Source organism: Peromyscus leucopus, chromosome 2, assembly GCF_004664715.2.
Source record: "Peromyscus leucopus breed LL Stock chromosome 2, UCI_PerLeu_2.1, whole genome shotgun sequence".
Taxonomy (NCBI): domain Eukaryota; kingdom Metazoa; phylum Chordata; class Mammalia; order Rodentia; family Cricetidae; genus Peromyscus; species Peromyscus leucopus.
The window spans coordinates 99,410,238-99,554,416 of NC_051064.1; the positions used below are offsets into that span (position 1 = coordinate 99,410,238).

Consider the following 144,179-nt stretch of genomic DNA (forward strand, 5'->3'; position numbering starts at 1 on the left):
TCAGATTTTACATAAGCAGGGCACAAACTGCTGTTGATCTTTCAAAGATACCAACAGCCTAACCCTTAAAATGGTTAACTGACAAACCTGTATGTGTGTAACAATGGCCTTTGACATCATAAAATTTATAGGCCCTGGACCAGCTTGTGGAAAAGCAGCTAAATGATGAACATATTGAAGAATGGAGCAGTCCTTGGAATTCCCCTCTATTTGTCATTGAAAGTTAATTGAAAATGGAAAATGTTAACAGATTTAAGGTAATTCAGCCAATGGGATTTTACAGCCTGTAATTCCCTTGCCTTCTTTATTACCTAAAGGATGGTCTATTATAATGATTGATTTAAAAGGCAGCTTTTTTTTACTATACCTTTACAAAAACAGGACAGAGAAAAATTTATCTTCACAGTGCCTTCTTATGACATTTCCAAGCCTGTTAAAAGGTATTAGTGGAAAGTTCATCCACAATGAATGTTAATCAAGGCCCACCTTGTGTCAGTATTTGTACAACAGCCATTTGCAATAATTCATAAACAATTTCTTCAATCTATAATTTACCATTATATGAATGATATCTTACTAGCAGATTCAGATGCAGATATATTATCAAAAGTGTTTGATGAAGGAAGAAGAATTTTGCCGTGTTGGAGATTACAAATTGCTTCTGAAAAAATACAAAGATTCCATTAATTACCTAGCATATAATATAGGTTTACAGAAAATTCAGCCACACAAAGTACAAATCAGGAGAGATCAATCATTAACTCTTAATGATTTTAAAAAATTGCTGGGAGCTATTAACTGGCTATGGCCCATTATCAGATTAACAACTCAAAAACTAAATAATTTATTTCAAACCTTACAAGGAGATAAAGATTTAGACAGTCCAAGAAAATGATCAGCTGAGGCTGAGAGAGAAATTTGGTAGAATTTGGCTTTGGTAGAATAAAAATGAGAGGATACACATGTGGATTGCTTGGATCCATAGATTGATTATATTCTGGTTATTTTGCCTTCTACTCATTCTCTTAGAGAAATTCTTATGCAGAGAAGATGTAATATTTTAAAATGGATATGTTACCACAGAAACAGAGTAAAAAATTAAAGACTTATGTAGACAAGGTTTCTGAAATGATTCTGAAAGGAAAATTAAGACTTTGTCAATCAGCAGAAATATACCCAGCAGAAATTTTGAAGGCTGAAATTTCCACTCTATGAGCAGAAAATGCACATTGGAAAAAGAGTTTTCAGTAATTTTTGGGAGAGATTAGCTGCCACAGACCATGGAGGCCAGCTTCCAGATCTGCTCCAGGGCAAATAAAAAGAATGCCTCAGAATTAGCAAGGGCTTAAGAAACTTTTTTATTTGAGGTTATTTTGAAATAAGTTTCTATCTATCTGACTGACAAAATAAGGAAACACACATGCTTTCTGGTGGTAACTTTCTCTTTTACTTCACCTTAAAAATGGTCTGTCTTTTTCTGTCTCCACACAGCTACATATCTTCACACTGTTATATTGTATACATATAGCTGCATATCTTTCTTTACATGCATATGGCCATACATCTCCATATACAGTTACATCCATTTTCACTCATTCTCTCATTCATTAATTCTTTCACCCTCTCTTATTGCTTCTTCTTCATCTCTCACTAGGCATGCATACAATTCACTTACATTATGCATAGCTTGATCTTCTACATTGCTGTTGCCCCTCTCACAGTCAAAGTATGCACAATTATAAGGTACATTTTCAGGGTCCAATCCATGATCATAACACATAATAAGTCACACAGTTTTTCTCAGGCTAGTTAGGTCACAAAGACCAGCCAGTGAGTAAATGCTTGGACTTGCACGTAACCATTTCCCAGGAAGAGATTGATAGTGAAATATAGGACTTAACCATAACAGTAGCAGGATGAACCTTGAGTGATAGGAGTAAATGCAGAAAAAGAATTATTGTAGGGAGTTATGTCTACCAAAGTTGATTCGGTTCTGACCTTGAATTATCAACAAACAACACCTGCAATCTTGTCATTGTGTATTTTTTTTTTAACAGGGGCAGCTTAATCTGTCTTGAATTTTTTCTGAAGTCTAAAATTAGCTGTCTTTGTGACTGAGAATACCATTATTTCCTGTGTCAGTAAAGAAAAATATCCTGGTATTATTTCTATACATCAGAATTATACAGCTTAAGCAGAAATCATTTTCCTGGCCATCTACAGTTAAATGTGTGCCCAAAGATGTAAAACACATTACCAATGGGCTGTGGAAGGAACCCTACAGCTGTTCTTTTAAGGGAGGTATAGTGGTAACATATGAGAAAGTTACAGACAAAAAACAACTGGTTTCCACAGCCAGTGATATCACGGCTTTGCCAGGTGGGGCTCCCCATCAGGGAGTTATACATCTGGTGGGTCAATCGTCAAATATTAGTTGTTTTCCGCTGTAAACTAGCAGGTCCCTCAGCAATTTTTGACAAATATCTCAAAATCAAGAGATTTAAACTTATAAAATGAACTAATTGGATCCTCTCTGACATGGTATGAAGAACATCAATTTCTCGAGCCCCTATATATTATACTGATGGAAATAACTCAGGAAAGGCAGGCTATAAGTCAGGAAAAATAAGTAAAGTGGCTTAAATCCCTGATGATTCAGTACAAAAGTAATAATTATATGCTATTCTCATGGTATTATTAGATTTCCCAGGACCTATTAATATAGTTACTGACTCTCAATATGCAGAATAATTGTTGTACATATTGAAATTACTGAATTTATTCTAGATGTTTCAGAATTAACTATGTTATTTATTGAACTATAACAAGTAAGCATAAATAGAAATAATCCATTGTATATAATATATATCAGATCCCTTAACAGTCTATCAGGTCCTTTAGCACAATGTAATGATGAAATTAATCATAAATTAATAGAAAATGTGCTAAATTATTCAGAATTTCATAAGAAATACTAAGTTCATTGCAAAGGTTTGAAGCAGCAAGCCAAGTAAATGTCTTACTTGTTCTCTATATAACCAAACTCTAGTAAATGCAGGAAATAATTCAAAAATTACTCAAAGAAATGTAATTTGGAAAATGGATGTTTTTCAACTCGCAGAGTTTGGAAAATTAAAGTATGAGTACCATTCCATAGATACATATTCAGTATTTCAATGAGCAACTACTTTAAATTTTGAAAAGGATGATTCTGCAATTATAGGTTTTTAGAAGCTATAGCCATTATGTGAATACTTGTACAAATTAATACTGGCAATGCTCCAGCACATGTCTCTAATAAAATGAAATATTTTTTACATATTACAACATAAAGCATATTAGAGGTATACCACACAATCTTACAGAACAAGCATCTATAGAAAAATATAATCATGGTTTAAAAGATACACTTAATAAGCAGAAAGGAGTAATAAAGACACCCAGAGATAGATTACACAATGATATATTAACATTAAAAATTTTAATGCTAATGAGAAAGGAACGACAGCTGCAGAGAGAATTTGGATAGTAGGGAAAAAAACTGTTGAACTAAATCAGCCTGTATACTTTTAAGACATATTCACCTCAGAATGGAGACCAGGGTATGTGTTATATTGGGGAAGAGGTTTAGCTTTTGTTTCCATAGGAGAAGAAAAGCTATGGATACCATCAAGATTGATAAAAATTAGATTTGAACTGGAGAGACCGCTTGGTTAGGAAAAGCAATAGTTCATCAAACCACATAGCCATTCAATCTAAATTTAATTGTAATACTAATAAATGCCTTTCATTTGAGCAAATATAACCTCCAAAAAAGGGAATTCCACAAAGTTAAGATTGGGGCAGGTTTTTCGTTTTTGTAATTGCAGGAAAATAAAAGTATCCAACCAAGGAATCTGAAGACCACTGGACAAATGAGACATCAGAAGAAGAAGAAGGATGAATCATCCAGAGAAAATGTCCCAACAAAAACCATAATGGTATAGCACACTTCTAACAGCATAGAATTTCATAAATCTTTCCAAATGTTTGTTTCTGCTGTACTCCACAGATATACAAGGCAAATGGTTTTTTTGTAGTCTCAACACAATTGAAAACTAAAGCTGGCTTTGGAGTTGGAGCATGGCTCTCTCCTTATCTAAACTCAAGCATACTTGTTAAAGGAAAAGTCAGAATCTAAGTCTCATGTTAGAAGAGCCACATGGTATGGGACAGGGGAAAGTCACAATTAAGGGGAATATTCATCTGTCACTAATTTTATAATCCTTTGGTTTTACTATGACTCTTTAAAATTTTTCTTAAGGTATAAATATTACCTCAAAATATACAAGATTATATATATATATATATATATATAAACTTTGTCTTGATATTAATGGTCATAAAGAGAAATAACTCATTCTAAAAATAAGCTTTATCTAACTTTCTGTATGTGATTTTGGCCTTGTGTCTGAAGCAGGTAACTAGGAACTAAGTTTGTGTATCTGAGACGTATTTAACAGATTGTGATTCTGTAACCTGTCTGAGATCTACTGCATATGACATTTAAAAATGTTTAAGTTTTTTGCATTGAATCTCTCTCCCTTCCTCTCTCTCTGTCTCTCTTTCTCTGTCTCTCTCTGTCTCTGTCTCTCTCTGTCTGTCTGTGTGTGTGTGTGTTTGTGTGATTCTCTTAAGCTCTCTGGAACTTTCTGTCTCTCTGTGTCTGTCACTCTCTTTCTGCCTCTCTTCCTGCTGAACAGGATATAAAATTCTCAGATACTGCTGTAGTGCCATGCCTGTTTGCATCCTTCCATAATGATCATGGAATACTCAGCTAAACTGTAACAGAGCCCCCAATTAAATACTTTCTTTTATGAGTTACCTTGCTCTTGGTGTGTCTTCATAGCAATAGAACAGTGACTAAGACAGTTACCATTTTGACTGAGAGATACCTAGAAAATCAGGGTCTGTGAGGTTATTTCAGAGATGACTGATGAGGATCAATGAAGCGTAAAGAAGACCTGTCCTGAGCATGGCTGATAGTATCCAGTTGGCCTGCACTTGCCACATGGTAATCCTGACTCTTCCTGAACCCCAGTATCTGTGTTGCTGCATCTGCTCATGACAGTCACATTCCAGCTCTTTCCAACTCTGAAGACTTTAGGGGTTCAGACATAGGCTGTATCATAGGTCTTTCTTATCTCAAGGCTTTAAGGTTTTTTGGAAGAGTAAGCCTCATGTTATACATTTCTCTTTCCAACTTGCTAAAGGCCATTTTTATCATCATACACATATGAATGTGAAATAAACTAGTAATATTAAAACAAAGTATTGGAAGAATATTTATATGTTGGTGTCAGGGCTCATGATAGAGAATAAGAATTCTATTATGAATTTTCTTTTTGTACCCTCTCATTTTCATTATTTCTTTCTAATAAAGACCCAGTATACTGTGGGAAGTTCCACCATTGAACACATGGTCCTGGATGACATAGGAAAGCTGGCTGAGTAATCTATGAGAACAACTTAATAAGCCTAGACATTCCATGGTCTGTGCTTCAGTTTCTGTCTCCAGGTTCCTTGAGTTTCTACTGTCATGAAGTGCAAGATAAATTGCAGTGGGATGGTCTGTATGTCAAATTGCTCTAATTGGTCAATAAATAAAACACTGATTGGCCAGTGGCCAGGCAGGAAGTATAGGCAGGACTAACAGAGAGGAGAATTGAGAGAATTCTGGAAGTGCAAGGTTGAGGAGGGAGACATTGCCAGCTGCCACCATGACAAGCAGCATGTGAAGATGCTGGTAAGCCACAAGCCAAGTGGCAAGGTATAGATTTATAGAAATGGATTAATTTAAGATGTAAGAACTAGATAGCTAGAAGCCTGACCCATTAGGCCAAACAATTTAAATAATATAAGCATCTGTGTGTTTATTTTATAAGTGGGCTGTCACACTGCTAGGGCTTGGTGGGACCCAGAGAGAAAATTCTCCAGCTACACTAAATAAACCCTTTCCTTTCCTCTGTATGTTATTTTTGGTCATGGTTTTTATTACATCATTGGACAGCAAACTAAGAAAGGGAATTTAAATGACTGAGGAAGTGCAGAATTTTGGAATATTTGGGAAGGGAAAACCTATTTCTTTGTAGTTACCATCCTCCACCCAGGGGAGTGCATCAGATGTAGATCTCACTAACATGTCTCTCATAGTATCAGCGAGGGTACATCTCTTCAACAAAGCACTGTTAGTGCACATATCTGGTCTTTCTCTAGAGATGGCAGTCACTCAACTGGGAAACTTGAATGATATGTCAGTATTCAACTTGGCTGTGTTGCTTGAATATATGTAGTTTAGTTTTGTTCATTGTTGCCAAGGACAACACCTACAGGCTTGGTTGCCAACTGTGGCACTATAGGGAAGTGGTGGACTATTAAGTAGGTGTGGTACCTAAGATAGGTCATTTGACCTGTGCCCCTGATGGGATATCTATATTCTGGAAGCATCCTTTTCTTGCTTCCTGGTCCTATGAGGTAGCCACATTCTTCAGCCACACGCTTCCAACAAATGCTCTATCTTTCTTTAGGCACAGCTTACTTGATCACAGACTGAGACCTCTGAAACCACGAGCCAAACAAAACTTCCTCCTGAATTGTTCATCTCAGATATTGTTTCAGTGAGGGAAAGCTGACAGGCAGTCTGGGATAAAAGCTGCTTGGACCCATTCCCTTTCACCAAAAGACCGAGAAAAATGATCTATTGAGTGAAATAATAGGGTTGACTTAGGCTATTGCCAATGGTCTTCACTAATCCTGCCCTTATGTTCTATGATATCACTAGTAAATTAAAAAAGAAAACAGAACTCTAATATAATATTACTTATATCAGTATAATTATATTAATTAGGATTAATTGTATTAATGAAGTGGAAGCTATCAATTAATTTGTTGACTCTAACACAGGAGAGCTTAAACCAGAACAAGGAAATGTATGTTTTAGATTTCTGTCTTCTGAGATAATATACAACTAATTGTTCAACTAGTTTTCCTTCACAAAAGAAGAGAAGTTATCTAAGATAACAGCTCTGGGAATGCTGTCTTTAGAAATTTCTAGAAATGCTGAAGGAAAGCAGCTACATGCCAAAGACAGGGCTGTGGTAGAAAATCCAGACTGCTGCCTTGTCAACCCGGGGGGGGGTGGTGTTCAGGTTTACCTCTTCTTGTCCTCATTGTGCATCTCTAGGTAACTGAATTTCATGCACATCTACCAGAAAGAAATTCTGAAAGCAGAACATCGGACTGCCTCTTGCCTTGGTTTCATTTTATTTTTACTGGGATTTCACAACTATTCAAAAGACTGTAGGATTTTCCTCTGATGGAGCTGCAACTGGTCTAGTGGTTTTCATGTCACCAGAAGTCACGGGGTGATAGTTCCCAGCCTGGATCTAATCAGGTTCAGGTGCTTCTGCTCTGTTTCTTGGGATCTTAAGCAACACCATATGAAAGCCCAGGATAACATCTATGGCAGGTTAACCAAGATTATCTAAGCCACTAATGTGACCTGGAAACCTCTGAGGATAATATACTCTTTGGAAGTAATACAGTTTTGCATAGTTGTTACACAGAAAGATTCTAACTAATACATAGGCCATGGACTCAGGGAACCTTAAAATGGAAGGGTGTATAACTGGGGAGGTCAGTTGCCATGCATATATAATAGAGAAAGAGCTGAAATAGGACTGAAAACTTAAGCCTGATCTGCTCTGCCAGTTCCTTGTGCTCATGGTTTTGAATAAGAAAAAGATCTCCTCTTTTTACTTTTTTTTTATAATTTAATTTAATTTTACGTATCAGCCACAGATTCCCCGTCCCCCCCCCCCCCCGCCTTCCCGTACCTCATCCCCTATTCCCATCTCCTCCAGGGCAAAGACTCCCATGGGGATTCAGCTCAACCTTGTAGATTCAGTCCAGGCAGGTCCAGTCCCCTCCTCCCAGGCTGAGCCAAGTATCCCTGCATAAGACCCAGGTTATCAACAGCCAGCTCATGCACTAAGGACAGGTCCTGGTCCCACTGCCTGGGTGCCTCCCAAACAGTTCAAGCTAATCAACTGTCTCACTTATCCAGAGGGCCTGATCCAGTTGGGGGCTCCTCAGCTATTGGTTCATGGTTCATGTGTTTCCATTAGTTTGGCTATTTGTCCCTGTGCTTTTTCTAATCTTGGTCTCGATGATTCTTGCTCATACAAACCCTCCTATTTCTCGCCAACTGGACCCCTGGAGCTTCATCTGGGGCCTGGCCATGGATCTTTGCATCCAGTTCCCTCAATCATTGGATGAGATTTCTAGCACGACAGTTAGGGTGTTTGGCCATCCTATCACCAGAGTAGGTCAATTCAGGCTTTCTCTCGACCATTGCCAGTAGTCTATTGTGGAGGTATCTTTGTGGATTTCTGGGGACCTCTCTAGCACTTTGCTTCTTCCTGATCTCATGTGGTCTTCATTTATCATGGTCTCTTATTCCTTGTTCTCCCTCTCTGTTCTTGATCCAGCTGGGATCTCCTGCTCCCCTAAGCTCTTTTTCCCTTGAATGTTGCCCTGCATTATTCCCACTCACGTCAGGTTGTTCATGTAGATCTCATCCATTTCTCTGTCAATGGGCGATACCTGTGTCTTTCTTAGGGTCCTGTTTTCTAGGTAGCCTCCCTGGAGTTGTGAGTTGCAGTCTGGCTATCCTTTGTTTTACATCTAGTATCCTCCTATGAGTGAGTACATAGCATATTTGTCTTTCTGAGTCTGGGTTACCTCACTCAGGATGATTTTTTCTAGATCCATCCATTTGCCTGCAAACCTCATGATGTCATTGTTTTTCTCTGCTGAGTAGTATTCCATTGTGTATATGTGCTACATTTTATTTATCCATTCTTCAGTTGAAGGGCATCTAGGTTGTTTCCAGGTTCTGGCTATTACAAACAATGCTGATATGAACATAGCTGAGCAAGTTCCCTTGTGGTATGATTGAGCATTCCTTGGGTATATGCCCAAGAGTAGTATAGCTGGATCTTGGGGGAGATTGATTTCCAATTTTCTAAGAAAGTGCCATATTGATTTCCCAAGTGGCTGTACAAGCTTGCATTCCCACCAGCAATGGGGAGAGTTCCCTTGCTCCACATCCTCTCTACCATAAGGTGTCTTCAGTGTTTTTGATCTTAGCCAAAAGATCTCCTCTTAATAGGAGTTTGTTGATCTGACTAAATAGACACTAAGTCCCCTTTCCTTCCCTTGGGGTGAATTGGTACAGTAGTGGTACATGGATATACTGAAATTTTATCAGGAAAACCAGGCCCAAAAATTATTAGACAAATGAGACCAAGGGAGAGGTATAAGGTCCCTGTTAGGATTAATAACATCTTCATTGCCTTTGTGATTGTCTGAGATAATTTGTCTCCTAATGAACCTCTAATTAAGAAGGAATAAAATAATTCTCAGTAGCAAATTATCAGTGAGACTCTGTGTGTTGCTGTTTTTGTTTTATAGCTTGTATGGATAGGAAAACCTTTTAGTCTGGATGGTACATGAAGCCTCCATGGGGAAAGATTTTGTAATATGAAGAGATGCATGTATGCATCCCTCACTTGGCCTAGAGGATCAACTTCCTATGGAATTCATTGGATATCTATTAACATTCCTTTCACAGCAGTCCTAGGAAACAACACATAAAGCACTTATAAAATAGCCATATTTCCAGATTTTCAGAATCTGATTCAGTAACTAAGAATAAATAGAATATATGAAACACATAGCTGAGACTTTGAGCTATAAATCAGATCATTGTAAGTCTGTGAACAGAAAGATAGGACAGATGTCCTATCTATTTTGTCAGCTTTCCTATTAAAGTGAATTGTGAAAGATCAACAAAGGTGACCCAGAAGCACAGGGAAAGGTACAGTGAACAGAACTAGTTCCAGCAAGACACCATCAGTTAAGCCCAGAATTCCACAGTGTGGCTTCTGGGCATCATTTAGTCACCTTCTCCAGACAGTGTTAGGAAACACAAGCTTCATTGTGAGAAAATCTGATGGACATTGAGCTCTATCTGCTGTGGCTTTTTTGGAGTAGGTGTGGCCTTGTTGGAGGAAGTATGCCACCATGGGGGTAGACATTGTGGTCTCCTATGCTCAAACTATGTGCATGTCACATTACCTGTTGCCTGTGGATCAAGATGTAGAACTCTCAGCTCTTTCTCCAGCACCATATCTATCTGCATGTGGCCATGTCCTGCCTTGATGATAATAACTAAATCTCTGAAACTGTAAGATAGCCCAATTAAATATTTTTTATGAGAATTGCTGTGATTATGGTGTCTCTTCACAGCAATAGAAACCCAACTAAGATGTGTGTGTGTGTGTGTGTGTGTGTGTGTGTGTGTGTGTGTGTGTATTTAATTTCTGTTGGTAGACTAATGGGATCACAGGCAGTAAGTCTTTCATATACGTGTGTGTGTGTGTGTGTGTGTGTGTGTGTGTGTGTGTTCTATCACTTCCATTTCTCTAGAGAACACTAAATAATACAAAACACATCTGATTCATGATAAAATATGTGAAATTAAATAGGAATATAGCAAATACTAAACAAATGATTTTGTTCACCACAGAAAGGATAAAGTGAAATTTCCATGTTCAGTGGTTGTGCTATTCCCCCATTAACCTTTCATTGTGAAAACCTCTCAGGTCCTATCAGCAGTTCTTTAGAATGCAATAGTGCATTTACCAACCTTCTATAGAAGCATTAATTTGTTAATATTTGTCTTATTGTTGATGGTCTCACACTTGAACCTTATATGATAAATAGTTGGTCTCCTCCTATAAACATAAAAAGTTTCTTCTATTGATATCATGCCAGGAGATCAATAAGTGAGAAGATAGAAAGGCATGTATCATTTTACACTTGGTCAGAGGAAGAACTTGGAATACAGTGAGTCAAATATTCTATGACAAATGCAGTGATGTGGATTACCCAGAGGCCTACTGAGATTATAGCAGTATAATTAGTGTTGTGACATGAATATAAATCATCCCCTATAGGGTCACATTTTGAATGCTTGGTTCCGAGTTACTGTGACTAATTTAGAGGTTCAGGAGGATTAGGAGGTAGGGTCCATCATGGGGTGATGGACTTAGTGTTATACCAAGGTGAAGGATATAGCTACCTTTCCTAGAATTTGACAACTAACCTAAAATTTTCTTTCAGGATAAAGATAATTTCACCCATACCCAGCAGGAGCAATTTTAAGAATACAATGCCCACATTCCCAAAGAGGTGGTCTTTTGGTCTTTTTAATGGGTTTTGGGTCTGGGATAATTTTCATTGTTTAGGGGGGTTGGTTACAAGTTGTTGTCAAGGGTTAGGAAAAAGGCTAAGCAAAGGAGATTAGATTTAAGGTTCTTGTTTTAAAAAAAGAAAAGAAAGAAAAGAAAAAGAAAAAGACAATTACTTTACAAATACTTTACATTAGATTGGATTGTTTTATATTGTATACAAATTTGAAATTGATATTATTAGAAAACGCTATATTTATATTTCTAATTGTATTTATACCATTCATTTAACAATGTAATGCAATTTTCTGATCTTTGAACATTATTATTACCAACTATTAGGATATAAAGAAATGAAAGTTAGTAGTTAGACATTACAATAGAACTTGTAGTCATATTAGATATGTTTTAAAAATTGAGCAGATATATTTTAGACAGGTCATCTTCAAACCCTTCAGAGATCTACAGAATATGGCATTTAAAATGTTTTAATAATTTAGAAATTTTTCTTTTTTGAGACATGTTGGCTCCTGGCAGTACCAATCTACTTCAGAGAAAATATGAAGAAACTGCATATGGAGTTAACTTTCATTGTGGCAAAAGTTAGCCACTGGACAACAAAGTATCCTCGGATCAACAGGACAAAATGGACAGACAGAACATGAGACAAAGAACTACTGATTCTGGCCAAAACAAGTGTGGTTATGGCTTTATCAAAAGACATATTCTGAGGCCAGGACAATATGGCGCCATCCCTGAAGTGGCCTTCACAATCTGAAAAAGGTACAGTGCCCTTTTCTTCAAAGGCAGCTGAACAGGCGGTGGGCCTATGGCTTCTGTTGTGCAATGGAATACCAGCTGAAAGCTCACGCCTCTCAATAGTAGACTGGCATTTAGTAGAGGGATGTGGAGAAGAAGGAGATGCTGAGATGAAGCCATATATACATAGCCAAGAAGAATGGACAGCTGAATTAAAAACCATCAACAATTTCCAGAATTTAAAATCCTGAATCATGACATGACACTAGTGGAATTCAGTTGTTTCTGGTACATGGACTGCTCTCACCCAATGTGAGGTTGAACTGCTGACCTTGTGTACAACCTACTTCACAAATGAGTCTGTCAGATACGCTAAGCCTATAGGCTGAAGATGATGTGTAGCTAGAGTTTTTCTGCTTTGCCCACAGTCAGGACAAATCTTTGTCACCCGCCAGTCCCACAGTCGCTCAGACCCAACCAAGTAAACACAGAGACTTACATTGCTTACAAACTGTATGGCCATGGCAGGCTTCTTGTTAACTGTTCTTATATCTTAAATTAACCCATTTCTATAAATTTATACCTTGCCACGTGGCTGGTGGTTTACCGGCGTCTTTACATGCTGCTTATCCTGGTGGTGGCTGCAGTGTCTCTCCTCCTTCTTCCTATTTCCTCAAGTCTCCTCTCTCTTTGTCCCACCTATACTTCCTGTCTGGTCACTGGCCATCAGTGTTTTATTTATATAGAGTAATAGTCACAACAATGATGCCCCAACACTGCGGAGAAACCTCAGGTGACTGTCCAGGCAGCTGACTGTTTCTGTCAACTCACAAATTTTTTGGAAGTTGCTTACATGCACTTTCTGTTTTTATTTTTGTTAGCTAATATTATTTCCTTCTTGTGTCTCTGAGGGAGTTGAAGATTAGTTAGTTATAGTTGAAGATTGGTTAGTTATAGTTGAAGATTAATTAGGATAGAAAGTGAATTAGATACATTTTGCACTTACCAAAATAGAATAGATAAGGGAATTATTTTCTCTGATTTGTCAAATACAAATGGACTAGACATTGTTTAGGTATTTTATTACTTGTATATATTGTATATAGTTATTGTACTTTTGTATATAGTTTTTCTTTTGTTAGTATAACCTTTTGCTTTTTTTCTTTTTATTAAAATAGAAAAGGGGAAATATGGAGGTATTCTATTTGTACTGAAATGTGATTTTAATTGTATGTTAATAAATAAAGTTGCCTGGGGGTCAGAGCTATTAGAACCATAGAAAGAGTGTGGTGGTGGTGGTGCATGCCTTTAATCCTACAGATCTCTGTGTGTTCAGGGATACAGCCAGCATTGGAGACATACGCCTTTAAGACCTGGAGGGCTGTACTTACAGGCAGTGATGAGGCAGTCATGTGTTTGGGTTTACAACCAATGAGAAGGCAGAACAGAAAGACTATTTAAAGACATACACACAGGAAGTAGGTCTCTTTCGGGGAGCTAGGAGCACCGCAGGAGGAAGGGTAAGATTTTAACTCTGAGCTCTGACCTCTCGGCTTTCTCTTTTACATTGGCTCTATGTTTCTTATTTAATAAGACAGTTGGTTACATCTACACCAAGGCACTAGACTCTGCCCATGGTTCTTCCAAGTGCTTTGTAGCATTTCTGAATTGCCAAGATTTAGGGGTGAATAGAGAATTAAAGCTGCATGATGGAAGAAGTCTGTGAAAGTCTGGGAGTAGTGACTGCAGTACTATTTCCAAAAGATACTGTACTGTTTTTGATTGTGGGACAACGATGTGAGATTCTTTGAGCATGCCATAATAAGATATTTCATCTTTCTCTTTTTGTCCTCAGTTCATAAGTTTTCCCTTCAGCCTTAAATTAACTCAAGGGTACAAAGCCTGGCTACCAGGAAAAGACCTCTGGAGCACCTTTCCCCAACTCCCCAGCTTCTCCTCTCAGGAAGCCATCTTTGTTTCAGCACTACCAGGCCAGCTTTGCCTCAAGCCTGTCATTTCCTAGACTTCTGCCTTATATAAGCAATCTATCCATGTCTAGTCAGACACATTGTCTTCTATATGCTAAGTTATTCAAGGTCTTGCCTTATTTTAATAGTTCCTGCAGCATGGTTGGTCTAAATCACTTTCTATGAGTGTGGTGGTGAGCAGATTCACTTTCAGACATCTTTTTACACTAGGGATAAGGTAGAAGACCAGAGAAGTACTCTAGTGTCCAAAAAGAAGTGAGGAATGATGGTTATATATTACATTCACAAACTGTTCATTTATTTTTTGAATGAGAAAGAGACTTATTCCTTATAGTATATCCAGTGAACTTAGAAAAGAAGGAGACATGTTTTATGGGTGGAAATTTTCATTTGTAATCACAGTGAATGTATTCCCAAAGGTTCAAGTTCATTCCAGTTACACGATACTCGGTCCTAGACCTACTGCTTTCTGGCATCAGGCTAAGGGCCCAACCTTTTTATATTTATTGTATTTAGCATGTTGTGATTAGTTTGTGTTCTGATCATGCTCTATACCTTGTAAAATAACGGTTTTGTTGTTGTTATTCTTATTGTTGTTGCCTAGAAGGACTTCATTTCACAAGCAAATTTTGACTCTATTTTGAAGATGGAGGATGACTGTGGATTTGGGAGGATACATGAATAGTACCATTTGCCTGTCACGACCTATACAGCACAGACTGAGGAGTGATTTACTATTTGAAGAAAGAATGCCACCCTGTTAATTTATTGGGGGTGAATTGGTACAGTAGTGGTCATTGGATATACTGAAATCTTATCAGGAAAACCAGGCCCCAAAATTATTAGACAAATGAGACCAAGGGAGAGAGAGGTATAATGTCATTGTGTGGATACCATATCAAGATAGACACCATCAATGTGATGGTGGTACCCCTTGACCTGTCATTTAACTTCCTAGTATTTCACTGTGAATAAAAACTACTGAAAATAAGCTGTGTTGGCAAAGACTGATTGACTGGTTAGAAGTTTAGTATTTTTGAGAGAGGTTGGAATGTTACACAGGTCCAAGGATAATTACCTTATCTTGGCCAGCTTAAACCTCCAGGAATATCCAGTCATTTCATCCTAACTTCTGTGTGGATCTTCACATCCTGGATGAATAGATAAAAATGTTTGGCATTTATGGACTCTTCAGACCCACTGTCTTCCACCAAATTAAAAGCAAAGAATGTCATCAGGACTCATCGAAAGCCTATAGAGAAACCTCCCCAATCTTGTAGTAATCATTTCTCTGATGTACCACTAAAGTATTTTAGACTTGCCTTGATATGTGATATTTTTGTTTTGTAAAGCCATAAAACCTGATGCAACTGCTTCTTAGATAGGGCATGGAATTTGTGGTAATCTAAACCTGTGTTCCTGGGCCATGGTCTGTAGCTAGAGTTTTCCTGCCTTGCCCACAGTCAGGACAAATCTCTGTCACGCGCCAGTCCCACAACTGCTCAGACCCAACCAAGTAAACACAGAGACTTATATTGCTTACAAACTGTATGGCCATGGCAGGCTTCTTGCTAACTGTTCTTATAGCTTAAATTAATCTGTTTCCATAAATCTATACCTTGCCACGTGGCTCATGGCTTACCGGCATCTTCACATGCTGCTTGTCATGGCAGCAGCTGGCAGTCTCTCCCTCCGCCTTCCTGTTCTCTCAATTCTCCTCTCTGTTAGTCCCACCTATACTTCCTGCCTGGCCACTGGCCAATCAGTGTTTTATTTATTGACCAATCAGAACAATTTGACATACAGACCATCCCACAGCAATGGTCCCCCAAAATGGATCCAGAATAAATTATTTCTTATTCCCTTTGAGATGAGAACCATGATTTTTTGCACCCAGATCAACAACATCAAGGACCAACAGACAGGAACTCCTAACAATCCCAAGGGTCTTGGATTGGCTCATGTATCTGAACAGAAAATCTTTACCATTCTCTCCCCAAGCTTGCTTCTAAGGTTTGTTTATTGGTAACTAAGTGTTCCCTGGCCCTGGGTCAGAGGGTAAGATCCAGCTATAATATATAAATCACAGAAACTGTTTCAATGATATTTTCTTAGTCTGTTTGAGATGAGTGAATCATCCCTTTCCACCTGACTTCCAGGATGACCACTCAGAGGTAGAATAAGTTCAGGCAACTACAGGCCTTCTAAACAAGACAGTCTTCAAGTCCTGTTTCTGTGGGTGCCCCAGAAGCCCACTTCTAACTCTTATGGTCTCTTGGTGCCATTTCCAAATGAACCCTTTCCAAAGTCCAGATATAAATCCATGTCTACAACAGGAGGCAGGGAGAGACTCTAAGGTCCATCCTTGTGATTTGAATTATGACTTAGATTGCATTTTAATACATCATATCATTTTACATATACTTAAAAAATGGAAATAGACATTATTCTTTCAGCAACTTCTATAAGCTCATAAGTCCTATAACCAGTATCAACTTGGATAGCCATGGATGTTGATCCTCAAGTGCCACACCCATCAATGTATTTATATAGGGTCCTATGTGCCTCAGAACTTGCCATGTAGGTCTGAGTCCCAAAAGACCCTTCATCTCAAGTGCTAGTATTATAAGCACATGCCACCATGCTCCAAGTTTTATTTGAGTTCTGGGGATCAAATTATAATCTTTGTATCTAAGGCAAGCACTTTGTCAAGTGAGCTGTCTCCTCTGCCACTGGCGCTTTCTTTCTTCTAAACTAATGCACTTTAGAGTGAAAAGAAGTTTTTTAAAAAGACAGGAAAAAGAAATCTATAAAGACCTTAACAAAGATGCTTGGATCAGCATTCAGGTAAAACTATTATTAATATTTGGACATATTTTCCACTAGATATAGAAGATGGTTATTTGGTTCAAACCTTTTGGGGGTCATCCAGACATGGGGATCAGGATCCATCCCTGGTACATGAGCAGCCTTTTGGGAGCCCAGTGCCTGTGGTGTGACACCTTGCACAGCCTTGGTACAGTAGGGAGTGACTTAGATCTGCCTAGGGTCAGTGTGCTGGGCTCTGCTGACTCCCCATGGGAGACCTTGATTTGGGGGATGTGGGGATATGGGGTGGCTTGGGGGGAAGTCTGGAGGGTGCGAGGAAGGAGGAGATGGGATTTGTGGGTAGTATGTAGAGTGATTAGAAAACTTCTTAATAAAAAAAAGATATGCAACATTAGCACTCAGGGTTAATAACCTAAACTGTCTGCAATCCCATTTGTAACTGTGACTAAACCACTCCTTGTCATGAAGCTAAGCTTTCCTCCTTTGGCAGTCATGTGAAACAGTCTCTTCCCTCTCTCTGAGCATGGCTGAGCAGGTGGTGGTGTTTTGTTTTCAGCTAAGCAGGCTGAATTAGTTGTTCAGCATGGAGCATGTGATTTAAAGCTTGGCCTGTGGGATGGGTAATCTTGATTACTGTGGTGGTTGGACTGAGAGTGTCATCCATAAGTGCATATATTTGAATGCTTAGTCATCAGGGAGTGAAACTCTTTTGAGAAGAATTAGGAGGTATGGACTTGATGGAGGAGATGTGTTACTAGAAGTAGCTCTTGAGGTTTCAAAAATCATACCAGCCCAATCACTCTCACTCTGTCTATCAGTCTCAGTCTCTTTATGCCTGCTCTCAGATACTGCTCTAATGCCATGCCTCTCTGCTTCTTGCCATAATGATCATGGACTAATCCTCTGAAACTGTAAGCAGGATCCCAATTTAATGCTTTCTTTTATAAGAGTTGCCCTGCTCATGAGGAATTTTTCACAATATTGGAACAGTAACCAAGTCAGTGACCATCTTGACTGTGATGCCTAGAAAATCAAGGTCTATTTGTGATTCATTTCAGAGATGATTGGCATGTGGGTCATTGAGAAGAAAGACCTGTCCTGATCAAGGCTGATAGTGTCCAAAAGGCTGGAACTTGCCACTTGGCAGGCCTGACTCTTCCTGAACCCCTGCAACTGTGTTGCTGTGTCTGCTCATGACCATCACATTCCAGCTCTCTTCAACTCTGTAGGAGACTTTTCGGTACTCAGGCAGAGACTGCATCATAGGTCCTTCATATCTTGAAGCTTTCAGGTTTTTTGAACTGGGAAGCCACTAGTTACCCACTTTTCTTCTTTTCTAACTTGCCAAAAGCCAGTTTGTTATCATGTACCTTTGACTGTGTACATAAAACTAGTAATATTAATACATACTATTGTCAGAGTCTTTCCATGTTGGTGTCAGAGCTCATGACAGAAGAAAAAAGTCTTCTTCCATTTTTCCTTTTTCCACCCTCTCTCATTCCTTACTTATCTCTATTAGGGACCCTGTTAATTGTTGGAAGTTCCATCCTTGAGCACATGGTCCTGGGTGGCATAAGAGAGCAGGCTGAGTAAGCATGGGAACAACCTAATAAGCCTAACCCATCCATGGCCTGTGCTTCAGTTTCTGTTTCCAGGTTTTTTTTGAGTTCATATTGTGGTTTCCTTCAGTGATGGACTGTGATTATGAAGTGCAAGCTAAATACATCCTTTCCTTTCCTCCATAAGTTACTTTTGGTCATGGTTTTTATTACAGCAATAGACAGCAAACTAAGACAGGGAATTTTAATGACTGAGGAAGATTGGCATTTTGGAATAATTGGAAGGGAAAACCTATTCCTTTGTGGTTACCACCCTCCACCCAGGGGAGTGTATCAGGTGTAGCTCTCACTAACATGTCTCTCATAGTATCAGCGAAGGTACATATCTTCAAAGATGCACTGTCAGTGCTCATATCTAGTCCTTTCCTGGAGATGGCAGTCACTCAGCTGGGAAATGTGAATGATGTAATTATGTTCAACTTGGCCATGTAACTTGAATTAATGTAGTTTAGTTTTTGTTCAGTGTTGTCAAGTACTTCACCTACAGACTTGGTTGCCAACTGTGGCACTATTGGGAAGTGGTGGACTATTAAGTAGGTGTGCTACCTAAGGTAGGTCATTTGACCTGTGTCCCTGATGGGATATCTACATTCTGGAGCCATGCTTTTCTTGCTTCTTAGTCCCTATGAGGTAGCCACACACTTCCAACAAATGCCCTGTCTTACTTCAGGCACAGTTCACTTGATCACAGACTGAGACCTCTGAAAACATGAGCCAAACCAAGCTTCCTCCTGAGAAGTTGTTCAGCTCAGATATAGTTTCAGTGAGGGAAAGCTGACAGACACAGTCTGGGCTAAAGGCTGCTTGGACTCATTCCCCTTCACCAAAAAAAAAAAAAAAAAAAAAAAAAAAAAAAAAAAACAGAAAAATGACCTATTGAGTGAAATAGGAGGGTTGACCTAGGCTATAGTCAATGGTCTTCACTAATCCTGCCCTTATGTTCTATGATATCATTTGTAAATTAAAAAGAAAACAGAACTCTAATATAATACTACTTATATCAGTATAGTTATATTAATTAGGATTAATTCTATTAATGAATAGAAAAGTACCTATTAATTCACTGAAATGTATGGTTTAGATTTCTGTCTTCTGTGATGATATACAAATAATTGTTCAACTGGTTATCTTTTCCAAAAGAAGAGAAGTTGCCTAAGATAACAGCTCTGGGAATGGTGTCTTTAGAAATTTCTAGCAATGCTGAAGGAAAGCAGCTACATGCCAAAGACAGGGCTGTGGTAGAAAATCCAGACTGCTGCTTTTTCAACCAGGGGGTTCAGGTTTGCCTTTTCTGGTCCTCTTTGGGCATCATCCAGGTAACTGAATTTCATGCACCTCTACCAGAAAGAAATGCTGAAAGCAGAACATCTGACTGCCTCTTGCCTTGGTTTCTTTTTATTTTTACTGGGATTTCACAACAATTCCAAAGACTGTAGGATTTTCCTCTCATGGAGCTGCAACTGGTCTAGTGATTTTCATGTCACCAGAAGTCATGGGGTGACAGTTCCCAGCCTGGATCTAACCAGGTCCAGGTGCTTCTGCTCTGTTTCTTGGGATATTAAGCAACACCACATGAAAACCCAGGATAACATCTATGGCAGGTTAACCAAGATTAGCTAAGCCACTAATGTGACCTGGAAACCTCTGAGGATAATATACTCTTTGGAAATAATACAGTTTTGGATAGTTGTTATACAGCAAGATTCTAACTAATACATAGGCCATGGACTCATGGAATTCTAAAGCAGAAGGGCCTTGTATATGTAATAGAGAAAGAGCTAAAATAGGAATGAAAACTTAAGCCTGATTTGCTCTGCCAGTTCTTTGCAATGGTTTTGTATTAGGAAAATCTCTCCTCTTAAGGTGAGTTTGCTTACCTTACTAAATAGACACTAAGGTCCCTTCCCATTGGATTAATAACAACTTCATTGCTTTGGTGATTGTCTGAGATAATTTGTGTCCTAACGAACCTCTAATTAAGGAGGAATAAAATAATTCTCAGTAGCAAAGTGTCAGTGAGACTCTGTGTTGCTGTTTTTGTTTTATAGCTGGTATGTATAGGAGACCATTTTACATTGGATAATATGTAAAGCCTCCATGGGGAAAAGATTTTGCAATATGAATAGAATGCATATATGCATCCTTCACATGGCCTAGAGGATCAACTTCCTATGAAAGCCATGGGGATCTACCCTTTCACTGCAGTCCTAGGAAACAACACATAAAGTACTTGTAAAGAGTCACATTTCCAGACTTTTGGGATCTGATTCAGTAACTAGGAATAAATAGAATATATGAAACACATATCTGAGACTTTGAGCTATAAATCAGATCATTTTAATTTTTTATGAACAGGAAGACAGGACAGATGTCCTCTATTTTGTCAGCTTCCCTATTAAAGTGAATTGTAAAAGGTAAACAAAGGTGACCCAGAAGCACAGGGAAAGGTAAAGAGAACAGAACCAGTTCCACCCAGACACCATCAGTGAAGTCTAGAATTCTACAGTGTGGCTTCTGGGCATCATTTAGTCACCTTCTCCAGACAGTGTTAGGAAACACAAGCTTCATTGTGAGAAAATCTGATGGACATTGAGCTCTATCTGCTGTAGCTTTTTTGGAGTAGGTGTGGCCTTTTTGGAGGAAGTATGCCACTGCGGGGGTAGACATTGTGGTCTCCTATGCTCAAACTATGCCCCATGTCACAGTTCATTGCTTGTTCCCTGCAGATCAAGATATAGAACTCTCAGCTCTTTCTCCAGTACCTGTCTGCATGTGGCCATGTCCTGCCTTGATGATAATGACACACTTTCTGAAACAGTAGGGTAACCCAATTAAATATTTTCATTTATAAGAGTTTCTGTGGTCATGGTTTCTCTTCACAGCAATAGAAAACCAACTAAGACATATATACTTACATATTCATATGATATATATATATATAACTTATATATATATATAATATATAATTTCTGTTGGTAGAGTAGCTGTATCTCAGACAGTGAGTCTCTCATATCTATCTATCTATCTATCTGTCTGTCTGTCTCTCTGTCTGTCTATCTATCTATCTATCTATATACATATATAGATATGTACATATATATTATACATACATAATATATATGTGTGTGTATTCTATCAGTTCCATTTCTCTAGACAACCCTAAATAACACAAAACACATCCTCATGATGATAAAATATGTGAATTTAAATGGAAATATAGCAAATACTAAACAAATGTTTTTGCTCACCACAGAAAGGATAAAGTGAAATCTCTGTGTTCAGTGGTTGTGCTATTCCCCCATTAACCTTTCATTGTGAAAACCTCTCAGGTCCTATCATCAGTAGTTCCTTAGAATGTAATAATGCATTTACTAACCTTCTGCAGAAGCATTAATTTGTTAGTATTTGTCTTAATGTTGGCAAAGTCTATATGGTGGATAATTTTCCTCCTCGTCAATGGATAAAAAGTTGATTTATTGATATGCCAGGAAGATGAAATAAGAGAGAAGGTAGAAATGCATGTACCATTGTACACTTGGTTAGAGGAGGAACCTGGAATCCAGTGAGTCAAAATTCTATGACAGATTCAGTGATGCAGATTAGCTGGAGGCCTACTGAGATTATCACAGTATAATTAGCATTACGATCTGAATCTGAAACATCCCGTAGAGGCTCATGTTTTTAATGCTTGGTTCCTACTTCTTGGGACTAATGTGGGGGCTCAGGAGAATTAGGAGGTAGAGCCCTTTGGAGAGTCCATCTTTGGAAATATACTCAAAGTTATACCAAGACTCTGGATTCTGTCTTTGGTTCTGCTTCCTGGTATATAATGATGTGCAGGCTTCAGCAAAATCCTCTGATACCATGAGCTAAGCTATGCTGCCATTCCCTCCCTGTCATAATGAATTAAAAACTCCTGAAAGTTTGGCTGTGATGGCACATGTCTTTAATTCCAGCACTCGGGAGGCAGAGCCAGGCAGATCTCTTTGAGTTCAAGACCAGCCTGGACAGGCATCAAAACTACACTGAGAAACCCTGTCTTGGAAAAAAAAAAAAAAAAAAAAAAAAAAAAAAAAAAAAAAAAAAAAAAAACCTCCTTAATTTGTGAACTAGAATAAATATTCAATCTCTCAAATTGTTCCTGCAGAATATTGTCACAAAGATGTAGTGGTAACACCTACATGCAACAGTCTACTTTCTGGCCTTTTGTGTGGTTAGAGAGTCTTGATACAGATTTAGTGGAAGATAGCAACCCCACCCAGGCCTTGAAGTTAAAGTCTAGCATTCAGTCAAACTGCCTCTGCCCTGTGGTGGGAACTGAGATGGGGAGGGTGACTGGCTTCAGACTAACTCATCAAATACTAGAACTCTGAAACTTAATTGCTACATTTTCTTTGTGTATAGTTACTTCCCCTAAGGGTAAAGGTCAACAGGGAAACAAAGGGCCAATACATGCATTTGCAGGATCCCACACCAAATAGCAGTGATACCTAATGATATTCTTGTTGTACTACAACTATGCATTTCTATAATATTTTTATTTGTTTTTGCACTGTTTGTTAATCATCGATCTCCAAAAATGCAAAAGTTTTCTTTTTATAACCTGTATGTGTTCCTTGATAAGCTAAAATTGGCTTTGAAGATACGATTAATTTGAGAGAGGAATATTAGCCTAAATTATCCTTATTAGAGGAGACTTGAGCATAAGAGCCAGAGAGAGGAGATGTAAAGATGGAAACAGATGATGAGAGAGGAAAGATGCTACAAGCTTGATCCTGAAGATGGAGGAAGGGGTCATGACAAAGGATACCACTACTCTCTGAGAACTTGAAACATGGTGGTGATGAGATCTCATCCTCAGAAGAAGCTCACCTGACCAGTAAGAATAGGCATTCATCTAGTATTGAATAATTGCAACGTTATACCCTTAAACGTATGGCAATGTGATGCAGGATCAATGGGAACCTGCTAAACCACCACATTTTTTTCTAAAAAGTCCCAGGCAGCATCTTCCTCACCTTTGTCCTTTCTGTAAGGAAAGCATCAATGAAATGCTCAACAGGGTTTCAGTCTTTTCAGTGACAGTCCGTCATATGGGAAACAAATATTTTCAGTTTTTCCCTGTTTCTACAAACTGATTTGGTGCAGAAAGATATTTAAATTGTGAGGGAAAGACATTGCAGAGCTTATAAAGAAAAATAAGAAAATCTTGGAGACACAGTGGAATAACTTTTCCATGTTTCTAAATAATCTTGTCCTTCTATCTGTTACTTTTAGTGAAAATTTGGGGCCATTGTGGTTTCCTGTTTACCTCTCACCCATTGCATACACATGTGTTTCAACTGTGCCACACAAAATGTATGAAGCAACAGGCCTGTTCTCACCACTAGCCCAATTCCTTGCTTCCTGGTCTATACCATCATCTCTCCTATCTGAATGCTAGCATACTATTCAATCATTTTTTCTGATTCTGCTGTTCATACCCTCTCAGATAGTTTTGTAAATAGTTTATAGAGAAAATATTTACCAATGTGGTCACATGGCTTCAATCCTTGACTTACAATCCTCAAAAGCATCCACTATACTCAAAGTCAGATGTAGTGATTTCTACCTGTAAACCATACAGAGATGAAACCCCCAGATCTTCATAATTAACTATTTTTCCCTAAATTGTTCAATCATAGTGACCTCTATGATCATATCCTGGGCATTCTCCTTCAAGTCTATGCAGTGAAGGCAGAAATAAGACACATGTGACCTGGCAGGGGCAGAGGAATGTCTGTTCATGTTTTGTACAGCTTGCATGGACTTCTTAGAAAATCAAATGTCTGTTTATCCATAGGATAATGCCATCTACACAGCATCTGCTAGACATGAGATGTACATGTATAAACAATGAGACTAAAACTGAGTGGAGTCTATGCACTTGTGTGTGGAAAAGGTACCTTGGTGTAATAGGAATGTTTCCGTACTCTTTTCTTCATTTCCACTTCACCAAACTCCAATTCACTTTAGAGTTTGATATTTCTTCTTATATTTTCACTCATACATTCACCAGTAAGAACTGAGTGAGCATCAATGCTTCCCTAGACTAAATCATGAAGATATGTCTTTTACAGAAAGTGAGATATCTGATATGTGACCTCAAATGGGTTGCATCCCACAGATTGAGAGCCACTGTATTAGATATGGAGAATTTGATAAAGGGTGGAGGCTCTGAGTGGTTATATCTCTGAAGATCTGGAGTAATATAAACTTGTAGGTTCTATGGTTAACTAACTGTGGGCTCTTTTAAGCCTGAAACCCCCAGTTATGAAAGAGTAAAAAATTATTCTCCCTTCAAAGGATTCTGTGGGGAAGAATGAGAACTTCGTGGTGAGAAGCACTTTGTTTAGCTCCAGGCACCCAGCAACCCACTGTATCTCAGACAAATGAATTAACTCTGTGGTCAAAGGCTCAGGAATACAAATGCATGGTGAGCCAGGACAATAACCTACTGGTCCCAGACAGCCACACTCATTGAGTGAATGCTTAGTATGTGTCTTAGTTATAGTTTTATTGCTGTGAAGAGACACCATGACCATGACAACTCTTATAAAAGAAAACATTTAATTGGGACTGGCTTACTCTTCAGAGGTTTACTCCATTATCATCACAGCAGGAAGCATGGTGGCATGTAGGCAGACACTGAGCTAGAGAGGTAGGAGGGAGTTCTACATCTGGATCAACAGGCAGCAGGAAGTGATATGAGCACACTAAGCCTATTTGAGCTTCTGTGACCTCAAAGCCCACCCCTGATAACACATTTCCTCCAACAAAGCCACACCTACTCAAACAAGTTCACATTTCCTAATAGTGCCACTCCTAGGCACTAGTCCTGTGGACCCATGGAGGCCATTTCTATTCAAACCACCACAGTCTGCTTTGTGATTTACTTCATCCTTTATAACTGCTCTAATGTAGTTTCTTCTTCATTCTGAAAAGGTAATAAATTGTATGTGAAGTGATCTAGTCAAACAGACTTTCACCCACGGAGGAGAGAAGTTGCCAGGCATGGAAAGTTTGAAGACAAATACATCAATGTTGAGATGTACATAGGACATTGCAATTTATTAGAAGATAGAGTGCTGGGAGCAGTCATGAGGACAAGGAGGTAGTTTGGGAGAGAATGAGAGTGTTCATGAAACACACAATGTACACAACATGGTTTGGTTTGAATGACAGTTTGATCAACATCTAAGTTCCTTCCAGCTGTGTGCTCAAGAGTCAGAACTATGTAGACACGAGCCCTGACTTCTTTCTACCTGGGTCTTGTCTAACAAGTGGTATCTTGTTTAGCGTCTAGCAAGAGAGGTATCACACAGAAGCATTCAATTCCTTCAGATATCTTTGATTCTCACTGTACCCTGTACCCCACCACATGTACTGTCACCCTACCACTTTGAGACTTGAACCTATGGGAAGAGTGTCAAATCAGATGTCATGATTTGGTCTCATCTGAGAATCTCGTACCCACATTAAAGACAGAGCCTAGACTCAGTTTTCCCTTCATTCTTTCACCTTAGTCCTTAATAACTTCATTTAACATCAGCCAGTCTGTCCTGTCTTGGTGATATGCACAGAGCCAATAAGTGAATGCATTTTATTTTAAGAGATATCAGTAATGGATGCCTAAAAATCAAGTGAATTTCTAATTTCCTCTTGTGAATGCTCAATGAAGAAGCTCTGGAAGCAACTGAAAATCTGGTTTAAGCTAAATGACTCCTCACTGACAATGTGTACCACCCACATTTTGTGCTTGAACTTGAGAAGAATCCAGAGACCAAGTACCGAGGGGAGTGGCTTTTTCCATTTTTATCGTCTCTTTGCCTATATATACTTCTAGCTCATCAGAATTATACCAATACATTTTATATTGTTACCTATCATATAAAAAGATGAGCAGATTAATTGACCCCTGGACCTCTAGTCTAGGATTCTCAAATGTGTTGGTTTGCAATTGTTTGATGTAGATTAAATGACCCAGATGATGTTTCAGAATATGTCATGATACAAAGTATGTTTTTACCTGTGTATCATTAAGTCAATAAGAAAAATAATTTTAAAAGAGAATAAAAGGAAGACAGGCCATGGCTGCGGTGATGGTTCAATGATAAGGCAGCTCTTCCAGATGATCTGGTTCTATTTCCAGCAACCACACACCTGCTCACAACTGTCTGTAACTTCCATTCTAAGGATCCAACGCCTTCTTTTGCCATCTGTGGACACCAGAAATGTATGCAATGAACAGATATACATGCAGTCAAGATATTCATGTACATAAAATCATAAAAGAATTTTTTAAAAATATATGGTAGTTCAGAAGGCTAAAACAGACTTTAAAATGGAACCAATAATAGAAAAATGAAAAAACAATTGATTAAAATAAAAGACATAATGCTTAAGGAAAGCAATAGGACAGGACATTAATAGTAGGAATGAAATCTCCAAATGTAGTGTAATGAAAGAAGGATGAGCAGAGGAATGTTTAAAAGAAAGAGAAGTTTCATTTCAAGAGTTAGTGAGATAAGACACTGAGCAATGAAGAGCAACTTGAGAAAGAGTTCACTATGTCAAAGTTCCCAAACTTAAGAAGGAACAAAAGAACAAAACGGAGTCACCCAGAAAGAAAAAAGAAAAGAAATGTAGTATTTAAAGTTTCTATAAGGAGTAGGTAAGAAGGCTTATTAGCCCAAATTCTTAATATGCTGGCAGTGATATCTCTCTCTCCTCTCGCTTTGTGTGTGTGTTCTAATGGGCACAAGAAAGCCGTAATCTCTGTTGCTCAAAGTTTAATGTTTCTTTGCATCTTTGTGTATGTTCATTTGTGTCCATGTGTATGTGCATGAGTATGGAGATCCGAGTTCAACCCTAGGCATCTTTCTGAGGGGCCATACACTTGGGTTTTTGTTGTTGTTGTTGTTTTAATTTTTGAGTCAAGATCCCTCATTGGCTCAAGAAAGCTATGCTGGCTAGCTCATGATTCCCGGAGATTTACTGGTCTGATCATTCCTAGTCTCGAGATTACAAACCAGGTTACTACACTGGGCTTTTTTATGTAGATTCTGGGGACTGAACTCAGACCTTCCCATCTGTATGGTAAACATCACCCAGCCAAAGATTAATGCCAAGTATTTGAAAGTTCGGTAAGTTTAGCTTCAAGAAATTCACCATCCAATGCAGATCAACATTCAGTTCTTATTTTCCCGCATGTCTATCAATTACCCAACAAGGGAAAGTCAGCAAGCACCTGAGAGAACCAGGTGCAGGTCAGGCTCCAGGAAGAAGTAGCTGCTCATGAAAGTGAGGTGGGGAGCACCCTCTGGGTGAAGGGTCTTACTGCCTGCTGCAGTAGTGAACTTGCTTCGTTTCCAGCCATAAGTCTGAAGGAGTTTGAGTAGGCAAGTTAAACCAATGGGTGTCCAGTAATTTGAATGGAGAGACCTCTAGCCTGGCACTGTGTCCCCTACCCCTAGGTGCCAGGCACTGTGTTCCAAGAACTCACACCAAATGTGGTTTAAAAGGGCTGTCTAAATGTTTGGATCTGTTGACCTGCCACAGGAAACCATGTAGATGTGAGTGGCCTGTGCTGCACCTGAGGCCATGTTGAGATCCACTGCCATGTTACTAATGAAAGCTGTAGCTAGAGTTTTCCTGCTTGCCACAGTCAGGACAAATCTCTGTCACCCGCCAGTCCCACAGTTGCTCAGACCCAACCAAGTAAACGCAGAGACTTATATTGCTTACAAACTGTATGGCCATGGCAGGCTTCTTGCTAACGGTTCTTATAGCTTAAATTAATCCATTTCTATAAATCTATACCTTGCCATGTGGCTCGTGTCTTACCAGCATCTTCACATGCTGCTTGTCATGGTGGCTACTGGCAGTGACTCTTTCACTCAGCCTTCCACTTCCAGAATTCTCTTTTCCTTGTCCACCTACTTCCTGCCTGGCCACTGGCCAATCGGTGTTTTATTTATTGACCAATCAGAGCAATTTAACATACAGATCATCCCACAGCAGAAAGCCATGCAGACAACTGTAGTTTGTGCTCCTGCAGAAGGCCATGTTGACATCCTTGGGTCTGTCTGCCATCATGTTGGTACACGTGTTATCCCAGAGGCCATGCTGATGTCCATTGCTTGTGTAGCTGCTGAGGGCTATGATAGTGTTTGTGGTCCATGATGTGACCGAGGGTTGTGTTGATGTCTGTATTACCACAGGAGACCATGCTGAGGTCCCTGGCACATGCTGACCCTGGAGGCTCTGTGGATGTCTGTGGTCCATACTGTCATTAGAACCATGTGGATGTTCATGATCGATGCTCCTGCTGACAGTAAAATGCAAGGAATCTTCTTTTGAAGTGGTATCAATGACTGATGACAGCAGATTCACAGTTGAGAGAGAGACATAGAAAGCTTCTGTGACAAACTCCACCCTTACCCACCCACCTCCCAAAAGTAAGCCATAGAAGAAAACTCTTAATAATTGTGATAAAGATACTGAATTGTAGCTCCCCACCATGGAAGGTCTAGGTGTGGGGAAGGACTTACTTTTCTTTAAGAGGTTGATCCTGGGAGTTTGACCATGCTCCTGTGAGTATACAGGCAACACAAAATGGAATTTTTTTTTGGGTGTGTGTGTGTGTGTGTGTGTCTGTGTGAGGTGTTAATATTCTGACCCACCCCTTGAAATCCTGCCCTTGGGCCACCCTGCATCCTGATGTAAAGCCTTGTTTGCTCCCCTTCCTCTCTTCTTCTTCTTCTTCTTCTTCTTCTTCTTCTTCTTCTTCTTCTTCTTCTTCTTCTTCTTCTTCTTCTTCTCCTTCTTCTTCTCTTCTTCTCCTTCTCTCTCTCTCTTCTCTCTCTCTTCTCTCTCTCTTCTCTCTTTCTCTCTCTCTCTCTCTCTCCATTCCCATTGAGGTATGCATACCTCTGCTCTCTCTCCTTTCTCTTTCTTCTTTGTCTCCCTCTTTCCTATCTTTCTCTTCATCTCTCTGTTATAAAACTCTCCATGTGGATGCAGAGCCTTGATGTAAATGACTTTCCAAGCGCTGCCCCCACCCCCCACATTGCCCCAGCTGCATCTGTCAGCATATTTTTCCCTCAACAGTGGGATATTCTGGCAGCTGGGTGTTCCCTACTCCTGCAAATTTATAACAGGGTGAATATTACAAGGGTGGAGGGGTGGACCTGGGAGAACTGAGGAGCGAGTGTGGTTATGGTGCGTTATGTGAAATTCCAAATAATCAATAAAAATATTACATTGGAAGAAAAAAGTGGGGACTGGCTAAGAGTGGTTGCTCTTTCAGAAATTAGTTTCTCCTAAGCATTTGTATGGCTCTGGGAATTGTGATTTACATCCCAGCAGACTCCTGGTTTGTAACCAAGCTTTCCCCAGTGCTGGCAACCTTCTGATTATACCACAGAACTTCCTCCCTCCCTCCCTCTCTCTCACTCTCTCTTTTCTTCCTTCTTTCCCCTTTATAAATCATTTTTAAACATTTAAAATGCCTTTGTTTATTCTTTGAGATTCTAGACAATGAATTTTGATCATATGCTTTCCCTATCCCAACCCTTCAAGATCTTGCCCACCACCAACCTTCATGCTCTTTTTCTCTTAAAAAAAAATCCTAAAAAATTTAAAACAAAATTATTTGTGTGTGTGTGTGTGTGTGTGTGTGTGTGTGTGTGTGTGTGTGTGTGTTAAATGTTAGGGACCCAGAGGAAAGGTGGTAGGTTTGGGAGAGTGCCTGAGACTAACTGTTCTTCACGTGAGAGTTTTTATAAAACTATCAGTGCCACTGACAGCATGGCGAGTTTCTGAAGAGAGCAGCAGCCAGTACCAGCTAACAAAGTAAAGTCCATTCTCCCACCTTACGCCTGTCAGAATGGCTAAGATCAAAAACACTAAAGACACTTTATGCTGGAGAGGATGTGGAACTGGGGAACTCTCCTCCACTGCTGGTGGGAATGCAAGCTTGTACAAACCACTTTGGAAATCAATACGGCACTTTCTTAGAAAATTGGGAATCAATCTCCCCCAAGATTCAGCTATACACTCTTGGGCATATACCCAAGAAATGCTCAGTCATACCACAAGAGCACTTGCTCAGCTTTGTTCATATCAGCATTGTTTGTAATAGCCAAAACCTGGAAACAACCTAGATGCCTTCAACTGAAGAATGAATAAATAAATTGTGGCACATACACACAATGGAATACTACTTCAGCAGAGAAAAACAATGACATCATGAGGTTTGTGGGCAAATGGATGGATCTAGAAAAAATCATCCTGAGTGAGGTAACCCAGACTCAGAAAGACAAATATGGTATGTACTCACTCATAGGAGGATACTAGATGTGGAACAAGGATGACTAGACTGCTACTCACATCACCAGTGAGGCTACCTGGAAAACAGGACCCCAAGAAAGACAGGAGGATCGCTCAATGATGGCGAAATGGCTGAGATCTACATATACAACCTGGACATGAGTGAGAGCAATGAAGAGTGAGAGTCAAGGGAAAGAGAGCGGGAGATCCCAACTGGATCAAGAACAGAGAGGGAGAACAAGGAATAGGAGACCATGGTAAATGAAGACCACATGAGAAAAGGAAGAAACAAAGTGCTAAAGAGGCCACAGAAATCCACAAAGATACCCCCACAAAAGACTGCTGGCAATGGCCGAGAGACAGCCGGGACTGACCTACTCTGGTGATGGGATGACCAAACACCCTAATAGTTGGGCCAGAAACCCTATCCAAGGACTGAGGAATCTGGATGCAGAGATCCATGGCTAGGCCCCGGGTGGAGTGCCAGTGAGTCCAATTAGCGAGAAGAGGAGGGTTTATATGAGAGAAAAATTGTTGAAACCAAAGGTTGGATAAAGCACAGGGACAAATAGCCAAACAAATGGAAACACATGAACTATGAACCAAAGACTGAGGAGCTCCCAACTGGATCAGGCCCTCTGAATGGGTGAGACAGTTGATTGGCTTGATCTCTTTGGGAGGCATTTAGGCAGTAGTACCAGGTCCTGGGCTCATTGCATGAGTTAGCTGTTTTGAAACCTGGGACTTATGCAGGACGCTTGGTTCAATCTGGGAGGAGGGGACTGGACCTGCCTGGACTGAGTCTATCAGGTCGATCTCAGTCCTCAGGGGAGGCCTTGCTCTGGAGGAGGTGGGAATAGGGGGCTGCTGGGGGAGGGGGGGGGGGGCATGAAGGGGGAGAACAAGGGAATCTGTGGCTGTTATGTAGAACTGAATAGTATTGTAAAATAAAATAAAATAATAATAATAAAAATAACAAAGTAAAGTCCATTCTTAAAGGTTCTGAAGGGGTTGGAGGTCCAAAGTAGGAGGCAAAGTAATTTAAAAATGTGGCTATGTTACATGTCTCTGGTCACTGGCACCAGAGGAGGAGGGTTGATTAGGCCCTTTGTGAGAGCTGTGAGGTAGAAAGGCTGCAAGATCTCAGCAAGTGCCCTCACATTTTTATTTATTATTTTGAGACAGGGTCTCACTAAGTAGCTATGGTTGGCCTGGAATTATTATGTTGGCGAGGCTGTCCTGAAACTCAGAGATCCACCCGCCTCTGCCTCTTCAGCGCTGGGATTAAAGGTGTCCACCACACATCACCTTTTCAGAGGAGAGAGATTGTGTGTGTGGGGGTGGGGTGAGTGAATAAAAAAAAAGAAAGAAAAAGGAAAGGACATGACTGCTCCTAGGTATATGGTGGGAGAGAAAGTTTATTACAGATATGTGGGAGAGCATGGTCATATATCTGGGAGAGTTCAGAGTGGACATGATCAGACTGAGCTGGGCCATGTGGGGAGGGGGGGAGGGAGAGGGGGAAGAGGGGAACCAGGTGCAGCAGCCAGGTGGCTGAAGGTACAAAAAGTGGCAAGTAACCTAAATGTCTTTGTTATATAAGGAATAGCATCCAAGGGAGGGGCAGCCCAGCCCCTGGACTGGACATCTAGGTAGGGTGTGCCAACCATATCCTGTAACAGGTAGGGGCTAAGGGATGCTGGAAGTACCTGGAGGTCAGGTCTGCTTTGATATGCAAATAGGCACATCAGCCTTTTGTCTGGGCTTTGAACCTTAACAGTGGGGGTGGCCAGATTTATAAGGGTGCAGCACCTGTCACATAGCAGAGAGAAGTCACCACTGGGAAGTTTCTAAAATAATTCCCTTCCCTTGAAGTTTACTGTGCAGTTATGAAGGTGAGGAAAGGTGTTCACAGTTGTACATGTTTTTAAATTTTTGTTTTGGACATCTGTCCTCAAGTTGGGAACACTAAGGCCAATTTATTTGTGGGTTTATAATCGATTTTTTCCAATCCCATCAAGACTAGAATATATGCTCTGAAATGGTAAGGCCTGTAACTTCTCATATTCACCACTGACATCTGATATATGCTATTGATGAATTATAATAAATATTGAATATATTATCATGATTCTTGATTTCAAAGTTCAGTGGCATCTATTCTTACCAAGTAGAGGAAGTGATTTCTAGCATTTGGCTTCCACATTTAGAGAGACACTATGAGTGTATGTGGGTATTAGGAAAGCAATATAATTTTACCAAATAAGAAACCACCAGCTGCAGCCTACAGGATGGGAGTAGATTTTTACCAACTCCATGTCTGATAGAGGACTAATATCCAAAACATATAAAGAACTCTAGAAATGTGATGTCAAAAAAAATTTAAAAGTGGAGTACAGATCTAAATTTAAAAAAAAGTCTCAATAGAGGAAACTCAAATGGATGCTTTCCAGGATACTTGGAGACAGAGCTACATGTGAGGGACACATCTGTCATTTGCAAAAGTCTTCATGGCCTTTTCCTGTGGATGCAGCCAGAAACTCAGCTCTGATCCTTATTCTCTCTTTGCACCACTTTAAACAACATTTCAATGGGCCAGAAACAAACGCATGTCTAGGAAAGGAGGAAGAAGGCAAATTGAAGGCACACCTCTTGAGCTGCGAATCGTGATGCACTTAGCATTTTTAATTCAGAAATTCATTTTCAGTACATTCTCTTTATGAGAGGAATCATCATTCTCCTTGCAACTTTTAGATAAAAAGATATGCCATTGAGCTCATAAGTGATTTGCCCACCACCAAACTAGGGGTCAACAGTCCAGAAATTTAATTCAATTTTCTTAGTCCAATTTTTTCAATATTTTTTGAATCACCTTCATTCTTTGACATTGCTCTCCTCTCATGTGAGCAAGGTCCAGCAGCTTCAGGGCACACACCATCTCTCTCTGTACTCTTTTCTCTTTCCTTCACCAGCATCACAGTCTGGGGATAGCACAGAGGCGGTGACTGACTGGGGAAAGGGTCAGGCCCATTCTGAACTTCAGGCTCAGCTTCTCATTGATGGGCGGCTGGAAGGTAAACTTTTGTATGAGAGCAGTGAAGAATATGAACAGCTCAGACCTGGCCAATTGTTCTCCCAAGCAAACTCTCTTTCCTGCAGGACAAAAACAGAAGATGAGTCACTTTCTCAGCTGACTTTAGTGCATGGAGGGACTGGTGTCCCCAACTTCACACTGTAAATACTGAGCTGACCTTAGACTTTGTGTCTTGCTGGTTATGTCTAACTTCTTGCTGACCATTGAAACCCCATTCAAGGAGGCATTTCCTGACCTTGGCCCAATAATATGTCCCACACTTGTGTTTTCACTTTGCCAGCCCAGGAAATTGTCATTTTCCCAAGTTTCCTGGTTCATTGCATTGACTACTGATATGTGGAAGGTAAGACCTGGCAAGAGGCATTCTCACAACTGTGGAAGCCATTGCTGTAGGTCACCTCATGTCATACACACATGCACCTGGTGTTTATATCTAAGTGTGTGCATTGACATATGTATTTGTATCAATATTCATTTCTGTACCTATATGTTAGTCTCTCTATTGAATACCTGGGTTCACACCAGTGGTGTCTGATGGTCCAGGACAACCCTAGCATGCCACTGTTCTCTCCCTCAGTGGACATCCTCACCATGCATCCCAACAGCCCTGCAGAGTTTTGCATAGTCTCTCATCCATCTTTAAGCCCACATTTGTGTAGACATGTTTGTCCACAAATTTGTAGAAGTTAGTTGCCAGCTGTGGGTGTTTATCCTCAAGTGTCATCCACTTTATTTATTTATGTATGTATTTGTTTTTGAGACAGTGTCACTGCTAATCAGGCTACGCTGATGTGCCAGTGAGTCCCAGGGTCTTTTTGTCTCTGGTCAGTCAGCATCAGGATTGCAAGAATATGTTGACATACACAGCGTTCTGTCAGGTTCTAGGATCAAATCCGAAATAGTAATGCTCGTAAGACAACCAATTTACCAGCTGAGCTACCATGTCAGCTACCTTAAGTAACTTGCTACTAGCTTCCATTCTTTCTAAATATACATTTTTAGTGGAAAAAGAAAAGAATAAGAGACAGAGCATTTGTTGTAAGTGTGTGGTGAAAGAATGTCACTACCTCATAGGGACCAGAATCAAGGAAAATAACACCTCCAGGTTCCAGATATCCTATCAGGGGCATGCTTAAAGACCTGCCTTAGGTACATGTATTTAAGGATGGGGAGTAGATCTTGGGGAAAGAGGTGATGGAGAGGAGCTGGGAGGAATGGAGGGAGAGGAAACTGTGGTCAGGATGCATTGTATAAGAGAAAAATCTATTTTCAATAAAAAAAAAAAAAACAAAAAGAAAAGAATAAATAAGGAATAAACGAAGATAAGAGTCTATATTTATAGTTTTATTAAGTGTGTGACAGTAACAATGTAGATGGAAGTCAGACTGCGCAGACACAGCAGTCACGCTATGATTTAGTAATCAAGCTCTTCTTAGTTATAAGTGAGTGTATGTAACAACAGTAAACTAAAGGTCCCAGATGGAAATACCAAGAGTGAAGTCTATGAACTTGAGATCTGCCACCTGCAGAGACAACAACAAACCAGGGCATGCCAAGGGCACGCCCATCCCAAATGATACAAAGTCAACACATGGCTCTGAATTCACACAATAGCATACATGGCGTGGAAAATTGTATGACTTTTTATTTTAAAGCCATAGTTTATAACGTTAGAGACAAAACTAATAGAAAGGCACAAAAGACTTACCTATTCAAGGAGTTCCTGGATAAGACAGAACTCAATCCAGTCAAGTAAATGCTATTTACAATTATCATTTCATGTTTCCATTATTTTGAGTAGGCAACCATTCTCCCATTTCTCCTCATCATTGCATTTCAAATCAACTCCATTCCCCTGTGAGAGTGCATCCCTAGATAGTCTTATGAAGGTGGCACATATCCACCTTAGTGAAGAGGGGACAGAGTATAGGTCTCTATTCTTAGTGCTTGGAAAACAATGAAACAATCTGAAACACCCAGCTAAGGCAAGACAGGGTAAGAATTAGGGTGGGTCTGAAGCAGCACCAAGGCCAGAGAATGCAGGATTGCAACCAAAAGCAAATGGAGTCACATTGGGCCATCTGGAGATATTTTCATTAAACCAGAGGACTATGGGAAACGAGAGCAGGGAATGGCTACAGTGGAGCTCTGAACTCTCCTGCTTATTGCAACTCACCCATTGAGAATGGCAGAAAGGACTCTCTCTTCTTAAATTGCCCGTTCTCCAAAAAGTGCTCTGGATTGAAGGTTTCTGGGGTGGCCCACTCTTTGGGGTCCCTGTGTAGTGCAGTTAGGTTGGTTAGAAGCATGGTACCCTAGAAATGATAGCAAAGAGTCAAGGCTTGATATATGGAATAGGCCTGCAAGGTAAAGAGGTAGATAGTTCTTGAGCTCTCATGCATGACTCTCCCTACTCAGTACCTCTCCTTTATCTAGATAAATTTACAATAACTGTGAGTGCCTTCAGGGGATTTTCCAGTTCATTAAGTTGCTTTTTATGCTGAACACAAGTCTATAGGAAGAAGTCTGTACAGTTCTAGGAAGAGACATGTTAGTATCCAAGGAAGAATAATGAGGCCGGCAGAAATAAAGACCAACTCAGCCATTTCTTACAGTGAGGACCTTGGCAGGTCTATTAAAGGAAATGATGAGTCTTTCATCTCTGCTTTTCCATTCTTAGCCCTGAGTATGGAGGACTCTTGAACCAGTCTTCAGGGTTAGGGGCACATCAAGGAAGCAGAGTAAGCAAGTTCAGTCTATCATGCTCCGCTGACATGTACCTGGACTCCCCAGAGTGTCTCTTTACCTCACACTGGCTCATCCACTTTATCAGTGACGTTATCCACTCTTCCAATCTCTCTTGATTTTGTCATGTCCATTCCCAATTCCAAGAACCACCTTAGTGCAGGCTGCCCCCTTGCTATCTTAGACCCACATCTGCAGCTAACAACTAACAGTGGAGGTGTGCATGAACACGATTACACATCATTTTCATTACATACTCTGTAGTGTGTTTGCATCATCTCATGCTAGAATCTGTGAAAACATTTACAGAGATAATGAGCCAATGGTAGCCGATCTACCCTGACTATGGATAGCACCATCCTAGAGGCTGACAACCTGTATGAAACAAAAAAGGTGGAAGTGGGGGCAAAAACACCTCCTGTAGGCTGTCTCTCTGTTTCCTGGCCACCACCATTATGCGATCTGGTGTTTCTTTCACCTCTTCTTGCCATGCTGAACTGAAATCTTGGGTATTTTGTCACAGCCAAGAAAATTTTGACTTCTGATAATCCATGGTGAAAAGAAAAGCAGAAGGGATTGTAACCAATTTGGGGCATGGAGGGTGTAAGTATCAGGAAACCCTGTGTAGCCCCTTGGTCTTGAGAACTGCTTCCTCAAGCAACATCTAGCAGAGAACTGCTGATTGTTGTGAGCCCACATTAGCATAGGAAGATGCTAAGATGCCTTTAGCAAATAAAGGCTTTACCTACACACATTTGACCAGGAGTCTTCTTTCCCCATTATATCTGTAAATTTCTGTTAGATGTATGGGGGAAACCAGTATTTTAGCAGGTATACTCTCTGCACAATTTAAATGATCTCTTGAGACAGGAATATGTGTCAACCTATGTGTCAACCTTTAGTTTAGGTTTAGGATGATGTAAAAAATGGACTAAGCTATCTGAGGCTGGGAGGGCATAGTTACCTTTGGCAAGTGGAATCCATGCAAATTGGTGTCCATTGTCACTTCCCTGGGAACATTCAAGGGACAATGTTGCCCATCCTCTGCACCTCATGGAGGACGGCATTGGTATAGGGCATGGACTCTCGGTCGGCCAGGCTTGCCTGTCTCTTCTGGCCGATCACTCTGTCAATCTCAGCCTGCACTTTTTCTGAAAGAAAACAGGAAATCTCATTAATTTTCAAATTTAATTATTTCTTCTAACAATATAGAAGTTGTCTTTGAAATCTTACTTGCTTTTATTTCATTTTAGTGACCTAGCAGTAAAGAAGTTTCCTTACCCCTTCAAAGGATTGATTTAAAATAAAAATCACCAATTCTGTGATTTTCTGTGAACCTACAACATAATCCTAATTTTCTCGAACTGAATAGCTATGATCAGCATGGCTAATATCAGAGCAGTACCTAGTGTGGTACGAGTAAGTCCCTTTCACAAAGCAGATTATAAACAACTCACATTCATGTTTCATAGTCTTAGAGCCTGGGGATGCTAAAAGTAGGGCACCAAGACTTTTCTCATCTGCTATGAACAATTTTCCATCTCATAGATGAGAAAGTTTCACTAGTCCTCATGTCATAGGAAGAAAGCAGTCTCTCTAGTACTTCTTTTTAAAAAAAGATAATGCTTTTTAGAATAGTGTATTTCTGTCAGGTGAAGGTGTCTCATGGCAAGAGTGGAAATCAGAGGACAGCTGTGGGAGTTTTTTGTCTTCTTCTACTATGTAGGTTTTGAGAACTGTACTTATGACAAATGGCTAGGTGGCAATATTCTTTACCTTCTGAGCTGTCTCCCTGGCTTCTCTGCTACCTCTTTTTAAAGGCAATAATTCCCTTCATAGGACTAATCACCCCCAACACCATAGTGCAAGTAATTAAGTTGCAACAAGTGGATTCATAGAGAATTAAGTGAACATTTAGACCACAGCACATCTGTAGACTCCAATTTCTCAAGGAGATACATTAGCATGGCCAGTTGGTAGCAAGAAGTTGCTGCACAACATTGCTAATGAGATCCTTTATAATTAATTTTCATATCTGATTAATGGGAATAACTGTGCCTTATCTTAAGGATGTTTTGAAATATATATGAACAGATAGAATCATAAGAACAAATGAAAATGGTTGTTACCTGTCTTCCAATATGCTAATAGAGATTAAACAGTTATCCATCTAAAAATGATATTCCTGGATTCCTTTGCCAGTAAATGACCAAAATGACCATAACTAAATTCTGCCAGTAAAATACAAATAGACAGCCAGTCGTGGTGGCTCATGCCCTTATCTCCAGCACTAGGAAGGCAGAGTCAGGCAGATCTTTGAGTTCAAGGACATCTTGGTTTATGGAGGGAACCTGGGCTACACAGAGAAACCTTTTCTTGAAAAAACAACAACAACAACAACAAAAAATAAAAATTGCAAATAAACATGAGTTTTATCTTTGGAGAAAGGCCTGTTAAGACAGTGTCTGCTTCCTTCCTTTTCCTCTTCCCTTCCAGGGGAAGAGTCCTCAGGGTGCCCACTCATAGAGAGGTGAGCTTCCTTTAGTTTCAACTCAGCAACAAATTAAGGGGAATGTGTAACAGCAAGCCTATTACAAGGTCCTGCTGAGAGAGAGAGAGAGAGAGAGAGAGAGAGAGAGAGAGAGAGAGAGAGAGAGAGAGAGAGAGATGAATGAATGTGTATCACGTGCACTACTGTCTATATAAAAATTAATTGGAGGTAATATATATTTAACATAAAACTTGTCACAATAACAACTTCAGGGCTATGTTCTTTATATGTAGCCAAATAACCTCCAACTTGTGACAGTCCAGCTTCAGGCTCTCAAGTATTTTGACTAATGTTGGGTGCCACCAGCTAAAGCTCTTGTTAGCATTTTTAATTGTACAGTTCAATAATGTTAAGTGTGTTCTTATTGTTGTACAAGCAATGGCCAGAACTTTTTCCTTCTTTCAAAACTGAAACTCTGTGACATTAAACAATTTCTGGTTCCACCCCATTCCATTCAGTCATCTTTGTATAGAGATTTAACTATTCAACATAGCCCATTTGAGTTGGATAGAACCGTTCATGTGATTTTGTGACTGGTTATTTAACTTAGCACAGTGTTCTGATAGCTCATCCATTGCTCGGCACCATCAGAACTTCGTTCCCTCCAGCTGAAGAGCTTCTCTAGCTCATGCATCTATTTGTGAACAGTGAACAGTCTAGCCAGTCCTATCTCTTGACTATTATGCATATTGCAAAATAAATGTGTGTAATTCTTCATGTAAATCCATTGATATTTCGAAGCTATTATTCTACAGGTCAAGTCTGTATTCTAACTCAGTAGCTTTAAACTTAAAGATTATTCTTCAGGTACATATGTATTTCAATTGAAACTTAAGATGCATATACACAAATAGAGGTACATACATGCATTTTGATTAAGAAAGAAAATTATTTGGGCATGGAGGATAGCTCAGTCAGTAAAGGGATTGCCATGCAAGCTTGAGGACCAGAGTTGCATTCTTATACTTCATGTAAAAGAGCTGGGTGTAGTGCCATGTACTTCTAATCCCAGGGCACCATAGGAGGTGGTGCAGACAGATCCCTGGGATTAGTGGCTAGAGAGTGTAGTTCCAGGTGATGAGAGATGCTGTCTCAAAAAGTGGATGGTTCCTGAGGAATGATACTTGCAGCTGGCTATGCTTCCACACACACACACACACACACACACACACCACACACACACACACACACGGGTGATAGCTCTATAAACAAATTTTTCCTTACCACATGGGAAGCACACTGATTTTCTCTATTCAAATTTCATCTTAAGGCAAAAGCCTTGGCCTGTATCTACTAAATTGATTTTATACCTCATGTATAACTGTTACCCACAATTTGAAAACACAAAACAAACAGCAACAAAAACAATGTTCTATAATAGGAAATGTTCCTATCCTCAAATTGTTAAACTTTCCTAGAATCCAAAGGAATAAAAGCGATAGGATGCACTACTCTCCCTGATGAATGCCAGTCAGTGAAGACAGGAACAATGTGTCAAGGACAGTCATGGAGGAACATCTGATCACCACTGGAAGAAAATGACAGTAATTCTCCAGTCATAAAATTAATCGAGGAATTTGAGATGACTTAGGGAGTTAGGACCTGAAAGGATTCTTCTAGAATGGGCAGTGATAGAACACTCTTGATTTAATGGCTTGGAGGCAAGAATAAGAAGAATAAGGACAGGGCCAAGAGAGGACAAAGGGTATAGGAGGGGCACCATACAGGGTGGATGGGGTTCAGGCTAAAAAGGCAAAGAGGAAGGTGACATCACAGTGCATAGAATACCAGAATAAAGAGTTTGGACAGAATTCAGGGTAAAATGGGAGGACTTAGTGAAATGGAAGAAGGACAGGAACGGATGCACTTTGTAAATGTCGGCACCCTTGGGACCCATCTCAATCCTGACAGAACATGTAGAGTACATGCCAATTCCCCAGTGCTCATTGTTTCACAGCTGTCCCCCTTTTCCCACTCCACCATGCTATCTTCTGACCCTATCCAAGGCATAGCTCTCAGAAATCTGCTTTGCCCAGGTGCATTCACCACGTGCTCACCTTGGACTTCTGGGTAGAGGGCCATGTAGAGCAGAGCCCAGCGTAGGGTTGTGGATGTTGTCTCTGTTCCAGCAAAAAAGAGGTCCAGAGTGCTGCAGATGAGGTTTTCTTCATTGAAACTTGTAGTCTTGTCTGGATACTGGAAAAGACAACGTGTACTTGTTTAGTCAGATGGTTTGTGATTATCTCAACACAACAGGTTCTGACTCTGGGGAACAAATTTGGAAGCGGTCATTTAAAGTGATATTCCCCTTGACCTCCTCAGCCAGCAGCTTTATCATGAGCAATATCGTGCTCCTGGTGCAAAGATATTGACACATAAGATCTTCTTCACCCTGGGGAATGAGTTCAGAAGGACTCATTTGAAATGATATTACTTTGATCTCCTTAGGATTTTATACCTCATGTATATTATACCTCATATATTTTCATGCTCCACGTCCTGGAGGCTGAACTAAAACAGCTGGTACATGGGTGGATGAATATCAAGACAACAATTTCCTTGTGAGTATGTTTTTGGAAAAGCTTTAGCAAGATGGGAACAGAACAGGATAAACACACACACACACATATTTGGCTTCCAGTATCAGCCATATCGCTAAGTCTTATATGATATAAGAGGTTTACTTCATGTTTATTGCTTCAGTTTATATGAAGAGAACAACATACATATTTTAATATGTCATATCAACTGTAGAAGATACAACAGGCACATATCAAATACTCTACAAATGTTTTTGCTGATCCCAGAAGGAATCAAGTGAATTTTTTGTTTATTAATTCTTTGATCTCCCCATAAATCTTTCATAGGCAAAACCTTGCTGATTCCATCAACTGTTCTTTGGGATGTAATTCCATCTTCACTTACTTTCTCTATTAACATCATTGTTTATATTGCTCATAATGTTGATGGTCTCAAAACTGCACTCCATATAGTGAATAATTTGCCCCCTTTTTTTCTAGGGATAAAATGATGCTTCTATTGATACTATGCCAGGAAGATGAACTATGATAGTACAAAGGAAGAAATTTACTATTGTGCCCCTAGGCAGAAAGGGAATTCATAATCTAATGTGTCAAAGCTCACAGAAAGGATTCAGTGATGTGTATTTGCCAGGAGTCTGTTGAGGCCAGAGCATTAACAAGTGTTATAATTTGAATCTATACTGATCCCTACAGGCTCAAATTTTGAATATTTGATTCCTAGCTGCTGGGAATATTTTAGGACATTCTGGAACATTGGCAGGTGGGGGCCAAGTGGAGGAAGTCAGTCACCAGAAGTGGAATTCCTGTGGTTGCATCCAAGTCCTGGGTCCAGGCTAGCTTCAGCTTCCTGATCTACCATGACATAAACAGGCTCCACCACATCTTTTTCCCATTCATTCTCCTTCATGATGGACCAATACCCCTTGAAAATATGCAACAAAATAAACACTCAACATCTTAAATTGTTTCTGCTTGTTGTTGTCACAAGATGCAAAAGTATCAAATACATCCATTCAGCTGCTTTCGGTCTGCTTGTGTATGATTGGATGGTGTTTATAAGAAATCATGGGAAGGCAGATGCCCCAAGCAGACCTTGAAGTTAAACTCCAGCCATCAGTTGAACTTTGCCTGTGTCTTGCAGTTGGGGCTGAGAGCGAGTGAATAATTGGCCTTAGATCAACTCATCAGAAACAGAGCTCTGATGTTTAATTGCTACTTTTACTTTGTCTATAATTCCCTTCATAAATAAAGGGTAAAAGGCAAGGAGGGTATAAAAGGGAAGTATCTGTCATTTACAGGCAGGGAACCCTTTATTTCTAATGACACTCTTGAGTTAATATTACTACTAATTTTCACTCACATGGGTATGTGAAGCATTGATATATAAGGATGTCTATCTTCATTTTTGGAACCTTCATATGCTACTTGATAATCCAAAATATACTCTGCCATGAAAAGCATGCTGATTAATTTGAAAGGGGACAATTATCTTGAACTATCCTTATGAGAAGGTACTTGAGGATCACAACCAAATAGACAGAGGAAAAGAGATGCTACAGTTTGAGCATTGAAATAGAGGAAGAAACCAAAGCAAAAGATCAATCCCTGATAGCCAGGTATAGTGGTGCTCGTCTTTAATCCCAGAACTCACGAGGAAGAGGCAGGTGGATCTCTGTGAGTTCGAGGCAGCTGGTGTACAGAGCAAGTTCCAAGACAGCCAGGGCTACAAAAAGAAACCTTGTCTTGAAAAACAAACAAACAAGCAAACAAACAAACAAACAAAAAATGCTATTAGCTCTAGGACTTGGAAAGACAGGGTCATATAGTTTTCCATGGTCTTTAAAAGAACCCTGTGCGGCCACAGGAGGAAAAGATGCTGAAGCACTGCAAGAGAATAAACCTGTGTCATGTTTAAAGCACTAATGGTGTGGCAGCCTGCTGCATGAGCATTTGAAAATGACTAAGCCACTACATTGTCTTTAAGAAGAAGAGGCAATGACATCTTCCCCACCTTTGTCATTTCCTTGAGGAAAGCATCAATGAATCTCTCGGCTCATCTGGGTCCCAGTCTTTGCGGTGATTGTCAATAATATCAGAAACAAACAATTTCAGTTTTCCCCAGTTTCTGAAACTGTTTGGTGTGATCCAGGAAGATATTTCATTATCCATGGAAAAAATGTTGTAGAGCTGATTGGGAAAATAAGACAGTCATGGAGATGCCATGGTGCCACTTTTACAATGTTTCAAGATAGAGTCTTGTCTTTCCATTATTTCTTACTGTGAAATTGTGAGGCCAGCTTCTGTTTTTCCCTTTCATTTACCTGACAAACATTTCACCTAAAGTATACTGAGCTTTAGACCACTTCTTACTAGCTCAACTGCCTGTTACCTGCTACACAACATCATTTCTTTCTGGATGTTGGGATAGCATTCACATTTTTATTGATGACACTAATCAACGCCTTTACAACTTATTTTTGCATACAGTTTCCAGAAAGAATATTCATCAACGTGACCACATGTTTGACTCTGTGACTTTCAATATTCAAGGACTGTCCATAGACTCAGAGTCAGACATAGCGCTTTTTAAGTGTAAGTCCTACCGAGAGGAGAGGGAATCCCCAGATCTTCATCGTTGCCTCAGTTTCTCTAAACACTCCAACCACAGCGACCTTTGAGATCAAACTGAGGGGGTTTCTGGGTTAGGCCCTAGTAGGCGCCATTCATTTGTGCCTAAAAAGTGTTCCTGCAGTTGTTATAAACCTTGCCCTTCACTCTGTGAAGGCAGTGGTCAAGTCTCCTTGGAGATCCCTTGCCTGATTATTCTTAAATGACAGGCATCTTTTCACCTTTCAAGTTCTCTGTCATGACTTACTTTCCCTCAGGGAAATTACCAATAACATGTATTGTGCAGGTAACTGTACATCCTGGTGTCTCCAGCGTGTTTTAATCTCATATGGTAAGACTGCAATCTTAACTGAAGTAAAGTGAATTTTAAATGATGTTTTAATAAAATTCATAGTGAACAGATAACATAACACAATGCAAAATCAACAAGATTAAGAATCAGACAGACATGGGTGTGATTTTTACACCTGCTACCTCCTGGGTATAAGTTGTAGCAGTTATAATAACAATATTAATAATGTTAGTATTATTGAAAAGTAGATTGCTAATACACAGCATGCTAATGGGGCCTGTATCTGAACACTGAATGGCATGAGACACACAAAGTATTCCACAGAAGTCTGGTGGACTACTATCTATATTTGTTTGCACAACTCTGTACCTGCTTGCAGACATCATATTACATCATTTTATATGTAGAGGAGCATAATGAAAAATGAATGGACTTTTGCAGTTGTCTATGACAGCACCTGATGTAATCAGTCATTCTAAAACTGTTTATTATCATTCTCTGCCATCTCTTTGCTCTCTTCTAAGATTTTTCCCCCTTGATACCCACACCCAGAAGTGAGTCTGGTACTCACTGAACTCCCCTGACTTCCTTGGCTCTGCTTACTAGAAGGAAAGCAATGGAACTGCTGAGCTTCAAACTACCACGACTAAGAGTTAAAACACAGAAATAATGTAGACAATAAGTGCAACTCATCTCATTCTTTATGCCTATTTTTATACCTATAAGTCATGCTAATTAATTTCTCCATTTTTGGTGAGGGCATCCCTGAACTTGAAGAGAAAATGAATGTGGGGATAAGTGAGAATAAATCCATTTTGGGGTGCATTATAGAGAAGTCGATACATAGAAACAGAAGGTCTTAAAGAGAAAATGAACTTTTGAAGGACTAGCATCTGTGTTTCAAATTCATTCTCCCTGGAACCATTATGTACCCAAAGCATGGTAAAGTTAAAACATCCACAACTGCTATCTCCACACACTCCAGAAGAGATGTCCAAGAGAGTGTAAAGTGTAACACTGAAACACAAGAAATGTGGAAATACAAGCCAGGAGGATGCCACTAAAAATCACAAACTCCTGAACTAATGAACTCAAAGATACTGAAACAAATACAATGCTACATAAAAGTTACAAAAGTTTTCTAGTAAAAATGATCCATGACTTGGAGGACATAAGCAAGCAAATGAATTCAATAAAGGACCTTGAGAAGAAAGTCAACAATAGAAAGGGGAAAGTCGGCAAAATAGAAGACACATGCTGCAAGGGAACTAAGGTTTTGATTTAAAAAAAAAAACAGAAATGTTGAAAATTAATAGCTCAGTGAATCAGAAACAAATGGTAACAACCATCACCAATAGATTAAACTACGCAGAAGACTATCTATCAGGAATGGTGCAAAATGTTGAGGACATACTTCACTCAAATATCTATTAGGGAAAATAATGAGCATAACCACAATGTCTTAGAACTCAGAGATACAGTCAGAAACTAAATGTAAGTAGCCACAAGACCCCAGGATCCCAGATAAGAAACCAAGGATCTGGGATAAACAATAAGTATATAGAGAATCAATTCAATGCATTTACAGTAAACATTTCTCCAAATCTAGAGATAAAAATAGATTTTTCCAATAGAAGAGGTATTTAGACCCTTAAGTAAACAGGCCAGAGGAAAGTGCCTCCGTGATATGCTAAAGATGCCAAAAAATACAAAAGCTGTAAGGAAATACATCAACTCACATGCGAAGTCATAAAAATTAGAATATCAAATTGCTCATCAATCCTCAAGCCAAGAAAGCTTGAGATGGCACAGATTATTCTCTGAAAGTTAGTAACTGCCAACCATAAACCCTATACCCAGAATTTCTATCTTTTAAAACTGATGAAGAAACATGGACATTTCAGGAAAAGTGCAAACCAAGGCAATTCAGGGGTACTAAGCGAGAAATACCCAAGGTGACTAATGGAATATTATACACAGAAGAAAAAGAATCCCAATTATGAGAACACAGGAAAAAATAAATTTCATGTGAAGAATGGTTGAGCAAATGAGAGCAAGGGAAGAATCCATTGTGTCTAATACAGAAACAAGCAACCCCTAGTAGTAATAGGGAAGAAAGTAATGTATAAATAATCTAGCCAAGTAGTTAGTTGGCATGGTCCAATAATCATCTTAAATGTAAAAGGCTCCAACAAACCAAAAGGAGACACAAAACCTAGATCAAAGTTTGTGTTGTCTCTATGAAATACATCTTACTGGTAAAGATAACCACAAATTAAGAATCAAAGAAAGGAAACAATTTCTGATATCTGCTAAAACAGATTTTAAATCTAAAGAGTAGGAAATGATAATGATATTACATAAAGGGAACAATTAAGAAATCAAAACAATTGTAAATAAAAAGGTGTTCTCTCCCTCCCCTCCCCTCCCTCCCTCCCTCCCTCCCTCCTCTCTCTCTCTCTCTCTCTCTCTCTCTCTCTCTCTCTCTCTCTCTCTCTCTCTCTTACATTCCTGGTACACACATGATGGAAGGAGAGAACCTGCTCCTTAAAGTTATTCTCTGACCTGTGTGCACCCACACATGTAAACAATGTATACTTGTACATGTATGCACACTAAATAAAATGTCATAAAAATGTTGAAAAAAACACACAAACATACACCTACACACATCCTCAAATGCGTATACCCCAAAGTAGTTAGGGAACTACTGCAGCAGGACTAGCAGATGAAATCAAGCACTTGTGGCTAATTCCACCCTACAACTGTCACCCTACAACTTCTCACATGGGTGTGGCTGGCAGACCAACAAGCCGTGGAGAGTATTTGAGTGGCTATAAGAAGTAGTCATGGAAAATGGGGCATAGTTGGAGGTGACATTTGAACCTCAAAGGTTTATAATCTCTAGTGTTAGACTGACAGCATTGCATTGATGGGTATGGGGACAGTGCATACTTCTGAGTCTTTAGTTATCTTGCAGATATCCAGATGCAAATATAAGACAAATGAGGGTGTCACATGGACACTGATATGGAAGTATTATTCATAACACCCTACACCTAGGAACAACTTTTTTTTATATAACTTGGGATAAAACAACAACACATTCAGCCAGTGTACTGCTAGTCGGCAAATAACAAGGAACATTGTACAAAGATGAATCTCAAAACAAGGTGATGTGCTAGAAAGTTCCTCCAGGAGGTGACTCTGAGGCAGAAAGAAAGTGGCAGGGGAAAAGAGAGTCTAAGTCAACAATAGCATCTCCCTTCTGCAAAAGTTACCAGCATTCTCATATGCATGTATATAGACCAATATAAATATTAAAATAGTTCAAATAAATGTTCAAAATATTTTGTATATATTGTTTCTTTATTAACAAAAACATCAACGTCAAGAGGTGGATTTGAAATATATTTGGATCAAACTCAATATTTAAAATTTTAAATATTAACTTTAAAATGCCCCACTCTGTAAAGATATGCAAAGAAGAGTGCTTACCTGGCACCCAATTGATGCCTCCAAACATGTGGCCTCATCCAGCAGCCTCAGCATCTCTTGGAATTGACTGTCCTGGTACTCAAAGCGCTCCCCAAAGGTAACAGAGCAAATGACATTGGAAACTGCATTGTTGATATTAAAGTGAGGGTTGAAAGGCTGTCCTGGAGGTGAGAGGGAGACATGAATTCTTCAAGGTTATTCATTTGTTTCTGTTTCCTATACTAAATTAACTTGATATGACAGGAAACACATTGTAGTGAATCATGTAAGAGGCTCTGATCAGAGCATACTACATAGGGCTGACATTCTCCAAGGACTCTGTTAATACATAGGAAGTCAGACTGATGACTAGGTCTTAAGTGCAGCAGTATGTCTATTCACTATTTTTGTGCTTAGCTGCAGAACTCCTAGAACAGAGTTATGGCTACACATTCACTGCCCAATTCTCAGTACTCAGCATAGTGCAGGGCCCAGGACAAGCACTTAGACACTTAGTTAGAATCTGTTCAATGAATGAAAGGGCCACAACCCCCAGCACCTTCCTGTGAAATGCCCACCTCCCTCCTCTTCTATGGCCTCCACAAGGTGTCGGGCTTCCTCCTGCATGCATTGTTCTAAGCTCTTCTTTCCCAATCCAAAGTTCCTCAGTGTCATCAGGGCGAACCTTCTTTGTTCCTTCCATGTCTGGCCACTGGAGAAGACCAACCCTGGAAAGAAGAGATTCAGGGTTATAGCATTGTGATTCTGATCTAAAATTACCTGAGAAACTGGGCGTGGGTATGATGGAAGGAGAAGGGCCAATAAGGAGCTTGACAGCTGTCTAGAGAGAATAACCCAAAGCAAGAAGCATGATTGCTAACATGTCTTGGGGAATTTGCAACATTACACACCGATACTTCTTATGTATTACATGATCCACTTCTCTTAGGAACTCTGCATGTTTATTACCAACCAGCAACAGGTCCATTCCCACTGCTGCAAAGACATGAGGAATACATAATAAATTAAACTTTTCAAGGGAGCATAGTTGTTTGACAACCAAGTGTTCAAATTCCTGTCCTTTGGCGCCAATGTTAACACAAAAATCTACTTAGTTGTGTTAAGTTGAATAACAGGAATGGACTAAAGGATAAGACAATGCACATAAATTAAAGAGTTAAGAAAAGCTCTGTACGAGAGTTCCTAGTCAATACAAGCTTTAAAAGATGAAAAAAATGAATCAATAAGGAAAGAAGCATGAATATTCCACACAGAAAGAACAAGAGATGAACATTCCAGTGTGTCCAGCCTTTATCACCTATTTCATGGCACATTCAATGTCATGTGCAAGCCAATTTCTTAACTTTCAGAGAAATCTTCAACTCTTTAAACATAAGCCTTGGTCTCTCTGATCCCCACACATCATCAGGGGACCCTTTCATCATCACCAGCCTGGTCTTTCAGCAACTCAGTCACTTCCTTCCTGAAACCCTTTCCTGGTAGCACCTGGGATCCTGCTATTCTGGATTTTTGTCCTAATTCTTTGCCACAAATTTCCCACCTCTTCCAGCTTGTTTTCTTCTGCCAACTTTTGAAACATAGGAGTTTTTCAAGACTAGCCTACTCTTTGCTCACTGCATATTCTATTTAGGAAATCTTATTATTTCTACAATTTAAATATCCTCTACTGACAGTTACAGAAGATGTACACTCTTGGCTTTGCCAGTTAAAGGCATTTAGACTCAGCACACCTGGGACAGAAATTATTATTATTCCTGAAACTCCCAACAGAAGCTAGCACCATTGTCACTACCTTGTCACCTGTCATTGTTCCTCTCTGCATCACCCATTCTTGGAGGAGCCATCCCTGGCAGTCCCCCATGAGTCTCATTCTCTTGCCATCTGTCTAGGTTATTATTTCATGTGGTTTCTCTCTTGAGTGGTGTCAGTCCATGTGTCTTCAGTGTCACCATCCTGGTCTAATCAACTATCTTTTCTTGACTGAATTTTCAAAATCCCACTTTTTCTAACCTACAATGATAATTTCATACTGTTTTTCTCCTGATTTCTGACTGAGAACCTAAATGAGCCTCAGAATGTGCAGTGTGTGATCTTTTCTACTCAACATCATTCTTGCTGTTAGGATGAAAACCAAGATCTGGGCTCGCTCTTCCTAGACAAGATCATCAGTTTGTATCCACTTAATTTTCCTTTACATACTATGCTTTCCACACTGGACATCTTTCAGTTTCTTGAGGCCCCAATCGTTCTTGTTATTTCATGGGTATTCTGTTCCCATTGACTATTTTTCAATGTTATTAAATGAGTGTCCTTACTTATAGAAGTTTTTACCTGAATCCCAGTAGAACTTTGATACTGATAAATGCCTTCTCCCCTTACCATTGTGGTCTAGTGTGGTTTTAATTAGCTAATTGGCTCAGCATTTTTCATTTGATGGAGTATATGTTATATAAAATGGAAATTTTAATCTACTATGTGCATTGTTAATCACTCAAGATTAGCACCGTGTTTCCTATAACAGATAACATAGTTAATTATGTACAATTAATGATTGATTGCCTCAAAGAGTAATTAGGAAATGTCTAAAACTGATGTCTTAATAGGTTAGTACACTTGAAGTTCTGCTTTCAATTTTAGAACATGCAACTTGATTTAATAACAATATTAAGTACTCACACTATTCTAGTCTAATCCTATCAGGAAGGCTGTAGATCCCTATGTTGCATGGCTTTAATAATGTAGTAGAAGAAGCCATAAATAAGAAGGGTGGCAAAAAGAGGAGGGTGACTTACACCTCTTTTCCTAGGACAGAGGGTTGGCATGGAAAAACGGAAGTAAGAACACAGTATGTTTGGCTGTGGTTGGATGCTATGGTTCTTCCTCACCAACATATTTAGAGTTAGTTTTTGCAAGACATGTGGTTTCTCTCAATGTCTATTAGGGATGACATTGTTATGTCCTCTGATGGGTGTTTTCCTTCAGGAAATGTGACATTCCACTTCTTTTTAATATGGCAATTCATGATGAGATTGGTTTATGGGAGTGTTGGAAAGTTAGAGACAGGTACTTTTAACACATCATAAACACTATAATAAACACTCCATGATGCTCAATAAACTTACCATTGTTATTAGAGATACGCTCTCGGATAAGAGTGACAGGGCGGTTCAAAATGTTTTGTTCCATGTGAGTAAAGACTTCTTTGATTAAGGGCAATCCAGTTATGACCACGGAAGTAATGTCACCAAGATTCAGGCTAAAAATGTTGCCATATTTCTTCACAAACTGAAAAATATATCAATAGTTTCAGTTAAGTGTGCCTGTGTTTGTGCCTCCGGGGATGGCCAGCATGTGTGTAGTTAATGGGATTCATGTTGAGAGGTTCCTGTGAGTGGGGAGATGTACCTTTGTCTGTGGAAATGTTTTTGAAATTGTGTTTTCCTCCATTGCACTAAATTCAAATTCACATCTGGAAAAAAATTTACTCTATAAAAGTTCATTAATATAAGTCTGTATGAATTGACTATGTACCTACCACATATCAAGCCAGAAGAGAACATAAGGACATGTTTCAACAAAGAAGCAAAATCTTAATCTGGAGCATCTTGAAATTTAATGAAAGGAGACATGTGACACATTTGACCTGACAAAGGCCAAGGAGGGGGTGAATAGCTTTGATGCTGGTACAGATTATATGGACTTCCTAGTAGATCAAGCTGTCTGTTTAATCAGAAAATAAAACCCCACACTCATCAATACATGTTAGACATGAGATGTACATGTATGACTAATGGGATAAACACTAAGAGAACTCTGTGCATTTGCATATAGAAGAGGTACTATGGTGTAATTGGAATGTTCTTGATTTCTTTTTCCTCTCCACCAAACTCCAACTTATTTCAGGATTAGAAATTGCCTCATAAATCTTTCATTCATGTACCTAGCAACATGAACCAAATGAGCATCAACTTGTTCCTAGACTAACTCAAGAAGATGTAAGTGTTTCAAAGACATCAAAGGCTGTAACTGAAACATTTTGGCACCCAGTGAGGCAGAGAATAAAGGACATCAGTCCAAAAAAAGATAGAGATGTATGTATACAAGTCTGATACAGCAACCATGGAATCCTTAGTCAATTACAATATCCAGCATCAGTTTAAGCAAAGGAGATGTGCCATCCCCAAACCTTGCTGGATATGAAGAATACAATAAAGGGTTGAAGATAGCAGGGGAGACATTTCTGAAGATGTTGAGTGATGTATGATAGGGATTCTAGCCATGCCCCCATAATCGCGAATGCCCTGCCAAGACACTTACTCATTTCCGCCTACTCATTTCGGGGTCGTATGTCCTATGTAATCGATGCACTGCATGGGCACGTAATTTGTGTGCAGCGTGATCACGTAATCTATGCACATGTGTAGAGTAGTCACGTGGGCCCATGTGTGCATGCGTGGAGTAGTCCTTAAAAGGTGAATGCCATGTACCCTCCCCCTCCTCCTCATGTGTCTTTCCCACAGGCCTGATCATATCCTGTTCTTCTCTCCTCCTAATAAAACTCTTGATAGTGGCCTCTGTTGTGTTTTGTGACTTTTCCTCACAGGATAAAAGTGCTGCATAAAACCAAAATTTGGTGGCATGCAAAGCAGGCCCTTCTAGTGCTCTGCACCTGGGAACCTGTGCCCAAGTTCTGCTCCATCCAGGACAGTCTACTTTCCATTTGCCTGGTCTCTGGATTCCTGCACACGACACCAACTGCTGCAATTGGTGAGTCCCGCCCCCAACCAGTGTCAACAGTCTCTGTACCTGTGGGAATGACCATCGAATGTCCAGCGTCCCTCTGGTGTCCCTGAGACTGGGGGTACCCCTAGCCATGACCTTCCCTGGCTACAGTCGGTCCCTATCACAGGCTAAAATTTCTAGCCATCTCCCATGTCTGCAGTTTGAGATATAATTCTCACTGTCTGAACCCCATCTTCAGGCTGCGTACTCAGGCTGTGTAAGGTCGACACATTCTCTTGCTTGGTGAAGTAGTAAATGCTGTTGGACTCCAGGGGATCCCCACCTGCGCATGCCTTGGCCCCCGGCCCCGCTTGACGAAGCGTTGTGGTGGTTTGTGCTTGTTTACAGATCCATCCTTTGCCTCAGGGACGCCTGAGGCTTGGACCTTGGACCACATTTTTTATTTTATTTTTTCTCTGTGCTGCAGACAGGGAAATAAGGCTTCCAACCCCACCAGTCCCACCTCTCCCCTAGGATGCCTTCTGGAAGCTCTAAAACCTCTCAGCTTAATGCCTTACTTAAAGACTTCTAAGCTTGTCCACCTCTGTACTAAGAAATGACACAAATATGCCTTAGAAAATAACAAAAAATGGCCACTGAGCAGTTCCTTAGACCTCAGTATTTTACAGGAATTATCTAACTACTACCAGTGAACAGGCAAATGGAAAGAGTTGCCTTATATTCAGGCTTTTTTCTATCTAAGCTCTAAACCTTCTCTTCTCAATTCCTTCTCTCCTGCCCACGTGCTCTTAGCTGTGCACCCTGAACCGGGTGAACATCTGACTCCAGAATCTCTGACTCTGGACCCTGCAAATGACCCTCCACCTATCTGACTTCCCACTCCTACTCCTGCTCCCAGGGCACCTGCCCCTACAGGCTCCTCCTCTGGCTTCCTCCTCTTCTTTGGTACTGGACGCTCCCAAAGGCCCGACTCTGGCTCCAACCCTCACACCTCCCACTATCTGTTCTAGGAATGCTAAAGGGTCTGACCCCAACCATTCTAACCTGCCAACCATTATCCCTTTGCAAGAGGTGGCCAGGGTGGATGGACTGGTTAAGGTTCATGTCCCATTCTCTCTTGTAGAACTCTCTCAGATAGAAAAGAAACTGGGTTAGTATACCTCTAATTCTGCTTCCTTTATTAAACAATTCCAATATATTTCCCAATCTTATAGTCTCACCTTTCATGATGTACATATGATACTTGCTAATAACCTACTTCCTGAGGATTGTAGGCCAGTTTGGGAGCAGGCAAGGACACATGCAGATGAAGTTCACTAAGCCAACCCCGCGTACCTTCCAGGGGCTGAGGTGATTCTTTATCAGGACCCACATTGGGATTATAACACCCAGGACAGGTCTCTAGCCAGGGATAGATTTATCACTTGCCTCATGGCAGGCCTCCATAAGGCTTCCCTAAAGCCAGTAAACTATGAAAAGCTAAAAAATGTAATTCAAGATAAGGACAAAAATCTGTCTCATTTCTTAGAATGGCTTACTAAGGTTCTTCTTCAATATACTAGCTTAGATCCTGAAAGCCCAGAGGGCAGGCAGCTCCTTATGACCCACTTTGTCTCACAGAGTTTCCACCAACATTAGGGCTAAACTTAAATGCTTGGAGAGAGGGCCCCTCACCCCACAGGCAATATAAGCATGTAGGGTCTATGGATCACTAACTGGACTCTTGGGGCAGGTACTCTCTTCCAAATCTCAAACCCCCAGTTACGAAAGAGTAAAAATTACTTCCCCTTCAAAGAGTTCTGTGGGGAAGAATGAGAGTGGCACTATGAGAAACACTTTGTTTAGTTCCAGGCACCCATCCACCCACTGCATCTCTGAGAAATGAATGAGCTCTGTGTTCAAAGGCCTGGGGATACAAATGCCTGGTAATAGCCAGGACAAGAACCCAACAGTCCCCAGATGGCCACACTCACTGAGTGGGTACTCAGTATGCTTTATGCTTTCCTTCATTCTTTTAACTATTCTACCATAGTTAGAATTTTCATCATCTTTCTAAAGAGGAAACAAGTTGCAAATGAAGTAATGTAGCCAACAAAAAGGCCCCTGCCTGGTAGAGGGACTCTGGCAAACGTTATGTACATCTGTAGAAAAATATGACCTTTGGATTTCTACAGGACTTGGAGTGGGGACCAGGCTTGGAGGTGTAGGGGACAGAGTTTGGAGAGCAAGAATAGGGAGCTGGAGAGAATGAGAACACCCACAAAGATGCAGAACACACAAGGTGTTGCAAAGGTGGATGAGAGTGTGTGATCATTTTCAAAGATCCTTCCACCCGTGTGTTTACAAATCAGCCCTGTGTTGACCCACTCTGCTTTTTTTGTCATCCTGAATCTTGTCAGTGGTACCAAACGGAAGGGTTCAATTACTCAAGGCATCTGTGGTCCTCTGTCCTACTCTTACCTTCATTTACTTGTGTCCTATCATATCAATCACAAAGCCTTGGACCTTTGTGGACCCTGTCAAAGCAAATGTAATGATTTGGTCTCATGACAGGATCTTGTACCAATATTATAGATAGAGCCTTAGACTCTGTACTTCCTTTGTTCCTTATCCAGAGTCTTTGCTAACTTCATTAAGTTGTAGCACAATCTGTCGTCTCTAGATCCTAATGCAGAGCCAACAAGTGTATGCCTTTTCCTTTAAGAGATGCCAGTAATAGATATGTAGAAACAAGGAAAAAAATTAATTTCATCTTGACCAATGTGTAGGCAAGTCTTTAGCATATATAAGAATTTATTGACTAACTTTCAAACTCAACAAAGAAGTTTTGGGAGCAACTTATAAAATATGGCTTAAGTGCATCCTAAGTAGCAATGTGTACCATATAGATTCTCTACTAGTACTGGAGAGGAATCTAGCATCTGAGACTAGGCACTAAGGTCAATGTTCTTTCCATCTTTACCAACTCTCTGCCCATGTACGTTTCTAGTTCAACACAAGTGGATCAATAAGTTTTATCTTGTTGTGAAACAAGTGAAGATAGGCAGGTCCTGACCCTTACAATTCTCAACTGTGCCAGCTCTGTCTGCCAATTGTTTCATGTGTATTGAATGACTGAGAAGACATTTGGGCATATGACATAAGGAAGGCAGAGCATAGTTTTCACTGCATACCGAGTAAGTCATTTGAAAAATTAAAACAGAGCTGTTCTTTTAAAGGTGGCTCAGAGGGGTAAAACGGGGTTAAAATTTGAAAATAACAATAGGAAAATAAACAACAATGGGTTGAAATAAGAGATATAGAATTTAACAAAAGAAATAGGAGACAGAAAATTTAATAGCAGAACTAAATCTCCAAGTAGATTGCTGAAGAACAAAATGGGGCAGAGTGCATGCTTTGAATAAAGAGAAAGTAGAAGCTAAGGATTAGTGAGATAAATGATCCATGAAGACAAATGACACAACGATTCTATTGAAGTCCTTTAGAAGCAACAGAAAAGGGCATCTAGGGGAGAAAAGAAAAAATGGCATCCAATTCCCTCTCTCACTAGTGATATATGAGCAAATCTGTTAACCTGAATCCTTACAGCTCTGTGTATGTGTCAGTGTGTGTGTGTGTGTGTGTGTGTGTGTGTGTGTGTGTGTGTGTGTATTTTCCTAATTGGTACAAGAACAAGAACTGCATGTTTAGCATTTTTCTTTCAGATGTGTGTGTGTGTGTGTGTGTGTGTGTGTGTGTGTGTGTGTGTAAGAGAGAGAGAGAAGAGAGAGAGAGAGAGAGAGAGAGAGAGAGAGAGAGAGAGAGAGAGAGAGGAGAGAGAGGTCAACCCCAGGTATTGTTTTCAAGAGCTGCTCACCTTGTTTGTTTGTTTATGTGCTTGTTTGAGTCAGTGTATTTCATTAGCATTGAGCAGGCTAGGCAGGCTGGCCAATGAACTTAGGGGCTTTGCCTGTCTTTGCCTTCCTGTCCCTGAGTTTATTAAGGCAGGCTAACATACCACACTCTTGTAGGTTCTGGGAACTGAACTCATATTCCCATTGCTGCATGGTGAACACTTTGCTAACTGAACCCCTGCCTTTTCTTTTGAACTTCATGGTTATTACATTTTTTGTAATAGTAACTTGTTTGCATCTCTTAAGCATTTTTGTATGTGATACTCATTTTTTTCTCTTTTGATAAGTAGAACACACCCACTAACATGGAGAATTTCCAGGAACAGCAGCATTATAACTTTATTTTTATATTATTATTATTATTATTAATATTATTATTATTATTTTGGTTTCTCAAGACAGGGTTTGTCTGTGCAGTTTTGGTGCTTTTCCTGGAACTCACTCTGTAGCCCAGGCTGGCCTCAGACTCACAGAGATCTGCCTGCCTTTGCCTCCCGAGTGCTGGGATTAAAGGTGTGCACCACCACTGCCTGGATTATAACTTTATTTTTATTATGATCAAATATGGAAATATAGATGAACAAGTTATGAAATTACTTCTGAGTGGGTTAGTGTATGTGTGCATAAGTGTAGTTGCTAATGGCCTGGTATGCAGAGAAGTAGTTCTATCTTTTGCTAAATTGTGTTCTTATCTGTTTCTTTTAATACGTACATGTCTTAGTTTTCTTTCTGTTGCTGTGATAAAAAACTGACTAAAAGCAATTTGGGAAGAAAGTGTTTAATTTTACAAGTTATATTCTATCATCAAGTTCAGGAATGGCATCATCTCAGTGGACTGTGCTCTCCTATATTAATTGACAACCATAAGCAAATGTCCCACATGGTAATCTGATGGAGACAACTGCTCAACTTAGGTTCCCTCTTTCCCAGGTAATATCTATGCTTTGTCAAGTTGACTAAAACTAACCAACGTAGTATACATTTCTTTTAAGATGGACAATCATTTCCTGTTCAATAAAGAAACATAAAGTAAATCTGTGGGCATAAGAAACAAAGCTTGATAACAGTGGTTTTTAGACTGTATAGAACACCACAGTATCCCTTGAAATGTCCGAGTATATATCTGCTCTTCACTATAATGCACATTAACTCATTTATGCACAGTTGTGTACACTCCTTTGTATATTAATTCCTCTTCAGAGTAACAGTTTCATTGGCTGTCTTCTGAGAGATGCTGACTGTGCAGAAAAATGTACAATGCATAGCCTGAGATGACATCTGCTATAGTCCTGTTAGAAACTAAGATGAAGAGGAAAAACATGTAAAGGGAAATGGTGCTTTAACCAAGTATTAAATGGTGAGGTTATCAGCAAACATATATAGTGTGAAGGTCAAAATACTCTTACTGTGATATCATGCAGTACAGATCCAAAAAAATGAGAATGTGCAGAAGCATGGGGGCTATCCAGTCCCACCAGAACAAAGGTTTTACTAGAGAACAGCCAGCCAAAGGTCAGGGCCAAGTGGTAGGGAATTCAAAGTCCTCAACCACCAGAACAAAGGTTTTACTAGAGAACAGCCAGCCAAAGGTCAGGGCTCAACTTCAAGAAGTTCACAATCTTATGCAACATGCAAGTCAAAGCAGTCCTTATTGTTGCCAGGGAGCAATCAATTATTTGATGAGGGAAAGCTAGAAAGTGCCTGAGAGGACCAGGATCAGTGGTAGACTCCTGGAAGAAATATCTACTAGGAGAAAAATTAGATAGAAAGCAACGCTGCTTTTAGGACTTACCTTTTAGGCAAGGATCATTTAGGTCGTGAAGTTTCACCACCAAAAGCATTAAGTAGACAGAAGTATTAAGTGGACTCTCTTGGTTTCAGTTAAGACATTTGAAGGGTTTTTGCAACAAATTGGGGCTCAAAACATTGGATTGAGAGGCATCTGAACTGCTTGAATCTGGATTCTGATTCTTACCACATGTGTGATTTAGGAGAAAATTGATGATATTTTCTGTATCTGTTTCCAAATCTACAAACCTTAGATTCAGTGTTATGATAAATATGTCAACAGAACGAATAATAAAGTAATCACAACTATTTATAAATTAGGGGGTGTGCTTTAGAAGAGGAGTCTAGTAATGTGAGAAACAGGTCCACCCTGTACTGCACAGAGAAAGCAGAAGGCAAACGGGAAGACCCAGCATCAGAGTCATCACAGTTGTGCCTCAGTAAACAGTTGTCCCCAAAAAACATGAAAGACAAAGTGTAAATGAGAAAATTCTTGAAGAATGGTTGCAACTTTCTAGTCTGTCAAAATACAAGCATGCCATGAAGAAACCAACAGCATAAAGCCACAAGCTTAATTAAGCAAAATCACCACAATCAGTATAGAAAGTACAAACTGAAAATCTCTTGAAAGCAGAGAGAAAATAATCCATCACTTATGCAGAAGCCACAAAGGTGAGAATGAAGTGGGAAAACATTTAAAAATGTTAAGTGCAGTAGATCTTCAAACTAGTGTCCTGCCATCCAGAAAGACAGTATGGGAATGGAGGGGAAAAGCAGTCTGAGGAGGGCACAGTGAAGAAGTCACCTTCTTCCATGGCCTCCTCTGAAGGAATGGAGAAAGAAAGTGATTGAGGTCAGAAAGGAAACTGAACTTAAAAGATCAGAAAAAAGACAGCAATGGAGGGTGAGTAAGGGGCAAAGACAACAGACTCCTCTGCCTTTGAGTTCCAGCAGCACTGGACACTGAAGTGTCTGATGTGGGTCTCAGTGTGTGGGGACAACACCTGAGGAGTGTGTCCCAGAAGGGAGAAGGCTCCTTCCTGTTTGTAGCTGCTTCACTTCACATGGAAATGGTGTTAGCAAAGTCTCAGGAGCTGCATGGGAGTGTTGACCAACACAGAGCAGTGACTGGAGGACAATAAAAATAGGTGTAAAGAGAGAGAAGATGAATGAAAAGGCATCTACTCAGAAAGTGTCCAAGAAACACACAAGGAAAGGAAAATGGAAGAAAAGATATGGGGAAAAAGGAAGAAAAAGTACAGGCTTAAACCCCTAAATAGCGATAAATAATCCGACATGGACAATCTTCACATGTAATGGAAAGTGACAGGGATAATCAAACATGGCCGGAGTATCTGACTATCTAAGCAAAGAAAATGACTGTGGATAAAGAGGCACATTACATGGTAAGATGGTCATTCACCAGAAAGAGCTGCCAGTCTTACATGTGTCCTATGTACCCATAACAGTCTTTCCAATACAAGGGGGAGAGCTCCCAGAACTGAGTGGAAAGACAGACAGACTCCCAGTGGAGCTTGAGATTTCAGTGCATTTTTCTCTGGAGCTGATAAAATCAGTAGGTGAGCAGTCAGCAAGGATGTAGAAGGACCAAACAGGAATGAGTAACAGACAACTAATACTTGTAGAAAACTCCAATCAAGAGAAAAACACACTTTTTTTTCCTCTACAGGCACTTTAAGTAAGCAGACATACCACCTTCCCACGCACTTCTGAAATTGGCAAGGCTTATTTATCAAGGTATATTATCATGCCTTCAATGCACCTGGACTTAATTAAAATCATACACAGTGAGTTCTCTGACAATATCAGAGTTACAACGAAAGCCCTTCACACAAGGGTAAGAAAATCTCCAACTATTTGAAAATGGAACTGCGTATTTCTTAAACGAGGACACAGGTTTTGGGTTCCGGACAGCAAGTTGCCATCATCAGCCTTTGAACCTGGTCTTCTGTCCTAGTCTCCAAATGTCCTCTGTTCCTTTAGCTCAGGATTACGTCAGAACCCAGGTAGGCACCCCTCGCCCATCCTACCGGCTGTATTGATAGGTGGGGCTTCTCAAAGTCCAACTGGAATATGCAGCCCACGAAGGGCAGACCCCTCGGCCCCGGCGGGTAGTTCTTGGGGCGCCGGTTTTTGAGATAGTCAGCCAGGAACAGGAAGGTGAAGGCAGCGAGCAGCAGAGTCCGGAGATGGAGCGCTGCCCAGAAGGCGGCCACCAGGGAGCCCGCGGCGGCGAGCATGGCTGGGACTGGAGCCAGCTATTCTGAGGAATGAGAGTCTGAGCTGGGGCAGGTCCCGGGTGTTAACTACCAAAGGCTCCCCACGTAACCGATCCCTTCTTTAGTCCCTCCCATCCCTTTCTGTCCACTCCCCTCCTCTCTCCTCCCTGCAGCTGGGCTCTCCGGCGGCGTTCTCCCTTGCCCTGTCAATGTTTCTAGAAGTAGCTTCCTATCTGTGGAACCAGTCAGCAGGAGCACCTCTGATCACGTGTGCAGAGCTCGTCACCCTCACCCCGCCCCTCAAGCTTTTACCCATTCATCCAAACTCTCCCTCCCAGGTCCTGCCTGGTGGTGCTCTGCTCCACAAAGTGCCAGTTAGTAGTTTCTGTAGTGGCTAGTGCTGTGTTCAGCTAGGTGCCTGGCGCTAGGTTCCCAGGAGAACACACAGGGAACATGGTTTTAAAAGGAACCACTGGATCTGCCAAGGTGGAACCAGGACATCTCAAGGGGCCCCACCCCTAGAAAAAGAACAACAGACAACTAAGAGCTACTGAGAGGGAGACTTAGTCTTTCCCGGAGTGGAGCTCTCTCACTGGTTATTCAATACTAAGTGGCCAGCCTTGAAAATAGTCAAGAAACAAAATGGACCCAGCAGACTGTATTTATGTATTTATGTTTTTACATATATAGGAACTATAATAATCAATTCTTTTAAAAGCCATCAATTTGAGAGGGGTTAAGTGGGGAGACATGGTCAGGAATGGATGGAGGAAAGGGAAGGGGAGAAATGATGTGGTGATATTTTAATTAAAATTAAAAAGAAATAATTAGAGGGACAGTGGTGGCGAATGCCTTTAATCTCAGCACTCAGGAGGCAGAGGAAGGCAGATCTCTGTTAGTTCAAGGTTAGCCATACATAGTTCCAGGACAGCCAGGACTACACCAATAATAATAATGATGATAATAAATAGATAGATAGATAGATAGATAGATAGACAAAAATGTGAAGAGACAGTTTAAGATTTTTTAGTGAGAAAGTCTTTCCCTCTGGGGACACAATTATGGCTCTAGGGCTTGTGATTTGCATGAACCCCAGAGAGCATCATGGGTATCTGAGAGCCTATTGTGTAAGTAAGCTTCCCTAGTAACTGCAACTTCCCTGGGAAGCATAACTAATCACAGTGATATCTAACACATCTGCTCTCTGACAGTATGTCAGGCAATGTTTTCAGCTCTTTACAATAAACTACTTCATTTTAACAGAGCTATGCTTGGCAAAGATGTGCACCCACAGATACTCAATTCACATTTGTTGGAGGAGCTCTTTGGTCCTGGTTACTATTATTAATACTAACATTATTATTGTGGTTCTGGGGACTGAACTCAGGGACCTAGGGTAAGGCTACTTACATATTCTTTGTGTGCTTGCACTTGTGACATGGAGTGCCTCTGGAGGTCAGTAGACTACTTGTGGGGTTCTTTTTCTCCTTCTACCATTGAAGACCAAACATCTGGCTAGGCACAAAGTGCCTTAACCAGTTGAGCCACCTTGCTACCTACAAAATTTCCTTAAAGTAATCCAAAAGCTCAATAGACCTCAGTCAATATAAAGCCTAAGAGAACTATATGCACACATTAGCCCAATTTGCTAATAGTAATGAATGAAAAAATAGAAACACAGGACAGAAGACCATTGATGTACATGGGAATTAGATGAATGCCCATCAAGCTTTCATCAGAAACAGATCAATGAACATGAAACCACAAAGCAAAGGAATGGTGTTTTCAAAGCAGCAAACAAAGAGGGGAAACTACTAATGCAGGGTTCTACATCTACAAATACTTTTCAGATACTTAGTTTTCAGAAACTAAGGCAAAATAAATGCATTCTACTATGAAAGAAGAGTATTTGGGGGCCAGGTAGAAGCCTGGTACAAGGGAAGATCCCACAAATCCACAAGGATGATCCCAGCTAAGACTCCTAGCAATAGTGGTCAAGTAGCCTGAACTGACCACCTGGTCAATTGGTGACTACCCCATTGGTTATCAGAGAGCCATCATCCAGTGACTGATAAAAACAGATGCTGAGACCCACAGCCAAGCACTGGGCCAAGCTTGGGGAATCCTGTTGAAGAGAGGGAGGAAGGATTGTAAGAGCCAGGGGCGTCAAGGTCATCACAATGGAACCCACAGAAACATTAACCTGGTATCACAGGAGCTCATGGACTCTGGACTGACAAATAGAGAGCCTGCATGGGACTGACCTAATGCCCTCTACATTTGTGTGATAGCTGCGTAGCGTGGTCCATTTGTGGGACTCCTAGCAGTCGGAGCAGGGCCTGCCTGCCCCTAACAGTTTGGTGTATACTGGATTGCGTTATCCAGCCTTAATACAAGAGGAGAAGCTTAGTCCTACTTCAACTACATATGCCATGCTTTGTTGACACCCACGGGAGGCCTACCCCTTTCTGAACAAAAACATAAAAGGAGTGGATAGGGTAGTAGTAGAATGGAGGTAGGGGAAGGAATGGGAGGAGAAGAGGGAGGGAAAACTTCAGTCAGAATGTAAAATAAATGAATAAACTTAATTTTAAAAAAAGTTCCTGTTTTGACCAGCATCAGTATTTAGACTTCTTCTCTCAGAGTGAGTTTCCATGGGAAAGTCCAATTCCTTTATGGACCACTCTTTAGATACTTTGATTGCCAAGAAGAGGAAAATGGTGGAGGTAGGGGTGCTTGCATGGGCCTCTTTACAATATAGTAATTTCTGCCACCATCTTTATAGAACTTTCTTGGCACTTTTGGAAGGCACTAATGTAAGTTAGTTCATCAACTTTGGATATCAGTACAGAAGATACTCAAATGAAAATAAAACTTTTATATCATATACCTATATCATTCCTGAATGTTCACCCAAAGAAATCAAAGTAAAAATATAATTTAAATGCCTGCACACCCATGCTTATTGCAATATCACTTAGCATAGCTGCTGTGCCAACCTTTCTTAGCACGAAATGGACAAAAAAATGTGTTTACCCTAGATAGGGAACCAACAATAGACCAAGTACATTTGTGAGCATATTTTATTCCACCAAAGTCCAACTTTGCCAACCATAAAGTTTTCTGGTATTACTTACAGGCCATGGATGAGGTTATGACCTACAAGAGTGTGAAGGACACCAAAACTGTTGCACTAATGCAATGTTCCAGCCTGTCATGGATGTTGATAACTGCCTGTTCAGGCAGACTGAGCAGCATAAACTAGATCACAAACTCACTTTCACCCCTGAAGCCTCCGCAATCTGTACCCCAAGGCCCAGCTGCTGGCCTATAGATCTCTCTCTGTCTCTCTGTCTTTGTCTCTCTCTTTCTTCTGCCCCCTATGACACAAAAGGCCCAGTGAAGACCTAGGACCCTGTTGTTGGAGAGATGGCTCAGCAATTTAGAGCACTGGTTGTTCTTGCAGAGGACTGGGGTTTGGTTCCAGAATCCATGTGGCAGCTCACAACTGTCTATAACTACAGTCTTCAGAGGATCTGACACACTCTTCCAGTCTCTGAGGGCATTGTATGTAAGAAAAATAAGACAGAGAAGCAGACAAACTTGATCTCAACAGGCAGAGACTGCTTCATTGGAATATCAAGGGGCCTTGACCTTTCTGTGGACACACACACACACACACACAAGCACACACACAAGCAGAGAGAGAGAAAGAAAGAAAGAGAAGAGAGAGAGAGAGAGAGAGAGAGAGAGAGAGAGAGAGAGAGAGAGAGAGCTACCAGGAAGTTACAGCTATTTTTATAGTGGGGGGTTGGCTGGAAACAGGGCGGATTGTTTTTGATACCAGGTATAATGTTTCTACAGGTGGAGGGAAATGGTCAGGCTGGGGCTAAGCCATTCTTTATGGAGAGAGGCTGCCTAACTCAGTTTCTCAGGACCTGAGGCTAACATACCCAACTTAGGGTGGGTAAAAGAAGAAGAGGGAGTAGTTGTAATTTTTGGGAGGGTGATTTTTCCAGCTGGAAGGGGTGATGGTCTCAACAGTGGAAGGAGCATGTTGAAGTCTCCTCCAGGTGGCATTGGGGCTGGTGGTTTTAGGCCATGCAGAAATCAGTAACCGTCTAGGCAGTGACAGCTTGTAGTGTTATTGGAGGAACTTGGTGAGACAGCTGAAGGGCAGCGGCCAAAGAGGAACATTAGTATAATCGTAATGATTGAGTCTGCCAAGTGGGCAGTCCATGGCATCCTTCCAGGTAGTTCAGGTACCTTTCCAGAAAGTATTGTCTGTTCCTTTTCTGTTTTGAATTCTTTCTAACAGCTGTTTAGTGTTTTCCTATGCTAGGCTGGATCAGTTGAAATAAAAACACCATTCTTCCCCTAGGAAGGCACAGATGTCTCTTAGGGGAAGGGTCCTCTTTGATTTTGGACAAGCACTACAGCCAAGAAATGTATTTGACTTTGTACGGTAAATATGCTTTGTTGTACAGGTCAGGACTTCCTTGGTCTGATTGGTCAGTTGGCTATTGGCATATTGCTGTACCTGTTGGCATCCTATAGCTGTTACAGGGTGACAGCCATTGGGGGCTTACATGGTGACTTTATTTGGTTATGGGGGAAAGTTCAGATGATAAAACACTTAAAAGACAGTGTAAACATGTGAGCCTGAAGATAATAAGGAGGAAAGGAGTGATCAGGGGAGGAGCCAAAGTGGGAGGAAACTAAAAGTCCATACATAGAAGGAGGTGTGTGGTTGAAGTTTCATCTGGTCATTATGTCTTTGGGCCCCATCTCAAATTAGTTAGGATTTGTTGGTGTGAAAGGAGCATCATTCTAGGAGGAGGGCACAGATCCCATCCTTGGTAGTAGGAAGATCTAGTGGAGTACTTTGGCAGCCAAAGAATCGAGTTGGTCCTAAAGGATGTTAAGCTGACCTGAAATTTCTTTAAGGGTTTTAATAGCTGATAAGATAGAGGGGTTAATTGATGTGGCAAAGGCTTCAGCTCAGCTGTTTTAGCTCTGAGTCCCTAAAACAATGTCCAGAGTGGCAAAAAGAGTAATGAGTAGGTGTTGTGGTCTAGTGTTGGGGTTCAGCCCAACCTATTGAAGGGCCCTTGAAGTGGGTAGTGAGGAATTGAGAAATACTAGATAGAAATATAGATGAAGAAAAAAGACAGAGACAGAGGAGAGCTTCAGGAGGGCCCTGGGTCAATACCAAGCAGCCTCATGTTTATTTTTAATGGGCTTTTTATACACTAGCAAGGGGAGAGGCAAAAGACCGCCCCATTTCAAGTCAAAGCACAACGTACAACCAAGTGTAGACCCTTCAATACACCTGGAAACCACACCCCTGGCCTAAGCATCCTAGTATGCAGCCATGAGGGGTAAAGCAAGCTCAGACTTTCTGACCTTGACTAAGGTCTTACTAGGGAGCCTCTGTGGGCCCCCAAAAGTAGGATGGAGTTGCATCCCCCTTTAGAGGTCACCCAAACTGCTTTAGGAGGTTAGGGTACAGATTTCTCTTAGAGCTGACAAAGGAGACAATGTAGAAAGAACAGCAGTTAGGGGTCCCCAAAGACAGTCCATCCAAAGGGCCACAATAAAACTCAAAGAGGGTAATGATCCAGAACAATAGTCAGGAAGCAAGAACTGTACATTCTTGTCAGGAATATTAAATTTGTGTAATAAGGTTAAATACAATTGTACAACTGGATAGAACAGACCATGTACCAGAGTTTTGTAGGATATGGTAACTGTAATCAGCAGTTTGTTACATCAGGCTCCTGCATAAAGAACAAGTGCCTGGAAGCTTTGTAAAATAAGCCAGTTAAATTCAGCGTCTTATTGAGTCATTTTCATAGGATTGTCTAGCAAACTTCTTAAAGGCACCACTTGGATGGTTTGATTAAATACCTGAGTGTGAGCACAGAGTATCTGGAAGCCTGCTTTAATCACAGAGCACAAGTAGCTAGGGCATGGACTGTGGAGTTAACTTTTGTTAAGAGGAAGAACTGAAAGCCAAGGAAAAGGGGCTGACCAACTGAACTAGCATGTCAGTCCCGTATCAGTCAGGTGGTAGGCTTAGGTATAAGATGCCCCTGTTCTTAGCAGCCTCATATGCCAGTTTGGGAGACAGTGAGGGCAGAGTAATTGCTTTTTTTCTCTCTGTTGTTTAGACATTTAGGGTGTATGTGCTGTCTCTAAGATCCTTTACTGGGAAAGAGACGTGTAGTCGGAAGATTTTGGGGTCCTGCCTGGCCCACGGTTGGGACAACAGTACCCAGTTTTTTTATATATAAAATAATCACACAAAGACTTAATATTAATTATAACTGCTTGGCCATTTGCTCAGGCTTATTACTGACTGGCTCTTACACTTAAATTAACCCATAATTCTTATCTGTGTTTATCCATGTGGCTTGGTACCTTTTTTCAGTTCTGCCTTCACATCTTGCTTGCTCTGTGTCTGGCTGGAGACTCCTGACTCTCTTCTTCCTCTTCCCAGAATTCTCCTTGTCTGCTTGCTTCACCTATACTTCCTGCCTGGCTACTGCCAATCAGCATTTTATTAAACCAGTGTACAAGGGCATCACCTCACAGCAGACTTGAGGAGTAATTAATCTTTCCTACAGATAAGAAGTAGTTTTTGTTTGTTTTCTGGTTTGGCCTATATAACCAGAACTAGTCAGGCCTACACAGCCAGAAACAGAAGCAGCAGACTTCTGGGTGGGAGGATCTTATTTCTACATGCATCCTTATTCTGTAATGAGGCTAGTATGCAATGTACATGGCACACGGTAGCAAATTAAGATTGCCTGTATATGAATTTTTAACAATCAACTTTTTTGTTGTGGTTTTTAAGTTAATAAGAACCAAGAAGGTGGAAGGGAGTTTTCAGAGAAGCAGACATCCATAATTACATTTATGGGTCATTTTAACTTTTATACATATATTTTTCTTGATTAAAAAATTAAATACCATGAGACATAACAGTAACAAATAAACTCATCTTTGGTTGTAAGAAATTTTTCTAAAGGTGGTGTTAGGGCCTTTATTCAGTATACATGACAATTTTTTTTATTACTACATAGGTAGACCTTTTCCCCATTTTTAGATTTTAGCCCACATACCCAGAAAACCTTGAGGTCTCATATGACTAGGGCCTAACCTCATACAACCAGCTGTGGGGAGTGAATGGATATTTGGGCGAAGGTCCACAAGTGACATTGTCTATCTCTTCTTCATTTGAAGGTATATTAATGTGTAACAAGCTTAGCTGTACTTATTTTAAGTGATGGACGTTGTTCTATTTAGAAGATTTTGTGCAATATCAGCTTAATAAAAGAGGGTTAAATTCAAATGGCATGTATGAGTGATGCAATGAATTAATATTGCCTGTGTATATACTGTTAAACCACTAGGCCTTGTAAGTTTTCAGGTAAACCTTATAGAAAATGTAAGACAGCCTTTATGACCTATATAGTATGTAATATGTAGAGTTTCTTTTTATTAAAATCTCTATTAAATTCATATTTGCATCACCTGACAGAATTTAGCTGAGGGACCCTTGTTGAAACTATGATGCTGGAGTGATGACTGAGAGATTTTAGACAGATGGTCCTTTGTATCCTTTCATGCACGAGCATCCTGTTAGTTGGTTTCAGAAGACATCTTTATACATCTTTATACCATAAGATAAACAATAGTAGCCTCTATTGGAAATAGTTTAGCTTTAAGCTGTTTATTTATTTATTTATTCTTCTCTTCTACATGACATCCCGATTGCATTACACCATCTCATGCATTACATCATAGCCACCTTGGTTCTGTCCTTGGGAACCTCAGGCTATCACAGACACGTGCTTCCTTGATATCATGGTTTGTTGTTATGTTGTTCCAGAATCCCTGGAGTCTAACTTCTTGAGGACCAAAAGGTTTGGGGGTGACGGTCACTTTATCGCAATTTTTTTTCTTGTTTTAATTGTAAGTAGGTAAAAATTTGCTGTCAGTGTTATTAGACCTACTTTATAACTGCCTTCACTGATCAGACCCAGAAAGGATTCTACCATTTATGATGCCCTGCAGAAAAACGTTCTGTTGGGGGCCCAGTGAATTCTGGCTAACAGGAGCTACTTCAGCGTAAAGGGCAGCTGCAAATGACATTCACACCCAACACAGCAAAGTCCTATGTGAGAATGCCTAGGGGTAAATGTCTAATGGAGGACTCTAGGCAAGAAGTTATTAACAGAAAATGGTTCCTGCTTCCAGGATTTGCTTTTCTATGGTCATATCTTATCATGTCTTGAGTCCTAGGTCAAGGTCCAACTGCTATATGTAAATCATAGAAACTGCTTCCACAGCACTAGCTTAGCCTGTCTGTTGGGAGTTATCCTGCCCTGCTGACTTTCAAGAGGCTCACTCAGAGGCAGATCAATGTAACACAGCTGCAGACCTAGCCGATGGGAGAGCCTTGATGGACACCCTCCCTCCTATACCCTATATTTGAAATAGGCCCACAGGCTCGAAGCAAATGCATGTCAATGAAAGGAGAAAAGGAGGGGGCAAAGTAAAGGCATAACTTTTATGATAGTTTTTGCAATTTCCATATCAATTTAATCCACCATTTCTCACGATCCCTGCAAGCATTTTCTTTACTGGAAGAATCATTTTTCTCTGAAAGTCTTAGGTGAAAATCTGTCATTGAGCCCATAAATGGCTTTCCACTTAGGAACCTATAATTGGATTCAATCTCTTTAGTCTCATTATACCCATTTCCCCAGTCCCCTTCATTCCATCCCCTCAAATGTGAGCAGGCAGCAGTGTCTTCCAAGCAGATGCTATTTCTTCACATTTTCCTTCTTCAGCATCACAGCCTAGGAATCGCACGGATGCGGTGACTGACGGGTGACACGGTGACAGACATCCTGAATTGCAGGCTCAGTTTCTCATTGACTGGGGGCTTGAAGGTAAATTTTTGGATAAGAGAAGTGATAAAAATGAACAGCTCAGACCTGGCCAATTGTTCTCCAAGACAAGCTCGCTTTCCTGTAAGACAAAAACAAAGTAATTTATTCAGCTGCCACTGGTATGTCCAGGGACTGGTGTCATGAACTACCTTTTGCAAAGTTTGAGTGGACTCTGGGTTGGAGTCCAATTGCTCATTTATGTCTAAGCATCTGCCTTGTCTCCCCAAAACACAGAAGGTGAAAGTCCAGGATCACAAATCAAAGGCTCTCAGGGATCAGGCAGTGCTGGGAGACCATGGCATAGGACAACAGGAGTAGAACCGTGAGCTGAGAGGGACTGTGAGACCATCATACGTGCTTTCCAAAATTACTAAACAAACATAAGTGATAGAACAGATAATGGTGTAACAACAACATCAACAAAAAAATCATGAAATGCTTTTCATCCTTTAAAAGAAAAGAGAAAAATGTAAGCAGGTATCTGAGCAGTGTTTTGATTGCACAGGTCAGCTTCCACCTAAGCCCACTGTCCCCCTGCACCTTGAGTGACCTCTGCAACAGATGGCCTCCATAACTCTCTATCTGGTGCTACTCATATGCCTCCCTAGGCTATTGTTGCTCCCTTTCCTGAAGGAGGATCTGGTACTACCTCACTGCCCTGAAGTGCACCATATAGTCACTATCATCATTTCTCTTGTGTGCATTGGGAGTACCTTCCTTTTCTTTTCTATTTTTTTTTTGCTTCCATGATTTTTTTTATTGAAAATAGAACTTTTTCATACATTATATTCTGATTATGGTTTTGACTCCCTCAGCTTCTCCTAGCTCCTCTCCACTTCCCCACCCACCAAATCTGCACCTCTTCTTTCTTTCTCTCATTAGAACAGAAATAGTTATCTAAAACTAGTAATAACAAAAAATAAGATAAAATAAAAACAAGCCAGAATAGGACAAAACTAACACTTAAGTACTATGTATTTGGAAAATATATATAAGGAAATATAAATAAGAGAATTGAAACTATTTATAATTCCATAGTCCAGACAGAACCATGGCACAATGATATGCATACCAGTGTCGTCCTGGGGATTCTGTTGAATCTGGTTACAAAACCATTATCTTACTCAACTTGTTTTAATCATAAGTAGGTAAAAATTTTCTGTCAGTGTTATTAGACCTACTATATAATCATTAACCACCCTCACTCTTTAAGTTGCTTTAGCTACTTTGTCTTATTCAGGAAACTAATTAGCATTCCCAAACTGATCATCAGTTCGTGGTTCTGCTGTGCCCTCAACCTTCCACAGATGGCTGAAGAAACAAAAGCAGATACTACAGGCAAAAACTGTTTAGTAACTGTGTGTTACAACAGTGCTGGTGTCATAGTTTGTGCTTGTGTGTTCCCCTCAATCCTCAATGTGTTTAACTCATCATCTCTGCTGGTGATATTTTATTTGTGCTGAAATGTGGTGATATTTTATTTGTGTTTTAATAAAGCTTGCCTGGAAATCAGGGGAAAGGCTAGCCATTTGAAGTAAACAAGAAGTCAGGCAGCACACACCCTTAATCCGATCACTTTTCAGGCAGGTCTCTGTGTGTTCAAGGTCATACTAGGAAACAGAGCCAAGCATGGTGACACACGCCTTTAATCCCAGTATCAACCAAGGAGACTTGGAGGTCTGTACAGACAGACAGACAAGGAAGTGAGGTAGTTGGGCTAAGATAGCCAATGAGAGGGCTATCTCATGCAATCTACCTATTCATTCACAGTTGGAAGTAAAATGTATTGGTGTCTTCTTTCTTCCTATAAACAACAAGGGACCGTCACTAGGGAGGTAAGTCACAATCTAGTTGCAAGAGAGAACTAGTCTAGAAGTACATAGCTCAGCCTTAAGCCCAATTGTGCTAATACATATTCTTAGAATTTTGGGTTTGTTTATAGGAAGAAAGAAGACACTAATACATTTTACTTCCAACTGTGAATGAATAGGTAGATTGCATGAGATAGCCCTCTCATTGGCTATCTTAGCCCAACTATCTCACTTCCTTGTCTGTCTGTCTGTACAGACCTCCAAGTCTCCTTGGTTGATACTGGGATTAAAGGTGTGTGTCACCATGCTTGGCTCTGTTTCCCATTATGACCTTGAACACACAGAGACCCTGCCTGAAAAGTGATCGGGATTAAGGGTGTGTGCTGCCTGACTTCTTGTTTACTTCAAATGGCTAGCCTTTCCCCCTGATTTCCAGGCAAGCAGAAGAACAAGGCATATATGCATGGGTAGACAGGAAGTCAGGTGCACTTGGAAGCTGCAGAGTTGGTGAGGTAAGGTTGGCTGGTGGCTTTCCCTATTTCCTTGATCTCTCTATATTTGGCTCCATGTTTTTTATTTAATAAGACCATTTAGAAATTTGTCTACAAGATTCTTCTAGAATTCTTCCATCAAGACAAAACTTGATCTGTAAAGTCAGAAACCCTTACTCCTGACTCAACCCTTGCTCAATCAAGGACAGTCACTGTGTGATTGTGACTAATCCACCCATTTTCATAGGGATAAATCTTTCTCACTTAACAAACTTATGAGCAGTTTTATTTCTTACACAGGTTCCGTGTTTGGGTTGGGGCAATCATCACAATTAGCCAGCAGGATTTACATGCTTTTAAAAGGGGAAAACAAGAAACACTCAGTTTGAAAGCTTTGGTCTAAATCAAAGAACAGGTACAAGATGAGGGGTCAGAACAAACCTTGCCTCCTTTCAAAGCTCTTTATGTTGGGTACCGGGTGACAGTGATAGTGGTAGACAGCTGACTACAATTGCCTGGTTCAGACTGTGCTCAGGCCACCTTCACATCACACATACATACACAATAACAAACAAACAAGCAAGCAAACACCATGAATTGCTTCAGCACTAAAGTGAGAGAAATGACCCAGGCTTCTGTCAAAGTTCTTCCCAAGCCTAGCTCTGTTAGCCAGTAATTTGGTTTATTAAGAAACAAAGGACTCTTGGTAGCATAAAGCTGCCAGGGCTTTGGTCTATAAATAGGCAGGGCTCTGTTCAAGAATGAATGTGCCATCTGCCCTGGTAATACACAGATAATAACTCTACTTATTTTTGTCAACAGACAAGAAGCCAATGTCTGAATTTCCTTCATGTAGGGAGGCTGTACATAAAAAGTCTATACAGAGAGGAGAGGGGAAAGTAGCTGTGTAGGAGCAAAGTAGAAAATCCTGACAGCTCTTGGCACAATGCTAATCCAATAGACATTTTAGGTTTCTACATTCTGCTCAGTGTAACTGGTTTTCATTGTGTCACCAATTGTGAGAGCATCCTCTGGAAATTGAATATGGTTGCCCTTCATTAGAAAGAGATGATGAAAGTGATTCCGTTCTCATTGCTCTCTTCCATGGGTTCCATATTATGCGTACTGGTACTTCAGTGCTGTTTCCATCAAAGATAGGAATCATTTTCCTCCTCTTGAGATGGGGTTGGCCTTGTGGCTTGAATAGGTCACCAGAATGCAGTGGAAGTCATGGTGTGACAATTTCCAGACTGGTGCTCACCAGGACTGTGTGTTTCTGTCCTCCATTTTGGGATATTATCACTACCTTATAAACAGACAGCTGGTTTGCCCAAGGGAAATAGAGGTGAGGTCATAGTAGACCTTCATTCAACCAGCTCACCTCTTACACATACAAGCTCACTTATCTCACCTGTGTACTTTGAGTAATACCTGTAACTAATAGTTTGGGGCCATTTGTTATGCAGCAAGACACTAACTGATACATATGAACTTAGTGAATTTTATAGTAGAAGGGACTGTCACTAAGGAGGTAAGTCACAATCTAGTTGCAAGAGAGAACTAGTCTAGAAGTACATAGCTCAGCCTTAAGCCCAATTGTGCTAATACATATTCTTAGAATTTTGGGTTTATTTACAGGAAGAAAGAAGACACGAATACATTTTACTTCCAATTGTGAATGAATAGGTAGATTGCATGAGATAATGTGTTTGCCAATGAAGTCTGCAACTAAAAGAGTGTAAAATAATTCCCAATAACAAGGCACCAGTGAATCACTTTGTGTTGATCTTTTTATCCCAAAGCTAATGAAGATGGGAAAATATTTTCATATCAGGGAAGAAGTGAAGCACCTATAGAAAAGAGACATTTAACCAATGAAGAAAACAAACTATCTCATCTTCTCTTGACCCAGAGGTCTCTTCTCCCTTTCAGTCATGAGTGTCTGATAATCCCTCTCATCATGGTTGCAGCAAATACCAGGTAATGTATGGAGGGACATAGTTCCAGCATTTCAGAATTTCATGCTAGAATCAAGAAACAAGGAAAGTTTTTTTTTTGTTTTGTTTTTTAATGGAAATAGCAAGCCAGAAACTGTGTTGTGATACAAAAGTTGAAATCATTTAATTGGGAAGCCTGAGGCACTTCTATACCTATACTACCTGTTCTATGAGTGAGTTATGGCAGGTGAGGTCTTTCATGTTGCTACCATATATATCCACTTACTGGATTATAGTTAGGAAATTAACACTATAACAACAGAAGATCTCACTAGGAATTGTGCATACAGCAGAATATAACCCAGTTAAGAAGTTGCTGTTTAGAATTATTGACTTGTGTGTGCATTTTGATAAAGAAGGAACATATAAACTTACAGAGACTGTGAGAGCATGCATAGGGCCTGCACAGTTTCAAGCCAGACCAGGTCGCAACACACCCTAAACAAAAAGCTATCTGCAACTGGCAGCCTCTTGCAAAGGAAAAATTAATTTGTTCAATGGAGTCTCATTGGTTATATTAACCACACTTAAGGGTAGGTTCCTTGCCAAGCAGTAACTGGCTAATACAAAATGAGCTTAATGGTATTTTTGTAGACATTTTGTCTCATTTTGCTTTGTTTAGGCATTTTTATTTTTATCTTTCCGGTCTTTGACTTGTATAGGTCATTAGCTTATATATTATGGTTTCTAATTTTTATGGGTTTTGGTGTATGTGTATATTGTGTTCTTTTTTTTTCAATTCTGTTTGTGTCTGTGAGAGAGAAAGAGTTTTCCCATTTGTTTTCTAAAGAGAGAGAGAAATAAAGAAAGAAAGGGTGTAAAGTGGGTAAGAAGGTAGGGAGGATATGGGAGTAGTGGGGAGGGAGAAGACACTGTGATCGTAATATATTGTATGAAGAAATTAATAAACAAAAATAAACATAAAAAAGATGGGGTTACAATGGGCAGGTTCATCTAGAGACATTACCAACTAGAGCATAGAGTTACAGGGTGGAGAGGAAGGAAAGGCTAGGGAGGAGCTCTATGTCTTGCTCATCCCAACTCACCCATTGAGAATGGCAGAAAACTCTCTCTCTTCTTAAACTGTCCATTCTCCAAAAAGTGCTCTGGGTTGAACTCATCTGGAGTGGCCCACTCTTTGGGGTCTCTGTGCAGTGCAGTTAGGTTGGTCAGGATCATGATTCCCTACAAAAGGCAGCAGAAAGTAAAGTCTTAATAAAAAAAAAAATCCCGCATAGACAGGTGATGATTCTCAAGCTCCCATGCCTGGCCTGAGCTACTTGACATTCTGAACTTTCCCACTCTCCTCAACTCATTCTCTGTCAGCTGAGATATTCCAGTCATTTGCAAAGGTAAGTAGACCATGCTTTCTTAAAGAACATACCAACTTTACTAAAAGTGATTAGTATAGATCTGAGAAGATGACCTCAAAGTATCCATGGGGAGATAATGAGCCCATGGTTTATCACAGTTAGGACCATGGCAGCAGTATGATAGGATGTCTCCTTCATCTACTCTTCTCCATTATTTTCTGTATATTATCAAAGAGATAATAGCCTATCTCACTACAGTCAAAGACCCAGGGATGTATCAGAAAGTATTCCTGTCAAGGCAGATACATGGCACAATACCCAGAATCACCAAAGTAAGCCTTCCACTCCTTTTGCTCAATCATCAGCAAAGCTGGTCCACTCTTCAAATATCTCAAGTCCATTGCCTCCATTCCAGGTCCCATTGCAACTTTAGTGCAGGCTGCCATCTTTGCTTTCTAGACTCTGTCCCACAGTTTGAAAGCCCAGCGGGCTTTGCATATGACTTAGTTACATTGCCCACGCACTCATTCAAACTTGGAAAGCAGGTTTCTCATACCCTTAAGTTCACCCTGTGTACCATCAGAGTCACTGTTCATTGATGCCCTCTGACTGGACTCCCACCATAGTTGTCTTCCTTTCTGATCTCAACCAGGCGATGCTGTTATGCTGCTTGTTTTAGATGGAGTATTCCTTTGCATTTTGACACAAAGCTAATTCTTAACTCTCCTTCAATCCTCAGCTCTAATACCTCTTCCTCCAGAAGCACTCACCGATTCCTTCAGCTGCTACTCCTCATCCCATCTTGTCAGCATCACAGAGAACCAGAATGTTTTCCTGTCAATAGTCCTTGGGGTTTATAAGCAGGAACTCCCATGACTCAAGTAATCCTACTCCAGACCCAAACTTTGTGGGTGTTTAATGAACATTCTCTTGATTAATACAGAATAATGTCTATTCCTAGTATAAGGTTCTACATGATCTCATTACATTTCCATATAGAGTCTATGAACTTGGCTGAATATATTTTGTAGAAGCTGAAGCTGTGATTGGCTGGGTAATGTGCTTGTACAGTAGGAATAAGCAAAGTCAGCATTGGAAACAGGCCTATCTGCTATCAAGGCCATGCTTCCCACATCTGTTGAACACAGAACTTTAGATTTCTCAGCATCCAGGGAATTGATGTTATAGTCTGTAGAAAGAGTTAGTATGGTTGTCTGAAGATGAATGAATGGACAGAAAAAATGCAAACAGCATTGGGAAAACTCAGGCCTCAACTTCAAGCCATGAGCTGTTCAGTGATAAAGAGAACAGAGAACACAATGATTGCTCTCTGTCTCTTCAGCAAAGGTCCTCTGCCAACATTAGACCCAGCAATATGCTGAGGTGTCCCCCTAGCAAACAAAGCCAGGTTTGGCCTAAGCACACCTGATCTGAGAATCTTCCCTTCTCAACTCTTCATAATAGATTTAATACACATAGAGGGTTTTGGCAGAAGTATACTCTTCCCATTGAAATGATTTCTTGGGTCAGGAATATATGTCACTTTTAAAGTTTAGAATCCCAAGATGATGTCAAAGATGGACTGGAAGATCTGAGGCTGAGAAAGTGGTTACCTTTGGCAGGTCAAATCCAGCCAACTTGGTGTTAACTGCCCCTTCCCTGGGAACATTAAAAGGGATGATGTTGCCTATTCTCTGCACCTCGTGGATGACAGCATTGGTATAAGGCATGGACTCTCGGTCAGCCAGGCTTGGCTGTCTTCCTTGACCAATCACTTTGTCAATCTCAGCCTGCACTTTTTCTGAAAGAAAACAAGAGATTCTATTAATTTTAAAACTTTAGTGCTTTCTTCTAAAAAAATAGAAGTTGTAGTCTGAGACCTCACCTGCTTTTATTTCACCTTAGCATTCTAGTTATAAATAAGTAAAAATTTTCTCAACCCTTTAAATACCTGTTTTAGAAAACTGTCAATTCAATAACTTTCTTTGACCTTACAACATAATCATAAATTTCCATGTATTCTGAGCTGAATATCTCAGATCACCACAGGTAAGCTCATATCAGTATCTAGTGAGACTTCTACAAATAAGCACCATTCACTGAATGGGTTACAAATCACACAAATGTATTCCCCATAGTTCTAGAGCCTGGAACTTCTGAGATCAAGGCACTAGCAGTTTTCTTGCCTGGTAGACAACAACTTTCTGTCTCTTAAATGCCAAACCTTGGCTGTGTCCTCATGCCATAAGGAGAAATGAATCTCTTTGGTAGGCACTAATTCTTTTCACAAGGTCCAATCATCTTCTGTACAATCACACTGATAGAGTTGAATGTGAGGTTGGCAAATAGGACACAAAGGCTCACACTGAAGAACATCTGCAAACTATTTCTTAAGGAGATATATCAGCATGAGCTATAGTCATCAGTGTGTTGTGGGATAACATTGATGGTGAAGATGCTTACATTCTTTGAACTTCAGTTCTCCCATTTGGTTAGTGAGGATAAGTCTGCCTTATCCTAAGGATATTTTGAGATTTACACGAACTGTTATAATGATAATTGATTCTGCAAGCTGTCTGCCAATATGGGTCCTCTTTTTCAAGAGTAATATAAGTTGAACTAATTTTATCTGATTGGCTAGCTGCACATTTCACTTAAAATGAATTTGGAACTCCAAGCCCTTTACTACTACTCTCTCTATAAAAATTAATTTCACATAAAATTTATATAATATAAATTTTATCACTATTACCATGGTGACTTTTGAGGCAGGGTTCTCCCTGTGTGGCCAGGATCACCTTAAAATTTCAACACAACTGTCTCAGATCTGTCAAGTATTGAGATTGAGGGTGTGGGCTAGCAATCATAGCTCCTTTTTCCATTTTTGCATAAATAATTCAATAACCTTTTATATGTTCGTACTGTTGTACATGTTACTGTTGGAAATTCACTGTACAAAAAAGTCAATGTCCATGTTACAAATACTGATTTCCCCCTCTCTGCATTCTCCCTTCTGTGTGGACAATTCGGCTATTATTTCGTTAGATATTACAGGATTTATAATTTTGTGATCATCTTCTTTAATTTAGCACAGTGTCCTGAATTTGTGCACCATCAGAATTCCTTTCCTGGAGCTGGAAAACGGCTCAGTGGTTAAGATCACTTGTTGCTCCTGCAGATCTCAGCTTGGTTCCTAGCACACACGTGGTGGCTCACAACCTTTTATAACTCCAGTTCCAGGGGATCTGAAGCTTTCTTCTGACCTTTGTAGATATCAGACAAGCACGTAGTACATCTACATACAGGTAAAGCACACACATACAGGCAAGAAACTCATACACATAAAATTAAATAAATCTTTAAAAAAATTAAAACAAATTTCTTACCTCTGACTAAATTTTCTTTAGATCTCAGGTATATTCCACACTTTGTTTATTCATGTCCTATGGATACTCTGGTTTTTACCATCCCTTGACTACTGTGTATGTTGTGAAATGAACATGGTTGTAATTGTATTATTTAAATCTCCTGACATTTTGGGGTCCCATTTTCAGGAGTCAAATGTGTATCCTAAGTGAGATGATTCTAAAAAAAATTTTTTTTAAATGTAGTCTTGGGACAGCAAGATGGCTGACAGAAGTGCGTGCTGAGCTGAGATAAAACTGTAGGCTCGATACGGTGAGGGAGACAACTGAGTCCTGAATGTTGTCCTATGACCTCCACACTTGTACCATGGCACTCTCCTGCACCTCCTAAAATGTAACAAAACATTTAAATATAATCTTCATGAAGAAATGCATTTTAAATGGTGACTCAAGAAGCATACATGTAAAGATAGATACATTATTAAATAAATATTTCACATTAATAAAGAAAGAAAGTTTACCCAAGGAGAGAGAGCTCAGTTGATAAAAATCTTGCTTGCAAGCATGAGGACCTAAGTTTGGTCCCTAGACTCCATGTAAAAAAGTCAGGCATGATGGCAAAGGCTTGTAGTTGCCGTGTGCTGGAGATGCAGAGACAAGGCGACCCCTGGAGCTCAGTGGCTACTTTTAGAATTCCAGGCCAATGGGAGAACTTATCTCAGAAAAGAAAAAGTGAACTGTGCTTGAGGAAGGAAGGCTGAAGTTTCTCTGTGGCCTAAATATGCGTGTACATATATACACATACATATATTCACACACGGTCACTCATACAAAGATAAAATAAAGGTTATGGACAAATCTGACTTCACCACATTGGTAGAACTCTCTCCAGTTTTCATCCTAGAGCAAAAAAAAATGTACTAAATTGACTTTATAATCCATGAATAAACTGTTAGCCATACTTTGAAAAAAAAAAAAAAAGGTTGCAGGATATGGAAAATGGTCCCAACCACTACCTACTAAACTCTTCTAGGATGTGCAGGAAGAGAAATTATGAGACAGACAATTCTTTGTTATGGCCAACAGGCAGTGGGGAGAAATGAAAACAATGTACAAAGCTCAGTCATTGACATAGGAGCATTGTTCATCTTTGGAGGAAAAAAAAATGACAGCAATTCCCTAGTCAGTAAATTCTTAGAGAAATTTTAAACACTTTAGAGATGTGATACCTTAGAAGATTCTTCTAGATGTAGAAGAAATTGGAACAGTACTTTCTTGGTAGAGGGAAGAATTGATGTCATGACTTAGAGACAAGAATAAAGACAGTGAGAGGCAGGCGGATCTCTGGGAGTTCGAGGCCAGCGTGGTCTACAGAGTGAGATCCAGGACAAGCACCAAAACTATACAGAGAAACCCTGTCTCGAAAAACCAAAAAAAAAGAATAAAGACAATGACAAGATGACACGTAACACAGGAAAGCTACCATGCAGGATAGGTAGGAGTTGAGGATGGGCAGAGAGGTGCATATCATGTGACTTCAGAAACCAGACTAAGTCATTTGCACAGTATTCAGGGAAATAGGAATGTATTGCTAAAAAGGAAGGAGGACACCTATGGATGCTCCTAGAGTAATGCTACTCTTTCCTGGGATTGACTACAATGTCCCTTGACTTCTCTGTTTTGTTCTAGACTTTATGCTTTTTGAGTACTTAGATGCTATACGATTGGTACTCTTGTGCCCATCATAATCCTGGTAAAACATACAGAGGATGTGCCCCATCACAAATGCACATCACCTCACAGTCATTCTATCTCTTTCCATCCCACCATACCATCTTCTGGTCCCATCTGAGCCACAGATTCCATAAACACCATTTCACTTTGTCCAGGTATATTCACTACATGCTCACCTTGGACTTCTGGGTAAAGGGCCATACAGAGCAGAGCCCAGCGCAGTGTCGTGGACGTTGTCTCTGTTCCAGCAAAGAAGAGGTCCAGAGTGCTGCAGATGAGGTTTTCTTCATTGAAACTTGTAGTTTTGTCTGGGTACTAGAAAAGACAGTGCATGCTTGTTTATTCAGAGGGTCTGAGTCAAGACCCTAGGGTATGTATTTGGAAAGGTTCATATATAGTAATAATCCTTTTGACCTCATCAGGAAGCATTTTCTTGTCCTAAGTACTGCATGCTGACCAAAACCTTATGGTACTTGGGTGGATGAAAATCTCAACTATTTTCTTCTGATTTTATTTTTGGAAACTTTTTGTTCAGTGATAAGAAATGGGATAAAAATCATCTTTAGCTTCTAGTATCAGCCAAATCACTAAGTCACTACTTGGCCCAGGGCACTCACTTAACGTTTCTTTTCTTCAGTTTTATAAAATGAGAATAAGAAATACATCTTAACATGTCATTATTGATCATATGAGATACCACAGGCACACAGTTAATATTCAACAAATGCTTTTGTTGATACCAGAAAGAATCAAATGATTCTCAATGGTCTCAGATTTTCTGATCTCACCGTTCATCTTTCCTAGTCAAGACTTTCTGATTCCATCAATTAGTTTTTTATGACGCATCATTTTTACCAGTTTTCTCTGGAAGAATAAATTTATTATGATTTATTTTAATACTGATGGCCTAACACCTATAGATGACAAATAATTATTCACTGCTTCCTCTGAAGGAAAAAAAAAACAGCGTTGCTTTTATCAATATTATTTAAGGAAAACAAAATAAGAGAAAATGAAAAATTACAATTCTTCCCCTACTCAGAGGAGGAACCCATAATCCAATATATCCAAGTATGGCATCAATCCAGTGATGTGTACCAGTAAACCCAGTGACATCAAGGCTGTATATTTTGTGATATGGTTTGGATCTGAAATGAAATTTCAGAATTACTACAGGCTCACTTTCTCAATTCTTGGTTTCTAGTTGTCTGAAGTATCTTTGGAGATTCTATAATATTGGGGGAAGGGGAAGGACCTAGCTCGAGGAAGTGACTACTAGAGCAGCATTCTTAAGGTTATATTAGGGCCCTGCATCTTGCCTTGGTTTCTGATTCCTCATGCACCATTATGTGAACAACTTCACCATGGGTTTTTGCCACCATGGTCTTAGCTACTCTGTCATTCCTTCTCTGTGGTGAGGATAGACCCAACTCTCTAAAACTGTGAGTGAAAATGAATCTCTCTCGTGGGTTTTTTTTTTTTTTTTTTGTCAGATACCATAACAGTGATACAAAAGTAACAAACAGATCCAACTGGCTGCTGTCTAGCCCCTTGTACATTATTGGATGGCTTTTATGACACGTCAGAAGGCCTCATCTAAATGTTAAACTCTTGCATTCAGCTGCACATTGCTTATATATTGCAGTGATGGATGAGATGGAGTCAGTAACTGGCCCGAGACCAACTTATAACAAAACTGGACTCTGAAGTTTAATTGCTACTTTCATTTATGGTACTGCTCATTCACATATGGGTAAAAGCTAAGAGAGAAAAACAAAAAGATAGACTATGAACTCTATTTCTAATGACCCTAACGATCCTGAATTAATGCTATTCTATACCTAATAAGTACTATACCCTTTTCATTTAATTTTCCTGTAGGGTATTAAGTAATGATCCACAGAGATGTCCATCTATTCATCCCTGTGCATATTGCTTGATACTTCATAATAAACCTTGTATATGTGATTCATTTCCAAAAGGAAGGTTATACAGTTATTCTTACAGGAGGGAGATCAAAGTTCAGAATCAAAGAGATGAGATATAAAGATGGAAATAGTGATCAGGGAGAAATAGAAGTTACAGTCTTGGCATTGAAGATGAAGGAAGGAGACATGGAGAAAGGTATTTGTGCCCAGCAGAATCTGGAAGAGGTAAAGTAACGAGTTCTCACAATTTCCACATGAAGCTTGCCTGGCAAACAGGCATACTGGGAGCATGCAGTGCTAGGCGGGAACACATCTGTGCTGTGTCAAACCAATAAGCTCAAGCAAACATGCTGCAGGATCAACTGGAAACACAGCAGGTATCTTCCCCACCTTTGTCATTTCCTTGAGGAAAGCATCAATGAAGTCTCTCGGTTCATCAGGGTCCCAGTCTTTCCGGTGATTGTCAACTATATCAGAAACAAACAATTTCAGTTTTTCCCAGTTTCTGAAAACTGTTTGGTGTGATCCAGGAAGATAATGAAGTATCCTTGGAAAGATATTGTAGAGCTGATTGGAAAAAAAAAAAACCAAGATAGTCATGGAGACACCCTGGTGCCACATTTCAAAACAGTCTTGTCTTTCCCTTTCTTGTCTTTCTTACAGTGGGATAGTGAAGCCATCTTGACCCTGTTTCACTCTTACTCCATACCCCTACCCTCCACAGGCATTTCAAGTTTGTAAGGACTTCAACACTCTAAACTGAATTGAAGAAGAAGCTCTAATTACAAGAGGGATGACTAAAAGAGAATGTATCAACCAATTAATTGTATATGATCTTATTAAACTAGGAACAAACTAAAACACATGAGGATAGCAAGGTAGAAAACAACCCAGAACTGGTGTGCTAAAGATCTTGCATTACTTTAGGGAGGATAAAAACAGTTGTCCTACACCACAAGACAACCTACAGACTCAACTAACCTGGCCTCACAGGGGCTCACAGGGGCTCACAGGGGCTCACAGAGACTGAACCGACAACCAGAGAGCTTGCATGGGACTGACCTAAGCCCTCTGCACATGATAGAGTTGTGTAGCTTGGTCTTCTAGTGGGACTCCTAACAGTGGGGACAGGGGCTGTCTCTGACTCTGTTAACTGCTTTGGGGACCCTTCCCTCCTACTAGGTTGCCTCATCCAGCCTTAATAGGAGAGGAGGTGCCTAGTCTTACTACAACTTAATATGCCATGGGTGGCTGATATCCATGGGAGGTCTGGCCTTTTCTGAAGAGAAAGGAGAAGTGGATGTGGGGAAACGGGGGTAGCTGAGGTTGCAAGGAGGGGCTGGAGGAAAGGAGGGAGGGGAAGGAGACTGTGATCCGGTTGGAAAAAAAATAAATAAATTAGTTCAATAAAAAATATTTGTCTTAGATGCTGGCTGTTCTAAGTATCAACTTTATCTGGATTTCTTAATTTTATGTATGTTTTGCCTGAATGTATGCATATACATCATTTGCATGTCTGGTGCCTGCAGAAGCCAGAAGATGGTATTGGATATCCTAAAAGTAGAGTTATAGACGGTTGTGAGCCACCATCTAGATGCTGGAAACTGAACTCCATTCCTATGCAAGAGCAACTAATATTCATAACTGCTGGGCAATCTCTCCAGCCCCGACAACTATCTGATTTTAATGTAAAGACTAAAGTAATAGAAAAGAGTATAAGTCTTCTCAATTAATACTTGATGAGGTTAAATGAGTACATTTAATAATAACTTAAAACAGGAGAGAACTCAGATAATTATAAGCTACCAAATAATCACAAATTAGTACTCATAATTTAATAATTTAAGAATATCTATTTTATTTCTAATTATGGGTATGAGCTCCTGAGTCCACTTGCCTCACGAGGCCAGAGGCATTGGGTCCTCTGGAGTCATAGGCATTGTGGCCACCCAACCTGAGTGCTTGGAACCAAATTTGGATTTCTGCAAAAACAGTCTGTGTTTCTAACTGCCAATCCATCTCTCCAGTCCCCTCATATCTTAACACTCCTAATAAAAGGGAATAAGTGTTCTAATAAAAAGACAATGATTAGCAAGTTTGGTACAACATTTATAGGTAATTGATGTTGGTTTAGCAGTGGCTCTCAACCTTCCTAACGGTGAAACCCTTTATCACAGTTTCTCATCATGTGGTGACCCCATCATAGGGTCACGACCCACAAGTTGAGGACCACTGGTTTACAGGGAATCCTCTAAAATGGAGGTGTATGGAGAGGTGAAAAATGAAACACAGAGAGTGATTTTGCAGATGAAGACTGCGGGAAAGCAGAGCAGCTCATGTGATGAAATAGTCTTGAAGGAGGAAAAGAGTAACAGACATAAAGAACACTCCAAACTAGGAACAGAGAACATTGAAATTTATGTGTATCCAAGTATACTGTGAGAAAATACAAAATCAGAGTTCCAGGTAATATGGTGTACTACAACTAGCTTCTGAGAGCCAGTGACAAAGACAGACAAGAAAAGCAGACTCTATCCCGGGGAGAATAGAGGAAAAGCTTCTGGAACCCATGAAGGGAGGGAAAGGTTCCAGGAAAAGATGAAGAGCAAGCAGGACACACCTGGATCAGGGAGTTTCCCTTTAAGCAGAGGAGCTCAGAAGTCTCTTCTAAAGGGTCAGCCATTAGAAAATCGGCAGCCTTACTCACAGAACACAGAACAGCTCACAGTCCCCACAGGCACAGCTTTTGGTTATACTGATTCTTTTTGTCAATGGGTCCGTGGACACATGACCAGTTTGTCACGTTATTTGATTTGAAGGGGAGCAGCTGAGTGCCAATTTGAGAGACAATCAATTATTAAACCTGAGATGCACAAAGGGCTGAGATCATGAAACATTCACGAGTCTGAGAATCCCAAGGTGGTCTCTCACTATAACCTCTGGGTGAGAGATGGTCCAGAAAGATAGTTGTGGACAAGAGGACCTAACACAAACAGGCTAAAGTATGGCAGACAGTAAGAGGCTGGATCAGGCTGGGAAGTGCATAGATGGATTCCCCCACCCTCAGTGGGCTAGAACAGAGCTCATCAGCTGGCAATAACCCTGGAGTTTGACAGCTGTGAGTCTCAACACATGCTCCAGTTTTCTTTCACTGTTGTTGAGGAAAAGAACTCCAGAGTTTTAGGAATACACAGCATACCCATGGTGCATTCTTTCATCGGGTAGTTTGGAGCCCTGAAAGTACAAAGGCAGCTCCCCAGTGTGTACTGATCTTAGTGCTATGGTTGCTTCCCCAACTCCCAATAGACCTGGGAGACATCCATAGCTAAAAGAGACACACGGGCTAGGATCTGAGGAATCATGGAAGGGTGAAAGGTTATGCCCACTCCACGGAATGCAAGCTCAGTGTGTCCAGCAGAGGCTCCTAACATGTCAATAAGAAAAATGGCAGCTATGCTATGGAGAAAATTCTGGTAGATATCAGACTCAGCAATAGCACAAAACAAAAGACCAACAAAAGCCTATGAGTTCACTTGCCATTTTCCAAGTATTTTTTAAATTACAGTCTTTAATTTTTGAAGACCTGCAAAGCTGATTCAACATTTTTTCTTTTTCCATGTGAGTCATTATTTTTCTACACATTCAGCAGAATTTTTTTGCTGTATTTTTACTTAAAAAATTTAAAATAAAATAATTTTACATTTATTTATGTACTTATTTATTTATTTTGTGTGTGTGTACACCTCTGCTCGTGTGTCATGGTACACGTGTGGAGGTCAGAGGACAACCTGAGGAACATGGCTCTGCTCTTCCACCCTGTGAATCCCCAGGATCAAACACACATTGTCAGACTTTGCAGCAAGAACCCTCATGTGCTGAGCCATTTTCCTCAACACTCCTGTTACTCTCTTTCCTGCATTCATCTAGTTATGTTCATGCCTCTCGTTTTTAGCAATAGACTTTCTTTTCTTTAGTTTATTTATTTATTTGCATTCTATTCTCTCCTTTATATTCATATCTTGAATTTGTCTTATTGGCTTTTAAAAAACAATACACATTAAACTTTTTATTCCTCTTCTTACATTGACTCTTGAACTTTTTTTAAACTAATGTTAAATCTATTTTTGTCCCTCCCCTATTTTAATTTTTTCTTGTGTATAATATTCTTTTCCTCCCTGGTTCTCCCTTAAATTATTTTACCTTATTTTTGTGTTCCCCTTCCCTGTCACCTTTAGGTATCTCATTCATTTATTACTTTAACATTACATTAAATAATTTTGAAAATTTGTAGCACATTTAGTAGTGTTGACATTGTTTCAGTTCTATAGCTACTCATGATATATTAAGGAGCTACAGTTGAATTTATGTGTTTTTATATTTTTCAAGATATGAAGTTGTTGCTGCTACAACAGTTTGTTTTCTTCTCACAGAGAGGTATTATGAATTAAAAAGTTCCAGAAATCATACCCAAACCAACAGATGCAAAAACTGCAACATAGAAATACAAGAAACTGGCTGAAGAGATGGCTCAGAGGTTAAGAACTCAGAGGTTAAGACATGATTTCTAGGAAACATTGGTGTACCTGTGCTTCCAAAGGACCGGAGTTTGACTCCCAGTACCTACATAGCAGCTGCCGCATGCATGTGGTGCCCTTACATACAAGGAGGCAAAATAATCATACCCATAAACTAAAGTTAATAGACAAATGGGAAAAAAAAAAGAAATACAAGAAACATGGAAAATCAAGGCAACAAGACTCCTGCATTTACAGGTCAGGAAATTAAAAGGGAGATCTGGAGAGGCAAGGAAAAGGAGAGTGGAAGAGAACTTAAGGGGAGGTGAAAATAGAATCCACGTAAAGGATACCATTAGTACAAATGATAGGAAAGCAGAGCTAAGAATAATTGGGGAGAATGGGAACTAGCTGGATTGGGGAAAGGAAGCAATTAAAAAAATTACAGTGGTACATGTATAAAGATATTGTGATGATACCCTTTGCTATCTAAATTAATCTAAAAGAAAACCACTTTTAAAACTATAAAGTTTATAGACCTGCAATGGACAGAGATAAGCCTATGGTTGTAGAAGGGAAGTTTAGCACATTAGATGCTCTAACCAGCACAGTTATAACAGAGATGCCTGTCAGTTGCTCTGTAACTCCAGGTCAGAGGCAGTAGTGGGACAATTATATAAGTGAAGTGTGACTGGTTGTGTGCTGACACTTTTTGGACCTGATTCATACATGCACAATAGATCTTAATTATGTTTCCTACTGTTACATGATCTTGCAGTTTGCAAAATTAAAGTGCCCTTTTTAACTGAAGCAATTAAAACATTTTAATAATGACATGTAATTGATGCCAGGAAAATGGTACAACAAGAACACATCATTTAAATAAGTACAGATGTATACACGACCTCACACATGTCTATACCAAGGTAGCCACATGACTTCTAGGAAACATAGGTGAATAATCTCAGGAATAAATTTTCCTTTAAAACTGTCTTCCTAGCCAGGCAGTGGTGGCACATGCCTTTAACTCCAGCACTCAGGAGGCAGAGCCAGGCAGATCTCTGTGAGTACGAGGCCAGCCTGGTCTACAGAGTGAGATATGGACAGGCACCAAAACTACACAGAGAAACCCTGTCTCTTAAAAACAAAACACAAAGAAACAAGCAAAAAAACTGTCTTTCACATCTAGGAATATGGCTAAGACACCAGTAAGCTGTGGAAAATATTTGGAAGACTCTATGGATTGAAGGAACAAAAATTTGGACATAGGCTGCCCAAGCTGGGGGTGAAGTTTGAACACCAAACTGTATGTCTGCTTATGAATCACAAGATTCACAGTACCAAGTGTTGATTGCAACGTAAAAATAGGACTCAATTTTGAACTTTGAGTTATGTTTTATGTGCAGATGCAAATTCTAGATAAATGAGCTGAATGGGTTCACATGAACACTTGTACCAGAATATCCACTGCAACGTTATTGACATCACAAGTTTGGAAACAACTCAAAAATCCAAACATGGAGAAAGAATTACTAACAGATAGTCACACCCTAGTCTCAGCTTAACAAAGAGCAGCACAGACAGAAGAACATCAAATAAGCTGAGCTGGTGAGTCACCGCCACCAGCATGGGCATCCAGCAAATGTTGGTACTTCATTTAAGTGTTAGAAATGTGGTTATTCTCATGCAAGAGTTTTGCGTATTATCAACAACACTAAAATCAATAGATAGACTTGAATACATCTGTGTTAAACTCAACTCTAAGATACTATATTTTAACTTCAAAAGTCCTAAAATACAAAAATGAGGAGCCTGTTCTAATTAGTCCCATTTTAATACCCTTCCCAAGATATGAGAAGGTCGAGTGCTTACCTGGCACATCATTGATGACTCCAAACATATGGCCTCATCCAGTAGCCTCAACATTTCCTGGAACTGACTGTCCTGGTACTCAAATCTCTCCCCAAAGGTGACAGAGCAAATTATATTGGAAACTGCATTATTGATATTGAAGTGAGGGTCAAAAGGCTGTCCTGGAGGTGGGGAAAGAGCTGAGTTGTTTAAAGATATTTCTATTTCTATTGTCTATAAACAAATAACTACAAATGATAAAAAACAAAACAAAACAATCATCCAGCTGCCCCTCCCCCTATATAAATATTGGAGAATGCAAAGTAATGGCATCTGGCCACAGCACACACATGGGCTGACATGATCTAAGGTTTCTGTCAATGGCTGTAAAGTCAGATTGATGCTCAGGATTTAATTTTTTTAAAAAAAATGTTTAATAACCCATTTTGTTCATTAGGTTACAGCCCTCTAGGGCAGAGTCATAGATATAAGTTCACTGCTCAGACTTCAGTACCTAGGCTTGAGCAAGCCCAGGACAGACATTTAGTAAGAATATGTTGTACAAGGCCAAAACCCACAGCACCTGCCCTGTGAAATGCCCACCTCTCTCCTCTCTTATGGCCTCCACAAGGTGTCGGGATTCCTCCTGGATGCGCTGTTCTAAGCTCTTCTTTCCCAATCCAAAGTTCCTCAGTGTCATCAGGGCGAATCTTCTTTGTTCCTTCCATATCTGGCCACTGGAGAAGATCAACCCTGGAAAGAAGAGATTCAGCATTATAGTATTGTGATTCTGATCTAAAATTACCTGACAAATGGTATGTATGGTACGTGTACCATGGAAAGGAGACAGGCCAGTAAGGCACTTGGCAGCTGTCTAGAATGACAATCCCAAAGCAAGGGAATTAAGATGTACTGGTTACTTAAAACATCAAACAACTTAGTAAACCTTATGTTTTACATTATTTAGCACTTTCAGAAATTCCATACGCTTATTAACAATTATCCCCGGGCCCATTGCACCTGATGCAAAAACTGAAACACTGGGATAAAGTTTACTTTACAAAGAAATGTAGTTGGTAGAGAGCAGCTGTGTATTTAAGTTTCAGTCTTTCCAGTTCCAAAGTTCATCAATCACACAAATCGCACAAATTCATGTTAAGCATATAACAGGAATGCACTCATGGATAAGATAAAACATGCTCTTTTAACGAGGTAAGAAAGTTTTATAGAAGAGGTTCTAGACAAGATACACAGTAAAGAATGAATAAATGACTCAAGAAGGTAGAAAGAATGAGTATGGCACACAGAGAGCCTAGAAGTATGGGGGAAGAATATTCTAGTGTACTCAGCACCCATCAATATCAAGGCATATACAATGAATGCTTCTGTCAATTAGGACACTTTCAGAGAAATCCTCAAGTCCTTTTCATATAAGTCTTTGCCTCCTAATTGTTACTTTTGAAATGATAATAATAAGTATTCAAACCAGACTGTTATAGTATTGTCCAGAAGGCTAAAGACAACTGGGTGATGTCATTTAATAATGGAGTACAAGGAGTCATAATCAAGAAAAGCAGTATCAAGGGGATGCTGACTCACATCTATTTTCCTAGGGCAGAGGGTTGGAATGGGAAAATAGAAGTGAGAGCATAGTATCTCTGCCTGGACATTCCATCAGAGCATCAAGGTTTAGTGTACAGGACATGTGGTTTCTCCCACGTCTAGAAGAAAGACTTGGTAAGTCCTCCACTGGGTGCTTCCATTCAGGGATGTGGTATCCTGCTTCCTTGAAAGATGGCAATTCATGATGGGGTTGGTTTATGGGAGTGTTGGCAAGTTATAGACAGGCACCTTTAACATACCATAAGAATTACAATGCACAGCATATATTGCTCAAGGAACTTACCATTATTTTTAAAGAGATGTTTTCGGAGACAAGTGACAGGACGATTCAGAAAATTTGGCTCCAATTGAGTAAAGACTTCTTTGATTAAGGGCATGCCAGTTACAACCACTGAGGGTATATTAGCAAACTCCCAGCTTAAAATATTCCCATATTTCTTCACAAACTGAAAAATATTTCAGTAGTTACAGTTGAGTGAGCCCATGTTTGTGTGTCCAGAGATGACAGGCATGTGTATAGCCAATGGAACTCATGTTGAGATGTCTACAAAAACTGTTAGTGCAGGCAATGATCTTCCTCTGTGTAAATGTTTGGAAATTTTTTCTCTTCTTACATATTAAGTTCAATTTCAATACACACTAAGAATAGAAATTTCCCTTTACAAAATTCCTAGGGAATTCAGCAAATATGAATTAGGTATGCAACTGCCCTATTTCCCTAGAGGAAGGCATGAGGGTATGTGTAGCAACAAATAAGCAAAGTCCTGAAAGCATCCTGAATTTTAATGAAGTCAGAGAATAGAAGAAAAAGGCCAAGGAAGGTCTGTCCATGTTTGGTGTAGTTTTAAAAATATCCATATTTACCCAGAGACTAATTACTTCAACATCTGCTATATACAGAAGTTTCCTGCATGACGAATGCAACTAACACTGAGTGAAGTCTGTGTATTTGTGGGGGGGGGGGAGGCATATTGGTGCGATGAGAATGTTTCTGATTTTTTTCTTCTCCTGTCTACTTTAAGAATTTCTTCAAAAAATTTTACTCATGTGTTCAGTCAATATTAATTGAATGAGCATCAGTGTGTCCCTAGACTAGGTTATGAAATCTTAAGTGTTTTAAAGAAATCAACATTTCTAAACTGAAGTATCCTGGAGGCCAGTGGAGGCAGTGTACTATGTTCCTAACCTGCCAAAGGCTCCAAATGTGTCTTTAAAGTCTACTATAGCAAGCATGAATGATTAATAAATTAAAATATCTATTTAGCCAGAGGAGAGTGTGCCCTCCCCATACCCTGTTAGATATGGACAGTGCAATGAAGGGTGGAAACTGGGAGTGGAGATTTCCCAAGATCTCTGGAGTGATGTAAGCATGCAGGTTCTGTGGTTAACTGTGCTCTTGGGGAAGTTGCTCCATCTTTTGAAACTTAGAATCTTAGTATGAAAGGTAAAAAAATATCCCTCCCTCCATTGGGTTCTATAAAGAAGAATGATAGTAGAAATGTGAAAGTCACTTCATTTTTTTTCTTTCTAGGCACTCAGCCACCCTCTGCATCTCTGAGAAATTAGTCAGCTGTTTATATGCAAAGCATGTGAGACACCAAAATCATGATGATGAGGATGAAGGTGCAAGGTGAGTCCCTGGTCATAGTAGTGCTCACTGAGTAAAGGAATGAGATTGCTCATGCTTTATTTCATCAACTGTGAATCTCCTCACCATAATGAGCATTTCATATCTTCCCAATAAGGCAGCAAACAAATTGTATGAGAAGCAGTGGAGCCAAGAAGACAAAGCTGTTGCTTGGTGGAGGGAATCTCTGGACATTACATAATGTTTGAGGAAGACAAAATGACTTTGAGATATCCAAATGACCTTGGAGTTTAGCTAGAGTTACAGAATGGGAAGCAGGCCTGAGTGTGAGGAGTGGAGCATCTGGGTGAAGAGGGAAACAGAGAGAAGGGAAGGGAATGTCCATGATGGTGTAGAATGTGCAAGCTTGTGCAAACAGAGTTGAGTGAGAGTGTGTAAGCAGTATCAAAGTTTCTGCCTGCTGTGTGATCAAGAGTTAGCCCTTTGTCCTTCTGAGTCACATCCAGCTTCAACAGAGGGATCCAACAGAAGGGCTGCGTTCTCCTTTGCCACATTCCATGGCCTCCTCTGAAGGAATGGAGAAAGAAAGTGATTGAGGTCAGAAAAGAAACTGAACTTAAAAGATCAGAAAAAAGGCAGCAATGGAGGGTGAGTAAGAGGCAAAGACAACAGACTCCTTTGCCTTTGAGTTCTAGCAGCACTGGACACTGAAGTGTCTGGTGTGGGTCTCAGTGTGTGGGGACAACACCTGAGCAGTGTGTCCCAGAAGGGAGAAGGCTCCTTCCTGTTTGTAGCTGCTTCACTTCACATGGAAATGGTGTTAGCAAAGTCTCAGGAGCTGCATGGGAGTGTTGAACAACACAGAGCAGTGGCTGGAAGACAATAAAATAGGTGTAAAGAGAGAGAAGATGGATGAAAAGGTATCTACTCGGAAAGTGTCCAAGGAACACACGGGGAAGGGGAAATGGAAAAAAGAGGTGGGAAAAAAAGTAGAAAAATTATGGGCTTAAACCCTTAAATAGCGATAAATAATCCGGCATGGACAATCTTCACATGTAATGGAAAGTGACAGGGATAATCAAACATGGCCAGAGTATCTGACTATCTAAGCAAAGAAAATGACTGTGGATAAAGAGGCACATTACATGGTAAGATGGCCATTCACCAGAAAGAGCTGCCAGTCTTACATGTGTCCTATGTACCCATAATAGTCTTTCCAATACAAGGGGAGAGCTTCCAGACTGAATGGAAAAACAGACAGACAGACTCCCAGTGGAGCTGGAGATTTCAGTGCATCTTTCTCTGGAGTTGATAAAATCAGTAGGTGAGCAGTCTGCAAGGATGTAGAAGGACCAAATTAGGCTCAATAGAAAAAATTAAGAGAACTGATATTTATACAGGTCAAAAGGAGATCATATATTAAAAAAAAAACAACTGGACTGGTACTCTAAACAACAACTGTGGCGCCCCATTTCTTAAACTAGCATGGCATATTTATGAAGGTAAATTATTATGCCATCCAATCCACCTTGACATACTTAAAAAAAACTAAAATAAAACACAGTATGTTCTCTGGCTATAAAATCACACTGGAAATCTTACATCGGCAGATAATAAAATCTCCAGCTCTTTGGAATCTGAATATCTTATCTCTGGGTTAAAGGCTGCCAGCTTCAGTCTACAACCACGCCCTCCAGTTCCAGGTGTCAGGATCCGGTCCCAGGACACAGCCAGGCACCTTCCCCCCTTCCTACCTTCTGTACGGCTATGTGGAGTTGCTTTAGGTCCAAATAGAGCAAGCAGCCCACAAAGGGCAGGCGCATTGGCCCCGGCGGGTAGTTCTTGGGGCGCCGGTTTTTGAAGTAGTCAGCCAGGAACAGAAAGGCGACAGCAGCCAGCAGCAGAGTCCGGAGATGGAGCGCAGCCCAGATGGCGGCCACCAGGGAGCCCGCGGCGGCGAGCATGGCCAGGGTTGGAGCTGGCTCTCCAGAGAAATGAGGGTCTAATCTGGGACAGATCTCCAGGGTCACCGCCTGTGGTTACCAGAATAGGCCAGCCCCTTGGCTATGCCCTCCCAGTCCCCCAAAGGACCCCGCCCATCTCTCCCCCTGCCGGCTCCTCACCCAGCTGTGCTCACTGCTGTGTCTCTGGCCTAGTGGCAACCTCCTCTGAAACCTGCTTCTCAGCTCCCTAAGCCAAGCCTGAGCCGAGGTTTGTGCCCAGTGCCCTTGCACTTTTCTGAGTTTTCTCAGGGATCCAAACTCGCTGGCTCCACCTCGCCGCTCTCGGTCACGCCCCTTCTCCAAGTTCCTTTTCAGGTCAAGAGGCTTTGGAGCCATCCTGTGGAGAAGCTGTGGTGGATTTCAAGAAGAGGCACTTGGGCGTGTATGGACTGGCTAAGAGCCTCGCTCATTCGGGAAGTCCTCCCAAGAATCTGGGTTTGTGATTTGCATGAATCCCAGAGGACATCGTGGGGGGTCTGAACTCCTGTTTTCTAAACAAACTTTCACCAGTGACTGCAACCTTCCTGGGAAATAAGAAAGATAGCAGCACTCACCTCACTTTGACAGGGGTATGCTCGCTGAATAAAAGAATCCACGGATTCTTAGTAAACATTGAAGGAGCATCCTGGTCTTGATTCTTTTTTAATTGCTTGTTTTGTTTTCATGTAGTGTTAGGGATTGAAATCTGCCCTTGAGCATGCTAGGCAACCTTTCCATTGCTTCATCCGTTTGTTTTCTTTCTCCCTCCTTATTTACTTTTGAAGTTAGTACATAAATTAATGGATTTGCTTTAGCACTTTTATGTGTATAGTTTCACATATGTGTGTGTGTATGTGTGTGTGTGTTTCCCCCCTCTCTCATACAGCTTCCCTACACTACTGTTGTAGGTCCTGAGCTTCGCAGATTATCCCCCTTCTGCATTTTGGCTACATGTTTTTCATTACCCTTTCCCCAAGAAAGATCTGTTCCTTCCCTCTCATGGCCCCGCCTCCTTCTACTCATACACAGTTTAATCTAGGTTAGGCCTGCAGAAAACAAGCTGTGTTTGTCTTTCTGCATCTGGTTTGTTTCACTTTACATAATGATCTCCAGCTGGTTTTCTTCCAGCCCTTCCAGGGAAAATCTCTGAGCACATTGGGTCTCCAGCATGCAACTTTTCACCCTGTTCCAAATATGTGAGATATTCAAACTGTGTAGCAAACTAGACATACATAGGCACTAAACATGTAGACATGCATCCTAATTACAAATTTTTTGTTGAAAAGAAAAACGATAATTCAAGTTCCTAACTTTCCAAGATCCAAGAAAAAGGGAGACAGATGAATAGGAACAGAGACTTAGTAAAGCTTAACTTGTATTCTTCCAACCTGTCTTGGTTTTTTTCTTTTTATTAAAAATAGATTCTTTTTTCATACAATATATCCTGATTATAGCTTCTTCCTCTACTTCTCCCAGTTACTCTCCATATCCCTTCCCCTCTGGGTCCACTCTTTTTCTGTCTCTCATTAGAAAAGAACAGGCTTGTAAGAGATAATAGCCAAACATGACAAAATAAAATAGAATAAGATAAAAATTATCATATGAAAGTTGAACACAGTAACCCTACAGGAGGAAGAGAGCTATTCATTCTCATAGTCATGTCTCATAAAAAATATTAAGCTATGGTGTATATGCAGAGGGACCTGATGCAGACCCATGTAGGTCCTGTGCTTGCTGCTTCAGTCTCTGTGAACTCCTATGTGCCCTGCTTAGTTGATTCAGAGGTCCTTATTCTCTGGTTCCTTGTTCTCCATCCCCTCTGGCTCTTATACTTTTTCTGCCTCCTCTTCCACATATTCCCTGAGCTCCAAGGGAAGGAATTTGATGGAAACATCCCATTTAGACTCTCTGCACATAATGTGGGTCTTTACGTGTGTTCTCATCTGCTGCCAGAAGAATCTTCTCCAATGACAATGAATAAGGTACTGATCTATGAGTTTAGCAAAATATCATTAGTAGTCACTTTATTGATTTTTTTTTTCAGACCAGTAGTGTTGAGTTTTACCCTAGGTCTCGAGGCTATCTAGTCTCTGGTGCTATTTGGTTCCTTCTTGTGGAGTGGGCTGTAAATCAAATCAGACATTGGTTCACTACTCCCATAAGTTCTTGCCACCATTGCCTTAGCATGTTTTGTAGGCAGGACAGATTATAGGTCAAAGATTTTGTGGCTGGATTGGTGTACATGCTTCTCTTTTGGTAACCTACAGAGTGTCTTCCCACACCAAAGAGACTAGAATGTAGGGGTGAAATCTCCATGTAGGCACCAGCTTGACTTCTCCATGTTCAATGAGTTGTGTGGGTGTTGTCCTTGGTAAAGAGGTCCTACTATCAGTTTGCAGAGAGCAACCATTTGTCTTACTTAGGAACACCCTGGGTTGTCTATGGACTTCCATTAGACCCCCTTGCCTAACAATGCTATTGAATTCAACCCCATCCTACCACTGGAATCCTTGCTTGGCTACAAGAGATGGCCAGTTGAGACTCTGTATCCCCCATTACTAGTAGTCCCCATTAGGATCACCTTCACTGATTCCAGAAAGTTTCTACTGTGCTAGATTTGTATGCTATCCCACCAAATGCCCCACAGTTCCAGCCATCTCCTCCTGAACACTGTCCCCAGCTTCTGGTCCCACCTTCCCCAATCTGTCATAAAATCTATTCTCCCCCTCCCAGGGAGATCCATGATTTCCTCCTAGACCCCCCCTTTACCTGACCTCTCTGGGTCTACAGATTATAGCTTAGTTATCATTTATTTAATGGCTAATATCCACTTATAAGTGAATAATACATAATCATACTTACCTTTCAGGTGGTTCTAGATTATCTCACTCAGGTTATTTTTTTTTCTAGTTCCATCTATTTGCCTACAAATTTCATGATGCATTCTTTTAACAGCTGAGTAGTACTCCATTTTGTAAATTTACCACATTTTCTTTATCCATTCTTTTGTTGAGGGACATATAGGTCATTTTCCAGTTTCTGGCTATTAGGAGTAAACTACAATAAAAGTGAGCAAGTGTCCTTGTGATAGGATGAATCATACTTGGGGCATATGTGCAAGAGTGGTACAGCTGGGTCTTGAGGTAGATCAATTCCCCACTTCCTGAGGAACCACCATATTGCTTTCCACAGTGGCTGTACAAGTTTGCACTCCCACTTGAAATGGAGGAGCATTCCCCTTGCTCCATATCCTCACCAGCCTGAGCTGTCACTGGTGTTATTGATTTTAGCCATTCTGAGACCTGTAACATGAAATCTCAAAATAGTTTTGATTTGCATTTCCCTGATAGATAAGAGTGTAGAACATTTAAGTGTTTATCAGTCACTTGCGATTTCCCCATTGAGAATTCTCTGTTTAGATCTGTACCCCATTTTTAAATTGAATTATTTGGGTTTTTTTTCCTTTATATAATTTGGAAATTAGTCCTCTGTCCGATGTAGAGTTAGTAAAAGTCTTTCCCATTCTGTAGGCTACTGCTTTGTCCTGTTGTCCTTGGCCTTGTAAAAGCTTTTCAGTTCCACTCGGTTCCATTTATCGATTGTTGGTCTCAGTTCCTACACTATCAGTGTTCTGTTCAGAAATTCATGTCCTGTGTCAATGTGTTCAAGGTTATTCCCTATTTTCTCGTCTATCAGGTTCAGTGTATCTGGTTTTATGTTGAGGTGTTTGATCCACTTGGACTTGAGTTTTGTGGGTATGATAAGCATGGATCTATTTGCATTTCTCTATAAGCAGGCATCGTGTTTGACCAACACCATTTGTTGAAAATGCTTTCTTCTTTCCAGTATATATTTCTGACTTCTTTGTAAAAAATCAGGTGTCTGTATGTGTGTAGATTAATATCTGGGTCTTCAACAAGATTCCATTGATCAACTTGTCTGTCTTTAATGCCAACATATGCATTTTTATTACTATTGTTCTATAGTATAACTTGAAATTTTTAGAATGGCAGTAGTTTTTTTTTATTGGTCAGGATTATTTAGATATCTTGGGTTTTTTGTTTTTTCATATGAAGTTGAAAATTGTCCTTTCAAGGTGCAAAAAGAGTTGCGTTGGAATTTTAATAGTGATTGTATTGACTCTGGAAAGTGCTTTTGGTAGGATGGCCATTTTTACTATGTTAATCCTACTGATCCATGAGCATGGGAGATCTTTCCATCTTCTGATATCTTCTCCAATTTCTTTCTTCAAAGACTTGAAGTTTTTGTCATACAAATCTTTCACTTGCTTGGTTAGAGTTACCCCAAGATATTTTATGTGTTTGTAAGAGAGTGATAGAGAGAGGATTTATACTCCACTTTTGGTAAAATACACTCATTTCCTGTCAGATGGTTTAAACACCATGTACCAAGCAAAAATTGAGAAGGGATGGTTGTTGTGTCCTGCAAGTGACTGAAGTAGAATTTGATGTTCAACAGAACCAGAGAACCCCAAGCAATTACTGCTTCAGAGTCCTTTACTGGACTTCTCTGAAACTTTTATTCCAAGATAGCTCAGGGCTCAAAGAAGGGACATAGAATTCTCATCACTCTCACCAGATGTGCTCAGAGGCAGAAAGTCTCACATCAAATGGGGACTGTTTGCATAATGCCATTGAATGCCCTATGTTAGGGGAAAGGGAGCATCTTACATGCAGCATTCCTTGGGCAGGAGTAGGTATTCCTCCCAGGAGAGACAACAAGTTGCTATGGGAACAGTGCTCACACAACAGGTAGTGTAGGAAAGTCTATTATATGCAAGGTACAGAAGGGGTACTGGAGCATTTAAAGTGATGAAAGGTGGTTGAAAATAGCATCACATGATCTTTGAACAGTTCATGCATGGGATGGAGACACATACCACTTCTAATCAACTTAGAAAACCAAGGAGATGTAGGTTTAGGTGGGAATTTTCATGAGGAATCATAGTCAAATACTTCCCAAGTTTCAGTTTCCTTATGATAACATGATACTTGCTACTGGGTTCCATTGCATCCCTTGGATCAGGGTGAGGTCTCAGCATTTTTATATTTACTATATTCATTGTGTTGAGTTCAGGCTGGGTAAAGCATTAGATTACTCTGTATTGTGGAAAACAGTGGCTTCTCAGAATATGCCTTACCCAGAAACTCTCCATTTAATAAGCAGATTGTCTCCACTTTGAGAATAAAAAAATGACTGAACACCTGGGTGGATATAATAATAATATCATCTGTCTAGTATCACCTGCACAGCACAGGCTGATAAATGCCTTATCATTAGGAGTAGGAAGTATTTTATCTTATAAATTGATAAGCATGACTGAGATTGTAAAGGCATACCACAATCACCAGGCCTAGAACCAAGGATAAGGTGTTATTCTCTCATCTGGTTACATTAAAGTGCAAGTAAGTCAGATTTTGATGATGACAGTACCCAAGTAAGTTGGATTTTGATGATTACAGCCCTCAATAACTTGCAATTTTACCTGTTGTATGTGATCAGTGATAGACATCTAGAGATTACCAAGTGATCTAGAAGATTTAGTGTGTTTCAGTCCCACCACCAATATAATCTACTCAAAATGACTTATATATGTTTGGCCTTTGAAACTGCCTTTTCTCTTTTAGTGACCACATCTACCAGGATCTGGCCCTATTATACCATTTCCAATACTCTGATATAAAATATTCTGCCAGCACCCTGTAGTTTCAGACTTGTGATGTGAGCCACTAAAGCATACAGGCTAGTTGTAAGAGATGTCCGCACCCTACACACCCTAGTCCTATGTGAAAAGGCAGGGCATAAATGTGTGATGGAAAATGCAAGGCTAGGATGTACTAGGTAGAGAGAACATTTCCCATTTTCTCCCCAAACCTACTTCCATGGTTTGGGTATCTGCGATCACAACCAAGCTGGTGCTGGACCATAATCAAGGTCCTCTATGGTAAGTATGCCATAGAAACTACTTTAGCACCACTTGCTTTACCTGCTTGTGACTAGGGAATCACTCTGCCCTGCTGACTTCTGGGAGGACCATTCAGACAGAGTAAGATGAGGCAGCCACAGATCTGCAAATTGGAAAAGACTTTATGGTCAGCCATTGTGGCTCTCCCAGGAGCTAGTTCTATTTTTTACTCTTTTTTCTTATCCAGATGAACTGTTTGAATAGGTCAGAAGGAAGTACACACCTATGATGGGATGAGTGAATGATAGAAATAGAAGATATAACTTCTATGATCCTATTTATAATTTAGATAATTTTTATTCCACCATTTCCTCTGACTTACATAAATACTTTGCTTATTAAAAGAATCATCACTCTCTGCCACTTTTACACAAAAAGATGTGTCACTGAGCATATAAGTGATTTGCCCAGAGACATGGAGATAACAATTGTCTTGGAATTATATACAATTTCATTTGTCTACATCTTTCCATCTTTCTTCCGTTGCCTTCATCCTGTCCCTCCCATGTGAGCAGGCCCAAGTAGCTTGAGAGAACATGTCAGTTCTTCTTGAACTCCTTTCTCTTTCCTTCTGGGACATCACAATCTGGGGACAGCACAGATGCGGTAGCTGATTGGGGAAAGAGTCAGGCCCATTCTGAACTTCATACTCAGCTTCTCATTGACTGGGGGCTTGAAGGTAAATTTTTGCAAAAGAGCAGCGAAGAAAATGAACAGCTTAGACATGACCAGTTGTTCTCCAGGGCAAGTTTGCTTTCCTGTGGGACCAAAACAGACGACCTGTCATTTTCTCAGCTGGTATTAGTGGCTCCAAGGACTAATATCTCAAGTACCTGCTTCAAGTTCTGAGTTGACCATGAAATTTGTATTTAGCTGCTTATTTATGTCTGGCATCTGTTTTGCACACAATCTGGAAGCCCTAAATTGCAAATCAAATGCTTTCATGGGCAGGTAGCTCTTGGTGAGAGCAGTGTGTAGGAAGGTAGAAATGGAAGTTCAAGAGTGACTCAGTCTAAAAGCTTTCAAAACTCAGTTAACAAACATCACTGATACAATTGACCATGGTTCAGCTGCTAAACTACTGATGCTTTTCAACCCACACAATGAAACACAAACAAGTAAGTGTGTCATCAAAATACGCCTAAAGTAAAAGTCATTTTTCTCCTATTCCCACCGTCCTCTTCCACCTTGATTGATGTCAGTGACATTGATGGCCATCCTTTCTGCAGAGTGGTGCTCTAAAAGGAATTGAAGAGAGGAAATCAGGACATTGCAGGCACTGAGCCAAGTGTAAGTATAGAAGTGTCTGACCCCTCTTTGGGCCAGACAACTACACTAGCTGATACCCACTGATATATAGGATGGAATTGTCCTACAGAAAGGCTAGAGAATGCAGGTGGGAGTAGGAACAACCTTACCCCAAGAATTCTCCATTATTTATCCTACTTTTCTTCTGGAGTTGTGATAAACTGGCTCTAAAGTTTCTCTGAAGTCACCACTCAGTTGCCTCCATAAACATTGGGGAAAATTTGATCAGCAGAGACACAGATTACAGAACCCAATGTCTTTCTGCCATGAGGCAATAGCTTCAGTATCTCCTGGGATACTGTCCTTTCAGGAGATAGTGGAAGAATTTGGACCCAATTATGTTCACAGAGCCTTCTTGTTAGTAGAGCCTAAGGAGAAACAGGGCTTATGGGAATCAAGTGTCAAACGTCTGAATTCCTCTGAGCCAATGGTCATTTGCCAGAGAGAAAGTAAACCTCCTCCATAACTTGATCTCTTTATAGGAGGGAAGGTGCTTATTAAGGTTTCAGGGTTTGGGCATTCATTTTCAGACATGGGTTTTCCAGCTATTGGTTGTTGCAAATTTATTGTGGAAAGTCGGACACTGGTAAAGGCAGATATCCCTGTCAACTTAATCCTGCTTGATCACAAATGCAGATTGACATCTACCCTATGACCTTATACAGTTTAAAGAAATTAGAAGATGGTCTTTGAAAATCAAGCATTCTGTCTCTTAGAACATTTTAAATAGGAAAAACAAAACTAAATGTCATGAATGGTGAGGAGTCATCTGTTTGTTTCAGTTCAGGGAGGCCATGGAGACTCTACTAGCCAGTTTCTAGTTTAAAAATATAAGGGTCAACACAGAGGAAAAATTTCCTCCATGCTTCCAAGCAAAGCAACAGTCAAGCAAGGCCTTTAACTCATCCTCACATAGGCTCTATACTCAAGCTAACATATTAGATATTATTTAGACAACCATTTCTCACCAATGATTCTCTCCTTGATAAGAAAACTGACCCAGATATAGGACATCATGACTTTGGCTCAGTTCAACACTGCAATATCTATGTATAGCCAGGAAAATTTGGCCCATCTTCTTGAATGCCAAGGTCAAATGTAAAAATATTGTTTATTATTATTATTATTATTATTATTATTATTAATTATTTACCAACTATGGAACACTTTTTGGAAAGAGAAATTTTCACAGCTGTAAAATGTCCTTGTTTTCCTTGAGCACCCTAACTTCCTATGTTCTCTGATTTGTAAAAAGCTTCCCTGTTATCAAACTCACAGGTTTGGAAAAATTATTTGGGATCCCTGACTGATGTCCATGGGGCTCCTGGACTGTCTTACAATACCTGTAGGATACATTTCTCCTGTAGATCAGAAATTAGGTACAGATGCCTGGTTATTCTCTCAACAGGAATGTAATCTCATTCATGGGCAGGAAAGCATTGACTTCTGTCACTGATTCCTCTTGAAAAGTTTCCAGGCACCTGATGCCTTATATAGAAGTCTAGTGTAATGAACAACTGAAGTTACACTTTGATCGGTCAAGCAAAACTTATGTGAGTCTAAATATAGAGAAGACCATATCTATGACCTTGCCCTTTTATAGGGCTCTGGTGAATGGTCCAGCCAGCTACACCATTAAATTTCACTTTATTGAAAATATTTACATTACTTGCGATGTTAAGGAATTTCCCTCATTAACTTTGTTTCTAGATGTTCTCCATAAAGTTATGATACAAGAAAGATAATTGCCAGCTTCTCAACTTAAACTGGCTGATAAGTTTCTGAATTCTTGAATCAGGCTAATGGCCCTCTCTATGGTGTATTCCTTGCAGCAGACAATGTTGGCAAAGAAATCAATATTGATGACATTTATGACAGAGGTTGCTAAGGGATTTTTGAATAGTATTCTTGCCTGATCTACTCCTCTAATAAGGGCAAAACTGCCTTGATGATTTGCTTAATGACCCTCTCTGTAGGAATTATAACAGCACAAACTGTCTTGCTTTGTGCATGCTATAGTTGCTGCCCCACCCACATAGCATCCTCAGTATCACACACTCTCATCAAATGACTGTATTATGTTCTGGATCTTCACCATCAGTTAAGTTTTATCCTGGCCTCCTAGGTTACGCTCCTCCAGGGTACTCTGACTGCAGGCCTTTTCTCCATTTCTCCTTCTGTCAGGTCAAAGAAGTTAGAGTGGCCTGTGCCCCCAAACTCCTAACTGCAGCTAAGGTGACCTCTGAGATGGAGGAAGGCCTAGATTAGGGCCTAGAAGTTAGACAAATCCCTGACAGGCAGGCAGGCAGGCAGGCTGGCAGGCAGGCAGGCAGGCTGGCAGGCAAAGGGACCACCAATGGATAATAAAGATGCCAAAATTTTAGCTTTTTCTGCACCCTTCTGTGTTGTGGGATATTTTGACCACACGCTGACACTTCCAAGATTGACAATAAAGTTAAACCTTGAATCAGAGGGCAGAGTCAACATTCAGATGGCCAGTATTAACCATAGAGTTTTTGGTGGACCCAGATTAGGATAGAGACACAGGAAGGAATAGGAAGGAACTTAAAAAGATTTGCAGACCTTTGATCTGGAGTTGTAGAGAGGTAGGGTTAGATAATCACTCCTCCATTGCTCTTTGGATCTATCAGATTTTTACCCCAGTATCTGACTCCCAAGTTTTATTTAATAATAGAACAATATAAGTAATCATTTCATCTGGAGCTTCACTTCTGACCTGAGACAAAGGCCTGGCAGCTTTATATAAAGGCTTGGGTGTAGTACTCAAAACCCCTGCAGACTTACAGGTTCTGGCTGCCAAAATAAGCCAGGCAGGTTTGCCCAAAGTTACAAGTCACCATTCATATCTTTATTGCAATAGATGAATCCTAAATTAGGGGAAGAGGACTCCATTCCAGACCACAAAAGGCCCTCAAACTTCTAGCCCTCCTATAAAGGCTAGACTTCAGTTTCCCAAGTACCTCCACCCATTTACTTTGTAGGGAATTTTCTTTCAATTTGCCTTACTATATGTCTGTGTTTCTTCTCCTATAATAAAAATATTTTTATTAGCCTCCTATGTCAGAGATATTACCTGATGTTATCTATTGTATGATTTTTTTTCTTGCCTTTTAATTTCTTATTTGTACCCAATCCAGACCCATAAAAAGTAGCAATGTTTGTCTTTTAAATTTTTTTAACTTCTTTTAATAGTGTTTTGCCTGCATGTATGCCTGTGTGAGGGTGTTGGACTCTGGAACTGGCTTTACAGACAATAGTGAGTGGCCATGTAGGTGCTGGCTGAACCTGGGTCCTCTGGAAGAGCAGCCAGTGCTCCTAACTGCTGAGCCATATTTCTAGTACCACAATGTTTATCTTTTAGAGGCTCACACATAGACTGTGGTCCAACTTCAATTCCTCTCTCGGCTCTTCATGAATTTTCTCTGAGGGAGTATCTGCTTCAAGCCTTTTGCCTTGCAGTACCACACACAATTACTACATCAGTGTCTCTTATGTACATTGCTAACAGCTTCCATCATTCTTAAGTGATATGTAGTCATTATCACAAATCGTCCAAAAGGAAGGTATAAAGAAGAGTATTAAATCTGCTTATAATTCCGCAGTCTAAACAAAACCATGAGCATGAGGACATCAGAGCTCCATGTTCTTGCACAGATTCTCCTGAACCTTATGGCAGGCATTATGCAATGTCAACTCTAAAGCTGCTTGTCCACCTTTGTTTATAACTATGAAATTAAATAACATTTCAAAATTGACCATGCCTTTATGCTTAAATTTATCTCTCTACCTTGTACAGTTTGTTGAAGAGAAATGAAATCAGATGTTATGGACAAAGCTGTTCAGTAACGGTGTGTCACAATGATGTTATCATAATTTGTGCTTGTGTGGCCTGTGAGTGGTTAATGTATCTCCACTTCTTTTATCTGTATCCTGTCACAGGTCTATGCGGGTTTGTTTTATGTCCAGTTGCCACAAGCTAGAGTCATTTGGGAAGAGGGTATCTCAATTGAGAAAATAGTCCCACTAAATTGGCCTATGGGCAAGCCTATTACATATTCTTAGTCAGTGATTGGTGTGGGAGGGTCCATTGTAGGTGGAGCCAGCCCTAAATATGTGGTCCTTGTGTGTAGAAGAATACAAGGCTAAGCAAGCCTTGGAACACAGGCCAATAAACACTCCTTCATGGTCTCTGCTTCAGTTCCTGCCTCCAGGTTCCTCCCTTAAGTTGCAGCCCTGACTTCATTTAGTGATAAGAGTATGACTTGACAGCTGTAAGTAGAAATAAACCTTTTCCTCCCCAAATTGTCTTTGATCATGATGTTTCATCACAGAACTAGATCCCTAACTAAGGCATGAATTGCCCCAGGTTGCTGTGACAGATCTGACCATTTCTTTTTCAGAGGATTGTGGGAAGGACTTTAGAACTTTACGCTAGGAAAGCCATTGAGGATTCAAAGCTTGGTGAGGTATTGTGAGCACTTGGAGGATAATCCTGAAAGCAATGCAGACAATAGAGTTATAGCTGTGAAGTTTTAGAAGGATGTTTGAGAATTCCATAAAGACTATTTCAGGCCGGCCAGTGGTGGCTCACGTCTTTAATCCCAGCACTCGGGAGGTAGAGTCAGGTGGATCACTGTGAGTTCGAGGCCAGCCTGATCTACAGAATGAGATCCAGGAAAGGCGCAAAGCTACACAGAGAAACCCTGTCTCAAAAAAAAAAAAAAAAAAAAAAAAAAAAAAAAAAAAAAAAAAAGAAAGAAAGAGAGAAAGAGAGAAAGAAAGAAAAAAAGAGACTATTTCAAAGCCATTCAATATTTTAAATGGTCATCTGGAGCTGAAGAATCTTCCATGATTATCAAGAGACCAGCACCACCATAATGAAATCTTTGCTTTACTGGAACAATTGGTGCTGGTTAGTTGGAGCTGAGCAGTTAGCAGTGATTAAGAAGAGACTAGCATTATTAAGGATTATAAATCTGTGAGTATTTCCTCAGAGTTAGCACATAGAAAATGTGATGCAGAGGGAGCTAAGGCTGTATTTTATGCCAGCAGCCAAACATGTGTAAGAGTCACTCATGTGTTGACTGGCTTTGAAGGCATCAATGGTCATGGAGAGAGCTGAGGCTTAGAACCCTGTGGAAAGTTCAGAGTCCCTTAAGAAATCCAGTGAGAGGCTAGCGGTGAAGGAGTAGCCTAATTGCAACAGACACTCCCAACATTTTGAAAATGGGACAACCCCACAAGGCCAGCAGTAGCTGTGGAATGGGGCCAGCCTGAACTACTAGACACGTTATGTGTATTGTATGCTATGTGCAAGCCCTATGTAGACTAAATCAAGAGTCCCAGAAGTCTGATACTGAGCTGTTAGACTTTGCTTTGATTTGAATGTAACTGTGTCCAGATTCTTTCCTCCCAGAATAAAAAAGTGCAGGACTTGATTTTTGTCTCATAGGAGCCCACAGTTGAGAAATGTTGGAATTTTAGAGAGCCCTTGGATATTTTAGAGAAGGTTTGAATTTTGAAAGAGACTTTGTATGCTTTAATGAGACTGAAATTCAAAGTGTTCAAAATTTTAAAGGCTGTGTGCAGGACTTTTAAAGTTGGAACAAGTTATATTGTTAATATTAATTTAATTTAATGTTAATATGAGATCCTGGGGATAAAGAAGAAAGGAAAGGTTATGGTTTAACAGTGATAGGGTTTTGTGTCAAGTTAAAAAAGGGTCAGTTTAGTTTTGCTGGTTATTATTATTATTATTATTATTATTATTATTATTATTTGCTGGCTATTTTTATGCCAACTTGACACGTTAGAATCATTTGTGAAGACAGAACCTCAATTGAGAGAATATCCCTGAGACTGGCCTGTGGGCAAGCCTGTGGTAAATTTTTTAAGTTAGTGATTGATATCGGAGGACCTATCTCATTGTGGGTGGTGTTACCCCACAGCAGATGATCCTAGGATGTATAAGAAAGCAGGATCAGAAAGCTGTGAAGAGTAAACCTGAAGTAACACCCTTCCAAGGCCTCTGCTTCAGTTCCTGCCTCCAGGCCACTGCACTGTGTGAGTTCCTGCCCTGACTTCATTCAGTGATGGAATGTGACTTGAGAGCTGTGAGACAAAATAGGTCATTTCCTCCTCAAGTTGCCTTGGTCATGGTGTTTTAACCACATCAGTAGAAACCCTTAGCAGCATGTTCGATAATATGTTTGGCAATTTTAAAAAATTGTATACAGTCAACTCTCTTGTAAATCCCCATAATTCTCCTAGAAGTATTCCTCTTCCAGGACAAAACTTGACCCAGAACCCATGTTCAAGAACAAGCTCCATCGGGGACCACTGTGTGACTGTGACTAACTCATTCATTTTCATACAGTGAAATCTTTTTCACTTGAGAAACACACAGCAAGTTTCCTATACAAGCTCCATGACTGGGCAATCATGATAATTAGCCAGAAGGAACAAACAGGATTTTAAAAGGATGAAACAAGGAACACCCAATTTCAAAGATTTTGTCTAAATTAACAAATAAGTTTGATATTAAGAACCAAAAATTACTCTCTGCTCCTCCCCCAACAAAGTCTTTGTGTCAGTGATAGAAAGATGCAATTAAAACTATACTTGGATCGTCTTCACAATAAACTATACATAGGAGTCAAACTGCCTCACGACTAAAATGAAGGAAATGGCTGTTGTTGTTTGTTTGTTTTTAATGTTCTTTCCAGGTCTAGCTCCTGTAAACCAGTGTTTTTATCTTTTAAGGAGGGGAGGTCTGGTTTACCATAAGCTGCCCTTTGCTTTAGCCTATAAATAGAAATGTGGTGCATGCCTTTAATCCCAGCACTTGGGAGGCAGAGGCAGGCAGATCTCTGCAAGTTTGAGGCCAGCCTGGTCTCCAAAGCGAGTTCCAGGAAAGGTGCAAAGCTACAGAGAGAAACTCTGTCTTGGGGGGAAAATGCAAAATTCAAGAATGATTTTGCACTCTGCCCTGATAATGCAAGAATTTTAATCCCATGTCTACTTATATTTGTCAACAGAAGAGAATATCTTTACTTCATGCTTTCGTAGAGGCTGCTTCCAGGAAGTCTAGAGCAAGTGTGGGAAAAGCAGCAGGGCCAAAGGTAGGAATAAGACAGAAAATCCAGATAGCTACTGGCATGATGCTAACTCACTAGCTATTTCCACTCTGCTAATTTAACTGGTCTTTATTTATGCCTGGGCAAATAAATTTTATTCCTCTATATCAGAAAAAGATGATGATAACAAAACAATTCTGGTTACCATCTTCTGTAAGTTCCACATTATGGGTACGTGTACTGGGACTTAGCTGCTATTCCAATCAAAGACTGTAATAATTTGCCTCCCCTTGAGATGCACTGACCTTGTGCTTTGTCTAAGCCATCAGAATGCAATGGAAGTTACTGTGTAAAGTGGAAGTTCAGAATGCAGTGCCAGTTCTACCCTGGACTCCACCAGATTTCTCTGCTTATGTTCTCTCTCTGGGGACATTATCATCACCATATGAAAAGCCAGCTGGTTTACTGGAGTGGGGGGACATAATGTGAGAAGATCACTGTGTCTATTAAAAACTCATTGTTTTCTCTGCAGTCAGCTAGCTGTCCACCTACACACGGAGGAGCCACTGAGCAGATCTGTACACTGTGAACAGTAACTATGAGTAATACTATTTTAGACTGCTTGGTATACCGTGAGGTACTAACTGACACATATGAACTCAGTTAAAAAGTGAAAAGGGCTGTAAATTTTGAGGCAAGCTTCAGTCTGGTTATAATAGAGAACCTGACTAGAAGTATAAAGCTTAGCTTAAGTCATGTTATAAAAATGGATATTCTTAGAATATTTGTGTTTGCCTATAGTAAGAAAGAAGACACCATTCATTTTCTCTCTAATAATTACTGAATGAATAGATTACAGGAGATGGCATGTATTCTAGTTCATTTTTTGTCAACTTGATATAAGCTGGAGTCATCTGGGAAGATGAAACCTCAACTGAGCAAATATATTCATAAGATTGCCCGTAGGCAAGCCTATAGGGTAATTTCCTGATGAACAATTGATGCAGGACTCCCACAGCTGTGTAGGTAGTTCTGGGTTATATAAGGAAGCTGGTTGAGCAAGTTATGAGGAGCAAGCCAGTAAACAGCACTCCTCCATGGTATATGTTCAAATTCTGCCTCCAGCTTCCTCTTCTGACTTCCCTTCCTGAAGGACTGTAAACTGTAAAATGAATGAAACCCTTTCTTTTTCAAGTGGCTTATCATTATGATGTTTCTCACAGCAATAGAAAGCAAACTTGTTCGTGAAATCCGCACTTAAAGAACGCAACACAATTTTAAATAGCAAGACACCACCGAATCACAGTTTGCTTTTTTAAAAAATCATCTTAAAGATAATGAAAACAGGAAAAACTATTTACACCTGGAAAAAAGGATGCACCTATAGGAAAGATACTTATAAAATTTGAAGACAAATCACCTATCTAATATTTTCTTGCCCCAAAGTGTTCTTCAATTTAAAGGCCTTGGTAGGGATAGCAATATGACTTAGTAGGCAAAGTCACTTAGTGTCAAGACTGACAACATGAGTTCCATACAGTAGAACATAAGATGAAGGGAAAGAATCTATTCTTGTAGATTGTATTTTGACCTAAAACTTATGTTATGGTATATGTGGACCATTCCCCGGAAAAGATAAATAAAATGTTAAAGTTATTATCGTCTGAAGATTCCTCTTATTGCTATTGCCTCAAACATCTGGGGAAGCATCTCAGAATTTCATGTCATTAGAAGCAAGCAGAGTTTCAGCTAAAGAGTGTGGCTGCAACTATGGACTGTGATATAAAATCTGAGGCTATTCTCAGCAGAGTGACTGGAAGGAATTGCTAGACTATACAGCATCTGTTCTATCAGAAGGATTTATGCTAGGTGACATCCTTCATCTTGTTATCATGCATAAGTGTTGACTGGGTTTCAAAAGTGCAGTTGGCACTTATAAGAAGAGTTGAATTCTCCAGATGCCACTTAAAATTGTTGTTCCTGTTCTCATTGTGTTAAGTAGGGAGTCCTTCCTAGCTTCATCCAATGCCCTTATTAATATACAGCTCTATTTCTGAGTAAAAGGTAAGAGAGCATCCCCTTAAAATAACTCTGAACATTTTTAAATTCTAGAAATATGGCAGGTATCCAGATTTCTTTGTGAAGAGAAGGCAGGATTTGGGTCTCTTCCATATGTAGAAAATAGAGCCAGAGAGAAATAAGGGTGGTCTTAGGCGGTCCCTGTTCACAGCAACAGTGGGATGGAGCCACAAGATGGGCCACATTCTGAGGATACACCTGAAGCAGAGGGCTGCAGAGAGAAGAGGGCAAAGGACCAAGGAGGAGCTCTGAACTGTTTTTTGCTCATCACAACTCACCCATTGAGAATGACAGAAAAGATTCTCTCTTCTTAAACTGTCCATTCTCCACAAAGTGCTCCGGATTCAATGTATCTGGAGTAGCCCACTCTTTGGGGTCCCTGTGTAGCCCGGTGAAATGGGTCAGGATCATGGTTCCCTACAGAAGGCAGCAAAGTGTCATAGCTTGACATATGGCACACATACCCAGGTAGTTGGACAGGGGAAGTGTCTCTCAAGCTCCTATGCCTAAGACTCCTTTTTATATCCTGAAGTTTCCACCCTCACCAACCTACTTCTCTACTGTCATTTGAAGTATACATCCATTATTTTTCTTTTATACATAATACCTTTTAGTCTTGGATTGCAATTCGTTCATAGGAATTTTATCAGCAAATTTAGACTACTCTTTGTTACAACATACATCTGCTTAACAGGAAGAGGTTTGTATATGTCTGTCTAGGGAAAGGTCCTGCGAGCATCCAAGGGGATATAAGGAGCTTGCTGCTCGTTATGGTTAGGTCCACGGAACATTGCCACTGCTTCTCTGTTCTCTTTCACCCAGTGTTAAGGAGACAACACACAGTTCCACCAAAGTTTGTCAAAGATACATGGATGCAACAGAAGGGACTCTTGTCTAGGCAAGGATATGTATGGCCCCTAGTCATGAGACATTTCCTTCATGTTGTTCTTTCATCAGGAAGGCTGGGGCATTCTTAAATCTTTCTAGATTCTATCACTGCCTTTTCAGTTTATCACTTCAACCTTAGTTTGCCCTTTCACCGTGTTCTACTAGATTCATGCAATCACCTACCAGCCTTAAATCAGCTCCCACAGCCTGAAGCTGAGTGGGTTTGACATGTGACTTGGTTTCATTGCCCACACACTCACTCCTCATTCCTAGGAAGCTGGCTCCTCATACTCTTAGGGCAAAGACTCCTGTTATGTCACACCGGAGCCATTGTTCGCTTCGGGCTGGGCTCCTGATGTGGTAGTATGCCTGTAGGGTTTCCACTAGACTGTGTTTCAACACTGTTCTTGTTATTGGGTGTGTTTCTCTTCCTATGCTCACATAGCTAACTCTTAACCTCCATTTAACCCTCAGCTCCAAAAGCTCTTCCTTCAGAAGTTCAGAATAATTTCTTTCCAGTTCATGTTTTTCACTTCATATTGTCATCATATGCAGAGAAACAGAATATTTACTTCTGGGATGTCCTCACATCTTAGGAGTATATACTCCATTTCTAAATCTCCTTCAACTCAAACCAAAGTTCCAAGTGTTTAATAAATATTGGTATGATTAATAAAGAATACCTTAAATGCTGAATATTATACCATGCAAATGTAATCTCATTTTATCCCCATTTGGATCCAATGAAATGGGTAGAGTAAAAAAACAAAAAACAAAAAACAAACCTGAAGCTGTTAGTGGTTTGGTAATACGCTACCATAGTGACAGAAGGTGAAGTCATCACTGGAACACTGGGATCAGGCCTTTCTGCTATTAAGGCTTTGGCTTCCAGGTTCTGTTGGACATAGCCATTTAGATTCTTCAATACTCAAGAGTATGTTAGAGTTGATGTTAAAAGCTTATGGAAAGAGTTTCACTGGCTTCCTGGAGTTAAATGAATGAATAGGAAAAAAAAGCACACAACACCTGGGGAATCCAGACCTCAACTTCTAGCCTTGAGCTCAATGACAAAAGGAACAGTAAACACAGTGGCTATTTCTCTGTCTTTGCAGAGAAGGTGGCCGTGGGGTGATGGCTGGACAAGCTCTTCTGGGTCTTTAGTTGGAGAGCATCTCCAAGAACAATACATTCAAGAGGCTTAGACAATCTAGATCCTCAGAAACTAGTCAGTAGAGAGTAAGAATGGATCTTCAGTTGTATGTTACAGAGAGGGGATGCTAAGCGCCAGGAGACATGGGGTGTCAGGGTATCAGCATTCATTCTGTGAAGATGGGGGTGGGGTAGGCAAACAGGAACTCACTGAGGAAAATGGAAGGGAGATACTTTAATGTCAAATATAGCAAGTCCCATGGCTGGATCATGGGGCAGTATTAATCCTCAGACCAGGGTTGGTTCTGGATACCATCTTTTGTTACCTTGCAGCAGAGAAATCTTATTTAAATTCAATTTCCCTGAGCCTAGAAAATGGAGATTGAAGGTCACTCTGAAAAAGGAGTAAAAGATTTAGAAAGAGATCAGAGTCTATAGCACATTATAACTGCTTAATAACTATTTTTCTCCTCTCACCATCTCTTATAATTAATAAGTTTGGACTGGCTTTGTTTGTGTAACTTTGGGGCTATAAGTAAAAGCTGGAAACATGCCCATGGAGACACTGTTAGAAATGCTAGCCTCACTATGGTGTTTGTCTATGTATCTCAAATTTGTTTTTTAAAGTTATGTCTTCTGAGAATTTCGAAGAATTTCCTACACTTAACATGGCAGGTTCTTAGTTCTAAGACCTGCTCAAGGGGACAATGTATGACAGTAAACTGTTGCCGGTTCAGTTCTCACATTAACACAGGAAGATGATAAGACTTTTCCAAGAAAATGAAGCTATGTTTTACCTAAATACATTTGATCAAAGCCATTTCCAATACCACTGTCAACAGTATGTGTGAATATCCATTTAGATAACTGGGGGATTTTGTCAGTACTCTCTCTCTCCCCCATTGAAATAATTTCTTATGGCATGAATACCCATTACCTTTAAAAGTTGGGTCCTGAAGTTGTCCAAGATGGACTGGGGTATCTGAGGCTGGGGGTGCATAGTTACCTTTGGCAGGTGGAATCCTGCAAACTTAGCGTCAACTGTCACTTCTCTAGGAACATTTAATGGGATGATGTTGCCCATCCTCTGTACCTCATGGGTGGCAGCATTAGTGTAAGACATGGCATCCTGGTCAGCAAGGCTCACCTTCTTCTCATGACCAATCACTCTGTCAATTTCAGTCTGTACTTTTTCTGAAAGAAAGAAGGAAGGTCCATTAAGTTTTATGCCACCCTATTTTCATCTTAGTGTTTAATCAAATGTTATTCTAAAATTACTTTTTGTTTGTTTGTTTTTGTTTTTCGAGCCAGGGTTTCTCTGTGTAGTTTTGGTGCCTATCCTGGATCTCATTCTGTAGACCAAGCTGGCCTCGAACTCACAGAGATATGCCTGGCTCTGCCTCCCAAGTGCTGGGATTAAAGGCGTGCCCCACCTCCACCCTGCCTTGTTCTAAAATTACTAAATAAATGCTATAGTACATTAATGATTTTAAGTCACAATTTGAAAAAAAAAAAAAACTATGGCACAAAAATGAAAAGGTTTTCTAACCTTGCCTGCTAAAATCTTCTAGAACTAAGAAGAAGAAAAAGGAAAGAATGGACCACTCTCTTTAAACCAGTGGAGAGACATCAACAATGAACAACATGTAGCAATAGAAGCACACTGGGTCATCTCTGGAGAAAGGGACTAACAATAATTTCCCAGTCAGAAAATTCCTGGAGGAATCTAAAACATCTTAGGAGGTAGTTCCTGACAGATTTTTCTGGATTGGGGAAAACTTAGAAAAGTACATTCTACTGTTGGTAGTGGGAAGACAATATGTCTTGAAGATGATTTGAGGTAAGAATAAGGGCATTGAAAAGAGAGAACATGTAATGGAGTAAGACCACATGCAAGACGGGTGGGATTGAGGCTGTAGGTCAGAGAGATGGCGTCACAAGATGTCACATACAAAACTAGGGAGATTGCACGGTATTAAGGAAAAATGGCAACACATAGCTAAAGACAAAGGAGTGCATCAGTGGATTCTAATTCAATAACGCCACTTTAGCTAGAACTTACCACTGTGTTACTTGACTGCTCTGTTTTCACCTAGACTCCAAGCTTTTTAAAGGAACAGTCTCTGTGCTGGCTGTATCCAGGGCCATCACAGTCCTAAAACATTTTTGCAGGATGTGTATATTCCTAAGTGTTCATTCCCTCATAGTTATTTTGCATAATCCCAATTCAAAATGCCATCTTCCAGCCCCATCTGAGATACAGTTTCCAGAAACATCATTTCACCTTGTCAAGTCAAATCACATGCTCACATTGGACATCTGGGTAGAGTGCCATGTAGAGCAGAGCCCAGCACAGTGTCGTGGATGTTGTCTCTGTTCCAGCAAGGAAGAGGTCCAGAGTGCTAAAAATGAGGTTTTCTTCATTGAAACTGGTAGTATTGTCTGGGTACTAGAAAAGACAGTATGTACTCATTTATCCAGAGACTTTTGTTTGCCTCTACATACAAGATCTTCACCCTGGTAAGTGAACTTAAAGGGAAACAAGTACAGGAAAAAATGACCCTATGTATGACTTCACAAGGAAGCAGAGGTATCACAAATGTCCTCCTTCCCAAGTATTGCAGGAGAATGAAAATATGACTGATAAGATACCAGACTTAGAAAGACTTCCTAATGAAAATAAGAAAAATATTCAGGCACAGACAGAGGAATTTAGAGTAGAACCTAATGCCTTGGTGCATTATGAAACTGAAGAGGAGCAAACCAAGATTATTAGAAAACCAAGCTTGTTTTATTCTTTTATCATATAAGAATGACCACCAGATGATAGGCACCACCAAGGTTATATAGAAGTTGACTGGAATCCTGTAGAAGTTTTAGATTTGAAGAGATTTAAAGAAGCAGTCATTTTATATGGTCTGCATTCACCCTATGTGAAACAGTTGTTAAATTCATGGGCAACTTGGGACAAAATTTTCCCACAAGACTGGAAAGATTTAGCTACAGCAATATTGGAAGCTGGTCATCAGTTACAATAGACAAAACAGCCTGGACGTGAGTGGGGGTAATGAAGGGCGAGGGTCAAGGGAAAGAGAGTTTGTGGGAGCGGGAGATCCCAGTTGGATCAAGAACATAGAGGGAGAACAAGCAATAAGAGACCATGGTAAATGAAGACCACAAGAGAATAGGAAGAAGCAAAGTGCTAGAGAGGCCCACAGAAATCAACAAAGATGCCCCCACAATAGACTGCTGGCAACGGTCGAGAGACAGCCTGAACTGACCTACTCTGGTGATAGGATGGCCAAACACCCTAATTGTCATTCTAGAAACCCCATCCAATGACTGAGGGAACTGGATGCAGAGATCCATGGCCAGGCCCCAGGTGGAGCTCCGGAAGCCCAATTGGCGAGAAAGAGGAGGGTTTTTATATGAGTGAGAATTGTTGAGACCAAGGTTGGATAAAGCACAGGAGGGACAAATAGCCAAACGAATGGAAACACATGAACTATGAACCAAAGGCTGAGGGGCCCCCAACTGGATCAGGCCCTCTGAACAGGTGAGACAGTTGATTGGCTTGATCTGTTTGGGAGGCATCTAGGCAGTGGGACCGGGTCCTGTGCTCAGTGCCTGAGCTGGCTGTTTGAAACCTGGGGCTTATGCAGGGACGCTTGGCTCAATCTGGGAGGAGGGGACTGGACCTGCCTGGACTGAGTCGATCTCAGTCCTCAGGGGAGGCTTTGCCCTGGGGGAGATGGCAATGAGGGGTGGACTGGATGGGAATGAGGGAGGGGGCAGGAGGGAGGAGAACAAGTGAATCCATGGTTGATATGTATAATTAAATTATATTGTAAAATAAATTAATTTTTTTAAAAAAATGGTGGAAAGAGGAAGCTAGAATCATAGAATAACGAAGTAGGGCCAGAGGTATAGTGTTGCTGGACGGCTTCTCTCCAGGTTCCACCAAGCCCTGCAGTCCCACAATCCACGTACAAAATAATCACTCAGATGCTTATATTACTTATAAACTGTATGGCTGTGGCAGGCTTCTTGCTAACTGTTCTTATATCTTAAATTAACCCATTTCTATAAATCTATAGTATAGAAATTTTCCAAGACCAGCTGCTCAGTGAGGGCTGGTATGTTGATTTGCAAAGACAGTTTATATTTGATGATCACACCTTGGTGCTATGTTGTAAAACAGTTTTGAATGCTGGGGACAGGACTGAAGAATCAGGAAAGACTAAGTCATTTACTGAAATTATACAAGGCCCAAAAGAAGTCTTCAGTGACTTTTTACAAAGATTGACTTCAGCCATAAATTAGAATGATATCAGATCCAAAAGTTAGACAAATATTAATTGAACATTTGACTTTTGAAAATGCTAACTCAGAATGTAAAAGAGTGATTAGGTCTTTAAATGCAAGATTGCCACCAATCGATGAATGGATTAGAAATATGGCTGATATTGGTTCCTATGCTTATGATGCTGCTCTGATTGAATAAGGAATTTCTAAAAATTTTTTAAAAAAATCAAATTTTCAGATGTTTTCATTGTGTAAACAAGGTCATTTGAAAAGGAATTGTAGGGAAGATGTTCCTCAAGACAATGTGTTTTCTAGAGATGATCCAACAGAAGGCCAGAGCCTTCTGAAGTATGCAGAAAGTGTGGCAAAGACCAGAATTAGACTAATGAGTGCAGATAAATAAGGGACAGACAAGGTAACCCTTTGCCATTAGGAAATGCCCTGGGGAAGTATCCTGCTGGCCCCAATATTAAATTTGGCTCAATCATTCCCTGTCAGCATTGGAGAAAGTCATTCACAGAGCAATTAAAATAATTAATACCTGTTGTTAAAAACTACAATGCTCTGGATGTGACCAAAAACAGAATAACTTCTATAGATAGAACAAAAAGGTCAGGAGAGACTAGAAAACAAGTATTTTAGCAAATTGCTATAAATGATGAGACCAGTGCTAAAAATACATACAAATGGCATTGAAATTGAAGGTATGGCAGACACAATGATTTCACCAAAATCTTGGCATCCAGATTGGCCTTTTCAGGAGGTAAATGTTCACCTTCTTGGGATTTGAACTTTATTTCAGGTAAAACAAAGTGCAAGCTGTGTTGAGTGTATAGGGCCAGAAGGACAGATAGGAAAATGAAAAACACATATGGCTAACATAACAATGAATTTGTGGGGGTATGATTTGTTTCAGCACTGGAGAACACAGATTAACATTCTTCCAATATCAGAAACAAATCATAAAATAAAGAATGCTTCTGAGAGAAATATTAAATGGTATTATCAAGAACAGCCACAGACTGCTTAGGTTGTACGTAAGCAAGACACAGTAGTTGGTGGTCTTTCAAAGGTACCACTAGCCCTACCTTTAAAATGGTTAACTAACAAAACTGTGTGTATGTAACAATGACCTTTGATATCAGAATTATTACTGGAACTAGAACAGCTGTTACTGGATCAACTTGTCGCTCAATATATTGAAGAATTGACAAGTTCTTGTAATTCTTCTATATTTGTTGTTAAAATGAAATCTGGTGTGATGTCTTGCACAGCCTTGGTGCAATTGGGAGGGGCTTGGACCTGCCTCGGCTCAGTGTGCCGGACTCTGCTGACTTCCCATGGCAGAACTTGATTTAGGGGATGTGGGGATGTGGGGATGTGGGGATGTGGGATGTGGGATGTGGGGATGTGGGGATGTGGGGATGTAGGGATGATGTGGGGTGGCTTGGGAGGGTGGGAGGAGGGAGGAGGGAGGAGGGGGATCTGTGGATGGTATTCAGTGTGAGTAAAACATTTCTTAATAAAGAAAAATTTAAGGAAAAAAAAGAAATCTGGAAAATGGAGAATGTTAACAGATAGGGTGATTTAGCCAATGAACTCTTTACAGCCTGAATTTCCCTTGTCTTCTTTATTACCTAAAGGGTGATCTATTATAGTGATTGATTTAAAAGACTGCTTTTTTACTATACCTTTACAAGAACAGGATAGAAAAAAGTTTGCCTTCACAGTGCCTACTCATAATAATTCCCAACTTGTTAAAAGGTATCAGTGGAAATTTCTTACACAAGGTACATTAAACAGCCCTCACTTTATATCAATATTTTGTACAATAGCCATTAAAATGATTTGTAAGCAGTTTCTTCAATTTATAATTTACAATTATATGGGTGATATCTTATTGATTAGGACACAGATACCTTAGGAAAAAATGTATGTAGAAGTAAAGAAAAATTTTCCATGTTGGGAATTATGAATTACTCCTGAAAAAATGCAGAGAGGAGATTTTCTTAATTACCTAGGATGTAAGATAGGTTTTAAAAAGATTCAACCACATAAAGTACAAATCAGGAGAGATCAATTACAAGCTCTTAATGATTTTCAAAAATTGCTGGGAGGTATTAACTGGCCAAGGTCCACAATTGAATTAACTCCTCAAAAACTGGGTAATTTCTTTCAAATCTTACAAGGTGATAAAGACTTAAATAGTCCAAGAAAATTATCAGCTGAGGCTGAAAGGGAATTCTTTTTGGTAAAAGATAATTTATAGCATGTACATGTGGATCACTTGGGTCCAAAGCTTGGTTGTATCCTGATTCACACTACCTTCTGTGCATTTTCTCATGGGAATTCTTATGCAGAGAGGATAGTAACTTAGTTTGGACATTATTACCACACAAAGAGAGTGAATAAATCAAGACCTATGTAGAAAAGGTTTTGATGCCTGTCGTACTCTTTTTAAGTAAATTGGTATTTCCAGGAGCACACATGTCTCACAGTCATGAAAAAGCCTTATGTTGTTAAAACATTTTAAACATCATATTTTGTAGGTCTCTGAAGTGTTTGAAGACCATCTATATATTTAAAATTTAAAATTGATCTTGAAAACAAATCTAACATAACTATAAGTTTGATTGTTATAGATGACTACTTACTGACCTGTATTTCTTTATTATCCTAAATAGCTTTCAAGGACTAGAACTTTACATTAAATTTTCAATTGAGCTGCATAGGTACAATAACTTATTTAGACAAAAGTGCAAAAATGTTGTGTGAGAATTGTTTGCACTTGCCACTCTGCTATGACAATAAAGTTTACTTTGAATTAGAAAGGAGAGCTAGTTACCAGCTGACCAAAATTAGCCATAGAGGTTTCGGAGGACTAAGGACATATAGAGAGACACAGCAAGTAGTGGGGGAGGGGCTTAGAAAGATGCATGGCTTTTTTAGATTGAGGAAGGAGAGAGAAAGGAAGTCACTGGGCACTTCTTTGCAACTTCTCTGACCAATCAGATTTTAACCCTATATTTGACTCCTGACTTTTTATTAATTATAGAGTAGATAATCATTAGACCCAAGTGTTCACAGAAAGCTTCTAGCATTCACATGAATGGAAAGTAAGACTACCACATCCATATGCTTTTAAATTCTGAGAAACTATTACAGAGAAAAGAGAATGGGATTGCCTTTGACAAACTTAGATTCCAATATCAACAGTATTACATCTAAGTGTTTGACATAGAGAAAGTCACTTTACATTCCATTCTTCAGATGCACTTTATAAAGAGAGAATGAGACACATTCCTTGATAGGACATTTTTAATTCATGAAAATTAAGTAAAACATAGCAAACAGTCAATAATCTCATTATTTCTGTGAGTATCTGAAAGAATAAAATAAATTCTTCTCTGTGGAACAAATCCATCACCATATTAACTTTTATAGTTGAAACCTCTGTTTCCATCAATTATTTCTTATCAAATCCCATTATCTTTACCACCTTCCTCCTGAAACTTTAATTTGTCAATATTGTTTTTCATGTTAATAGCCCATACCTGAACCCCATATGGTCCTATGAGGAAACAATGTGCTTATTGATTACTATGCTAACAAGAAGAAATAAGAGAAGGTGAAATAAGTTCATCATTTTCTCACTGAAAGGAGAGGTGTTCAAACTCCATGAGTCACAGATGACAATGATTCAATGATGTACTTTAGTGAGTAACCCACTGACCTCAAAAATACATCCAGTTTGGCTGTATTACTGAGTCCTGTCTAGAAGGATAGATGGTAGTGATAAGAAGGAAAGATGAAGGCAAAATTCCAATCTAAACCTTCTGGGTAAATTCTAGCATTCAGCTCAATGTTTCATGTGTTCTGACGTGGGGATTGAAATGGTCTAGACAACTGGTTTCAGGTCTGACTTGCAATTAAATGGAATTCTCAAGGTTAATTGCTACTCTGGCCCTTTTTATAGTTATTCCGATATGGACAAGCAATGGGGGGATGCACAAAGTACACACAATATTTTGATATTTTCAATGCTGTGAGACAAGTTGATGCCACACCACACTTATAAAATTTTGGCCTTATGCTTACTCATCTCAGGTAGACTAAATAATGATTCACTAAGAAGCCTACACCCATATCTCTAGAACATGTGCTGATTATCTAATTTGTCAAAAGAAACTTTAACAGATGTTATAAATATAAGGATTTTGAAGTTAGAAGTCATAATTTAGTCAAACAGCCCTGCTGTAATTACAAGAGTCACGACCCATTTGGTGGTCAAGGTCGCTTTTATGAGGGTCATCTAAGACCATCTGAAAACACAGACATGTACTATTGAGAGTTACTGTTAGCAAAAGGGCATGGAGTATAAAACAGGTGGCAACTAGTGTTCAAAAGGTCAACCTATCAGAACCAAGGTTCTGGCAGAGGACTAAGCCATCACTCAAGGTGTGTTGGAGTTACTGCATTTTGAATGAATTGGCTGTTTCTTGTTGTAAACATCTTGTGAAATAACAGCTATGGTACCTTCCCATTACCATGCATTTTCATAAAATGTATATACGTAATTTCATGATTACATCTCAATCTTGTGAGTACATATATCTGTGGGTGATCAGGAAGATCACTTTTCATTTAGCTGTATAATTTTGGTATATAGAAAATATACTAGGATATGCTTCATAGCAAGATCCATTGTCCCACGAGACTGTAGACCCTTTAAGCCTGCTTTATTCCTTTTTCTCAGACTAACACAGAAAATAATAATCTCTCCTCAGTCTAACACAGACTACACACATTTAGCTCATTTTTAACCTCAGAGCAAGATCAAACTAGACTAAAGGCCTTTGTATATAGATCATAAATTTAAAACTTTACAGTTATGCACAAAGCCAGAGTCGCAGGTGTCTTACCAAGGCTACAAACACAAAATACCCTAAGAGAAGCCTGCTAATTCTTTGCTTGCCAAGTCTGCTGATAAAAAGCTATGTCTCAGAGTTTGTGACATTGGGCACTGCACCCCTTTCCTCTGGTCCTGAGACCTTGAAACCTTGCCTTACTATGGCAATGGTTCTGTTCCTTATCGTCTATTACAGGAATGTGCTATGACCTTGAGGGTTTTGAAACTTTTCTCAGGATTGCAAGGAGTCTCCTGTTAAAAATGTGAGAAGTCAGGCAAGAGGGAAAATGAACAATAAAGTGAATTGACTGAAAGAGCACAGTGTGCATAGATTCATTTGATATCCCTCAAATTAGAATCCTCCTGCTTGTAAGCCTCTTACCCTGGACTCTGGGAGAAACCCCTCAGGGCAGGTATCAAGGGGGCTTCCAATAGTGTACATTATAATTTATAACAGTAGCAAAATTACAGTTATCAAGTAGCAACAAAAATAATTCTATAGTTGTGGGTCACCACAACATGAAGAACTGTATTAAACAGTTGCAGAATTAGGGAGGTTGAGAACCACTGATTTAGAAAAAGTAGGAATAGGATCAGATTCAGAGAGAAATGACGGAAAGAAAGACTAGCACCAGCATGGACATTGAGGAAATTCCTACAAGCCTAGGCATGTAGATGTCTTCTAGATGCAGAGAAAGAGTCCTGAAAATTGAGTCCCCAAAGTTTTCTAAAGCAGATAGCATATACGCACACTTAGCCCACTGTAAACATAAAGAACCTTATTGTGTGTTTTTGTTTTACAGAACTGTAACTGAATAAATCACATGTGCTATTTTAAAGTCATCAAGTTGCAGTAGCGTATTTTAGCAACAGTTGGAAACTATTAAACCTCTAATTCTTCCATAATATGATACAGGCAGCATCTTCTCACCTTTCCCATTTCATTTAGGAAAGCATCAATGAAGTCTCTTGATTCATCAGGATTCCAGTCTTTTCGGTGTTAGTTGATTATATGAGAAACAAACAATTTCAGTTCTTCCCAGTTTCTAAAAATTTTTTGATACGGTCCAGGAAGATGCTTCATTATCCATAGAAAGCCACTGTAGAGCTGATTGGGGGAAATAAGACAATCATAGAGACACCGTGGCATCAATTTCCAGGTTTTAAGACAGTCTGGTTTTTCCCTCTTCATTTCTCACTGTGAAGCTGTGGACTACTCTGACATAGGTTTTCTCTCTCAGTTCCATAGTGAGCATTTTGGTTCCACAAAGGAAAATATGCTGTCTCAAATCTCTTCTCACCATGCCGATTGCTTGCTCACTGGTACACGCCACCATCTCTTCTACCTGGATGCTGCCATTGTATGAAGCAGTTTTCTAGTCTTATGCTCATGTCCAGCCTGTAGCCTATAGGACTTCCAGAATAATCATCTGGCCATGTAAACACACGACTTTAGCCTGACTCAATCCTCCACTGCGTTTCCATTATACTCACACCAAGTCCAGTGACTTTTCCCTGTAGGTTCTATTCAGCTGGTCCTTGAGTACCTGTTCCCTCCTTCCTGTCACTGTTACTCTTTATGATGTGCTCAGTGTCCTCTGTGCTTGCGCCTGATTTTAAACATTTGCAGCTGTAACTCATCATACCCAGAAATCTCTCCTCTGAAATCCACGTAACCCCTGCTCCTGTGTTCATGAAGCCTCTGCTAAGTGGCACCTCCTTAGAACTGTCTTCCAGAAGATCCTCTAAGTGATAACTGTCAGTCACCTTCTCTCTATTCCTCTGTCATGATTTTTTTTCCTTCAGGAAAATGATAAGAAACATCTGTGTTTGCAGGCAATACTACACCACAGTGTCTCTTAATTATGATGTAATTGCCATATGAGTAAAACTGTATTTTTATTGAAATAATGTGGCTGTTGAATCAACTGTTTTTACTACTGTGCAGAAAGTTAATAGTATGGTGTAAATGGTAAGGACATGGATATGAATATTAGTTGTGATGCTTTCTAGGGATGGTAGATTAATAATTCTTTGATAGTTAATAATAATGATGCTAATTGTTATTGTTAGTTTATCTTGTTTCAGATTCCTGACACCACCAAAAAAGGCCACATGTGGCAGTGTGTACCTGTAATGTTAACACTGGGAAGGACCACAGGAGGGTGCCTGGGGCTTGCTGGCCAACTATTCTAGTGGATTTGGTGAGCTGCGGATTGTATGTGAAACCGTGGCTGAAGAAAATCAGCTGGAGAGTGACTGAGGATTAAACACAAAGTAGAAATGTATCCTCGGCACTCAGGTGCACGTATGTGTACCTGCACAAACACATGCACCAATATGTACATACAAGGACATGAACACACAACTCTGCAGAGACACATGCACACACATGTGCAAAAATTCAAAGGTGAAGACAGGAGTATCCTTCATTTACATATGGTATATTTGTCTAAGAAATCAGTCACATAGTACTTATAACCTTTACAGGAATTTGCCAAAGTAGATCAAAACAACATCATTAAGCAAAATCCAACTGCTGTCTCGAAAAACCAAAAAAAAAAAAAAAAAAAATCCAACTGCAAAGACACAATAAAGAATCAGGATATCACCAATTTGAATTTCCAAAGACCTAGACTTAGTCAATAATCATGAATAATTGTTAATAATAATATCAATGTTAGTGAACATTGAGAATAATAATCATTAGATTAAAAGTGCATCACCTCAAATATACACATACGGTTATTGTTTTTCATGAAAGTTAGAAATGCTTATTATAATCCCTATTATTGAAAATCCAAAACTCTACAGGCTGATTTCAAGGATTTATATTGAATTCAGACTTAAAAAGTTATATTTCAGATTTATAATAGCAAAAAAACCAAAAACAACAACAACAAAAAAAAAACCCTGAAGATTCTATCTCCAGTAGCAATTTCAAGATCCCCAACCAAGTCAGGGAAAGTGGTCTTTCTACTTACTCGGCCCATCACTGAAGCCTGCAAATATATGGCCTCATTCAGTAACTTTAGCAGCTCCTGAAACTGGCCATCCTCATATTCAAAGCGCTCTCCAAAGGTGACAGAGCAAATGATATTGGAAACTGCATTTTTATCTTCAAGTGAGGATTAAAAGGCTATCCTGGAGGTGGGGAGAGGGGAGATGAGTCCTTCAAAGTTATTTGTTTCTATTTTCTATAGAAATTCAACTTTACATGACATTACATAACAGAGATGCATATGAGAGGCTATATCCAAAGAATCCTGCATGGGGCTAGAATTCATTAAGGATTCAGTCAGTGCCTGGAAAATCAGATACACAAACAAGTTTTAAATTCAATAATGTGTTTGATGACCTGTTCTGCAGCACTTCTATTCAAGATTATTGTAAGACATTCACTAGTTGATCATAGCACACTGCAAGGCCTGGCATAAACGCCATGATGATTCATCTTCCTTGTCAACCTGACTGGATGTAGAATCACCATAGAAACATATCTTTGAGTATCTGTGAGGAACTTTCCAGGAAGGTTTAACTGAAGCAGAAAGACCCACCTCAAAGGTGGGCAGTAGCATCATCTCCTAGGATCCCAGATTGAACAAAGATGGGGAAGAGCACCAACATCAGCATTCTCTATACTAATTGGCTGTAGGTTCAATGTGACCCACTGCCTTATGCTCCTAGCATCAGTACTTCCTTTCCATGAAGGGCATTCCCTAAAAGTGTGAGTCAAAATAAACCTTTCCTTTCATCAAGTATTTTGTCAGAAGAACACCAAAGTAATTAGGAACTAATAAATAGCTGTCACAGCCCCCAGCACCTGCCCATAAGATGCCCACCTCCCTCCTCTCCTATGGCCTCTACTAGATGTAGGGCTTCCTCCTGGATGCCCTGCTCTAAGCTCTTCTTTCCCAATCCAAAGTTCCTTAGTGTCATCAGGGCGAACCTTCTTTGTTCTTTCCATGTCTGACCATTAGATACCATCAATCCTGGAAAAGGGAAATTCACGATTATAATACTATGAGTCTGTTATATGAACTTGTGGCAAACACTAGAGACATGAAAACCCATCTGTGCAAAAAATCTCCAACACTGGACAGAATGGTCAATACTATTGGTACCTTGGAACATCAGGAATTTGAATAAAGTTTCTATATCATGTAATTTAAAACATAAACTCCATAGGTTTATCAGCAAAACCTGGGGTACATTTTATTAGCAGATATCCTGATTAGATTTTGTCACTTGAGAAAAGGAAACCACAATTGGAATTGCCTCGATCAGATTGGCCTTTGCCCATGTCTGTGAAAGGTTGTTTTGATGATGAATATGTGAGGGTCCAGCCCCTAGGCCACCATGGGTGGTGCCATCCCTGGGTATTTGGGCCTGCGATGTGTAAGAAAGCTATCTGAGGTTTGGCCAGTGTTGTACTTCCATGGTTTCCACTCTAGTCCCAGCTTCGGGGCCTTTCCTGACTTATCTCAATAGTGTACTATAATCTGAAGGCTTGGGATGAAATAAAGTCCATCTTCTCCAAAATGTCTTTGGTCATGGAGTTTTTCACAGCAACAGAAAGCAAACTAGAACAGTAGGAAAAGCAAGGAACCGGGGATACATTCAGGCTTTGAAGGGACACATAGTTGTTAAACAAGCATATAAAACTCAAGGGTTCCTGATGCCAAAGCCATACTTTAGTTATAAGTCACATAAACGTAAGTAATGATTTATGTTAAGCTAAATACCAGGAGTGCACTCCTGAATAAGTGAAAGTACATGCTCTTGGCATTTTAGGAGAGAGCCTATATAAAGAGGACCTTTAAAGCTAGCCAAGTGATTCCAGAGGCAAAGAAGAAAGAATATTTGATGCAAAGAAACAGAGCAGGAGTGGGTGTGGGTATCTCCTCAGACCACCATTGGATGGCATAGGCAATACCTACATATTTTCATTTATTTACTTCTAGAATGCTTTTCAATGGTCTTCAATATCATTGTGGCCTCTCCTTCCAAGTAAAAGGGCCATTGCTGATGTCAGATACCAGAAGACTTCTCAACCTTATCCTATATGACCCTTCAGCAGCTTAGACCTGTCTTTCCTGAACCTCTACTTTCCAGAAGCACTCTGGACAATACTTTGTAGATGTAACCAATCGTCTTTTTAAAATAAGAAACACAGAGCCAATGTAAAAGAGAAAGCCGAGAGGTCAGAGCTCAGAGATAAAACCTTACCTCCTGCAGTGCTCCTAGCTTCCCCCAGAGAGAGCTTCTTCCTGTTTGTCTCTCTTTAAATAGTCTTTCTGTTCTGCCTTCTCATTGGTTGTAAACCCAACCACATGACTGCCTCGTCACTGCCTGTAAGTACCGCCCTTCAGGTCTTAAAGGCGTATGTCTCCAATACTGGCTGTATCCCTGAACACACAGAAATCTACCTAGCTCTTCTAACCACCACGCTCTTGCTATGGCTCTAATAGCTCTGACCCCAGGGCAACTTTATTTATTAACATAAAATTAAAATCACAATTCAGTACAAATAAAATATCACCATATTTCCCTTTTTCTATTTTAATAAAAAGAAAAAAGGCAAAAGGTTATAACTAACAAAAGAAAAACTATATACAAAAGTACAATAACTATATATAATATATACAAGTAACAAATACCTAAACGATGTCTAGTTCATTTGTATTTGACAAATCAGAGAAAATAATTCCCTTATCTATCCTATTTTAGTAAGTCCAAAATGTATCTAATTCACTTTCTATCCTAATTAATCTTCAACTATAACTAACTAATCTTCAACTCCCTCAGAGACCCAAGAAGGAAATAATATTAGCTAACAAAAATAAAAACAGGAAGTGCACAAAAGCAACTTCCAAAAATTTTGTGAGTTGACAGAAACAGCCAGCTGCCTGGACAGTCACCTGAGGTTTCTCCGCAGTGTTGGGGCATCATCTTCAGCCTATAGGCTTATCGTATCTGACAGACTCATTTGTGAAGTAGGTTGTACACAAGGTCAACAGTTCAACCTCACATTGGGTGAGAGCAGTCCATGTACCAGAAACACCTGAATTCCACTAGTGTCATGTCATGATTCAGGATTTTAAATTCTGGAAATTGTTGATAGTTTTTGAATTCAGCTGTCCATTCTTCTTGGCTGTGTATAAATGGCTTCATATCAGCAATACTTACATACTTTCTTCCTATTTCTCAATCAATTGATGATGACATATTCATCATTAATCAAAACAGCCTTTCACAGACATGGGCAAAGGCCAATCTGATTGAGGCAATTCCAATTGTGGTTTCCTTTTCTCAAATTAGCAAATCATAATAACTGTTTTTAAAATTAAATAATACCACTTTTTTTCTAGTGAACTCAGAAATAAAAATATCACTCAGACATATTAAGTAGCTATTCGAAATACTTGCCCTGTCCCAATTTTATATAACTCAATGAACTTCTTACAATTAGATTGGCCATTCCTAAGCAGTTGACCTTCCTCTAGGGTTTACACTCACAGTCAATTACATTTTGTTTTGAGACAGGGTTTCTCTGTGTAGCTTTGGAGTCTTTCCTGGAACTTACTCTGTAGCCCAGGCTGGCCTCGAATTCACAGAGATCTGCCTGTCTCTGCCTCCCGAGTGCTGGGAGTCAATTACATTTTTATGCACTTACCCCCCACAAACAAAACAAAACAAAATGACAATTTTGGAACTACAAAACCAAATAATTAATGTGTTCTACCTTATAATCCACATATTTTACTCCTGGGCATATATCCAGAGAATGCCATATTATACTGTCTTAATTAGTTTTCTATTGGTGTACTAAAACATTTCACCCAAAGAAACTTATAAATGAAAGAATTGTCCCCAGAGCTCACAGCTTCAGGGGGTTAGAGGCTATGACTCTCCTGGCAGAAACAGTGCTAGAGCAGTAGGTAAGAGCTTACATCTTGAGACACAAGCATGAGACAGAGAGAGATAGTACGGAATAAAAGCCTGTTCCCAAGGACCACCACTCCTCTAACAAGGCCATACCTCTTAAACACTCCCCAGCTGTTCAGCCAAGTAAGGACTATGAATTCAAATATATGAACCTATGGAGTCCATTTTCAAAGCACCACAACTACAATAGATATATTTTCATCTCCATTTTTATTGTTGCTGTATTTGTGATAACAAAGAAAGGGAACAAGCCCAAATGGCTATCAACAGATGAATGAAGAATGAACATTTGATAAATATATAAAGTACAATATTCTTCAGGTGTAAAGTAAAATGAAATTGTCAGAAAAATGAATGCACTTAGAAAGTATAATTAAGCAAGATGGCCAAACTCCAAAAGAAAAATATGTGCTCGTTTTCTCTCCCATGTGCATCTTAACTTATGATACATGCATGTATGTATCTACATAGGTATAAGTGTGAGTATAGTATACCATTAGAAAGGAGGCCAAGAAATGGAAATATTAGTTTATGAGGAAGAATAGAATGCAGGCAAAAGTATACATGAGTTTTGAAAGATGATATAAGCACTTGCTAGTTTATTTTCTATTATCAAACATTAAAACAGCAGAAATCCTCAAGATGAGGTTGGAAAGCTTGTCTTCTTTCATCCCATTCTCCATTTTTGAGAAATCTAAACTCTTACAATTTTTAATACTATATGTTGATACTCGCTATCTAGCTCTACCTTATATTCCAAAACCATAAACAGAACTGCTTTGCTTTGCAAATTTAAGTCATTTTAGACAGCACTTTTATGGTCATGTTTATTGCTTTTCTACTTATAATTCCTCTTAGAAGCAAAACCTAGCAACACATGTGGGTTTTTCCTAAATGCTTTCCATCAGGAAATGGAAACTATGCAAGGTACAAAGAATAAGAGATGGCAGAGAGCTCAGTTCTAAGTGGAAAATCAATATCAGAGCCATTATTTACAAAATTAAGGGGTCATTGTGATAGAGGAGGTAAAAAAAAAAAGCTAAGAGAGCCGGGCGGTGGTGGCGCACGCCTTTAATCCCAGCACTCGGGAGGCAGAGCCAGGCGGATCTCTGTGAGTTCGAGGCCAGCCTGGGCTACCAAGTGAGTCCCAGGAAAGGCGCAAAGCTACACAGAGAAACCCTGTCTCGAAAAACCAAAAAAAAAAAAAAAAAAAAAAAAAAGCTAAGAGTCAGGTACAAGGGATGATTGATTACAAGGGAGCAAGAAATTCAGTACAGGGCAGCTTGGCAGCTGTACAAATAAACTTACAGCTGTTGTGACAACATGGACCAAACATGTAAAAACAAAAGCCAGTAAAAATCCCAGCATGGAGAGGAGACATGGACATAAAGTGTCACCAATAGCTGAGGAGTTAATGGCAACTTCTAGCTGCTGAGAGAGGTAGAGAGAGAGAGAGAGAGAGAGAGAGAGAGAGAGAGAGAGAGAGAGAGAGAGAGAGAGAGATTTCTCTAAGGGTATGTCATGTTTTGGTTCAAACATAAAGCAGAGAGTGACATCATATCCAAGTTTGTGGGCAGCACAAATTGAATTTGAATTTTTCTAATAATAAAGAAAAGAGCAGACACAAAGTTGAGTATTTAGGAAAAAGGGTTGGGTGGATCAGGGAGGAGTTTGGAAAGGGGTAAATTTGATAAAACCTCCTTTCATGAGTTTCTCAAATAATTTATAAAATATTTTTAACATTAAATAATGAATTATGAAAAGAGGCTCAGGAAAATCTAGGCTAGCATTGAGCACATGCTAGTGACCTAAGTTCACCTGCACACTCCTCGAAAAGGCCAAGAGTAGAGGATAAACAATTGGATTTTCCAAAAGATTTATTTGGAAAGCCAGTAACTAAAGAAAATGGGAGGCTTTCAGCAACCTGGCACTTGATAGCCTGAAACGAGCACTTTCTATATCCACAAGGCAGGTGCAAAGAAGTGTCTCTGAGGTGAGGCAAGAATTGAATTTGGAAACTTCTGGTGCTGTTCTGGTTGGTATTCTAGGAATTAATGTTATGAAACCAGTTATTTGTTAATACACAGGTCATGGTGCACATGTAGTTTTCTGTATAGTGTTAAATCAGGATTAAAAGTTGGGGCCTTGTGCAACCAAAGAAATAATTGATCATTAGATCCTGAATCTTAATGTAGATGTAATTTTGAATGGTTTTATTAAATAAGAAACACAGAGCCAAATGCAGAGTTAAAAGCCCAAGAGGTCAGAGCAGCAGCTAAGAGCTGAGACTAAAACCACCTTCTTATCACCCATTGCTGCTGCCGTCCTTCCCCTGAGAAAGGGACCTACTTCCTGTGTGTCTGTCATTTTATTGACTTTCTGTTCTGCCTTCCTATTGGTTGTAAACCCAATCACATGACCTCCTCATCACTGCCTGTCTATACAGACCTCCAGGTCTCTATGGTTGGTATTGAGATTAAAGGCGTATGTCTCCAAACTGGCTATGTCCTTGAATACACAGACTCTGCCTGCCATGTGATCAGATTAAAGGCATGCGCCGCCGCCGCCGCCGCCGCCACCGCCGCCGCCGCCGCCACAACCACCACCACCACCACCCAGCTTATGCTATGGCTTGCTATTAGCTCTCATCCCCAGGCAACTTTATTTATTAACATACAAATAAAATCACATTTCAGCACAAATAAAATATCACCATATTTTCCCCTTTCTATTTTAATAAAAAGAAAAAAAGGAAAAATGTTATAACTAATATAAGAAAAACTATATACAAAAAGTACAATAACTATATACAACATATACAAGCAATAAATACCTAAACAATGTCTAGTCCATTTAAATTTGACATTCAGGGAAAATAATTCCATTATCTATCCTATTTTGGTAAGTCCAAAATGTACCTGATTCACTTTCTATCATAACTTATATTACTAATAGAACTATCTTATAATGTCTTTCAAATTTATACACTTACTCTTTAGTGAATTTCTTTTCTGAAATTCTTAACAAGGAAAACTATAACTATCTAAACTTTAACTAACTATAAATATCTAATCTTCAACTATAACTATAACTAATCTTCATGTGACCCTCACCCTGCCTTTTTAGTGACAGATTCGTCCTTAGTCGCCTCAGATGTCTTTGAGCTCAGTTTGTTGTCATTAAAAACCCCAGAATGACTTTCTTCTTGTCACAGTCTCCTGAGTAGCTGGGGTTACAGCTCTTTGTCACCAGGTCCGGTATCCCTGTACACACCATGGATTCTCACATCTTTGGGTTTTCAGCCTGGAAAGGAGAGGAGAGAGATGAAGTAAACTGGGGTTATCAATCTTATAATGTCAGTGTCAGCCAATTATTTCTTAATAGCTAGCAACTGAGTAGAAATCTGACCCAACATTTAAACTACTGATTTTTAGTTGTGACTGTCAAAAACATCAGTTTCATACTTAACTAAAATCAACTGAAGGTGGAGCAGTAATACATGGCATGTTCCCCCTCAGTTAATATTCTCTAGATATTTATTCCTCAAGTCCTGAGGGATTTTGGAGCGGTAATTAAAAATGGGGCTCTTTCTTGCTCATTTGGAATCTACAGAGGAAACTAATTAACTCTTATTTAGGGTACAGTTTTCTTGGTCAGATACTATAATAGTCCTAGGGGATTGCCCCTCTTCCTTTTATAAGCAGGGTATGAGATGGGCCAAGTTTGAGGTAAACAATTGCTAAAACAGTGCATATTGTTATAAAGACCCTGCTACCCATCATGCATAAAACCCGAGATTGACTTTTTAAAACTGTTTTCCTAAGAGATCCAGAAATTTGCTGGGGTCATGCTGATGTGAGTGGCCTCTGCTGCCTCCTGGAGCCATGGTATTATCCAGGCCTGGGCTGCTGCCAAGGGCCATGTCTGGGTTTGTGGTCCTACTGTAGCCAGAATCTGTGTTTATGTCCATGGCCCTTGATACCTCTGAAGTCCAGGCCAATGCCAGGAGTCTTGGCCACCACCTGGATCCATGTTGGTGTCTGAGAGTCATGCTGGAGCTGGGACCATGCTGATCTGAGTGGCTATGGTGGTATCCAGGCCTGGGCTGCTGCCAGGGGCCATGTCTGGGTCAGTAGGCCTACCACAGCCAGAGTCCGTGTTGATGTCCGTGGCTCATGTTGCTACCCAAGGCCAGATAGATGTCTGGAGTCTAGGCCATGACATGTGGCCATGTTGGTGTCTGAGGCCCATGCTGCCACTGGGACCATGCTCACCTAAGTGACCTGTGCCGCCACACAGGGCCATGGTGTTATCTCGACCCAACTTGCTACCGAGGGCCATGTCTGGGTCCCTGGCCCTACAGCAAGCAGCATGGGTCTGAGTTGATGTCTGTGGCTCCTGTTTCCACCAAGGACTGTGCAGATAACTGAGGTCTGGTCAGCCATCTGAGACCATGTTGGTGTGAGGGCAAGAGATAACACTATTTTAGGTACAATAATATCAACTGTAGTAAGAAACTTATCAGATATTCCCTATATAACTACAGTTAACACTATCAGAGCTTTTTAAAGAGTACTAAATTGTGCTAAAATACATATTATTGCATGTTTGGATTTATCACTTAGATTAACCCAACCAAAATATTCCCCATTAGTGTGACTAAATATTTGTTCATCTTTTGTTCAGACAACTTGTCCTTACAGATAAAAACCTTCCTCAGCATGGCAAAACAACATCATACTGTCTCCTATTACAGGTGTGCCTTTTATCCGCCCCACCCCTGACAAAAGGCATTTGAATTCTGTGTTTACAAATTGAGAATTAATATACAATGGAGTCAATAAATAAAACAGCATCAATTTGGGGTCAGTGGTATTGTATTCTTGTTGTTTCACCAGTCTTGGCTTGATGAGCTAGTCTTGAGGTTCTCCCCAAGTCATTCCCTTACTTGTCCTCTTGGGGCATCGGCCTTGATGGGTTTGTCATGTATCTTTCTTCTGGTTGTTTTTGGGATGCTTTCCTGGTCAGAGGCATCAAAGTGGGAATTACCTGGGACTTCGTTAACCTTTGGAAAGATACTATCATAATCCTACTTTGACGTAAAAAGCATACCAGGAAGGCCCTTTCCATTGATTAATTTCTAGATCTTTCCATTTAACATATACTTTAGGCTGTGTCTCCTTTAGGACTAAATTATTTTGTGCAGCAGCAGAAGCATTAAATTTTAAAGTGGAAAAATTTCAAAGTTAACATTGCTATCTGTAGCATAATATATGGGGATTGGAGTGGGTGTATATATGACAGTTTAGTTTTTTAAATTTGTTAAGTGTTTTTATTGTTTTTTAACAATAACTTGATGTTGTAGATTCTAAGGAATTCCAATACAGGATTAATAGTTCATAAACTGAAAAAAATTAAGTGCTTATTAGTATAAGCTGGACCATTTTGAGTTTTTAATTGTAATGAGAGTTCTAGAAAGAAACTGTATAAAGAATTATTTGACAGCTCAAACTTCCACAAGAAGCATAATGGTATTTTCCTGTGTCCCCACATGGGGCTGTGATGTGGAGCTGACTAGTTAGGAAGAGACATTATGCATGCCTATAGTGAGTTCCAGCATAGGTCTCTACATACTGATAGCAGAGAAGGCCTCAGACATATACAGCTGTAGCTCAGATGTCAAAATGATGTCCATTCATTACTAATTATGCATTAGAAACTTGGAATACTTGACAAAATAATGCCTTTTATAGAGAATATGCTCTCATGAGCCCCCTCTTTCCTGTCAGATATGAGCATTTATGTCAGACTAAGATCAAGCATGAAACTAAAAAATAAACAATATTCCCCTATTTAACAATGATCATTAACTTTTAAATATCTAAACATAAGGCTGTTATTTGGGACTTTTAAAATTTAGGTCAATTTTAGTTTTGAGCTCAACAAGACTCTCCTATTACATAACAGGATACTCAGAGTACCTGAGAAATAATCACAGAAAATACAGAAAGAGAAAACATTTGAATTTTCCCATGTAGAGAACCCATTGGCTGAATTACTTTGCTAATTGCTCTTGGGTCTGTTACCATTCTCCATTTGCCAAATTTTTTTAAAAAATAACAAATACAGGAGAAGTCCCACGGCTGGTTGATTCTTCAATATGCTGAGCATTTAACTGCTCTTGTAACAGCTCTTCTAAAGCCTGAAGTTGTTGTTAAAGGCTATTGCTGAACCCATACAGGCTTGTCTTTTAACCATTTTAAAGGATGAGCTGTTGGTGTTGGTGTCTTTGGAAGATCAGTAGTTTTGTCCCCTGTTCTTGTACAATCTGGATAGCTGGTGACCACTCATTAGAATAATACCTCCTAATATTTCTCTCAGAAACATGTTAGTTTCTGGTTTGTTTCTGAGGTTTTGAGGAATGTTAATTTGAGTATTCCATTGTTGAAACAGATCATGGCCCCCATAAATTCATAGCTATATTAGGCACATATGGCTTTAATTTTCCTCTCCGTCCTTCTGGACCTATACATTTGAGCCATCTTGTCCTCTGTTTCACTTGATATAATTTTTCTATCCCTAATAGCTGAACATTTACCTCCTGAAGAGGTGAATTTGGATGCCAAGATTCTGGTGCAATTATTGTAACATCCACACCTGTGTCTAAGAAACCTTCTGAGAGAACGTCATTTATTCGTGTTTTTAATTTTGGTCTTTGTTCATTTATAGAAGTTTGCCAAAAAAATTGCTTTATGGTTTCTCTTGAATTTTCTGTTCTCTCTGTCTCAGCTATTTTATCACCCCGAGCAGCCTGTTTTATTCCAATAGGCATTTGGTTATTTAATTGCTCTGAGAAGGGGTTTCTTCTATGATGGCAGGAAAACTCTGAACTGAATTTGCTGTGGGAGCCTGCATGAGGCCCCTCTGGGAGCTTCCTGAAGACTGAGGGAAAGGATTACCCTGCCTGTCTATTGTTGATCTACATTAATTGGTCCAATGTTTAACCTTACCACACCTTCTGTATAATCCAAAAGGGAGGGGCATTCTGTTGCCATTGTTCCTTGAATAAACATTCTTTCTAGGAATGCCCTGTTTACACTACCTTTTCAAGTGAACTTATTTACCACAACCAAAACATCTGACATTGTTTTTCCTCAAAGCTTTTGAAATCACCTCTCCTATCCACATCTCATCATGGTCACGAGACTCAATATTAATTGTGTCCCTGATCCAATTCTCCAAGAGTGCTGATCTTGCCTTTAATGGCCTGATTATTCTTTTGCGTGCTGCATTCAAGTTCTCAAAAGCCAAAGATTCAATTATTATCTGTCTGGCTTCTGAATTTGGTACCATTCTATTTACTGCTGAAGACAGTCATTGTAAGAAATTTGTGATGGATTCTCTGGGGCCCTGTATAACTTTTGTGAATGATTCAGTTTTCTTTCCTGCTTCTTCAATTCTGTCCCACACATTCACAGCTGCCATGTGGCATAGAATTAAGGTTTGGTTATCATATAAACATTTTCTTTGTAATCTGTGCTGAAATCCTCATTGTAGAAAAAGCAATTAACAAGTGCCTGTAAAGAGCTGTAGAATATTCATGCCATTGAGTCATTGCAAAAACTTGGGGGCCAAAAAAAAAAATAGATTTTTGCTTAAAATACAAAGTATTTCCCACTGTCCAGAGGGATGGATATTGGACAGAGATATTTTTCAGGATGATGAGAAGCAACTTAAGTTGCTTATTTAGAAGACAGCCAAAGAAAATTTAAGACTTTGACCCTTTGGCTCTGATAATAGTAGTCAGTTCGTTACAGGGGCTAGATTAATAGCTTATCAGAATTCCATTGATTAATATTAATACTCTAAACTTTTGAAGTCTGAATAGCAACATTGTGAGAGGGAAAAAAATCTCAATTTCAAATTTTGTATATTATTTTTAGGACTTCTACAGCTTGCATTTACAGATCTTGTATCACTTTCTCAGATGATCACAACTTACTTAAGCTTTTATAGCCTTAGACATTTACAACTTATACCCTGAATCATCTTCCTAGACCCTTACAACCTCCATAAGCTCCATTACTGAGCGCAGTCCTTGAAAAGCAAATATTTAAAATAAATAGTAAAAATCAAGTTAAATCATTTTTGTGAGTTCATCTCTTTCAATATAAAGCCTGTTAGCAAGGCAAACTGCATGAATCTGCCCTTTTAGCAGGAGATCTAGTAACTCTAGGAAAAGGAAGGCCTGATCTTTATATATGAAATAGATTGATGTAGCAGCTACAGTTGTTGGGAGAGTAGCTAGATGTTTTTGTTGTTGAAATGATAAAGCTACAATTAGCTATCAGCATCATCAGAAATCTGAGAAAGATAAATTTGTGCAGGAATGTGGTGATATTTTACTTGTGCTTTAATAAATAAAGCTTTCCTGGAGATCAGAGGAAAAAGGACAGCCATGCAACTGTACCACATACCCTTAATCCTATCACTGTTCAAGGCCACACTGGAAACAGAGCCAGGTATGGTGGCACATGACTTAATTCCAACACTAGTTAACCATGGAAGTCTGGAGGTCTGTACAGACAGATAGGAAGTGACAGAGCTGTGTAGGAAGAGGAAGTGATGTAGCTGGATAGAGAGCAAATAAGATGGTAGAACAGCAAGGAATATGTGCATGGGTAGACAGGAAGTAACTTGCATTTGGAAGCTGCAGAGTTGGTGAGGTAAGGTTGGCTGGTAGCTTTTCGTATTTCCCTGATCTCTCTAAGGCTTTCACCCCTATATTTGGCTCCATGTTTTTTTATTTAATAAGACCATTTGGAAATCCATTTATATAGGGACTATAATCTAAATAGCCTCTGTATCAATTAAAATAACAAAGACTTACCTGCTACCTGGATGATTATTATAGGCTCCTCCCTAGTGTTCTTGGGGTCAGAAGTTGTTAGTCACTGGCAGTAACACAGCAACATTAAGTCTCATATTGACACATAGGACAGCACTAGCCTTCAGTTACCACACCCAGAAGATCCAAGAGACTTTCCTCTGGATGGGGAACTTGATAGACTGAGCTACCTTGGTGTGGCAAAGAGGATCAGTCAGTTTTCTGATATCCTGTTTGTCCACAGGTTGGGCAGGGTCCTTGAAGCTGGTGAGGCTTGGGCAAGTTCTTTGCCCAGTGTTTAGTGTTACCACAACCCAGATGGAGTCATTTTTGCCTTGTCTTCTTTTTTGGAAGAGACCATAGGACTGCCCTCTAGGAGATGACAGTTTTGGTATCATAGGAAGCATTTTTTATTAAACATTTCAAATGTTATATTTGGCAATCTCTGAGGAGCTTGAAGGCCAAAATTTAATTTATCAAGTATATTTGATTTTAAAGCAACATTACTTGTTTTTAATTACTTGCTTTAGGATTAATCTTGAAAACATATATAGAAGACTATGTAAAGGGAGGTATAAATTTGTCTCTTCCTCCAAGCTTGTTTCTTTAAATGAATTACATGTGTACTTAGCATGACTACAAGCATAGTTTTGAACACATTAAAAAAATGGTCATTTATAAGGTGACTAACCATTAAGTTTCATGTCTTAATTATCTTTAATAGTTTAAAAGTTAGTAGCTTCTACAGGATTATGATTTTTATAGTTTTATCTCTGTTAAATTTTAGCCTAAAAATTTGAATTGAAGATTTAATTGAAAATTTCCTGTAAAATAAAACTTTAAATAGAAAACACAGCCCATAGATGTACTAGGAGCCTTACAAAGTCATAAATATATCCCACAGAAAATCTGGTAACCTTATTTTCCCTATTCTTCTTATTGTAACATTACAGAATATTACATTTTCATGTATGACTCAGTTTATCCAAATAGTTAAGGCTTCACAAAGTTAGCAAAGACAAAGAGGCTAGACCTATGTCTTTAAGCCAGTTATTGTTAACCTGAATAGACATTAGGAATTGATCAACCTTACTTATCAAATATATTTTGTTTATTAAACATATGTCATTTTTATTCAAATTGTATATTTTTAGGATAAAAATCATCATATAAAAATACATTCTAATCCAAAATAGCTTGAGACCTGTTATTGCTTCCTTAGTGCAAAAAGAAGATAAGAAGAGTCCATTTTAAGTTACATATTAGCATTCAGTACTAAATTAAGAACATCTATGTATTGTTTTTTAGCTATTAATATTTTGTCACAATTTTTAAGTTAACTTTTTGCTTGAAATTTTACAGGCCACTTGTGCCCCCACACTCACAATTGTCTTACAGATTCTGAGAGAAAGAAAGTTGACATTTCAGCAAGAGGTTTGAATATCCAAGACCTTGATTGGGGGAACTTTTTTTTAGTAAACAATAAAGGGGGAAGAGGCCAAAGGGCTAGGCATATATTGATTATATCCAGCCATCCAAGATTTTATATAATTCCTTTTTGATTAAAATTTTTAAATAACATGAGATACAACAGTAACAAAAATTTATTATTTGTTTTAAAAAATATTTTCTAAGGGGCTATTAGACAGCATCTGAAGCTCTTACCCAGTATAAATAACACCTTTCCCATTTCTGCATAGGTAGACCACCCTCCTTATTTTTAGTTTTTAGTCTGCATACCATTGTTTCTTTCCAGAAAAGCTTGAAGCCTCATGCAATTAGGGCCTAATTACATACAACCAGCTAGAAGAAGTGACTGTATACCTAGGAGAATGTTCAATGATTTTGCCTATATCCTTGTTTTTGAATAAATGTTAACTTTTAACAGGTCCAGCTCTGATTATTTTCAGCAGGACTTTCGGGATTATTACTGAAAGTTTATGCAGAAGGTTTTATTTTATTTTTTATAACCAGTTTGTGTGTGTATGCAGCTGGAGACTGACAATCTGAGAAGCTTAATAATTTTTTTCTTATGAAGTCATTAAGCTGAAGAATAATATAAGTATCTGTAACCCAGGTTACATTCCGTTATTAAGTGAAGAATTATAGGTAAAACATGTTTTTATCTCCCTTATATGATTAAAAACAGAGCCATCCTGACAACCCACATACAATATATCTAAGTAATTTGTCACAGATAATAGATTATGAGCAAGCAAGGACCATATTTTCTCAGCCAACCCCTTTGTTGACAGTCTGCAAATTGCAGTTACAAAGAAAGAATCAACCACTTTATTATCTATCTTGAGAAGTAATCTTATAAGAAAATTTTAAAGAAGTCACAAACCTAAGCTAATGAAGAGCCCCCCAAAAATGAGAAAATTGTGTACTTATAACCTATACTTCTGAGTGTTTTCAAACTATCACCACTTCGATCTTTTTCCTTGCACTCTATCAGGCAGGGAAAAAGCAATTCAAACTAATGCATGACTATGGAAACATTTTGAACTAACACCCTGTAATCAGAAATCACAAATTCTGGATTTTCTTCAGTTCCTAGAGGTGTCCAGAATAAGTCTTGGGACATGGAGACTCCCAGAATGTCATATGTCCTCTAATTCAGGCTCAAGTCAACATTCCTGAAATATCGTAAATCTCTTAGCTTCAACTCCAGTTGGCACCCCCAAGACACTGTAGCACTATGACACTTTAAATCTCAAAATGTACTTTCTGCTCTGTGTGTAACCCCTGATCGTAATAAAAAAAAAACCTGTAGCCCTTTTGTGGGGATACAGAGTCAAATTATTCTCTGTAGCTCTGACTAGTCAGAACTTTCTTCCCCATGGTGTATTTGAATAAAAGGTGCTTCTGTTTCCAGACTTTGGTGTTCTACTCCCTGTTATATGTGCAATTTCAGAACCCAATATTCTCTTGTTCCAAAGTATTCTTCCTATTTTGAAGGCATCTGGTGGAGCTAGCAAGATTGCTTAGTGTGGAAAGATGTTGCCACCAAGATTGACAACATAAGTTCAATATGTGGCAGGCACAAGATGGCGGGACATAATTTACCCTTGCATGTTGTCTTTTCACCTCAACCTAATATTGTGGTATATGTGAGGCCCCATGTATAAACCACTCCCTCTAAAAGGTAAATAAAAATTTAAAGGTATGAGTATCTGAGTTCTCTTTCATCACCATTGCAGCAAACATCAGGGAAGCATTTCAAAATTTCATGTCATAAGCAGCAAGCAGAAAGAGTTTCAGCTGAATAGTGTGGCCACAACTCTGCTATGATACAAAATTTGAGATTATTCTCCTGATAAAGTCTATTCTAGACTTTATAACATCTATTTTTATCAGAAATGACTTATGCCCAGTAAGACCTTCCCTGTTGTTACCATGCATATGTCTTAACTGTATTTTAAAAATAGGGTAAGAGTATAGTTAAAGTTTATAATAAGAGTTGACCTTTAAAGGAATGTGCATTGAGCAGAACCTGATGCAGTTCAGTACGTGCCATTTAAAATTGTCCTCTCATATGCTCATTGTGTTAAGTGGGGAGTCCTTCTCCCTTGCTTCGTTCAGTGTCCTTATTAATACACAGCTCTATTTCTGAGTAAAAGGCAAGGGAGCATCCCCTTTAGAAACACTGAACATTTTAATACTCTGGCAATACGGCAGGTATCCAGATTCCTTTGTGAGGAAGAGGCAGAATTTGGGTTTCTTCCCCATGTTGTGGAAAATAGAGAGAAATAAGGGTGGTCTAAAGTAGTCCTTGTTGACAGCAACAGTGGGATGGAGCCACAAGCAGGGCTACATGCAGAGAATACCCCTGAAGCAGAGAACTGTAAGGAGAAGAGGGCAGACAAACTAAACTGGAGCCCTGAACCCTCTCCTGCTCATCACAACTCACCTATTGAGCATAGCAGAAAATATTCTATGGGAGCCCACAAAGATTCCAACTTGTGGTTTGACTCAAGGTCAGAGTCAGAGTTTATGTTGCTCTCCATAATAGAGTGCAAAGGCATGGTTACCAGATGTCTTTTTTTTTTTTTTTTTCTGCAAGGTGTCTTATACTTCAAGGTCTAATCATAAGATACTTTGCTGTGGGGCATGGTTACCAGGTGTTTTGAAGGGTGTAAACTTGGTTGTACTTTGTGCTTTGATTTTGAAAAGGGAGGTCTTTTGCCTCTCCCCTTGCTAGTGAATAAAAAGCCCATTAGAAATAAACTCGAACGCTGCTGAGTATTGACTCAGGGTCCCCGTGAAGCTATCCTGTGTCTCTGTTATTTTTTCTCAAATGTATTTCCATCTAGCATTTCTCAATTCCTCACTCCACTATTCAAGGGACACTTTGATAGGTTGGGACTGAACCCCAACACTGGGCTGGGCCTCAGCAAGGTTCTGTCTTCTTAAACTGTTCATTGTCCAAAAATTGCTCTGTATTTAATGCATCTGAAGTGGTCCAATCTTTGGGTCCCGGTGTAGCCCAGTGAAATTGGTCAGAGTCATGGTTCCCCACAGAAGGCAGCAAAGTGACATAGCTTGAAATATGGCACACATACCCAGGCAAATAGACAGGGGGAGTGGCTCTTGACCTCATATACCCACGACTCTTGATGTCCTAAACTTCTCCATCCTCACCAATCTACTTGTCTAGTGCCATTTGACCAATACATCCATTATTTCCCTTATATATATATAAAACACTTTTTAGTCATAGATTATAATTGCCTTATAGGAATTTTTATCAGCATATTTATAATACTCTTTGTTACAAAGTACATCTGCTTAATAGGAATAGGTTAGGATGTATGTTTCTAGGGAAATGTCCTGTAAGCATCCAAAGGAAGATATTGAACCTTACTGCTCACAATGGTCAGGTCCATAGTAGTATAGCCTCTACTTCTCTGTTCTCTTCCATAGAGTGTTAAGGAGATAACACATAGTCACACCACAGTTGTCAAAGATGTACTGATGTATAAGAAAGAATTCCTGTCTAAGCAGATACATGTACGATCCCTGTCATGAGCCTTTCCCCCATGCTGTTCTTTCGCTGTAAAGCTTGTGCCATTCTTTAAATCTCTCTGAATTCTATAACCTCTTTTCCAATTTCTCACTTCCATCTTAGTGCATTATTTAGTCTGCTTTCCTAGAGTCATATAGTGACCTACTAGGGTTGCCTTGCTCCTCACTCCACATTCCCTTCATTCACAGAGAGGCAGAGCGCTTTCTTCTGGGAAAGTAGGTATCCATGTTCTTAGTCTCCTCCAATCACAAATCAAGGTTTGGAGATAATTAATAAATATTAGCTTTAGTAATAAAAAAGAGCTTCAATTCTGAGTATTACACCCTGCACACCTAACTTTATTTTATTTCTATTTGGAGCTTATGAAGTGGTTTGAGTAAAGAAACTGAAGCTATTTATGATTACATAATATGTTCACATAGTTACAGGAAATGGAGCCATTATTGTAACCAGGTCTTTCTGCTGGCAAGGCCATAACTTCCAGTCTCTGCTGCACATAGCTATTTAGATTTCTCAATACTTAGGACAAGAGTTAGAGTTTATATTAAAAGTCTATGGGAGGAGTTTCACTGGATGCCTAGGAATCCAGTAAATGAATAGGAAAAATGCAAACAGCACCTGGGTAATTGAGAATTCAATTTCCAGCCATGAGATTTTCAGTGAAAAAGAGAAAAATAAATATAGTGGCTGTTCCACTGATTCTAAAGAGAAGGTAGCTGTGCATTGATGGGTGGACAAGCTTTTCTGAATCTCATGCTGGAGAGCATCTCCAAGAACATTATATTAAAGAGTCTTAGTTAATTAACCTAGATCCTCAGAGACTGGCCATTAGACAGCAAGGAGGGAGTTTCAGTAGTATATTATAGAGAGGGAATTTTAGTGGCCAGGAGAGATGGGTAGTAGTGTGATCAGCATAAAGTCTGTGAAGACAGGGAGTTGAACGGGGACTTATTGAGTAAAAAGGAAAGGACATTCTTTAATGTCAAATACGGTAAGTCCTGTGGATGGATCATGGGTCAGTATGAATCCTCAGGACAGTACTGGTTCTGGATCCTATCACTTGTTACTTTGTAGAAAAGATCTCTTATGTAAATTCAGTTTCCCTGAGACTTAACTTTCCAATCTAGAAAATGGAGATGATCACTAAAAAATCAGGATGATATTTTGGAAGAGATAAAAGTCTACGGAACATCATGATTGCCTTGTAAGTATTGCTTCCGTCCCTCCCATTCTTAAAACTGATATTTGAGATTTCACTATGGTCTATCTTTCTTTGAGATACTTTGGGGCTCTAAGGAAAAGCTGGAAATATGCCTATGGGGACACTGTTAGAAACATTAGCCTCACTCTGGTATTGGTCCATGTGCCTCAAGTGTATTTTACATCTTAATATCCTGTCTTTTCATGATTGTGAAGCATTTCCTAAACTCAGCATGACAGGTCCCTAGTCTTGAGGCCTGCCCAAGTAGACAATGTCTGATGGAAAGCTTATTCCACCTACATGCTCACATTAATACAGGAAGATGGTGAGATTTTCCAAGAAAATGAAGCTAGTTTT

At 39.7% G+C, this 144,179-nt stretch overlaps 1 protein-coding gene and 2 pseudogenes across 4 annotated transcripts; all 3 read right to left on the reverse strand.

Annotated features, from left to right (window-relative positions):
- Positions 1–33,513: 33,513 nt before the first annotated feature.
- Positions 33,514–61,059, reverse strand: LOC114681991 (annotated as a pseudogene).
- Positions 61,060–68,586: 7,527 nt separating this feature from the next.
- LOC114681974 (cytochrome P450 2J3) lies at positions 68,587–94,328 on the reverse strand. 4 transcript variants are annotated; one of them, XM_028855724.2, is made up of 10 exons: positions 94,178–94,328; positions 93,809–94,041; positions 90,750–90,912; positions 89,447–89,596; positions 88,865–89,025; positions 82,869–83,045; positions 80,727–80,865; positions 77,065–77,252; positions 75,185–75,323; positions 68,587–69,918 (listed from the first exon to the last, which is right to left on the reverse strand). In XM_028855724.2, exons 2-10 carry the CDS (start codon positions 94,016–94,018, stop codon positions 69,740–69,742), a joined length of 1,506 nt encoding a protein of 501 aa, XP_028711557.1. In that variant the 5' UTR covers positions 94,019–94,041; positions 94,178–94,328; the 3' UTR covers positions 68,587–69,739. The 4 variants fall into 4 exon arrangements, with proteins under 4 accessions (XP_028711557.1, XP_028711558.1, XP_037058620.1 ...); XM_028855725.2 differs by lacking the exon at positions 94,178–94,328 and having other exon boundaries at positions 90,750–93,387; positions 93,809–93,895; XM_037202725.1 differs by lacking the exons at positions 90,750–90,912; positions 93,809–94,041 and having other exon boundaries at positions 94,178–94,320.
- Positions 94,329–100,601: 6,273 nt separating this feature from the next.
- Positions 100,602–125,711, reverse strand: LOC114681987 (annotated as a pseudogene).
- Between the last annotated feature and the right edge of the window lie 18,468 nt (positions 125,712–144,179).

Bases quoted from the DNA above. Each gene is read 5' to 3' on its own strand.
- LOC114681974 (XM_028855724.2), bottom strand. From the start codon at position 94,018: ATGCTCGCCGCCGCGGGCTCCCTGGTGGCCGCCATCTGGGCTGCGCTC. The intron at 90,913-93,808 runs GTAGGAAGGGGG...AATATTTTTCAG, and splicing joins TCCACATAGCCGTACAGAAG to TTTGTGAAGAAATATGGGAA. The intron at 69,919-75,184 runs GTGAGTTGGGAT...TTTGTCTTACAG, and splicing joins TTTTCTGCCATTCTCAATGG to GAAAGCGAGCTTGTCTTGGA.